Consider the following 144179-nt stretch of genomic DNA (forward strand, 5'->3'; position numbering starts at 1 on the left):
CTTGTGTTTCAGCTCTACTTGCCACAAATGCTTTGCAACAAAAGTGATCAGAGACAACCCCCCCCCCCCCCCGGTATTTGTCTGACTATGAATACAAATCACAATACAGTATTGGATGGTAAATACACAGTTATTAATAAAGACAGGTTGAAATTATAATATTAAAAGTACAGTTCCCAAGCAAGGGTATTTTGCACCATCATCCTACCAACATTGTATAAAGTGCAATACCAAGGATTAAACAATCCAAAAAATGATAGAAATAACATATAATCCAAGAATCCAACATCCATACCCAGTCATCCACTTCAGTGGTTGTGTTTGGTTGTACATGTGCTTTGCAGGCCAACCTGACAAACATCTGATATTGTTTCATTAAGTCTTCCCCGCCATCATACCCGTGAGTCAGACCCCCTGACTTTTTCTTCATTACTGCATCCAGTGAACCACTTTATCCTTTGACGGCATTGGTATGGGATGTAAAACTTTAACTAGGCATTAATGTAATGGTCATTGCACTGTCTGTTATGCAGTTCTGGGCCTATTAACAATATCATCAACATAAACCTGTCCTGCAATTATTGGAAGACAACGGCCTAAGAGGTTTGGCACAAAATATGCCGTAGGACATTGGCAATGCTAATCAGAATGGTGGGCAGGGACAGAAAGTTTAATCAGTCCAGGAATCGATCCCCAAGCCCCCAAGCGAATTGATTTGCTTCGAAGCATTAACCTGAGGAACTTTTCCATCCGTGCTTGTTTTGAGCGGGTTGGATATTCACAGGGATTGCTTTTTTTCAGGGCTGTGAACACTCTGCACTGCATGTGTTCTTGTACTGTTCCCATCTCCAAGGATTTCAGAGTTTGGTATTGAGATACATTGACAAATGGTGTTTCTGACTCCTGCCTAAGAAAGCCTGGAGAAAAGGATATTCAGCGTTGAGGACACAAAAATCGTCATTCAAAAGAAACAATGCGTCAAGGTAACTTTATTTAAAATATTTATATCCTACGAGAGGCTGCCTGTTCATAGGGATAGGGTTCCCAGCTGAATGTTAGCAACTGATGGGAGGTTTAGGTTCGCAAGGATATGCAAATAGGGGCGCACCAACACCACAAAGTCTTTTCTGAGTTGGTGCCAGAAGTGACGCTGTGGTCTTGTTGCAATGCCTAGTGCTGTTTGTTGCCTCTTCCCTCCACTGCTGCCCAGCTGGGCAGTTAAAAGCCCAGAGGAATGGGCTACCTCCCCAAGCCCCGATCACTGGTCTCCTGCTGCACCATCCCCTGCCCCGCCACCTCCTCTCTAGCCTCAATGCAATGCGGAAAGGAATGTTCACAGCCATTGTCCTGCCCAGCTCCTGAGGGAGGCATAGGACTGGCCCCACATAGCAGCTGTTAGTTGGGAGAGCCATTAGCAGTGTCCCCTGGCAAGCAATACTTCAATGCGCTGTGTATATTCAATGTGACCTATTTTTATTTTTTATGGTCCTAGAAGGAGCTGGTTTGTAGGAGAGCCAGTCCCACTTTTTTTCTTCTTGGTGCCGTTGGCCCCTTTGCTAAATAAATAGGGTGTATTTGTATTATTTTCAGTCCTGTCTTGGAAGATAAGACATCAAAAGCATATTGGGGCTCTGAACACTGATAGAATGGCTCGCCAATAGGGGGTCAAGGCACCAATCACATCTGGGATGAGGAGGAGATTCCAGATTGAAGCATGGAATTCCAAGGCAGTCATCACCCTGCCCAGTTTTTCCTTTTAGAAACTAACAGTGAAATCCTAAGCAGACTTATTCAGTCTACGTCCATTGAAAACAATGGGTGTAGACTGGAGTAACTATGCTTAGGATTTCACTGTAAGCATTCAGTGTGACCTGATGTCAAACTCTAGAATGATATAGCTTTAGTTACTTGATTCTGTCTCTCTTCTCACCCATTCTCATATTACAGTTGTGTACCCTTAAGATGTTTAATAGGAAAATGTAAAGGTGCAAGCACCGAGTCATTACTGACCCATAAGGGGACGTCACATCACGATGTTTTCTTGGCAGGACCTCGGAAGGATCCTTCCTGACCTCAGAAGGATGGAAAGCTGAGTCAACCTTGAGCCAGCTACTTGAACCCAGCTTCCGCCAGGATCGAACTCAGGTTGTGAGCAGAGCCTGGGCAGCAGTACTGCAGCTTACCACTCTGCACCATGGGCCTTCTCAAGATACTTAATACGCATACCTAAAAATATGTGTAAATGCAACATGCTGGAAATGCTTCCATCACAGAGGTGCTGGGAACAGGGATAGCATGCAGATCCCCATGGGGTGTGTACAGGGCAGCAAACCCAGATATGTCTCTATGCATCGTGCGAAATATCTCAGTTCTATAACTATGGGCTCACTCTCTCTTACCTGTTATGCTGAGCTTCATCTCTAATATATGTCTGTTTAATACCCGTAGAGAAGAGTCAAATCAAGTGTAAAGACTAAATAAAACCACTGTTTACGTATCAGTTCAGGGAGAAGAGCAAAATGTCTTTTGCTTCAGCCCAGCCACTCATGTTCATTAAATGAATCAAGAGGTTAAGTACATGGAGAAAAAGGGAGAGAGAGAGAGAGAGAGAGAGAGAGAGAGAGAGAGAGAGAGAGAGAGAGAGAGAGAGAGAGAGAGAGAGAGAGAGAGAGAGAGAGAACAGCGATTTTCAGAAAATGGAAAAATATTTCCTAAACAGCTTCCACGGTCAAGTTGCAATTACCAACCAAGACATTCCTGGAAAGTTCACTTATCCCCAAACCATTTTTCTTCTATCAACAAAGCCCTTGCCTGCCAAGCGTTTCCTGTCTCTTCTGAACAAACACAAAAACACAGGGAAGGACGGAAAATAAAGCATGAAAGGATGTAACAAATATTTCCCGTCATCAAAAACTTTAAGAAACATCATCTGAAAAAGTACTCATGTGTGAACATGCATATAATTCATAAAGGGAAGGAGGCTGTCTGTATTGTACTCCTTTTAGGGCAACTTTGGGGCAAAAGGGGGTGTGGTTAGGGATGCTCTTACCCAATAGGCAACAAAGGGAGTTGCCTAACGCCCCATGATTAATGGGCCCAGCTGTCCAACTCCCTCCACCTACCACATTCATGGCTCGGTTGTAGCCAGCTTCTGGTGGCTACAGGCAGCAGCTCCTGTCCACCTCACATGCAGTGAGGGCCACCTCTTGTTTGCCCCCTAGTAGTGGGGGGTACATACAATGAAGGGCCTGGCAGGGGGTGATGACAGTGATTTTGGGCCCCATTGTGGATTTTTGCCCAGGGTCCCAAAATCACTAAGACAGCCTCGGGGCGGGGGGGGGGGGTTGTGCAAATCTATAGCTGGTTGGGATACTCCCTTTCTCCTGTTCTCCATGGAGGATGAGTGTGGAGTGGGAAATATTAAGGGTTCCTTTACACTGGGGATGCTGATGCAATACATGATCTATAATCTTACCATGACTGCACTGTGCGCTAACACAGGAGTCAATCCCCTCACTGGATCGCTTCAATTTTTTCCCCTAGAGCTCAGATTGAATGCTGCATCAAGCAGCTGGGTAGCTGCCTTGCAGTCACCTAAGATTGTCCTGCCTAAGTTGCATCATATGCTACCAGGTCATGAGAATATGATGACAGCCAATTAGAGCAGCTATTTGTTATGCTGCAGGAGAACAATGTGGATGTCTAGGGAATGCCTGAAAAATAACTATAATTCCTATCATTCAAGAATGCACATCAGCAAATTGTTCCCAATCTGGACAGTTCATTTATGGCTTCCGTTAACATGCAATATTTGAACAAGAGCATGCAGAATTTGACTTATTCTCAATTCATTCGCATCTCCCCCCTTTTTGTAACCTATATGCACATCTACATTGATAACATACTGCATGGAAGCTCACCTTGACTATTCCATCATTTTTATGTGATGTTTTACTAATACGTTCATGCACCCTTGAGCAGCGGTAAAGCATTGCACAAAGAATCTTGTTGCAATCAGACACTGAGATTGCTTTTTTGTAGTGTTTTATCAATGTGTGTGTAAACAAAGGCAATGCAGAAGAGGGCAAAAGGTGGAATTGACAGAAGGAACTGAGAGTGGTGGTGAACTGCTCAGATGCCGTTCCTTATACAAAATTCAAAAATAAGAATTGCCAATGAATGAATCAGTTCCACTTTGGAGGCAGGGTAGATAATTTAGAACTTCAAAACATGGAGTGGAATTCAGAGAAGGAGGATTTCAGAAACATCCTTGTGGGTATAAAGTGCTGCAGCTGACTAACAACAACAACAACAACAACATTCGATTTATATACTGCCCTTTAGGACAACTTAAGGCCCACTCAGAGCAGTTTACAAAGTGTGTTATTATTATCCTCACAACAATCAGCCTGTGAGGTGGGTGGGGCTGAGAGAGCTCTGAGAGAGCTGTGACTTATTCAAGGTCACCCAGCTGGCTTCATGCGGAGGAGTGGGGAATTAAACCCGGTTTCCAGATTAGAGTCCCATCACTCTTCCCACCTGGTATATAAATCGAATGCTGCCGCTGCTGCTGCTGCTGTTGTTATTATTATTATTATTGAAAGTGGGGTGTACAATGTTCTTCAAGATCTCTGTCTTCCCAATGAGCATTACTTCTGTCTTGTCTGGGTTCAATTTCAATTTGTTCGTTTTCAGCCATTTGACTACAGCTGTCAGGCAGCGACTTAAGATTTCTACTGCATCCTGTGGTGATTTGGATAGTGAGATATAGAGCTGGGTGTCTTTTGCATATTGATGGTATCCCATTCTACAGCTGCTAATGAGTTCTCATAAAGGCTTTACACAGAGGTTGAATGACATAGGAGATGAGATTGTGCTTGGGAAACCCTGCAAAATCTCATTCTGTAGACTCTATGGCATTATATCCTAGAATCATAGAATCATAGGTTTGGAAGGGACATCCAGGGTCATCTAGTCCAACCCCCTGCACAATGCAGGAAATTCACAACTACCTCCCCCCACACCCCCAGTGACCCCTGCTCCATGTTGAGGTCCATCCCCAGGCTCAATCCGCCAGGAATTTCCCAACCTGGAGCTGGCAACCCTAACTGGCTATCCTACTTCCTAGGGCAGGTTTCTCCCCTTCTCTGTCCCAGGTAGCAGGCTGCTTGCTTTGTTCCATAGAACTTAACTGGAGTCAGTAAGGAACAAGCCAGACCATGTCCTACATAGACCTTTCTTTATTGACATAGTCTCACTTTATTCTAATGGTTTCTGGGTTTTTTCTCCCTGGTCACATTAAAATGTGAGAAAGAGATAGAACCATGGAATTGTCTTTTGTATCTGTGAATTTCCTCCAAAGAGCTCAATAGGGATTGCCAATGTGTAAAATGAAAACATAAATTATGGTGAAAGTACTTTCGGCATCCCTCCCTGTTCCCTGCCACTGTAAGTAGCTTTCCGGTAAGTTAAGATTTAGGTTCCACCGATCAGGTTATGTACTGCACACTTGATGAGCTGTCCTTTCCTGTCTTAATGACCTCATTCCAGTTGATTCAGTGGACTGGAGTTTTATGGCTACTGTGTTCATGCAAAGCAAAAAGGGGAAATATATACCATGTTTGTCCAGCTGTCAGGATTAAAAGGGTGATGATGACTTTAAGTGCCTGATAATTTATGAGGGTAACCTTGTTTAATTGGATTTTGTGGGGCTTACATCTACATGGCAAATATTTTAAGACACTGGCCTGGGCGCAGACAGATTCAAGTCGAGCACACAGCTGCAAACACTGATTTCCCCCTCCAGAATGTAAACCCCTTCATCTATTGCAAGGAAATGTAGCTGAGGATAAACTGCTTCTAAAACTCATGTCCGGCATCAGTCCACATCTTCTATTATGCTGACTGGGCTAGTGTAGATTGGTATGGACACTGTGATGGAGCTGGATTCTTTGGTGGAAAAATCTAAAGCCAGCACTATTCCTAAAGCAAAGGCACATCTCTGCCTGTCTCATCTTCACTTTTTCTGCAACACTGGAAGGGCAAGTCTGAATACATGCAATTAAGACCTCATCTGAAGCTGTGATTGGCCAAATCTCCTAGCTACCACATCCCCAGTCCTGTATAGGAACTTCAGAAGCCCCTCCGCCCTCAGAGCAACAGTCATAGTTCTTCCATCTGATCATGGGCCGACGTCTTCATCAGTTACATTTCTATACACTGATTTTGGGGTGAAAATACATGCTACCTAGGGATGCTCAGTGCACTTCATTTCACGTGTCCCCCATCCAACTTCCCATGCACTCGCTCGCACAGTCACACTTCAATTTGCTCTGTGTGAATACATTCACGCATTAGATAGCAGTTCCTCCTCAACTGCTAAAAGTATCTCGGTTTCCCGCATTTCTATTCATTGAAATGCAGATCTTGACACTGTTTCACACCTTAAAGAAATGCAAATTGGCAAGTCAAAGGAGCCTACAGTGCTTGTTCTCACCACGAAATTAGAGCTGAATTGGTGCTCTGCCCTTCAGACACACTTGCAGATGCAACCACACGAAGGGAGCTTCTGTGAAAGCCGAGCAAGAACAGCTTGCAAGTGAATTGAGGACCACCCATAAAATCCTGCACTTGAGTGTCCCCAGGAAATTTGCAATGTGTATTTCCATGCATAGTTAAAGGGATTGAACTAGGGACAGTGAAAAGGGTGTGTGTGAGAGAGACTTCCAAGTGTATGTGTAGGGTGTGCATTCATCCTTTGGCACAACTGTTGTTGTTTTTGGATAATCTTGTGGAATGATCTGCTGAAGGAAAAGAAAGCACCCTCTCTTCCAGGTCTTAGCAAGCTTTATCACATGGTCGTTTCCCAGACTCCACAGATCTGCATTTGCTTATTTATTTATTACAATGGGCATATTCATCATTACTCTTGGGGACCAAAGCAGCTTAAAATTCCCAAAATTAAAGAAATCTAAAATTCAGTAAAACCCTCCCCATAAATGCCTGCAATTGCCTAAATCTCATTCAGAATCCTCAAAAACGCGTAAAACTTTCAAAAATGGTGCCACCTCTTGTAAAAACCTGATCATCCACCCATTTTCTCCTGTCCTCACTTGAGAGTATCAAAAAGGCAGTGTGTAACGTCATGCGTGTGTGAGAGAGGACTTGGATTTCCCTCATTTGTCTTCTTTGAGTAGCTACCAGCACTCCAACTCTGTCCTTTCTTTCCCTGTCTGCTCTTTGAGGAACCGATAGGACCTATGTGTGTGCATGTGATGCTATGCACCCCCTCCTCCTCCCGGGACTGCTCACTTTCTGTAGTCCAGTCAGGAGTTTCTGGTCTATCTGTGAACAAACAGCCTGGTACTCAGGTTGCCAGTACAGAGAGAATCACGAGAGTTAATAGCCAAAAGATATATCGTGACGAACTATCTTACCAATAAATCAATTTTCCAATATAAATGTCTTACTATTTGTAATAAATATTTTCTTATACACACAAACTGCCTTCAGTGTATATTATTACATGCAAACTTCCCACCACAATGGCTGTTCAAAAAGTGCTAGTGCATACATAAACATAAAGTCCTATGAACAATCATTAAAGTGCTAATAAGGCAAGATAAGGCATATTCAGCAGCAATTCAAAACATACAGCCTTACTTAGGAGCACCTCTTGACGCCTGTATTATCAGTACATGAATGGCTTGCTTTTAGAACTTGAAATTGACGTTGGCTCTTCAACCATCTTTGATAAAGAACAGAAACGGGATTAAGAAAGTGAACTGGTCCTCCCGTCAGATGGTCCTTCCATCTACACCCTTTGTGCTGTACCTGGCATTTCTCCTATGAACTTTATGTTTTGAATTGCTGCTGAATATGCCTTATCTTGCCTTATTAGCACTTTAATGATTGTTCATAGGACTTTATGTTTATGTATGCACTAGCACTTTTTGTACAGCCATTGTGGTGGGAAGTTTGCGTGTAATAATATATACTGAAGGCAGTTTGTGTGTATAAGAAAATATTTATTACAAATAATAAGACATTTATATTGGAAAATTGATTTATTGTTTAGTTAGTACGTCATGATATATCTTTTGGCTATGGTACTCAGGTCGGGCTGCCAGATGCCCCGGTGGGGATGGGGGGTCCTCTGCTCCCAGCCTCTGCCCCACACTGCCATTCATCTGGTCTGTGGGGGGGGGGGAAGGCCCAGGAATGGGTCTGGGAGGCAAAAAACGTCCTGGGCCAGCGCACAGCAGATGCACTCCCACCAGCCACAATGACGTCACTTCTGTAAGTGATGTCATTGTGCCTGGTGGCGGGCATGCTTCTGTACTTCACAGGGGCTCAAGGAAGGTGCCAGGTCCCCACTCCTGCCAGGATGGTAAGGGGACCTGGCAACCCTATACCCAGGATAAGATCTTTGACCACAGTCTGAGACCTTTAGAAGGATAATAATCTGTATTTACTAATATACAATCTCAATTCACTATGGGAGAGGAGCTCTTAATACATTATGCCAAAACATTAGAGAGTGTTACAGAAATAGGGAAAGAAATACAAACATGAGACTAACTAGATTGTGCAGTCACTGGTGTTCCCTTGGCATTCCCTCCATGGAACAGGCACAAGCCTGCTGGAACACTGAAACAGAGACTAGTCAAGGCAGACTTCACTCCACCTCCCGCCCCCCAATTCCCCAGTTCTTGACTTGCATGCTTTCTCACAATACATCAGACGTTTTATCCCTTCCTTTCCAACCAGGCAGGGTTACACTTTGATCTATCTTGGAATTGGGTCTGACGTGTCTTGTCTTGCACCCTTCTCCCATCATATCCAGGTGCATGTCCCACAAACCTTTATGTCCCAACTAAGGATATCCAAATGGCCTTCTATCATGCTAGCAAGAAGGCAAATGGTCACCTCCACCCTGTCTATTCATCTCCATAAAGGAAAACTAATCTCCTCTCAGACTGAAGTCTGAGGAATTTATTGTTCCATTCCCAGAACAACATGTTTTCTCTGAGATAAGGGCCTCCCTGAGCGTTAATCAAGGTATCCCGCATCCCTCTACCATCACACACCCTCCCTCCTCATTCCACAAGTTGGGAGCCATTATAGAGAAGGAAGGGACGCCAGTAGATACGAATTAGGCCACCTTAAGCAGAGAGCTATTAGAAGATGTGGCTGTATAGGGAAATATGTACCTGTTTCAACACGGCTAAAACACAGATGGCTACCCTGCCCGCAGGCCCTGATATTTAGAATGGGGATGCATTGTATGTGCTGTATTAATGATGTTCCTAATGTAATGAAGTTTCTACCATTGTTTTTATCTTTTTATGTATTTTATTGTGTTGTGCTCCCTCTGAGCCCACTTATGGGGAGAGCAGACTAACAATCTAATAAAAATAAAATAAAAATAAACAAAAGCTTTTTTTTAGAGTTGCTTATTATGGTGGTGAGTGATTATTTGGGCTTTTTTTTTTAGTATCTGTATTGTTTTATATTTTTCATCTAGACGGTGTTACATTTGAGCTGCCTTCCAGCACTGCTTCACCAGCCAAGCCACCCAAGCAACTACGTGCTAGTAGACATGGGCAGGAACAGAAATCCCCCTGAACACCCTGTTCATCGTTCGGTGCCATCCACGAACAACGAACAACGAACATGGACGAACATGGACTGTTCCCGGACATGTTCGTTGTTCATTGTTTGTAGGGGCCAGAACCACCCCCACCCAACCCCCCCACTTAGCCCACCTCCCCTCAAACCCACTTACCTGGCCTTTTAAAGATCCCTTTAAACTATCAGCTGGCAGGTGGCAGGGGGGATTCCCCCCTGCCGCCTGCCAGAGGATAGTTTAAAGGGCCCTTTCCTGCCATGTGCAAGGAGCAGGGCCCTTTAAACATCCCACAAACTGACCTTCCCAATGTCCAATACCCACCAAATTTTCAGGGGACATAGTCCTCACTGTCCTCTGAAAACCCACCAAGTTTCAGAGAGATTGCACCCCGGGAAAGGCATGATCCATGAGTTTCCCCATTGGCTGTCATTTTCTCTTCACAGTGGCAAAAACGGGACTCTCTGCTGGAAGTACTTTGAAGGGTTAAAGCCAGAAGGAAAGCCAGAAGGAGTTCATAGAGTTCAGTCCCTCCCTGCCTCCAGTTGCCAAGGGAATTGATTGCATCAGGTGCCAGACTGTCTGGCTTGCCCAACGCTGCTGAAGGTAATGAACAAGGCTTTTAACAACCAACTGTTCATTTAGGATAGGGCCTCACGAACAGCTTGCTTGTGAACAGCAGATTGGGCTGTTCATGGGTTTTTTCTGTTCATAATGCTGTTCGTGCCCATGTCTACTTGCGAGGCACTATTTATTTATTTCATTCAATTTATATTTCCCTCTCCCCGCAAGCACCATAGAAGGGTACTGATGCACCACAGAGGCTTGCTCACTCTTGACCATTAGCAACACGAGAGGCAATGAGCATCATCTCCCGGGCTTATGCCACCATGAGGCAAGTCCATGGCAAGTCCCTGTGGGAGGAGCTTGGTGGACCAGACCAGTCATGGGGCAGGAAGTGGTAACAGCTGTACCTTTGGAGCGGATAACAATATTCCTCGACTCTAGTGGATGCCAAGCAGGCCACCTTAGAACCACTAAAAGATGGACAACCAGAAGACTGTCATTGGTTCTGCTAACTTGGGCTTTCTTTTGAGAAAAGTTGGTTTAAAAATATTTTCAGTCTATAAATACATTTACATAAATAAATACACAGATGTGAAGTGGTATGTTAGCAATCAGAGAAAAGGCAGCAATTGTAATGCTCCAGATTTATCTTTGAATGGAACTTGTCACTCAAGCAGATTAGAGTCCCTCTTTCAACTATAAGTAGGCTCAACAAGGATGGGGTAAAAAAAAAAACCCCAAATCCAATACTTTCTCTACATTTTAATCAAGGAGATTAAACAGGTAACAAATCCACATGAAGCAATTCTGAATATGCTCCCAAGTTGATTACGCAAAATCCTTTGGGTGCTCTTCAGTCTCTGATTAGCCCTTGAATCGTTTAATCAAATCAGATTGAACAAATTTCAGGGGCTGTCAAAATAACTGACAGCAATTTGAGACAGCTCTCTGTAAGGGATCTGAAGTCATTAGTCCTTGAAGCAAGTTCCCATTTGTAAATACAAATGCCAATCAAAGTCAAAGCACTACCTGCCATCTTGATTTAAACCTTGATCATGTTTGGATTTTTTTTAACAACTAAAAGACTATATAAAACTTAAATGGTAGGTGTGGATCTAATTATTAGATGACAGCCATTCTGCCTGAACTTTGGGGGAAATTTCCTGTAGTTACACCGGCAATGAGAAAAGAGGGAAATACCAACAGTAAAGGAATTTGTTGTTGTTATGTGCTGTCAAGTCACCTCTGACTCATGGCAACCCTATGAATAAAAGACCTCCAAAACATCCTATCATAAAAGGAATATATTGGGGGGGGGGAAGGAATAATTGCTGAAATGTAAAATGGATAGAATATATTCATTTGAGATATGGCAAAAATATTCCAGATATTTTTATTGCTTTTATGATATCAAAATAGATCTTAGATTGGGACCTTCTTAAAGTATTATCTTGGGGTGTGCATCCAGTTTGAAACAGTGCCTGAAATTCCCTGGTTAGGGAACTATTAAACAGGAACTATTTCCTGCTTAAACTAAACAGGAAATTTGGGGCACTGCGTCAGATAAGAAATATCTGAACACACACCTTAGTATTTTCTATAGTATGAAATTTGATAGTTTCAATTACTTTGAGGAATTACACAATTTTAAAGTTGACAATGAGGAAATTGAAGTTGTTCAAGATTTTTTATTCCTTGGTTCAGTCATCAACCAACAGGGAGACTGCAATGAAGAAATCAGAAGATTGAGACTTGGAAGAGCAGCTGTGAGAGAGCTAGATAAGATAAAGATGTCTCTCTGGGAACCAAGATCAAGATAATCTAAAGTAGGGTATTCCCCATTGCCATGTATGGATGTGAAAGTTGGACAGTAAAGAAAGCTGACAGAAAAAAATGGATTCCTTTGAAATGTGGTGCTGGAGGAGAGTTTTGCAGATACCACGGACAGCCAAAAAGACAAATAAGTGAGTACTAGATCAAATCAAGCCCTTAGAAACAAAAATGACAAGACTAAGGCTATCATACTTAGGTCACATCATGAAAAGACGAGATTCTTTGGAAAAGTCAATAATGCTAGGAAAAGTGGAAGGCAGTAGGAAAAAAAGAAAGACTTAAAACGAAGTGGCTTGACTTAATAAAAGAAGCCACGATGTATTGTCGAAGGCTTTCACGGCCGGAGAACGATGGCTATTGTGGGTTTTCCGGGCTGTATTGCCGTGGTCTTGGCATTGTAGTTCCTGACGTTTCGCCAGCAGCTCTGGCTGGCATCTTCAGAGGTGTAGCACCAAAAGGTGCTACACCTCTGAAGATGCCAGCCACAGCTGCTGGCGAAACGTCAGGAACTACAATGCCAAGACCACGGCAATGCAGCCCAGAAAACCCACAACAGCCAAAAGAAGCCACGTCTCCCAATTCGCAAGATCTGAGCAAGTCTGTTAAAGATAGGACGTTTTGGAGGTCTTTCATTCATAGGGATGCCATAGGTCGGAGATGACTTGACGGCACATAACACACACACTATTATTGATCAGCTTTTTGTTGATAATCATTGAAAGAGACTGATAATATTTTTATTCATTCAGAATTTTGGCTGATTTGTTTATTTTGGCTATTGATGGGATCCTGCAGATTTGTCAACAGAGATGTTTTCTTCTGGTGGAAGGATTCATTCCCTGATGCAAGTTTCTTGTGCTAGCTGAATGTATCCCTGGGATCCTATGTGATTCCTGATTCCATTTATGTCCTGTTTTTTATTTCATCTTGCTCCTTAAATGCAAAAAATAATGATCTATCCAACCTGAGCTGTTTACATTCGCAATGCACTGTTACGTTGTGATTTTCACTTATATTGGTTAAAATGGATTATCTCTGTTAGCTGCCTTGAAGGACATTTGGTTGAGAGGTACAGTTAAAAAAATTGTTTGAAATTGTTTTTTTTTGCAATTTCACTTTACTTTCTGTACTGTTTATAATAGACCTTGCCTTAAACATTTTGCTGTTTGCATGTTTTCCAGTTCTATAATCTTGTTCCTATTGCATTGTTCATTGGATGCCTTATGGTGTCTGATTGCTTTGCTTTATATTTTGTACTCCAAGCAAGCAAGCAAAGAAAGAAAGAAAGAAAGAAAGAAAGAAAGAAAGAAAGAAAGAAAGAAAGAAAGAAAGAAAGAAAGAAAGAAAGAAAGAAAGAAAGAAAGAAAGAAAGAAAAATTTGATCTTAAATAAAGTAGGAAAAGATCAGTGGTATTTTTCTAAATTCACCATTTGATTTCCCTGGACTGATGAACACCCTGAATCCATTTCCCTCATCTGTGTTAATCAATGTGCTGATTTTTTTTAAAAAAAATTGAAGACACCATATCTATGATGCTCTTATTAATTCATTATTCAATAACTAGTGCGTGAAATGAATTGATACGCCTGAATCTCAGACTCTTTGGGCATCACTGTTATAGAAACAATTCTTCAGTTGCCAAAACCAAATGTATTCATCTGAGATGGACTAAACCATATTCTTAAAATGGTATTTATTTCCCTGCCCTCTTATTTAGACTGCATGGCTCTTGCCATGTTTTGGAGTCTGCTGTCAATCAAAGAAAAAGAGGCACACCCCAAATATTTAGATAAAAAAGCAAAAACAAAAGGTGCATTTGGACGTTTGAATAAGATGATCGGATGGTTTTGATGATCTTTGAATCTTTGATTTTGTTGGTATATCTGTAATTGGTATATAGGTAAGTATGTTAGCAGCTCCAGGATGTCTTTTGGCAATTTGCCAAATGTAACAGGTTAGATCCAATGCTTGTGTGAGATCTTCCCTGCCTCTCCCTTCCCTCAATCCTCCCCCACCCCGCATAGGCCCTGAAAAACTTCAGATCTCACGTAAGTATGGAAGAGGGCAATTTTGACCTGATTCTTCTTCTTGCTGTAGCACCCAAAAATTAAATCACGCCCTCAACTCATAGTTGACTTATGGAGGGGTTTTCATGGCAAGAGATTAACAGAGGTGGTTTGCCATTGCCTGCCTCTGCAACCCCGGTCTTCCTTGGAGGTCTCCCATCCAATTACGAACCAAAGCTGGCCCTGCTTAGCTTCTGAGATCTGATGAGATCAGGCTCTCCTGGGCTATCCAGGTCAGGGTGTAGCCCCCAAAGCCTTATGGAATTTGATCCATGAGGGTCTCCCAAGTGTCAGTGAAGGTTTTTGAAGTATGTGGGGGTCTGCTGGAGCAGAAGGATATGGGAAAGGTCCTGCCGGGCATATTCCTTCTACCAAGGCAACTGCTGAATCCATACCAGTGGATTTTCCGGCATGTATGTCTGTAAAATACATCACAATATATTTCATTCATGTGAATTCATTTTAGTTTTGCTCTTACATATGTTGTATAAGGCTTTTATTCTTTGCATGTTTATTTTAGTTATTTATGTTATTAATTTCGAACATTTCTATGACCCCACTTGAGCATACTGCTTGAAGTAGCTTACAGTAAAAATAATAAATTATTAATATGAAAACAACAAGCTATTAAAACAAGTCAGTAAAACAAGCCCAGAGACATAAAAATAACGTATACCTCTTCACAAAACAGACCTGAGATCAAAAGCTCATGATAAAGTAGCTGGAAAGGTAAAGCGTTATTTAAAAGTCTGGGTAAAAAGATACATTTTGGCCTTGTTCCTAAAAGGCAGTAAAGTAGGTGCCAGGCAAGTCTAGGAATGCCAGACCTTTGGAGGTGGCAGGAGATTCCCCTACCTTTGCACCCTGGTCCCACTCATGTGGCCAGTGGGGGAGAGGAAGGGGGAGGCGGGTTGGGAGCCACCGGAGCATATGGCTACATGGCGCAAGGGGGATGCTGCAATGTAAGCCGTCGGCCTGGCCTCCGCCATTTTAGTAGCAGTTTTATATATGGTTGCTTGTAATATTAAAGATGTTCAGGCCTCTGGAGTTCAAATGGCTGCTGTGTGGCCACCAGAGGACCTCTGCCATTGCTACATCCTGCCCAGGAGAACCAGGCATGCAAGGAATGCTGCACTGGAATGTGGAGTGATTGTGGCTTGATTGGATTTACTGCCATCCCAGCCCCGGAAGGTTCCAGTGCAACAAAGGTCTCGCAGAGTCTTCCCCACTTAGCACATTCCTTTCCCTCCTTCTGTGATGAGATCTCCTGTCCATGACTGAGGAGCTAAAGAAATGACATTCATAAGTATATACAGTCATTCCTGGCACAATGCGTTCCCTCCTGAAAAATACTTAACCTAGCTCTGGTGGACTTCATCAGCAAACTGTCCTTTTTGTGCAGCGCTAGAACTAGTTTTGCATCTGCATTCACACACCCCGGCAGCTATCCGTCAAGGCAATCAAGCCTTTTGTCTAACCCAGAAACTGACCATTGGAGTCTTTGTATTAACTGCTAGGAGGCCTCTCCTCCACCTCGGGGCACATTTTACCTATAAAGGTAGAGCTCTGGCCCCATTCAAATCATGCAAGCTTCCTGGCTTCTCCCTTAGGGTCACTTCCCTAAGCCTCTTGCTCTCTTGGCTGAGGATGCTGGCGTTCGAAGCTACTCTCTTCCTCCATGGACTGGACCCCTCTCCAGGATAGGTAGATGTATTTGCTCCCAATTTCTGGCTATATTTCCTAGGATTCTCTGTATGTGTGTAATTATTTCCCCCAGTAATTTGTGTGTATGTGCATGTTCAATAAAAGTTATTGTTTGATATTAAGCACCAGACTCGCTTGTTTTATTGTAGGAAGGGACCTGGTATACAAAGGTGATAGATTCCATTTACCACCTCTCATATAGTTGTCTTCCTTGCTTGCTAATTCCCCCATAAACCATATTTATTGCAAGGAGACCACTTCCGGTAACAGCAGAGTTTCTGATGATGGACTTCTGATGGAAACTCAGGAGCTATGGAGTCTCTGCAGGGCCAAATTGACCCAAACATAGCAAAAAGGAACCTGGATCTGGGCCTGCACCTGCCTTGCAATATTTCGTCCCCTGCTTCTGAGGTAAAGAAGAGGGCTGGCAACCCTAGGCAAGTCTCAAAGATGAAGGGCATTCCAAAGGCATGGTGTCACTACAGGCAATGCCCTGTCTTTTACTACAGATTATTATTTTATTTTTTAAGAGACAGCATTACCTATGCTCATGTTTCATAATTTTAAATATTTATGAATGACTTTTGTTGGTATTCCTTCTGATTATATTATTTATCCTTTAAATTCTACTGAGGAAATATTTTGAAATGCATGGGAAGCTTTTAACTGCACCTTTTGGGCTTTGTTACAGCCCGTAAAACATAGTCAAAGGCTATTTAATATTTTCCTCTTCATTCTTGATTACAGAAATGGACCAGTACAAAAATAAATAATAAATGTTCTTTAAATTGCAGCCCCATCCATTTAAAACTGACCACCCACTGGTGAATCAATTAGAGCTTTACTTTTATGATGCCAGTTAAACCGATCAAACCTTACAGCCATAAAATGTATACATTAATTATATACTAGAGCTGCCTCTGATCCATCATCAGGCATCATTGCAACTGATCATGATATGGAGCATGCAATTAAAAGTTGGATAGAGGGGGGGGGGGCTTTTTGTAATCAAAGCTGCCTTCCAACACTGATTTTCTCTCTCTCTATGGAGAAATAGCCAGGAGAAAGAATTGTGTAACTGAACATCTGTGAAGGCAGGGGTCATAAATGATGTTGAAACATAGGTTGTGTGATGTAAGGCTTGACCAATGTGGTCTCTACCCTCAGCCCTCCACCTGACAGACAACCCAAGTGGCTTTTGAATGCAAGAAGTCCCCCACCAAAAGAGAGAAACAGGAAAAGAATAGCAACTTTTATTTCCCTCCAGGGAAAGGGAATAAGCTGCTCCTTGACTGTGTGGCAGACTGGACAATTGGGCGAGTGGGCTGAGCATGTGCTGCACAGTAGGCTGGGTGGTTAACTGTATGGGCCAGCTGCTCCCCGGGTGTGCAGGCCAGCCTGTTTATCACCCCAGGCAGGGCTAATTTCGAGGGGGAATGCGCAGGAACGCAGTTCCGGCAGTTCCCCAAAGAGGTCACATGTCAGGTGGCCCCGCCCACCTGACTCTTGGCCATTTTGAGCCCGTTTCAGCCTGGACTGGGGCCAAAACAGCCCAGATCAGGCCTCTGACGGGTGATGGATCACTCTCCCACTCAGCAGTGGCCCGATCCTGACAATTTTAGGCCTCCTTTCAGACATTTTCAGCCCCTTTTTGCCATTTTGGGCCCAATTTCGGCCCTGAATGGCCATGAGTGGGTCCAAAACAGCCAGGATAGGTGACGTCAGGGGGTGTGGCATATGCAAATCAGTTATGCTAATGACACACTTCTGGTGATGGCAAGGGGCGTGGCATATGCTAATGGGTTATGCTAATGCATTCCTCCAGCTCTTTTTCTACGAAATGACCCCTGACCCCAGGCATACCCCAAATACACACGAGTCAGGTGTCTGTTTTTTCAACTTTGTTTCCCCCAGACACTCTGGCAAAAAACTGGACTGTCCGGGAGAAAACCAGACACCTGGCAACCCTAGCTTCAAGATGGACATGCTTTAAGTTTGTTGCAGCCCATTCCTATTTGAGCCCCTTTTTTGCATTAGGCTTGGGGCTTTTGCGCCATTCTTCAGCAGGCCTTGGTTTTTCTAAAGGCTTCCTCCTCTTAGCAGTTAAGCGAATCCATTTGGGCTGAATGATTACCCCTCCCATTGAGCCTAAGGGCTGCCGCTGCAGAACTCACAAACTGGCTGAGTTGTTGTTAACACTCTGTTAGAACTAATGAAGGAGAAAGTTCACACATACGTTGCATGATCGCCTGGAGCCAGAAGGGAGGGCAAGCTGCTACAGTACCGGGAAACCTAATGGTGGGCTTCTCTGATGCAATTGCCAGTTAAGAAATGGGAGTTGGGGTGGGGAGGGAACAGCAGAGGGCATGACTGATTTTAGGTGGCATCACCTGCAAGTGGGAGCAAAATCAGGAGGTCAGTGGGGCAAATTATGGCTGAGGCGTTCGAGGGACCACGCGGATTTTGCTGTAAAGGGCTCCGTGTTTCGCAACAAGCTCTTTGTGCAGAGAAGCTCTCTCTATTGCAGGCTTTAAGATTCAAGTGTGTGTAGAGAGGTGAAAAATAACATTCCTTGTGTTGGGAAATCCTGGCCCATTAATGATTTCCAGCAGGTATACATGGAACAAAGTATTCACGTGTTGCATTCATCATGTGATGCATGGCAGACACCACAGAGGTGTAGAAAATGTTCAGAAAGGCACTTTTTAAAAAGGGATTACAACTGCAGTATAATAAAACAACTCAGGAGGTTGCTTCTTTTAGGGGTAATACAGTAGTTTGTTGCAATGTTTATTGTATATATCTCCTTCCTTTTACTGCATTATCTTTTGTCTCAGTAAGCTGTGCCTTATACCAGCGGTACTCACTCTGTGGATCACGGGGAGCAACATTTATGCTTACCATCAACCAAAGAGCTGTATTGACTTCCATACCTGGTATGAGGCCTGCACCTCAGGGAGGCTCACAGCTTACCTGCTTCTCTGGCAGTGGCTGTTTCAAGGTAGGGACCAGCTACCATCCACAAGCCCCACTGTGAAAGGTCCTTGTCTACTTTTCTAAATCATGGGACAGGTGTAAGGTTTCCAATCTCCAGGAAGAGCCTGGAGGTCTCATGGAATTACAATTGATCTTCAGATGACCGAGATCAGTCCCCCTGGAGAAAATGGCTACTTTGGAGAATGGACTCATCAATCAAAACGTTTATTAGCCACCATTATACCCCACCGGGGTCCCTTCCCAAGCCCCTCCCTCACAAGGCTCCACCTTCCCAATATCCAGAAATGTCCTAACACAGACCTGACAACTTTAGACAGGTGCCACATAGTGGAACAGTGCTCAGAAGAGCAAAGGGTGGTATGTCAAAGGTCCACATGTGTGCCCAAGCCATTGAATGAACAGGCAGTTTTCATTCCCATAGCCCTTTTTTGTTTGCATTACTTTCCTGTTCTGTAAGCCTAGTCCTATGGCATTGTTTATTGGAGGTCTTTGCTGTTTGTTTGAGTGGATTTTTATATTTTGTAATCCACCTTGAGAAAGTCCTGCTATAAATGAAGTAAGTAAGTAAATAATAAGATGGTGTGGAGAAAGTGAATATTAGAGAGTACTTTTTCTCCCATTCCCCAAACATGAGAACTCAGGAACACCTCATGGGCGGGAGATTCAGGACAGACAAACAGAAAGTACAATATACCTTTAAATGACAGTTACTGGGGGCAAAAACGGGGGCGGGCTTTAGCTTCTGATCATGGGCCTTCAAGGGCTTCTGGGAAACCAGATGGTTGGATTAAATGTCCCGTTGGCCTTATCCATCATGGCTAGAGTTGCCAGCTCTGGGGTGGGAAATCCTTGAAAATTTTGGGGGTGGAGCCTGGAGGGGAGGGACCTCAGCAGAGTATAACACCCTAAAGTCCACCCTCCAAAACAGCCATTTTCTCTAAGGGAACTGATCTCTGTTACCTGGAGATCAGAGCAAGAGTCCAGTAGCACCTATAAGACTAACAACATTTGTGGTGGGGTATGAGCTTTCATGAGTCACAGCTTCACTACTTAAGAAGTGAGCTGTGACTCATGAAAGCTCATAACCTACTACAAATTTTGTTAGTCTTATAGGTATTGCTGGACTCTTGCACTTTTTTACTCCTACAGACAGACTAACACATCTACCCATTTTGATCTATCTATGAGCCAAGCTACAAGTGATGCCTGACACAGGTTGGACACTTGTCAGCTTCCCTCAAGTTTTGATGGGAAATGTAGGCGTCCTGGTTTTACAGCTTGGCTGTCCATTACAGCTGCAAGACCAGGATGACTACATTTCCCATCAAAACTTGAGGGAAGCTGACAAGTGTCCAACCTGTGTCAGGCGTCACTTGTAGCTTGGCTCTACCTGGAGGTCAGTTGTAATTTCAGGAGATCTCCAGCCACCACCTGGAGGCTGGCAACTCTATGGCTCTTATTGTGTTAAACATTGCCCACAGGTTCCTAGATGAACTGTTTCTGTGGGAAGACTTTATCCAAGCTGGCTTTTAAACAAAAAGTGTGTGGGGGTGTGTTATTTTTGTACAAATTCAGGGGAAGCAAGCCAGCTGGAACCGACCTGAATCATTTTCTCAACTTCAGAAATCCATTTTCACTAATCTCCAACTTCATTTTGACTTTCACAACAGAAAATGTCTAGACGTGTTCTCTTAATTTAAAATACTATAATTTCATTTCCATTTCCCTCAAGACTGAAAAAATGGTATTGTCGGTGGCTGTTTTGTTTACACCCATACTGTGGAAGTCGGCCATGCTGTCACCTAATCTATTATTTTTTTAAAATTTTTCTCTTAAGGTACTTGTAGACATTAATAGATGATATAGTTAAACATATTTTAATATATGTGTATTACAGCACAGACCATGGCTGTATCTAAATGTTGGCTAAATGAAAATGTCTTCGAAATAGGTTGTCCCTGAATCCTCCCTAAGAGTTGCTCAGGATAAGGTCGAAATTTCACTTACTGATGTGATAAATTCATGTCATAGGGTATGTTGGGCATCAACTGTCGTGTGGGATTCACTTGTGCTTAGAGCATTCGTACATAACTGTGCCCCTGATCAAAGATGGTGCTTGAAAACTAGATGGATAAAATCTGAAACTGACAAGTGGAACCTCTCGTTTGATAATTCTGTAGTTGAGCACCCATTTAATTTTGCAGCTGGCAGAGGTGGCTGGTGCCCATTGGGGCTGGTAGCACGGAAGCATCCTATACTACTAATCTTTCAAAAAAATGAAAAGTCATAGCAAACTGCATCCAGATTGTGCCTTTATACACTGACTGAGTGCTCGGCAAACATGCAGTGAAAGCCTTGACTGCTGTAACCTTTAGCAAATGAATACTAAATTGCTACCCCAGCTGAGTAGACTGAATAACACCAGCAGCCAGAGAAAGCAGCCAGCTCCACAGAACAACAGGCGAGTTCAGACCTCTCCCAGCCAAGGTACCAGGACACTGGCTCATTGGCTAGTGCAAAGTGTTGGAATAGAATGCTGGGACACTTGGAGGGGGGGGCGCTATATTTTCCTTTGTATTTGAAGCAGACTGTGTGATGGCTCTCTTTGTCTGAGCTGGAAGCTTCTGACTTCTCCCTCTCCTTCTGTGTCCTTTGTTCTCTCTCTCCCCGTGGCATTGCAAGAAGCAAGACAATTCTGTGGAGGTCTCTTGTGCAAGCTTGCAAGAGGCATACTCATACTCCCACTTCCATGCATCCAGATTAGCTGGCCACTTCTAATAGGGAGCAGTGTTATTTAGATTAAGATTCTATGTTTTACTTCTACTACAGGAATGCAAGTGAATATAAATTAGCTTCAACAAAATTAAGTTTTATCTGTTACAGAATATACTGGCTTGGAGGATGTTTCATCATACATGATTCTATGTCTTTTTGACTGTGCAATTTTGCTACAACAACTAACGGATATCCCCAATACAAAGACCTCTATTATCTTTCTGAGTCCCTCATTGGTAAATGGAGTTCCTAAAGATCCATTAACCAGGTAAATAAACCATTCCTTAGCACCTCCTGTCCAGGACTCTTCCTCTTTCCATGTTTCTTCAGGGGCAAAGAATAGCTCTACCCATAGGAGCAGCTGAACCTGGTGGAGAAGTGTCCTATTTGCCCTAATGAGCCAGTCCTTCCTGACCACTGGTATATCAAAAGTTTTAATGTATCCCATGCCATGTGAAAGGCTTCTTATGCACACACTAGGGAGATGGTTATCTCAGAATCCTCTCTTTTCCATGCTAGCTGACTAAGTGTGAAAACTTTATTTATTTATTCCTTGCTTTTCACCCCAGTGGGGACCCAACACAGCTTTCATTGTTTTCCTTGCCTTCATTTTATCCTTATAACAATGCTGGTAGGTTAGGCTGAGAGTGTGCGACTGGCCGAAGGTCACCCAGGCAGCTTCCATTGCAGAGCAGGTATTCAAACCTGGGTCTCCCAGATCCTCGTATGACATGCTGAGAACTGCACCATGCTAGCTGTCCTATCTTGGTTAGTTCAGCTAAGCGAAAACTTTCTTTCTGGCAACTTTGGAGAGTCCCATTCATTGCATTGATAAGGATGGGAACACGATGAGAAGCCCTCAAGGCATTTACTAGAGCCTTAAGTATACATTTTACATTACCTTATCTATTTAATATGGGGTTGGATAAGAGGCTTCTAATAGGGGAAGGACCAAAATGTTTGCGCATAAACATTTTCTCTAAGAAAGGAGACTTTACTATCCCCTCAGAATTTTCTTCTTATCTATCACCAGGGCTTACTCTATTCATGCCTGTTCATAATTGCAGAATGTGTGCCAACTCACTCCCTTTAAAATCTTCATCCGTCAGTAGGTACGTGCCCTATGCTGCTTAGCCGATAAGATTTGACCATGTTTGGATGTCTCTGAGGGTAGCTGTAGCTAACATATAGTAAGAGGATCCTATCTGAGCTGCAAAGAGGCCTGATTCTGAGTACCTCTGCAGACAACATGTATTGTATCTCTATAATACAGTGGGAGGGAAGGCGGCATGGTACAACCTAATCTCGTCAGACCTCGGAAGCTACGCAGGGTCAGTATTTGGATGAGAGACCACAAAGGATGTGGCAAACCACCTCTGCTCCTCACTTGCCTTGAAAGCCCTAGCAGGGGTCACCATAAGACAGTTGTGACATGACGGCACTTTACGCACGCTGTACAAAACAAAGGGACTGGTTCAGAAAGAGAGTTACGGTCACACTTAAAATGTATGGAAAACCATATGATTTTCTGTGGTTCTCTTCTTGGCAGTGCCATCCTAAGCAAAGATATACCCTAGTCCATTGAATACAATGTGCTTAGAAACACATGAAGACATGAAGTTGTCTTCTATGGAATCAGACCCTTGGTCCATCAAGGTCACTATTGTTTACTCAGACTGGCAGCTGCTCTCCAGGATCTCAGACTGTGATCTTTTACATCACCTGCCACCTGATCCTTTTAGATGGAGGTCCCAGGACTGAACTTGGGACTTTCCCAATGCCAAGCAGATGTTCTCTCACTGAGCCTCAGCCGCAAGAGCAATCGCTTAGGACGGCACTGTCGGTCTTTTGAAACTATTGAAAACAACAGTTTTGTTTTGTCCCTTCATTCACTTTTAAACAAACACATGCATGCACCCCTTTGACAATAAGGCTGGTGGCATGCACCATTCTGGAATTCCTAGAAAAACTGGAGAATATTTAGCAACAAGGAATTTTTTTCTACTTCGCATGAACCCAAAGAGAGATGAATGGGGAGTAATGTTAAATTCAATGGAACCGTGCTCACTTTTAGTGACTTCTACTTTGGGCTTCAACCCTGTTCTATGAGGAACTGCTACTTTCCCAGGCACTCTGACAGTGCAATCCAAAGTAGAGTTACACCCCTCTAAGCCCATCGATTTTAATGAACAGAGAAGGATGCAACTCTACTTAGGACGGCTCTGTGGATGAACCGATCCCTCTTATTAAATCTTGTTTTCAACTGGCCTGCCTTTGAAACAACTCTCCCCTTCAGCTGTACATATAAAAACGTTAACCTAATTGAAGTAAACCCTGACCTGGATAGCCCAGGACAGCCTGATCTCGGCAGATCTCAGAAGCTAAGCAGAGTTGGCCTTGGTTAGTAATTGGATGGGAGACCTCCAATGAAGCCAAGGGTTACAGAGTGCCTCCACTGACATACAGCTGATTTCCCTCCCTGAAGTGCCCTGATTACAGCAGGGTCTTCAGGGCAGTAGCTTGGACAACTGGCTGCAGAATTGGTGGTGGGTGGCTCTCATTGGAGTCCCTCTGCAGGATCCTGGACAGTCCTAGATGCCCCACGGCTAAGAGCGCCCCTAGGAGAAGGACAGCCTCTCAGTCGAGGCCTGTTGTCTCTCAGCTTTCTCCTCAGTGGCTTTGAAGGGTAAATCATTATTGCAGAGAGACATTTTCCCTTCAAAGGCTGTTTAAATAGTTTTCCTAATGAGCTTCAGCTTAAAAAGCCAGTTCTTTTAAAACCTAGGGGGAAATTTTCCGAAAGGTTATTTAAAGAGTAAGTCTTTTTTCCTTGTTTGCAAAGAGGAGACCCATAATTGTTTAGTGTTCGATTTTAGCTTTCGGGCAAACCTTTTTAATTAGTTAATTGATCGCTAATGGGTCAGGGAAAGGTGGTGATGGTAGACAGCCTAGATTTGTCTGCAGAATATGCAGGCCAGGAGCACTTTGGAGCGTTCCTGAAAAAGAATGAATGGAATACTAGCCTCAATGTCCCTTCTGTGTATCAGAAATTTCAGAAGAGATTCTGGCTGTAGTCCTAACAATACTTTCCTGGGGGTAAGCCCCACTGAACTAAGTGGGAATTACTTCTGAGAAGACATGTTTAGGATTGATCTCAGAATACTTAAAAAAATAAAAAACTTGGGCTGGTGGTCCTAACACCTCCCTGGTTTTGAAAAGGAGACATTTTATATTCAGATTTATATCCACATTTATATCCAGAAGGTGCCAGGGCCAGTATGTAGCATCTCTATGGCAACATGTTCATGTAACATGCTGACTTACTAGTTTATCACACAGCTACACCGTGGCATGTTTTCCACTCCATGGCATATGTCTTTGCTATGCACGACTGCACCACAAGCAGGGCTTTTTTTCTGGGAAAAGAGGTGGTGGAACTCAGTGGGTTGCCAGCACAGGGAGAAACACCAGGCAGAAGGTGGTGCCCCTGGTTCCACAAGCACACGCGCAAAGTGTGTGCACATTCCGGGGACCACACAGTGACATCACTTTGGGTCACTTTTAAAGTTTAAATCACCCTCAGTGAAAATGGTCACATGGCCAGTGGCCCCGCCCCCTGTTCTCCAGACAGAGGGGAGTTTAGATTGATCTAAACTCCCCTCTGTCTGGAGATCAGGGGGCGGGGCCACCGGCCATGTGACCATTTTCAAGAGGTGCCGGAACTCCATTCCACCGTGTTCTGGATGAAAAAAAGCCCTGACCACAAGTATACAGAAAGGCAAGGTGGGTTCAAGGAATTTTGTCACCCCAAGCAAGGTATACCCATTCGGCTACAGCCACTGTGGGGGCTCCGCTTGAGCCTGGCTGATGGCCATGCAGGATTGCACCCATCCTTTCCATGCTACCAATGGCTGGGACCCAGGCCAGCCCCTTCCTTGCGCTGCCCCAAGAAATTGCTTGGGTGGCTTTGGTGGAGAACAGGAGCTGCAGAAAATGTGTAGAACTACAATATAGCATTCCCCTGTTTATCTGAAAGTCAAAACCCCATCCATTTTCTTGTCACATAAAGCAATCTTCCCTTGTCACATAAACCCATCACGCCTCCTATTGCTCTCTGTAGTACTATAATCTTTAATACAGCTGTTTCTTATCTGGGTGAACAACATTGCCGAGGATGAGGAAAGCCCAAGGACTACACATTACTTTGGATATGAGCAAAGTGTGCTGTTGTTCTGACGGGCTTTTTCATGGGAGGCCCTTGTGCCTAGATGAGAGCCAAAGCCGTCCACTCGGCACCTGTGATGGACGCAGGGGCAATCTAAACAACACCTCTGTCTCCCTGCTGTTTCCAAAGCATCTCATAAATAAGGAAACATTTCAGAATGACATCTGTAGAAACTGGATTATACAAGTGTCTTTACAACAAATCTTGAAATATTTGCCTTGGAAAGACAGTATAAAGACCAAATGAAAGAGAGGTGCTTACCTTTGATGCATGGCAACCATAAAACCAAAGTCTTAAATGAAAGAAATGCGAGACTGTATTTAAATCCCATAGATGGAGTGTTTCTTGTTTTGAAAAAAAATGAAGCAAAACAATCCTCCAGGGCAGCGCTGATGGGAGAGATATTGCTTCAGAAATGTTGTTGATAGATCACGTGCAAAAAGATTGCTGCTGGTAAAAGTCTTTTATGCTATCCAATTAGAAAGTCGATATTGTTTGCAAAACCACAAGCCTTTCAAAAACTTTATAATTATGTAAATGGAAGGGGGATGTGGGAAGAGAGAGGTGCTACTAACTCATTTTCTAATGGAAGTGTCTGTAATTCCGAGTTCGTAGATGTTTGGAATTATACAACAATAGTTTCGAGGCACTCAAAGAATTGCAAAAGGAGGGGGGGGGGAACAATTTGAATCTCCCCCCAAAATCTGTCTTCCAGGATTCACCAATCTCTCAGAGGCCTGAGAAGACCAATATCCTTTCCCACATTTTCCCTTTAACTGACACTCAGTAACTAATCTCAATATTCTGAATTTTCTGGAGCATATTTAGTTGTGTATATCTATAGAGATATAGCCCTAGAGATCTGTAAGGCTATATCACTGCATGATGTATTTCCTGGTATTTTTATTTAAAAAAACAATTAGGCTGCCTTTGTATCAACCCCAATGTGCCCCAATGCCGTAACATTTTCTCTCGGATTTATATTTAGCCCATTCAGCAGGAGCTGCTGCCTTTTGTCAGGGAACCAGTGTGCATTTTAAAAAGACTTGAAATAAAAGATCTACGTGATAAGGCAGAACAACTCTGGGGCATTCTAGCCCATATCGCATGCTCTCAGAAGCCATCATTCACTCCTGGCAAGCCAGATAATTTGGAGAAACATGCAAGAATCTTCCATTTCAAATGAAGCCATTATCCTGATAAGTCTCAAAAGGATTCATTGCTCATATTTACAAAACACTTTCTGTTCTAGTCTATGCTGTGGAAGAGGATTCCTCGGGGACTGGAGGCATCAGTGTAGTACCCTTCAAAGAAAAGAATGGGTAGGCAACTTGAATCTACGCCCAGGGTTACTGCAAAAACATTAAGTCGCTTTGATGCAGATGGTGCAGCAGCCAAAATGCTCGTTTTCTTCATTCATTCCATTCGTTTATTCAGTCTGATCAGGGCTTTTTTTCAGCTGGAACACGGTGGAACGGAGTTCTGGAACCTCTTGAAAATGGTCACATGGCTGATGGCCCTGCCCCCTGATCTCCAGACAGAGAGGAGTTTAGATTGCCCTCCACGCTGCTGAGCAGCGCGGAGGGCAATCTAAACTCCCCTCTGTCTAGAGACCAGGGGGCGGGGCCACCAGCCATGTGACCATTTTCTCTGAGGGCAACCCACTGAGTTCCACCACCTCTTTTCCCAGGAAAAAAGCCCCGAGTCTGATAATTTTTTTTGGCAGCCCAATCTCAAAGTGTGTCAAAAGCATGAGAGATTTTCTAATGGCTGCCAACATTTCCGAATGAGGATAAAACGATGAACCAGAATATTCAACCTGTACTCTGTCTTTTCCCTCACAATTTTGGAGGGAAATTGGTGAACTCAGAGTCCCAATCCTTTGCAAGTGTTAGAAGTGCCACCATCGGAGGTGGTGGTGGTGGTCTTGGATGGGGGTCCTTCAGATTTGAGCTTGGCTCTCAAATCCACTACTTCCCTTTTCATTTTATTCATTTCATTTTATTTATTAGACTTATATCCCACCCTCCCTGTAAGCAGGCTTGAAGCGGATCACAGACAACATTAAAACATACAGATATAATTTACATTAAAACAATATCAACAGTTATAAAAACAAAGAGGTGTCTGCTATCAGATCCAATTTAAGGCTGAATATGCCATAAATTCTTTATTTATGTATTTATTTGATTTATAGACTGCCTTCCCTGAGCAGGCTCAGAGCGGGTTACAATAAGCAGCTGGTAAATTAAAATTCATATCTTGGGCAGGGCTAGGAGGACACTGGCAGTCAGGAGGGACTAATTGCCTCAGCCGTAGGCCTGGCGGAACAGCTGTTTCACAAGCCCTCTGGAACTGCAGCAGATTTTGCAGGGCCCAGATCTCAACTGGAAGAGCATCCCACCAGGCTGGCACCAGGGCTGAGAAAGCTCTGGCCCTGGCTTAGGCCTGGCAAACATCCTACAGGCTGGGGGCCACTAACAACTGCTTGTCTGCAGAATGCAGAGTCCTCTGAGGGACATAAGGGGAAAGGCGGTCCTCTCTCTCTTGCACTCCTGGATGGCATGATGACATCACTTCCGGGAAGAGATGTCATCATGCGGGTCAAAGAGTGGCCCTGGAGTGCTCCCGTACATGCCAAAGGGCTGAATCACCCCCCTGTGGGGCACGATTTGGCCTGAAATGTACCCGCTGGAGGGTGCAGGAGTGTGCTGCTGTGGGGCACAGAAGCACGCCATGCCGCTGGGGGTGCACTGCACTGCTGGGGGACACCCTGGGGGATGCGCCCCCTCGCTGGCCAGGTAAATGGGTGTGGGGGGGAGGTGGGATCCCAGGCAGGGAAATGGCAAGCCTAATCGTGCTCCTCCCTTAGTCTGTTTACTCTGTCCCTTTCCCCACCTTGCAAAGGCAGTCTGAAAGGAGGTTTATTCCAGGCAACAAAGCAAGTTCTATGTTTAGCTCACCAACTCTGAAACTCGTCTCATTCCTACCTCTCTTTTTGACCCTGCTCGAGCTCTCCTTGTTTCTCCCTTCTCTCCACCCTGCCTATACAGATTTTTTTTTCTTTTCAGTGTTGGCTTTGGACTGGCTTCCCAACTACAAATCTGTTACGTCTCTGTCAGGATGAGCCATTAAAACTACATAGGTAACCTGGTTTCATCACTGTGGTTCAGGATTGTAAGTTAGCACAGGCCCAGTTTGGCCTGGCCTGGGAAAAGAATGTGCTTGTTCCCAAGAGAAATGTCCTGGGATGGCAGGAGGAATCAACCTCCATCTTCCCTCCCTAATTTCTCATGCTAGCACTGCCAGTTAGCCAAGTGTGCCCTGATTGGTCAATGGGCTTTGAAAAGATGGCTGCTCCCAGCACTGGGGATCCCCTCTGTTCAGTATTATTCAACCAGCATGTGAGAGAGGTGCTTTCCTCCGTCCCTTATCCTAAGATGACAAGATCTGCCTGGCATGGGCTGGACTTCCTTTTCTAAGCCTGTGGGTAAGAGCAACATGCCTGAGAACTACATTAGAGATGCAAGTCAGCAAGCTCTTAACGTTTAGTTAGTTAGTCCTAGCCAGCATAGAGAAGTATTTATTATTTTCCTTTGGCTATTGCTTGTGCTTAAGCAGAGTGGTTCCTCCTCAGCATACACTCCTTGTCATCTGACTTACTTAATAAAGCTATATATATTTAACCTTCTGGTGTCAGGAGTTGCTGACTGAATGTGTGCCTATACCCTCAGAGATGAACCCAGAGGCTGAACAGTTCCAAACTAAGGACCAGGCCTCTGTAAGGCTACTAGGGCTCTCAGGTGGCTGTTGTTTCAGCACCTGGGAACAGTAGCAGGGGCTCCCTAGGTCTAGACAGCCCTCCATGAAACACCCTGGCCTAGCTCTTTCCTTTGGATTGGTCCACCACCTATTACTGTCTGCTATGTGTTCTGAGACACGAGAAGTCCTTTTGTACAGTGAAGCAACAGATCCCCCTAAAGTCTGACACCACATCTGCTCACCGTTGTCAGCTTCCGTTTGACTTTCCCACAATACTACAAGATGTGATGCCATTCTGGGTGTGTAAAGTACTGTCAAGATGCAGTCAATTTATGGTGACCCCTGCTGAGGCTTTCAAGGCAAGAGAGTAACAGAGGTGGTTTGCCATTGCCTGCCTCTGTGTAGTGACCTTGGCCTTGCGTGATGGTCTCCCATCCAAGTACTAAGAAGTTCTAACCCTACTAGCTTCTGGGATCTGATGGTGTGTGATGACATTATCACAGCACGATTCTTGTACCCTACTCTAGCTAGCTGATGAAGGTTAAATGGGAAAGTGCCAAAGCAGGATTACAACTGAACATGAAGAAGACAAAAATAATGACTACCGAGGAACTACACAATTTTAAAGTTGACAATGAGGAAATTGAAGTTGCTCAAGATTTTCTATTCCTTGGCTCAATCATCAACCAACAGGGAGACTGCAATGAAGAAATCAGAAGATCGAGAATTGGAAGAGCAGCTGTGAGGGAGATAGATAAGATCCTTAAAGATCCTTAAAGATCCCAGCCCTAAGGAAGCCTGCCTTGCTTCAACCAAGGCCAGGGCCTTTTCAGTCCTGGCCCCAGCCTGGTGGAATGCTCTGTCAATGGAGACCCGGGCCCAGCGGGACATATTATCGTTCCACCGGGCCTGTAAGACAGAGCTGTTCTGCCAGGCGTTCGGTGGTTTAAGGGTGGGGGTGGGGGTTTCTCCCCACCATTGGACTTGGTTAATTTATTTCATTATTGTTTTGTATATTGATTTTAGTATTGTTGTTTTTTGTTTTTATTGATTTTAAACTGTTCACCGCCCAGAGCCCCTGAGGATGGGCGGTATATAAATTGAAATATAATAAAGATAAAGATAAAGATAAAGATAAAGATAAAGATGTCTCTCTGGGAACCAAGATCAAGATAATCCAAACTATAGTATTTCCCATTGCCATGTATGGATGTGAAAGCTGGACGGTAAAGAAAGCTGACAGGAAAAAAATTGATTCATTTGAAATGTGGTGCTGGAGGAGAGTTTTGCAGATACCATGGACAGCCAAAAAGACAAATAAGTGGGTACTAGATCAAATCAAGCCAGAATTTTCCTTAGAAGCTAAAATGACAAGACTAACGCTATCATACTTTGGTCACATCATGAGAAGACAAGATTCTTTGGAAAAGTCAATAATGCTAGGAAAAGTAGAAGGCAGCGGGAAAAGAGGAAGGCCTAAAACGAGGTGGCTTGACTCAATAAAAGAAGCCACGTCTTCCAGTTTGCAGGATCTGAGCAAGTCTATTAATGATAGGACATTTTGGAGGTCTTTCATTCATAGGGTCGCCATAGGTCGGAAATGACTTGATGGCACATAACATACACACACTCTAGCTAGCACAGCATCCTGGAAGATGAAGCACTGCCATTCTTCATCTGTTACTTTAGCAAAAATAACCTAGAGGCAATAACCTAGAGCCATTGACCTGTCAACCCAAACCTTGGTAGAAATATCAGTATATCTTGGTTGGGAGGAGGATGAAACATTGTCAAGGAGATAATAAAGTTGCTGGGATGATGCTTTTAAATCATGCCCAAGCCAAAGGCTAAAGCTGAGTGAAAACCTTCCTGAAGTCAATGGAGAAATGAGGGCTGTTAAAGTTGGACAGTGAAGAAAGCTGACAGGAAGAAAATGGATTCATTTGAAATGTGGTGCTGGAGGAGAGTTTTGCAGATACTATGGACAGCCAAAAAGACCAATAAGTGGGTACTAGATTAAATCAAGTCTGAATTCTCCCTAGAAACTAAAATGACAAGACTAAGGATATCGTACTTTGGTCACATCATGAGAAGACAAGATTCTCTGGAAAAATCAATAATGCTAGGAAAAGTGGAAGGCAGTAGGAAAAGAGAAAGACCTCAAATCGGATGGCAGTAAAAGAAGCCACGCCCTTCAGTCTGCAGAATCTGAGCAAGTCTGTTAATGATAGGACCTTTTGGAGGTTTCTTATTCATAGGGTCGTCATAGGTCAGAGGCGACTTGACAGCACATAACACACACATTCAATTACTAACTAAGGCTGATCCTGCTTAGCTTCTGAGATCTGATGAGATTAGTCTCACCTGGGCTATCCTGGTCAGGGCATTGGTTCATTTAGGATAATTTCTATGCCCACCTTCCTCCCAAGCATCTCAGAACATTGTAATTTAATAGATGTTGAAAGCTGCCCTCAAGAAACTTGGTCTGGAAGGTGGGTTAAAAGTATTTTAAGTAAAGAATTAAGCAAGTCCCCTTGGACTCAGTGAGATTTACTTCTGAGCAACCTTTCTAAAAGGTTGAAATGACATTGGGAGGTTCTCCAAAATCAACAAACGCAAAGCAAAGGTCGGCAACTCAACAGTTAATTGCCACACATGTTCCAGACCACCACAAGATGGAGAAGGCCATCGGATGCAAGACAGCAAAACTATACCCATATTATGTTGGACACCACTGCCAAAACTGGGGGAGCAAAGAGCTCTCTCAGCCTGTACTCATCATAGACCCAATAATAATAATAATAAACAGGCTAGCGAGTCTATGACATCTCCACTATCAATGAGGACCTCCCTAGGGAGACTTGGCCTAAGCTGAGGACAGTCTGAAGAAACGTCTTAAGATACGATGTGCTTCACTTCACACCTGGATTTAAGAAACAGAAAAAAATAGACAGGGCAGGAATCCAAAAGTGCTGGCAGCCACGCTGACTAACTCAGCTGTGGGTGAAAATTTCAGTTCAGCTTCACTGGCAACAGACATCTGCTGCCTAGACATCGGGCAGTGCGGAATGAAAGCAGAGACCATCAGCCCATGGCTGAGCAAGTTCTAGATGTAATAGGCCATGCCATCTTGGCTCCCTTTGGAAACCCACAGCTAAAATTAATTCATAGGCTGTGACTCCCAGTGAAGGGCACATCATAACTCAGAGAAAGTTAACTCTCCTCCACTTTTTTCATTCAGACATTTATGAGTCAGAAATACGTGTCTGAGTTTCTGAAAACCAAAGAAGATAGATCCTTTGGCACTTCCAGAGCATAAAATGCCTTAGCCTAAGGTAGGAGATGCCCACCTCTGTGGGTGACTTCCATGTTCTTACTGTTCTTAACAGTGACAGTCTACCTGCCAGGATATCATTTTTTTTTTGCTAACTGCATCCATGCAAAAGTATTACAAGATGATTGCTGGCCTGGAGGGCAATCAGTGGGCAGCCAGAGATAAGGAGCTGGTAAGAAGGGCTACAACCTGCCCAGTTCTGGGAGAGATGGACACATGAAGTTCCTTATACTGAACCTGGCCATTGATCCATCAGCGTTAGTATTGGCTACCCAGACTGGCAGCTTCTCTCCAGAATCTAAGGCACAGGTCTTTCTTATCCCTTCCTATATGATCTTTAAACTGGGGGTGCCAAGTATCAAATTTGGAACCTTCTGAAAGCCAAGCCAAGCAGGTGCTCTACCATGGAGCCATTTTCCAGTGGCTGGGAACTATTTAAGACTTTCCCAAAGCCCTGGACAGACATATCTGCATACAGGAGAAATTTGCCCCCCTAGTCGAAATAAAAGGCAGACACAAAGCTTGGGTATAAAATTGGGCCACTTTATTTATTTTAACATAAGCTGTCAATACGGCAAGGGATCTAACTAACTAGCGGTACAGGTCAAGCCCTGGGGTCACCCATGACCTCCACCTTGACCTGTCTGGGCGAGCCCCCACTGCCGCGGGGGTGAGCCATACAACGCATGGCTGTGACCTGACTGGCCAGGCAAATGGTTCCCCCTCCAAGCCTGCAGCACCTTGCCATACAGCAGAAGGGCCTTACTTGTACAGGGGAGCCACGTGGCAGTCTGCCCTCGCAACTGGCTGCCGTGGAGCCACACTAGTTGCTCCTGACAGACCCCAATTCCCCACCAATGGGGATGTGCCAAGGGGGTCACCGGCCCGCTCATTTTCCCATCCTAACCTGCCAGTGGCCAAAATATTTACAGCTCCACCATACCAATTACTAGGACTCCATCCTGCAGTACAAGGTAGGCAAAAAACACCTCTCCTTATGCCAATTGGAAGAGGAGAAAAAAATCCTACCTGGCCCTGATAAACAGCAACCGGCTAATCCTGCACTGCTATAGGGAGGGTGGGTGGACCGAGCAACAAAGACAACTGTGTGCTGGAGAAGGGCAGAGTAGGCAAATATGTCTTTGGCTCCGCCCATCTAGCAAAGCCCTTGGATGCCTAGGAAATGCCCAACTGCCTTTCCTTCTTCCAGGGCTGCAAACACGGCCCCTGTCCAAGCTGCAGTGCTGCCGTCCAGGTGGGCCGAATTGTGGTGGGAAAACATAGGCTTCAGCACACTGATTATACCCTGTGTAGTCTCCTTATATAAACATAGTTCCCCCACATGTATAAATTGATGTGACAAACCATTACTCAAACAGCAGCATTCCCAAGCATGGGGACTGAGTCTCCAGGTATTGTACTTACATAAATGCAAGACTAGTGTTTTTTTTTCTATGTATACCATCAAGAAAAAAGATGGGGGTCATCTTAAATTGGCATAAGTTACAGTTATTTCCAATAACAAAAACACTTTTGAGTATAACGTTTTTTGGAGGGTGGGGTTCGTCTTACATTCAGAGTCATCTTCCTTGTGAGTACATACAGTATATATTTATTATGGATGCAAGTACTGTGCTCTTATAAGATGTGTAGGTGACAAACAGGGCAAGCATGCACAACCATACCCCCGACTATGCCCCTGCTTCTGTACATGCCTATCCCTCAAAGAGCTCAGCCATGGCCTCCAGCTGTTTTTACACTTTGAACAGCAGACCTCCCTGACGGCATATCACAAACTGTTTCTGAGTTTCCCCTCAGTTTCAAAAGTGGTTTCTCATTCAGCACAGCATGTGGGGTGGGGGGTGGGACAGGAAACTGTAGTCCCAGAAACATAAGCCCAAAGTTCCTTTGGGGGGGATGCTGAAGTATCTGCACCAATAAGCCAACAGTTCAAATATCTGGGTTCCTGTGATCATTTTCAAAAGGAACATTAATAGCAAAACTATTAAAACACTAAGTTGGTGTATGAGAGGATGACAGAACAGCTTGACCATTCAACCCTATGCTTGTTTACACAGAAGCAAGGGCTGCTTTGTTTAATGGGGTTTAGTGGCTAGATAAGTACGCTAAGGACTACAGCATTACTTAAAACAAACTCTGTGGTTTCTATGCTCTAGCCTTGTCTTTGTAGATGAATGAACAAATATGTTAATTAACAATGCAGTCCTAAAGCCACTCCTCTCAGCCCCAGCTCCCCAGCTGTCGTGTGGGGATAATAACAACACTAACTTGTTCACTGCTCTCGGTGAACAAGTTCTCCTCACCACCTATATATCTGTGGCCATTTTCTTTATACCCTCCATGCTGATGAAGAGAGCTACGACTCTCAAAAGCTTATGCTACAATAAAGTTGGTTAGTCTTAAAGGTGCTACTGGACTCTTTGCTATTTTGCCACTGTAGACTAACACGGCTAACTCCTCTGGATCTCTGCTCTGGATGAGGCACTAATCTGTCTAGAAGAGTGGTATAGAAGCACAGTTGTCGTCGTCGTCGTCGTCGTCATCATCATCATCATCATCATTATTATTATTATTATTATTATTAAACAGAGTTACACTCTTCTAAGCCCACTGATTTCACTGAGCTTAGAATAACATGTAACTCTGTTTGGGATTGCACTGAAAGCTGAGTAGCCTGTTAAATGAATGAGCTTTTGCAAAGAGCTGTGCTTTGGCCTAGCAGTTCAGTGAAGAACTAAACATAACATCCCCAACAACCAAGTGCAGCAAAAGGAAGATTCACAGCGGTAGAGGCAATGGAACTCTTCTGCCTTCTACTGTCCTACCAACATGCCATGTGCAAAGCTGACCTCAAAAAGGAAACGGTCTCTGTCCTTCACTTTGCAACGGGCTATGCAAACCTGTCTGCATCTGGGCTTTTCACCATGCCTCGGATCTGCCAGAGCAATATGAAATTCACCTGCCTTTCTCCACTTGATTCCTTCCTGCTCTTAGCCATACAGACGGAATGTTTGTTCCAGACCGGTAATTATCCAGGCTGAATTATTATGTATCATTTCCAAAGAGGGAGGTCACCACCATTCAATACCATCGGCATTCCTTTTCTTTTGGATCCACATTGCCCCGGGGTGGCTCTTTTGAAACCCATCCTCTGTGACTGTTATTAGCCTTCTAGGGGCATAGAGAACTCTGGGAAGCGTAGTTTTTGGAGGCCACCTGGCGACCTTTAACAGAATTCTTACTGAACTACAATTCCTAGAATTCTTTGGAAGAATCCATACCAGTTAAACTAGCATCAGCCTGATGTAAATTTGTAGTAGTGATGTCTGGAAGTTCAATTCATCATGAAGGAAAGATCTTATCTTGGGAAAAGATTAGTGATGGGCAAAACTTTCTTAGCTCGATTCAGGAGTTGGGTCAATGGGAGTCCTCCGCTCCCAATCAGTAAATTTACATTGCTTCTGAACCCATTCTGAAGTGTGGATCTCACTACACTCTTGATGAAAACACAGCTAGCTTGATTAGGCCTCAACACCATCCCACAACCACTCCCAAACACACCGTTCCCTGACAATTCTAGAGTTTGGCCCCACCGATCCCTTTCCTTGCCATAAAATTTACAAGGTGACAATGGAAATAACATTAATAATAACATTTGATTTATATACTGCTCTTCAGGACAACTTAATGCCCACTCAGAGTAGTTTACAAAGCATGCCATTATTATCCCCACAACAAAACACCCTGTGAGGTGAGTGGGGCTGAGAGAGCTCCAGAGAACTGTGACTAGCCCAAGGTCACCCAGCTGGCTAAATAATGATGTCTCATGGGAGGGACCTTTCTGTCAGTCCTCCCTTAGTCCCTGGTGCTTGGGATGCTGAGAAGGCAATAGCCTAGACACCAGGGACTCTGAGACAAGCAATTTCCCAGGGTGTGTGAGGACTTAGGAGTCACACATTACATTTTTCTGTGGCATGTCCCCCGTTTGGGTGGAGGGGTATATTATGTGGTTCCCAGGTGTGTGACTGGCCCAATTCAGATTAGAACTATGTCTTACAAGGCGTTTAGTCCCTCCATGTACTCCGTTTCCTCAACCTGAAATGTCCCAAGCAGGCACTATTTGCCCTGGAGTGGAAGCATAACTAGCTCATCAGTAAACGTGCAGTCCCCAGCAGGACAAATGGCACCTGCTGGGGGACGTTCCGGGTTGGGATACTGGCATGGGGTAAGGTCTTGCCCCCTCTCATTGTGCACCATGGTCCCAAGCTAAATCAGGTTGATGCATGACTCGGAAATGTGGAATTTCAGTACACACCTCTTCATCTGGCCTGGAAATTTAGTAGAGGCAGCACATGTCCTAGAAACAACATGACCCATGGCTGCCATCTTGTAACCACATCCACTGCTACTGATTTTGCCATCACCAAATTTTGGGAGAGGAAGAGGAAGGGGATGGCTCTGGCAGTGGCAGTACAAAGTGAATTCATTATGAGCTGGGCCAGAAATTCACTGAAGCTCTGCCTCGACTCATAATGACCTTGTGGGGCAGGAACTCTTGTTCAGCTTTATAACCCCCCATTTCAAACTTTGGTGCCGTTAGGAAAGAAGATAGTCAGAAGCTTCTCTGCCTACAGATGCAGATGGCTCCAGCTCTAGAGAAGCAGAAGAAAAGAGTCAATGGGAAAAAAAGGAATGTTTATATTTAGACAAATTAAACGCTACTTTCCCCCTGGCTATGTGTTTATTCACACTTACAGTTCACTACTCAGGTTTTGCCAAGTCTCATTGTCTTCAGTGGCTCTGCAGAGAGAAAACAACAAAGAAATTACTAGTCCTAGCTGTTCTATCTTAAACTCCAGTTAACCCACATTGTGAGGATCAGCAAAACCAGACTGCTTCAGAAATAAACCAATGTCTGGAATTCTGGAAAAAATGTTGTGAATCAGAGGCCTAGATTTCCCCCCCTCAGCACAGGAAGATAGGGAAGTAGCTCAGGGAAGTCTCTTATTCTCTTATCCTGAAAGATAAAGTGTTGAATCCTTTGGATTTGTTCCACTAATGGTTGCACCTTCCTCCAGTGCAAGGTGTCTTCTCTTTACATAAGAGGCTTCTGCTATATGGATAAATAAATGGAAGAATTTTTTTTTTCTCTTTTGTTATCTCTGGGATGCTCAGGGTATTGGTTGCTCAGAGTATTGGTCTCTTTCCTTTCTTTGACTCATTTCTGGCTCTGAATCCAAGGAGCTACTTGCTGTTCCATTCCCTGCCTCTGCTCTGGTGCTATGGATACGCACTAGTGTTGTTACAAGGGGGGGGATTTATTTTTCTGAAATTCACTTTTTTAGATATCGCCATTGATTCCCCTTATTCTCTTTTTTCCTTTTTAAAAGAGGGATTTCTCTTTGATATCTCTTTGTAGAGAAATCAAGGCACCCTTTAGTATCTGCAACCCTTGAAGTTTTTCTATATTACACATCACAGAGTGGTGTTTTAGCAGGAGGGCAGGAAGGTCTGGGCAGCCCTTGCCTGCCTCTGAGCATCTACAAAGTGAAATTCTGATATTTTACAGAACTTCCCTTCCTGCCCCTCCTCACTTCATATTTCCCTTTTATCAAAATGGAATTGATTAGAAATTGACTCCAAATCTCTAAAAGAAGTAAAGAAATGGATGGCTGGATTTCAGGGAGAATGAGCAAAGAGGAATAAAGAGAATTTCTCTTAACAACTCTAACGCTCACCCAGAGGCAGACCTTTGGCTTGTACTTGTTGAAGGTAGGCAATGAAGATGGGGGGAAAGGGGAAAGAATCAGAGCCTCTACTCCCCTCTCATGTGATAGGCACCAGCAGGGTGTTGGAATATAGGCTGCAAGGTCTGACATTCAGTCATAATGGGGTTAATGTGTTTACCCAGTGTGCTATTGTTTGTATTGACCTGGAAGGGAAACCTGGCAGAGAGCCAATAGCCTCAAAGCCCGGGAAACTAAGATGTGTTTGTAAACTACTATTGGTCAATTGATCAGGTGATTTATTTTCTAGGGTCAAGAAGAAGATCACCATAACCGGCATGGTATCAGTCTAAATTTGTACTATGTAGTGTCAACATGTAGGTGATAGATTTCTTTGTTTTGTAGCAATCCCGTGTACCTTTTTCTTTTAGAAGTAAACTTTTCTTAAAAGCAAGCAAAGCATCTGACTCTATTGATTCAAGATCCATTGCAACTCTGAATTTAACTATTTTTAACCCTTTTCCCAACACAGGGTAGAAAGGAAAGCAAGCTGCTTTTACCCTCTGGAAGGCAGACAGGCTGCCACAGAGCACACTGGGTGCAGCAGGAACCCAAGACAAATACTTCTCCACTTTCAACGGAAACTAAAAAGAAACCAGATGTGAATGTTCTGGTTTCTTGTAAAAGCTTCTCAGTCATTTCCCCAAACAAATCAACATTCAATCTGCTATCTGTCCCACTTGTTTAAGAAACAGGCAGCTTTTCATGTGCATCTGGTAAAGTTAAAAGGGATCAAAATGGTACACTGGGTTGAAGGAGCTGATCCCTGCCCATTCAGCACCAGGGATATGCAGCCACTTTCTAGTTCAAGTCACATTTTGCTTGCCAATCCTAAAAAGGAGCCAAATTTTTGGTGGCTTGCCTGTTTTTTGAGAAACCCAAGCTAGGATGGTGGGTGACTTTTTGAACATTCAAGCCGTATGCCACCACACAATTCTCAACGTATCACATATGCACATTCTCACGCAGCCTGATGACCAATCCAGTCCCCACTCCCAGACTTATGATTGCTTTAAGTTTGAGAAGAAGGATCCTTCCAGTGAGAGATACAGCCCCTGAGAATTTCACCCCAGTTGGTTGGAAAAAAGGGGAAAAATTGATGAGTGGAAATTTGTTTCTCGTTAATAGCAATGGAAACAAATTAACTAAGTGGTAATAAAACCAGTAATAAAAACGAAGAATAAAAATTTCAACTAAAAATAGATAGCAACTAACATACAGAATTACTCTTCTTATCCCAAACTAAAAGCCTCCCTGTTTTGCAATCTTAGGCAGGTAGCTAAAACAGAAGGCTTTGCTCGGCCTCTGGTGATCTGGTTTGGCACACACAGATGTTCGGTTCTCCTGCCAGTGGCCCAGGCCTGATCTTGAAAGAGCAAATGGGAGTTATCAATAATGGAGAGACTCTGCCTCTTTGGATCTTGCTGTCTGAGTCATGGTGGGATTTGTTGCTTGTACCTTCAAAGAGTAACACATCAGGATTTGAGTCCAAAGAAGTAGCACCTTTGAGACCAACAAGATTAACAGGGTATAAGCTTTTGGGAGTCAAAGCTCCCTTCTTCAGATACCTTCTTCACAGAGTTATGTTTCCTTTAGAGGAGAGAGGGCTGGAGATGTAGACAATATCTGTGAAAAAAAAGTATACTTGCAAATGTATAGGCTGAGATGGAATGAAAAGGCCAGAACAGTGAACATGTCATATTCTAGCTGCAAAACAACATCAGTCTAGACTTCCAAGATACAACCCACTAAATATATGGAAATTTTTAATACTGGTCCAGAGACTCCAGACCCAGTGGCTAGGATTGCCAACTCACTAGAAGAAAAACACCCTGGCCCTTTAACAGAAGTGTAACGTGTAGGGAAAGGTAGTTTGAGCTTTTCATGGCATGGATGTTAACATCTTCAGGTATTGATTGCAGATCAAACTGATATTAAAAGAACAGCTACAGCATCCAGTTTAAAAGTTACCAACCGTACCCAGTGGCCCATACTGCTCGGTCCTGTCTGCTCTGACACGGATCACTTCACAGCACCAGTGCTTTTTTGGTGAAGTCAACCTCAACGGACTTTTCCAGTGGAATTTGGTGTGTCAAAGTGAATACCTTGATTTAAATCAACTCAGAAGAGTTGTGTTCATACTAGAACATTTTCCTGAACTAGGAAATTGCATGCTGGTTGCCATTTATGAGACCAATGGCACATTATCAGAGTGTAAGGGAATTTTATTTTTAGTACTCTGTGTTGTAATTTGTATCCCCTTACAACCAATGACTTTACACAAATCAAGACACCAAAGGCAGTGATTTTCAAAGGAATACGGATGTATTGGTTTTATATTGATAAGCCCATGACACATTAGTAGAAATGTGTAAAGATCAGTTCCATTGGGGGTCTTTTTGTACCCTTCAGTTCTAATTGTTTACAGAATAATTGCTATTTGTTTACAGAATATAAGATCAACGGTCAATACAAATAATTCTTCAGAAGTACATTTCTCCAGGAGACATCGCACCAACAGGCCTAAGTGAAAGGACAATTTAGATCTTGTAGTATAAACATATTTAAATATCTGGAACCATACTTTTGTTATGGGTATAAAACCTAAGAGATGGTTTCTTCAAGGCAAAGAAAAGAAAATGAAAACAAAAGAAATGTTGACATTCTCTCCTTACTGTAGGTTCATCACGACCCGAAGCTTTATCTGAGAGAAGGAATTTACCCATTGAGGCAGAAATCACCTCCTGTGCAAGAGGGCAGGTTCAATAAGAGCTCATATAGGTAAAAGGTCAGAAAAATCCCTTAACACAGAGTACTGCAGGAAAAGAGGATAGCACTTAAAATGGGCCTTTTAGATGTTGGAGTGGAAGATAAGTTACAGCACGCAGGAAATTATATACATTATCCTCATTGTTTCTCATTGTGTTTACGTTTTCATCTACAGTTTTGTTCTCACCATTTCATAGATCCCCTTGTATGGTGTACACACAGGGCTTTTTTTGGAGGGGGAATGCTCCGGAACACTGTTCCGAAAGCTCTAGAAGCTGCCCACGTGATTCCTTCCTCCTTCGGCCCTGCAGGCTCTGCAGAGGACGCTTAGCTGCTTTGAGTTCATTCTGCTTTTTTCCCATTCCTCTGTGTGTGTGAGAGAGAGAGAGAGAGAAGAGAGAAGAGAGAGCTCTGCAGAGGAGGGTAAGCTGCTTTGAGTTCATTCTGCTTTTTTCCCATTCCTCTGTGTGTGTGTGTGAGAGAGAGAGAGAAGAGAGAAGAGAGAGCTCTGCAGAGGAGGGTAAGCTGCTTTGAGTTCATTCTGCTTTTTTCATTCGTTAGTAAGAGAGAGAGAGAGAGAGACAGTGAGTGTAAGCATAGCTGCTGGGGTCGGCTTTGCAGAGGAGGCTTTAGCTGCTTTGAGTTCATTCTACTTTCCATTTCCGTTTCTGTATATGTGTGTGCTGCTTTGAGTTCATTCTGTTTGAGGAATATATATATAGGGTTGGATCCTAGGAACAAGGTCGTTGTGTGTTACATAGGACTATGCCATAGAGTGCGCTTCCTCTTGTGTTAGCACTTTAAATTGTGCAAGGGCTTATTGAAAATCACTGATCTTACACAAACAGAACTGCTAGCACAAGAGGAGGCATAATCTGTGGCAAAGACTATCTAGCATGTACAAAATGTGTTCATAGGATCTGAGCCAATATGTATGTCACGTGTATGTATGATATACACACAATGTATTATCCTGATTTATTGATGCATATTGAAAAAGATGTGCCCATTTTATAGGATGAATTCTGTGTGCAAAACCAGAAAATGGCACAAAAGTAATTGCAGCTTCCATGTGTGCAAAGGAGGTGAAAACGAAATGGGGGGTTTTCAGGTTGGACCAGCAAGGCCTGAGAAACTGAGTATCACCCTAGTAGTAACAATCTAGTTTTCTCAATTCCAGAACTATTATATTTCCTGATTCGATATATAGATAGCGGTGCCAGACTATATCCTTAGGGAAGACTGCCCTCCACTTACAATGCATTATGCTTCCTTCTCTTGTTCTGTAGCTGCTGTAGCAGAGTGGTTAAGTGGCTGGATTGCAAATCAGCACTGCTAGTTTGGGTCTCACTGTTGCTATGAACTCAACAGGTGGCCTTGGGTAAGGCACTTTTCTCAGCCCCAGCTCTCCACCTACAGATCCCAGGTACCCTATTGGGGGCAGGGGACCCCCTACTCCCACGCTCCACCCCTTGCCTCCACTCACTTGGCTGGTAGGGGGGAAAGGAGTAGGAACAGGTCTCTTGGATCCGCTCCCGGGCAGCACAATGATGCCACTCCCGGGAGTGATGTCATCGTGCCATCTCAAGAGCACTCCCGTGCTTTCCAGAAGGCCGATTTGGGGCCCAAATGAGCTGGCCCAAATCAGCCTGCTGCAAAGCGCGTGCTGCTCCTGCACCTGAGTGATGACATCTCTCGTAAGGGATGTCATTGTGCAAGTGAGGGAGCTTGCACGTGCAAAGCGCACGTACAAGGAACAAAGCGGTGAGTGCCAGGTCCCCCTCCCACTGCCAGGAGGGTAAGGTGATCTAGCAACCCTATCCCTAGCTGCAGGGGTAATTTCATAGAAAAAGAGCTGGAATAACTCATTAGCATATGCCACGCCCCTTGACAGCACCAGTAGTGTGTTATTAGCCTGACTGATTTGCATATGCCACACCCCCTGACATCACCTATCCTGGCTGTTTTGGACCCAATCCTGACCATTCAGGGCCAAAATTGGGCCCAAAATGGCAGAAAGGGGCTAAAAATGCCCGGATAAGGGCCTAAAATGGTCATGATCAGACCGCTGCTGAGCGGGAGAGTGATCCACCACCTGTCAAAGGCCCAATCCAGGCCGTTTTGGCCCCAATCCAGGCCGAAACGGGTCCAAAATGGCCGAGAGTCAGGTGGGCGGGGCCACCTGTATGTGACCTCTTTGGGGAACTGCCAGAATGGTGTTCCTGCATGTTCCCCCTCAAAATGAGCCCTGCCTAGCTGTATTGTGGCAATAATAATAACACCAACTTTATTCACCACTCTGAGTGTGGCACTAGTCTGTCCAGATGGGCAGTATAAAAGCACACTGTTGTTGTTGTTGTTGTTGTTATCATTATTGTTCTAGTTCTCTTTCCTCTTTCTTTCTCTCTCTGTCACACACATGCACAATAGGTGTTGTGACCAGAATATTGTTATCTCAGATTTAGAACCTATGGCCTTTTAAGGGCCAAATTATATCTTACACAGGGAACATATGATTGTGTATTCCAATGACTTTGTTATCATAAATGTTGAGGGAAACTGTGGCACGACTCCATTTTGTTTTCCTTCTGTGGATAGAACAACACTCGATTGTGTCTCCCAAAGCAGAGCCCTCTGATAACAGGAACCTGGAGATTTCAAAATGTAATTTGCGAATACTCATTTTTTTTAGACATTTGAGATCTGCTTCTTGCAATTTACTTTAATAACAAGTTCATACAAAAGCTAAAGAAAACAATACAATCTCTTCCCTCGAGGCCAAATGTTGGCTAAAAATATCCCCAAGAAGAAAAAGAATGGTCAAAAATGTGCTAGAGAAGGTTCAGCAAAATGATGGAGCTTAATATATAAATATTGGCCGTGTAGATTTGCCTTCAAGAAAGTAATTTCCACTTTAATTTAACTTTAGCAAAGCTCCCTTAATTATATGTACTTTGATGGCCAGGGCCAGAGAAATGTACATAATATGTTGGAAGTTCTCCTTATCCTCAGAAATAATATAGCATAATAAAGATAAATATAAGTGAGCAGAGCAATTCACAGTGCATATTCTCAATAGGTGCATGAACGCCTTGTTTGAGCTCCTTCAATTACATGCAAGGCAAGCCCTTGATTGGATTGCCTCTGCATTCTCTAGTGCAATTAGTATCAAGTATAGCACAATGTTGGGCTGTTTTGTGTATGCCCAGTAGGCACTTGTGGCTGTTTTAGCCCAGTCAAACAACTAAATTAAGGGTTCTTAAACGTTTTGAACCTGAGGGCACCTTTGGAATTTTGACATGGGATGGTAAGCATAGCCATGACATGGCTGCCACATAGGGTTGCCAGGTCCCCCCGTACTATTGGTGGGAGATGGGGGCCCTGGCACCTACCTTTTGGGTCCAGATTGGGAAATTCCTGGAGATTTGTGGAGTGGAGCCTCAGTGGGAGGGGATGGGCCTCAGTGAGGTATAATGCCATAGAGTTCACCCTTCGGAACAGCCATTTTCTCCAGGGGAACTGATCTCTGTTGCCTGGAGATCAGTTGTAATTCCGGGAGATCTCCAGCTACCACCTGGAGGCTGGCAACCCTATCACTCACAAATCATATAAATCAGTTATCCAAAAATGTTACATCTCAATAAAATCCTAGCCTTCAGTGTTCATCTAAGCAGTATCAAGAGACACTAATAGCTGTCAATCAGTTTGAATTGGCAGTGTCTTTCTGCTTGCTGGGAAAACTCAGTGCAGACTGGCTTGGCTGGCATGCACAACTGCTAGACATGAGTTGAAGATTCTGAGTGATCAGCTCACATCTGATTATCACTTTCAGACTTGGTAAGTTCACATCAAAATTTGTAGCATCTCTAACAAGGACCCATGAAGTGTGTACAAAGCAAGAAGACCATAGGTGAGAATTCTTTTACACATAGAACGTATATCTATTGCTGCCCCCAAATAAGAAAGATTTTACCTCACTATAATTGGTTTAGACTCCCTTAGAATTGGGTGCAGGCCTAACTAATGTTGACCTGTCCTTTCCAACCTCCCAAAGATGTCTTTCAAGTCAGCTTATGTTTGACCAAAAGAAGCAAAAATATTTAACGTAAACTTTTGCAAACTCAGTGTTTTGAACCATCACATAAACCTCAGATTAGCAGCTTGCATTGTTTTATAGTTTGCATTATTTTATGTTCCCTGCCAAGGACTGAATTACAAGAACTTTTACAGCGCAATCCTAATCAGTGTTACTCCAGTCTAAGGCAATTGAAATAAATGGGTTCAGACTGGAGTAATTGTGTTTAGTATTGCACTGTTAGTCTGCTTTTGTGCCTCTGCAGTTAAGTCCTTGTGCTGTTTTTATGTTAGTGTTTTATTACTTCTGGGTTGAATGTTTAGCAGACTTCTTTACATTTACCTCTTTCCCTCCCTCTATGTTACAAAAGCACATTGATAAAACACTGCTAAAAAGCAAGCTTGATGTGTATGTATGTATGGTTGTTTCAAAATTCCTTTTGAGTGGTGTTTTATCCAGAAGTATTTTATCTGTTCATGTGCATCACTAAAACAATGCACAAAAAAGAAGCTGGAGGCAATCATGCAATTAATCACATCAAGACTGCTTTTTTGCAGTGTGTTTATCAATTCACATATGCACACTGGTGACATGGAGTGATAAAACTGTGTGAAATTTCACATGCTCTGCTTCTGGGGAAAAAATTAGAAATTACTGATAAGCTGGAATCAAGGAGGAGTGAAATGTAGTGCAGAATGAACTTCCAGAACAAATCCACTTGTCTTCTTTATTACTAATTGGTAGCAGCTCCACATATCCTCTCACCCTTGCATCATTGTGACCTGGCAAGCTGCGCCTTCTAATGCAACACCACACAACAACAACTGGCATGAGAGTCACACACTGCTCTTTTCTCCGATCTGGAATCAGATGGGTTACAGAGTTTCACCATGTAGAGAAAGAAAGATTTCAAGGAATTAAACACACGAATGCTACAATAAATATCAGCTTGGCAGAAATCTGTTTGCCCGTCAGAAATATCTAACCATCACTCGGTATCTGAAAGGCACAGACTGCATAGGAGAGAGAAGCTATTTCAGTTTGTTTAGCAGGAGATCCTGCTAATGAAAAAGTCACACCTCAAGATATGTAATATTACACCCTGCATCATCATCAGCAGGAGGAAAATCTTTAGAAGGAGGAAGTCTTATCTTCCAGTTCTAGGTCCTCATACATATGCAGCTGAAACCAAAAGGGCTGCCCATTGAGCAATACACTGGAACTATCAGATTATGAAATCAAAAGATGTAGAAGAGAGATTCCAATACAGAAGGGCATATGTTTGTCACACACCTGAAAGCCAACCTGGATTTCATATAAAAACACCTCTCGTAAAAGATGCAATGATACATAACAGCAATGTCATCATTCAAAATGCATAAATTCCCCAGTCAGTAAATGCACGGAAGGTCCAGGCATGAAACGAGTAACCACTGTGATGCTGTGAATATCAATCATAATATTTTCTTGCCAGAGATTCCATGTTGAGCAATCCAGTTGTTTACATCCTTCCAGCTACCCTCCAACACAAAAATGGGGCAGGTTCAACCTTCCTTTGACCTTCAATGTGAGAGGAGTGAAAGTCAGCGTTAAAAGGCTTACCTCCATGTTCAACCTGTGCCTTTGTTGCTTCTTGGAGTCTCTGTTAGAATAATGTATTTGCACATATAAGATATGATGGGAGTGTTTTTTTTATTACTTGAGATATAGAATCACAGAATCATAGGGCTGGAAGGGATCACCAGGCTCATCTAGTCTAACCCCCTACACAATGCAGGAAATTCAAATCTACCTCCCCCCCCACACCCCCAGTGACCCCTGCTCCATGCCCAGAAGATAGCAAATGCGGTCCTTTCCCGGCAGCTGCAATGCGGCTTAAGCCAGGGGCTGATTTTGCCTCCATGGAAGGAGGAGGAGACAGCACCCACCACCCATCCAGGGATTGGCCGGGGGAGCGGAGATGGAAGCCCCGCAGGCTGCTCCACCCCACATGGCCGGCAGTTGCTTCACGTGATCGGCTGGACTACGACATGTGTGTGTTGGCTCCCAATTACGTGAACAGGGCCAGGACGGTGTGCCTTTGCTCAGCGGGTCAGCAGCGCAGGCGGTGGCCTGGAGCACCATTGGGGAAGCGAGCCTCATGGTTGCATGGCAGCAGCAGCAGCTGCAGCCTGGAACAAAGTGGAGTGGTGTGCCTGTTGCGGCGTTGGTGTTGCTGGCTGCAGCCAGGAGGAGCGCAGAGCGGCACACCCGTTGCATCACTGGGGCTGGTGGCTGCAGCTGTGGCCCGGCTAGTGGGGCAGCCACAGCAGCTCTGGTGGCACAAAGGTTTTTGGCCACAAGGTTGTTTCCCTGTGGTGTTGCTGGGTCCGCGTGTCAGGCAGGGCTTCAGGGGCTGTCCCCATGTGGCATCTTGTTGCCCCTGCGAGTGCAGGAGGGCTGAGCTGGACGGGCAATCCCCTCCATCGTGCATTGGCCGAAGTGGTGAAGAAGCACCCCGGAGGGTGAAAGCCCAGTACAGGTCTTGTCCGTGGCTCACCCATCTCAACATTTGGTGCCCAGCCACCTTTTGGGCAGGCTAGAGTGGCTTGATTGCCCCCTCCTATCAAAAACAAACAAACAAAAAAGGATGGGAAGTTAGGGCGGAGTGGTTGTTGGTTTGCCCCTCCTCTCCCCCCATATTCTGGGTGGCCATCTTTGGCAAATAGGGCAAGCATTTTGTAGGGCCAGTGATCAGAGACCATTTTGGGGTGGACAGTATTTTTTCCTGGGCATTAGGGATGAGGTTCTGCCTACTGGCGATACTGTCATTTGCACAATTTGGTTTAATGGCACCTGGTAAGGGCAAGGGCCCATCAAAGGGCAAGCAGCCTGCAAAGAAATGGCCCCCCAAGAGGGCCCCCTCTGAGGCGTTTTTCTCAGGTGGTGGGGCAGGCTTGGAGGGTGGCCAGGACATACTTAGGTGTCTGGCTGTACTGGAGTGTGCACAAGGGGCTACACTACCAGTGCCAGGAGCGTCCAGGTGGACAAAAACCATTGGAGCGGGTTCAAAGGTAGCATCTCAGCAAGAGATTTTAAGAAACCTTTCTGCTCTTGAGTCCAGGACAAGCCCAGCGGCGGAACGAGGTGCTGTTAGCTGGGAGGCAATGGGACCAGGTGATGAAGTCATACTGTTCATGCATGAGCAAGGGGGGCAGGCTGAAGGAGCGCAGGTTGCAGTGGCAGTGCAGCCCAGCACATTTGAGGGTAAGTCGTCCCTGCCACAGCAAGCCGGCTCATGGCCTTGGGTCCCTGGGGTCAGATGGCAGCCTTTGGGTCTGTTGTCTCCTCACCTTCTGCTAGCACATGGAATAGAAGCATGCACCTCCCCCAGTGGGGAGAGGGGGTTGGTCAAGCGGTGGTTGGTCTATGGCTACCCCACCGTGGGGTTACAGCTAGCCCCCTACTCACCCTCCGTGGGGTTACAGCCGGCCCCCTACTCACCTTGGAGTTCCCCCTTGTCGGTTCACCAAGCTATGGCCAGGTACCCTATGGGGCGCTGCCTTTTGGGGATACTGCCCTGCCCTTGGAGGATCATCTCACCCAGGCCACATGTGACAAGATATTGAAGGGTGAGTATGTGGATGTGTTTCCCCTTCTTTTCCGCGAATTGGAAAAAAAAGAAAAAGAAGGATCTTGATGAGAGGGAAAAGGAGAAAATAAAACACAGGTGTGTTGATCGAACCTGGGCCAATTGGCTACCAAGATTTCTTATATATGCTGGGGTTTGGGGGAGGGCAGTCACTTTGTTCCAGTACCTCAACATCATTTATTGAGGTTACACTGACTTAGTCAGGACTGCATGGCTGCAGTACGAGGAATTCAGGATGAGGGCGACTCTTAATCCCCAGCTCCCGTGGGACCAGATTCACCAACAGTTGTGGCTGCAGGTTATGTCCCCAGCTAAACCCAACATGGGGTATCGGGCGGATAGCAGTCACCTTATCCACCGCCCCTTAACTTCCAGGGTCCTGGTGCCTGAAGGGCAGCAGTCACAACTTCGGTTGCAGCGAGTAAGGGGAACCAGCTTAGTGAGGCCGAGGAGAATTGAGTCCCGTTGGGTGGATTCCTGGCAATAATTGATGCTGGGCATCCATTGTATTCCACTTGGTAAAGGCAGTTGTATTGTTGCAGTGTTTCATTTGGTTCCAGGTTTCTTAACAGGCTGAATTGGGGGGGGGGCATGGCCGTAATGGTGTCCCCTGGGTGGATGCCAGTATTGAAAGTTTATGGCCCCCAAGGGTGGGGCTGAGGGTGTGCTTATATTGCCTGATTACTGATGAAGTTTCTCCTAGGAGCAACGGGTGACAACAGGCGGGGTCCAGGGGAGTCCGCTCGTCTACACTGAAGCTGAAATGGCTGGCCTTGATGGCTCAGATCATGCCATAGGTTTTGGGGATGGAATGGTCCTCCCCTGGATGCTTCTGCGGTGGGTTTGGGGATGGAACGGTCCTCCCCTGGCTTATGACATTGGTTTGGGGGCAGAAATGGTCCTCCCCTGCTTATTGGTTCCAGGGAAGGAATGGTCCTCCCCAGCTCTTGGTTTGGAGGGAGGAATTGTTCTCCCCCGCTTCCTGGTTGGGGGATGGAATGATCCTCTCCCAGTGCGTTGGGCGGGAAACGGTCCTACCCTGGCTTGTTGGGTGGGGAAGGGTCCTCCCCCATGGTTTGGTTTGGGTCTGTAAGGATTCCCCGGCAGGTTTCGGGATGGATTGGTCTACCCCCAATTTGCATAGGAAGGATGGGTCCTCTCACATCCTGTGCTACATGGCAGGCCCTGTTACTGGCATGGTTTACCCGGAGTGGGGGTGAGTTATAGTCTTAATATACACCCAGTCTCAGGGCCGCTGTCATGTCTGAGCCCCATCCATACCAATGTTAATGATCCTTTTGTTCTGAACCAATGTATCCTGCTGTAACTCGATGTCATTTTACCAATGCCATAACTCTTTCTTTCACAGGCTTTCACAGGTGTTTATCTAATGAACTGCAACAGCTTCCAGTGTTTCTGACCTTATAAGCTACTCCCTCTCAGACTTTGCTATGTCTTGTTTTCTAGTGACTCAACTTGATATTACAAATATGTGAAACGTTCTCACACAAGAAGAGTGCCAAAATCTCGTTTATGATTGGGAGGGGGGAAAGGAGCAGACTTGAATGTTAAAAGAGAAGTCTCTCTCACATGATGTCATTCCTGTCAACTTTTACTCTTGCTGCTTAGATACTTACCTTGCTTCTGAGTAGTTCTATGGACATATATATGGAAATGATCTGGTTTCTGAATAAAAGCCATTTAACCAAGAACCTGTGTCTTGCTGCAATGGTCCAGGGATCTATCTGCCATATCTTGTCATCCATAGCCTGAGAGCCGCTTTTGCCAGCATTTAGTGGATGGGGTTCTCCTGTCTAAGACTGGCAATGGCATCTTCCCATAGGACCTGCGGCAAGGCCCACGGTGGCGCTAGGCCACCGGTGGGGCGTAATGGCCTAAGCAGAAGCTTAGCCTTTGTGTTGGCAGGAGAGAGTTGGGGGAATAGGGAGTGGGCCGGTGAGCACCCACTTTGGCAATCCCCCATTGGTGGGGGAAATGGGTTCTGACAGGAGCAGAGAGTATTCTGTATGGCTACCACCACCTGGCAGATCGCCTTCAGGGAACCCCAGGTGCAAGTCCTACCCTCATGCTGTACGGCTGAGGCTTTAGGAGCTTGATAAGAAAGGGGGGGATCCTTTGCCTGGCTGGCTGGGTAGATGCCATTATGGAATGGCTTACACCTGGGGCAGTGGGGCTTGCCCAGACAGGTCAAGGCAGAGGTCCAGGGCTGACCCCGTGGCTTGACCTGTACCGCCAGTTGGCCTTGGCTGCAGTTAATAGTTCATGTTGCATTTCAATAAAGCGGACCTTATAATCCAACACCTTGTCTCTGTCTCCTTCTTCCAACTCGGGGGGGGGGGGCAGACACCGTCAGGATCCCTAGCCAAACTGGCCTGGAGAAAATTATTTCCTGACCCCAAAATGACGATAGGCAATACCCTGTTATTAGAAGAGGATGCGAGAACTAAGCGCTGATGTTACCCTTCCTGCCATCCCTCTCAGGATCTGCCCAGGTTTACAGAATTAGCATTGCTGTCAGATGGCCATCTAGCCTCTGCTTAAAAGCCTCCAAAGAAGGAGAGCCCACCACTTCCTGAGGAAGCCTGTTCCACTGAGGACCGCTCTACCTGTCAGGAAGTTCTTCCTAATGTTTAGCTGAAAATTCTTTTGATTTAATGTCAACCTGTTGGGCTTTTGCATTTTGATAATTTTGTTAACATGCCCCCTTTCCCTCTGTTTTCCTTATCTGTATGTACCATTCTATTTAAGGAGGACCACGAACTTCTCCTCTGTACTGTCCACTTTCTCTTATTTCACAGACTGATGTATTTCCCCATCTCTTATTAGTGATGTGGCATGGGAACAAGGAAATGCCCATTGTAACAATGGCAGCAAAATATGAGATAAGTTGATCTAGATATTATGGAGAGAGGGTAGCCCCCATGTTTTTAACTGCTAACTCATGTCCAGACCACATAGTTCCATCCTAAGAGGAAGAGACATACTACCTATTTTAATAATTCTCATACATCTATCTCATGCATCTGCCAGGTGCCGCTTCATTTATTGCTGTTACAGAACATTTTAAAAATACGGCTACTGTAATTCACTTTAAATGGGGTTGTCCTTGAAGAAAATTCAGACACTGTAGCTAGTCCAAGATGTGGAAGCTTGCTTCTTGTCAGGAAAGAGCCATTATCCACACAGATCACATATCTTAAGATTGTTCACCCTTCGGCTATTGGTTTCCAGCTGATTCTAGATAAAGCCCTTTAAAGCCCTTCATGATCTGGGACCTACATATTTGTTGCTTCTTGGAATCTCTATTAGAATAATGTATTTGCACGTATAAAATGTGATCGGAGTGGTTTTTATTACTTGAGATATTGGTCTTTCCATATCCCCACTCCAGCTTATCAGGGAGGGTAAAGAGTTCTCCAAAAAAACTCATAAAGCAAATTTGGGAGAACAACAGGAGGAGGAAGAGAAGAAAAAAGAAGAGCATCAAATATAGGAAGAGGGCAAGTAGAAGAATGTGAAAAACAGTAGCAGGAAATTCAGGAGACATTCTGGTCCTTTATTACTGAGCAATGAGTTCAAGGTCTTCTCTAGAGAATGACTCTGTCCGGACTACTGGAATGAAATTTACTATCCAAGGCTCCACAGAGCAAATAAGAGGTTTCTCAGGCCCCTGAGGATGAGAGAGCTTGAGCGTCTGCCCCCCAAATTAGGAGCTGTGTGTGGTGTGTGTGTGTGTGATTGGAGATTCCCTATTGAGACGGGTAGAGGCTAAAGTGTGCTGGTCAGACCTGTCATCCTGAGAGGTATGTTGTTTACCTGGTGCATGAATCCAAGATCTCTCCTGATAACAGTCGTGCCACAGCATTTTGTTCCAACTGGAGTCTTTTAGTTAACTTAGATGAGAGACCAATGTATAGTGCATTACAATAGTCAAGTCTTGATGTTACTATAGCATGGATCCAGGTGGCCAAGTTGGCCAGGTTGAGGTAAGAAGCCATCTACTAGGCTACAGTGAGGTTGTAGAAAGCATTTTTTCCAACTGCCTTAACTTGTTGTTCTAGTAGTAGCATTGTATAACTCCTAGGCTCTTAACCGAGTTTGCAAGGGTCAGACGAACTCCATTAAAAGTGGGGAGTGCAATGTCCTTTAAGATCTCTGCCTTCCCAACAAGCATCACTTCTGTCTTGTCTGGGTTCACTTTCAATTTGTTCATTTTCAGCCATTTCACCACAGCTGTTAGGCAGCGATCCAAGATTTCTACTGCATCCTATGGGGACCTGAATAGTGAGAAAAAGAGTTCGGTATTGTCTGCGTATTGGTGACATCCACCTCCATAGTTGCAAATGAGTTCTCCTAAAAGCTTTATGTAGAGGTTGAATAACATGGGAGATAAGATTGCACCCTGAGGAACCCCACCAGATAGCTCCCATTTTGGAGACAGCTGATCTCTGACAGCAGCCCTTTGAGTCTGTTCCATGAGAAACGATTAAACCAGTCTAAGGCACATCCTTTGAAGCCCACTTCTGTCTCTAAATGCCTCAACAGGATGGCATGGTCTACTGTGTCAAAGGCTGCAGATATTGCCAGTGGCACCTGGCAGATGCACGAGATAGATGTATGTATTTCTTTCCTGCCACTATTTGGAATGGTGTTAGGCAATGGGACCTGGTGGCGGAGGATTCCCTGCCTCGACTGAGGGACTGGCAAGCCTAGCTATGCCCCATTCATGGTACCTCTGTCCGTAGTTACTGTATGGAAAGTGAGCATAAGGTTTAGGATTCCAGTTAAAATGGCTGTGTAATGGTTCACTGTACTACGTGCTAACTGGCCCAGGCCTAGTTGAGACACCCAATCTCTGCTAATTAACAACATCTTCAAGCACTCTCTGAATCTCAAGTGAAGGGCCTTGAAGATCAGTCCCAGAGAAGTCCCTTATCTCATCTGTCCTGTATGTTCTTATCACAGTAATGCCAATTAGTTGCCAAATCCTGATTGGCTCCTCAGTTGCCTGCTGACCAACTGAGAGCTAGAAAAGTTGGCCTTTCAGTATGCTCGGTCCCCTTCCCTTCTTCTTCTTCATCTTGGCAAGTCTCCATGCAATACCAACTCAGCATGGAGAGGGCCTACCTGCTACCAGATGGGTAAGATGAATGTCATTGGGATGTTAATCAGTGAAGCTTAAGTTAGCCAGCTCTTAAATGTTTTAGATAGCTAGAATTTTATTTAGCTACAGCTAGGTTATTTGGTTTTGCACCTGTTGCCTGATTCCTTGTTGAATGCTTTTGCAAACACTCTTTACAAGCTAATAAAATATATTTTATTCAAGCAAAGTCTGGATTTACTGACTGATTACACCCCAAAACAAACCCAGGGACATTGGAGAGCCAAGGCCTCTGTGAAGGCAGAGCTCTCAGCCCAAAATTCAAAAGGGTCAAAACCTCTCTCCTGCCTAACTGTCAGAGTGGCTGTGTTCAGTGCCTGAAGTAGGAGGCTGCGAGGCTTGCATCCATACAGTTACTCCTGCCCTGTACAACATGTCAGAGCATGCCCAGAGCATGTCAGGGCAGCCTCTTTGCTGATACAAAATAGTCAAGAGTCCAGTAGCACCTTTAAGACTAACCAACTTTATTGTAGCATAAGCTTTCGAGAACTACAGCTCTCTTCATCAGATGTATCTGATGTATCTGATGAAGAGAGCTGTGGTTCTCGAAAGCTTATGCTACAATAAAGTTGGTTAGTCTTAAAGGTGCTACTGAACTCTTTACTATTTTGCAACTACAGACTAAAACGGCTAAAAAAAAGTAAAGGTGCAAGCACCGAGTCATTACTCACCCATGGGGGGGGGGATGTCGCATCACGACGTTTTCTTAGCAGACTTTTTGTTACAAGGTGGTTTGCCGTTGCCTTCCCCAGTCATCTACACTTTACCCCCAGGAAACTGGGTATTCATTTTACCAAACTTGGAAGGATGGAAGGCTGAGTCAACCTTGAGCCGGCTATGTGAACCCGGCTTCCACCAGGATCAAACTCAGGTCGTGAGCAAAGCTTGGGCTGCAGTACTGCAGCTGACCACTCTGCGCCACGAACTCCTCTGGATATCTGCTGATACAATTTCAAAAGCTTTGTAAGGCTGAGATGTTTAAGGCCGCCTTCTCCACTGAAGCCAAACATCGACAGCACTGAGTTGATTTTTTTTTAGATGCTGAATTGTAGGCTAGTTTACTGATATCAGATGAAGTTGGGGTTAGGGGTTTATGGGATGGGTAACACAATTACAAATATTTGAGGAATATGATGTTTTAATCCTGAACATTGTACGCTGCGTTGAGTCCACACTATGCAGAGAAAAGTTGTGTCAAAATGAACAAGTAAACTCCCCACATCTTACATTTTCATTTGCAGTAAATAATTTAGGTGAATAATAGACATGGTCCTGTAGAGAGAAAGCAACAGACAAGCACAGACACAAAATATGGGCTGAGTCCTTCACATAAAGGCTTTAGAGGCTATTTTTGGTTATTTGCAACCATATCTCCTGGGAGTCAGTGGTTTGGTCAATATACTGGACTCCAAAGCGAAAACCCTGCAGTCACATGATCCATTGGAGTATCTTTGAGACATTCCTTTGTTATGTGTTAGTGGGATAATTATGTACTGCTGGTATAATTTTCTTCATTTGTTATTCTCTGCTCATTATGGATATATGATTTGTGATTTTAGAAATATTGTACTGTTTGGTTTAAAACCTCAGGTTGAGGGGATGTTTTGTCAATAAAGGATAAAGCTAAAAAGACTGACAATCAAAAGGCAACTAGAAAATGATCCGTATGAGAATAGCAGCGTTCCGTGATCAGCTAGCTATTTATAGCTACATGGACATTGGCAAGGACCACCCAACAGTGACAGCTCCTTCTATTCTTCCTGGTTCTTCTGTGTTTTAAGCTGTATTGCAGCCACCAACAGAGTTTGTCCCACAATGCTTTTCAGCCCAATTTGCTTATACAGAATCCACTGCATTGATTGAATCGGGCCAGTCCTCCAAAGAATATCAATCTTTTGAAATACAGTCATCATGGGATGATGACAAACATCAAGCGATGATCTATTTATTTGCATTTATAAGCTGCCTTTCCGCTCGATGAGAGCCCTGGAGAGTGTAAAATAATATCTTCAGACCATGAAGCATTAAATAGATCATAATTTTAAAAATGAGCAGGAAAACTGATCTGCAGAAATAGAAAACAAACGATCAGCCTCTTCAGAGACCCTACAGACGGTAAGTCTTAACAGGTGTCAACAAAATAAGACAGACCCACTCAGATGATCTTCTTTAGGAAAGTGTCACACAGTCAGAGTTTCTCATTTCTTATAACAATCAACCTAGCCATTGAATGCTAATGCAATAGAATCAGGCTCCTGGAAATGGGGTGGTGGTCATAGGGCAAGGAGAGCAATTCTAAGCAGTTACTCAGCATCCTGCTGTGGTCTACTCAATGAGGCTTGCTCCCAGGAAAGTGTTCTTTGGATTGCACTATAGGTAATTCCTCAAGAGTACATGAACATAGGAAAGTGCCTTATATTGAGTTGGGACACTGATCAACTTAGCCATCCATTCAGCATTGTTGACCAACCAGCTGATGCTAAGGTCTCCTTAACATCTAGTCATGACGTTGGCATTGCAATGAGCAGCTTCTTTGGTCCATCTATGAGCAGCAGTGCTCTGAAGCTCTCAGCTCATGAGAAGTCTTTCCTAGTTTGCCTCCAGAGGGCTCCGTCCGTTTCATCTCCCCTTCTAGGAGGCAAAGAGGAAAGTAACAAACCCTCTGAGCAGGATCTCCCTGGCTTTGTAGAGAGGGGAAATTGACAAAGCCTTTTGATCTCTTTTAAAACTCAGCTCCCCTGCTAACATTGTGACTCCCTTCACGTGCTCCTCCTCATGTAATTCATCTCTTGTAGCTTGGCTCAGAGTCAGGCAGGCAAAATGGATCATGGCTGGACTTGAGATAAGCCATGCAGCTTCTCAACCCAACAACAGCAGGTTCAACCTCCTGTTTTTATTTTATTACTTTTAAAACATGTATCAGGGTCAATAATAACATACTTTGTAAACTGCTCTGAATGGGCATTAAGTTGTCCTGAGAAGTGGTATATAAATTGAATGTTGTTATTATTAAGGGAGACCATTGTGAGCACATGCATGTACAAAGCTGTTTGTGACAGACTACACATTTTGAAAAGCCTGGAAGTGCTATACAAACAGCTGAAGGACTGTCAAGAGTTAATCCCTCACAGACACCAAGAGCTTAGAGTGACAGGCTACTCCAAAGAAACTGATTGGGTAGCATGAGCTGAAAAGAGGAGGGTCTGTTTTCATTCCTAGCTTAGAGGAATCCAATGTGAAGTGTTGGGAGACGGAGTCCTAACTGAGAGCAGTTTAACACCGACAGAAGAACTGGGGAAAGTTGGCAAAGAGGTTTGGGAAGTAATGGGCCAAAGAAATGGGATAGATCTTCTAAGAAGAGGAGATTTCCCCTACCTAGTTAAACAGGGAGGTAGCTCTGGAGAGTGAAGAGATCCCTGGTCGGGTGTGGTTGGAAACTGCCTGTGAAGACCTTCCTATTCAGTTAACGACTGAAGGAACATATTGATGTTTGGAGTGAAAGGGTACCAGAAAGTGGGTACCAGCATTCCTAACTCCAAAAGAGAAAGAGAAGACTAAAAGCAAGTATACTAGAGTGTTTTGGGAAAACACGGGAACAAAAGTCTCAAAACAGAAGCATTTAAGAATCTGTGAAATGCCTAAGAACTAAAGTCTGTGCATGTACTGACTTTACCTCAGAATTGCCTCAGAAATTTTGTTGAATTGCCTCAGAAATTTCCAACCCCTGATCTCACCTGACCTTTCCCCTCCAAAATAACTAAACTAGTTCGTTATTTTTGAATTTTAAAAATGCCCCTGGTGCCATTTCTGCTGTTTAAGGATGAAGGAACCAAACCGGTTCCAACCAATTTTAAACATTCAAAATGAAAAAAACATGTTGAGTGTTCGAGGGTGCTAATCGCAAGGAGAAATCTATTCGCCATTAGAACGGAGAGATGATGAAGCATCACCTCAGCAAAGCTTGTGATTTATTACTGAGCTACAACACCACCTGTAAAACATCCTGGTCCCATAGCAGTGAGTGCTTCAATGCTTGAGACACCAGTACTCGAACCCTGCTACAAGGTTGCCAACTTGCCAGGGCAAAAGAAACTTGCCTGATCTTCTCCTGTCTCTTTAACAGAAATTTGATCCGCTGAAATCAGAAGGGGAAGCTTTTGGCAGAGCTGCACAGCATCCCCAGCTAACTCCAACAGTTTAAACTGCTATTAAAGAGACTGCTATAGGGACCAGTTCAACAGTTGGCAGCCCGTGCTCAGAAACTGACAGACATCCTGTGAAGTTCACGCAGGGTGATAGGTTTAATATGTACTCCCCGATCAGGCTGCTGCATTCTGAAGCACCTATAATTTAGAGGGTTGTAAACTTCAGGAATCAGGGCTGCTTAAATTGCTTAATAATTTGAGATATGGCTGGCACAGATCACTGGACGAGATTAGCAAAATGGATTTCAGACAAGGCAGAGACACGCTGCGATGAGGAAGAGCTAGTCAATTGTGCCTCCTGTTCATCCTGACTTATCAACATGTCCAAAAATGATCCTGACTGCTTCTTAGACTGTTTCGCAACAAAATATTGCCCCTTTCCTAAAATTAACACACACATTTTATGTTCTGTTTGCAAGAACCTGTGATGCACCTGGTATGTGTGGCCGCTGCCCTGTGTGAATTGGCCCGTGCATGGGTTTTCCGTGTGGGTTCAGCTTCCATTCATCTGAACCAGAACTTTGACTTTCCAGATTTCTGGATCATGTGAATGGAAGTACACTGAAGTAGGATTGCCAACTCATGCTTGGAAAATACCTGGAGATTTGGGGGTGGAGCCTGGAGAGGGTGGGGTTTGAGAAGGGGAGGGGCCTCAGGAGGGCAGAATGGCATAGAGCTTACCCTCCAAGGCAACCATTTTCTACAGGGCAACTGCTCTCTGTTGGCTGGAGATCAGTTGTAACTCTGGGGGATCTCCGGCCCTCACATGGAGACTGGCAACCCTACCCACCTGAAAAATTCACAGATTTGACCAATTCACATGAGATGGCTACTGCATATCAGGTGCATCACTTATGCATTCTGGTGAACTCTTGGTTTACATGAATGGAATGGGATGTCTGCAGAGGGCTTAGGTCTTTCACACATCCACACCTAACCTACAAACCCCGTTAGGTAAACTGAGGGACAAATGACATATCATGTTGTAATCCCATAAGCGGAATGCCCAGTGTGTGATTTGACCCAAAGAACTATCTGTAGGCAATCTGGATTGTGTTGCTGGGGTCGAGGGCTGACTCTCTCCCCTGCAGTGTTTAGCCCCTGTGGGCTGCTTTAAGCCGCAGCACACACTGAGAATTCCAGTCATGGAACTCCAAACTCTAAACATCATGTACAGTTTTGTCTTAGGCCATCTTGTACACTCCACACCGGTCATTCTCCAGCCACCCAGTTTCACTCGTTTATTTATTTACAAAATTTATACCTGGCCTCCACCCTCATCAGGGCCACCAAGGCAGCTAAAAGCACATAACAACAACATATTAAAAACCATTAAAACCAAACAAAAATTCATGAAAACAATCAAGACCAATATAAAATATACATTAAAAATTATAAAAGCAACTAAAACAATTAAAGCAAACATCATAGTCCTTGTTCTTGCTTAGCCACTATGCTCTTCCAGCATAATTTCCCCTTATCCTGGCCCTTACAAGCTAGGCTTTTTTACCTTTGGTATGCCCTCCCCCTTCATACTTGTACCATGCTTACCAAACATTCCCTTAGGTACCAGGCCAAAACATTTGTTTAAAATCTAGGCTTTTGGGGTTCCATCTTTTCAAGCAGCTTTTTTGGTTCCAGCCTGAGTGTTGTTTTTTGAATATTATTTTAGATTGCTGAATGTTGTTTTGTGATTGCTGAATGATGGTTTGTGCTGTTTTTATGCCCATGGCGTGTTTTTATGGCTTACTGTTAATTGTGATGTTGTTCTAATGATTATTTTGGTATTGTTTTAACTTTGTGAGCTGCCTTGAACAGGTCTGTAGAGAGGTGGCATATACATTTTCTAAGAAAATAAATATTATAGCCACATCTCTGGGAAAACTGTAAGCGTTTATAGATTTTAAAAGTATTAACAACACCATATATTAAATTATTTACAGTGCCCTGCCGTGTCTCACACATATCCTCCCTGTCTGAGAACTCGTTTCAATGTGAAGCCTTTTCATTGTTTTAGGAGGCTATGAAATTCTAAAGTGAGGGCGAATTCCTTAAAGGAAATGGCATCTGGCCACAAATTTGGACAGAATTTTAAGCTGACATTTATTTCCTTAAAACCATTTTTCTTCTTGTTCTTAGCTGAAGGACACTTTTTTTGATGAGTGTACCATCATTTAGAATAGGTCCATTTAGCACATCGTAATAGAATCCAAGGCAGACATCTTCTGAAGACTAACATTTAAAGCAGTGGAAGTTTACCTGCTCAATATCTTGAATCATGTTGGCGCAGGTAGCTTTCATTGCATGTGAGCAGAAATGCAAGGAAGTCAAAAGTAATCCAAAGCTCATTAACAGATGCTGTCATAGGTGACTGTGATACTTATTCACACAGGCATTCCTTGCCTAAGGAGTCCTATGCTGTAACTCAGTAGCAGTTCAGTCCTAAAGAGTTACATCGTTCCAAGTCTACCGAAATCAATAGGTGTAGAAGGGTGCAATTCTATTTAGAATTGAGTTCCTACCGAGTTACACCAGATAACCTTAAAATATTGATCTTTTAAATTGTTTTATAACCTACTAGTAACAAAGTCAGCTGTGGAAAAAAATACAACCAGCTCTAGAAAGGGGAGGCGGACATTGTCTCCTCCTCTGTGACTGATCCTGGCTGGGTGAAAGCGAGAGCAGGCATTACCACCTGCACCACGCCTGATCGAGGCCAGGTGAAGGTGTGGGGCAAGCATTGCCACCTGATCCGCTCCTGATTCCAGATGGGTGAAGTGGGTGGACATTACTACATGCTCCATGCCTGATTCTGGCAGGTTGAAGGGCGAGTGGGTACTGTAGAACAGGAACTCACTAATTAATCCATCCCACTTCAGAAATGACACTGGGTAATTAAGAATTCCAAAATCAATGGAGAAATTCAGGTGAGAATTGGGGTAGCATCTATCTTTGATAACCAGATGTTACGAATGTAAAAAGGGGAGGGCAGCTGCCTTCCTGATCAAGTTGTGAATTTTGTCCCAGCATCTGACTAGCTTCTGTTGGGAATAGAGAGTTAGATGGATGTTTCATTTTATCTAGCCGGGCAGTTCTTATATCCAAATAATCATAGTTTGTGGCACCATGTTGGGATAATCATCTACTCAATGATGCTATGTCAAAAAGACATGATTTGTCTTGCTTGTTTATTAATTTTATGGTATCTGTATCCCATTTTTCCTGCATTCAAGGCAAATGACAAATGCAAAATTTAAACAAAATAGATTTTTTAAAAAATCCAGATTGAGACAGTAATTTTAATAATATCAACATTTACAACATTCTGTTAGTCTCTTGCCTTGAAAACCCCACTAGGAGTTGCCATAAGTCTACGGTGACTTGCAGTGCAATCCTAAGCAGAGTTACTCCAGTCTAACCCTATTAATTTCAATGGGTTTAGAATGGCGTAACTCTGCATAGGATTGCACTGTTAAGGGCACTCACCACCACTGCCCCCAATTGTAAAACTAAGCTATTAAAGCATTAACTGATGAAAGGCTTGCCGAAATCCTGGGTAGAGGCAGACTGTGAAGGCAGAATGTGCAAGAGAGAGGTCAGTGTCTGAACGTGTGCCAGAGCTCAAGATCTCTGTTCTCTCCTGTTCCACAAAGGAAGTGGCAGAAACTGAATACGTGACATGGCCATATATTGAGTTAGACCTTTCATCTATTGAGATTAGTCTGGCCTCCTCTGACTGGCAATGGATTTCCAGGGTCTCAAGTGGGGGTCTTTCACATTGCCTACTATCTCATTTTTTTATAACTGGTGATGATGGGGATTGAACCTGGGACCTGTTGCATGCACACTAGCTGCTCTACCCGTGAGCCCTCCTGTTGGAAAGGATGTGGAGGTTAGGCACAACACTCCGGAAAATGGCATAATCCAGTAGTACTCAGTCTGCATTACTATGTCCCCATTACGATGTATGGCTGTGAACATTGGACAGTGAAGAAAGCTGATAGGAAGAAAATTGATTCATTTGAAATGTGGTGCTGGAGGAGAGTTTTGCAGATACCGTGGACAGCCAAAAAAGACAACAAGTGGTAATCAAGCCTGAATTCTCCTTAGAAGCTAAAATGACAAAACTGAGGCTATCATACTTTGGTCACATTATGAGAAGACAAGATTCTCTGGTGCATCAATAATGCTAGGAAAAGTGGAAGGCAGTAGGAAAAAAGGAAGACCCAAAACGAGATGGCTGGACTCAATAAAAGAAGCCATGTCCTCCAGTCTGCAGGATCTGAGCAAGTAATGATAGGACGGTTTGGAGGTCTTTCCTTCACAGGGTCACCATAGGTTGGAGGCGACGTGACAGCACATAACTCTCTCTCTCTCTCCCCCTCCCTCCCTCTCTCTCTCTCTTAGAGCCAAGCTACAAATGACGCCTGACACAGGTTGGACACTTGTCAGCTTCCCTCAAGTTTTGATGGGAAATGTAGGCATCCTGGTCTTGCAGCTGTAATGGAGAGCCAAGCTGTAATACCAGGACGCCTACATTTCCCATCAAAACTTGAGGGAAGCTGACAAGGGTCCAACCTGTGTAAGGCATCACTTGTAGCTTGGCTCTTAGTCTGCAGTTTGCAGATAGCCACATTTGCCTTTTTAATTACCAGAGTACCTCTGAGCATCTAGGGTTTTCTATCCCCATCACTGCTGAACTTTCACCAGCTCTTGTGTATCTGAGGGGGAAGGGCTTCCCTCTCTGCCTTCCTATTCTCTCCTCAGCATGAAGCTCAACCACTCAGGCCACAGAAGTCAGATCACCCAGATTTCTGGAGGAGAGCAAGCTGGTCACGGAGAAAGGGAAGTAAAGCCACCTTCCCACCCCACTGTGACCAGCTTTCTCTTTTCCTGGGAGGCTGCTGTGGTGGGGGAGATGGCTGTACTCTCTGTATCCAGTTGACTCTCCTCCCAGCAGCTGCCCAGGTGTTGGGATGAGAAAGAGAAGAGGCTGCGGAGAAGGGGAGTGTTGTTGGAGAGGATGGACCTTTTGCTTCCATCCTTGGCATGAAGGCTGTAGTTAAGGTTGCCGATTCGGGGTTGGGAAATTCCTTGGGTGTGGATGCTGGGAAAGGTGGGGTTTTGGAAGGGGAGGGGAGGGACCTCAGTTGGATATAATGCCATAGAATCTGCCCTCCAAAGCAGCCGTTTTCTCCAGGAGAACTGACCACTGTCACCTGGAGATCAGTTGTAATTCTGGGACATCTCCAGGCCCGCCTTGAAGCTGGCAATCCTACCAGAAGCTCAGGGACACTTGCATTTTACACATTAGTCTCTGCAGTGACTGCTGTTTCAAGGCAAGAACTACTGGATATATCTATTAGTATAGCAAAGTTGCACAGTAAGGAAAGCATGGGATCATGTGCAGTGAGCACACATCAAGCTAGTATACTGCCACCAACCGGTCGGTCTATCGATCGATCGATCGATCGATCGATCGATCGATCAATCAATCAATCAATCAATCAATCAATCAATCAATCAATCATACATTTATTGAGTTAGATTTGCAATCACGTCCATTTTGTAGTAGAAAGGAGACAGAAGTCCTAATCTAAAGAATATTTTCTCCTGTCACAAGTGGCCATCTAATCCAGCTCCACATGTGTGGAAGTGTGGGTGCCCGGGCATGTCCCTGGCATGGTCTCACATAAGAGATCTGTAGACGCATCTTGTCTCTTGCAAGACCATGAGAAGAGAGAGAACACAAAGGGGGCAGGAAGAGAAGGAGGAGTCAGAGAAGCTCCCAGTTTAGACAAGGAGAAGCATTTCTATTCAGCAAGAAGATAACATATACACACCATTTTGTTTTAGTGCAAAGAGAAATATAGCGCCCCCAGTGCCCATCCATGCTGAACCACCTTTACTCCATCAAGAACCACCTACCAACCACAAGCACTACCAGGCAACAGCTTTGCTCACTTTCCTGGAACATGGGGTGCATATGACATAATCCATTAGATGCCTATGCAGCTCTGATTCAGATTATTGCAGCGCTGCTAGTACAAGAGAACTTCTCATTGTGTTATGCCTGTCACCAAATTAAAATTACTAGAGGCATTGCCAATGCATAGCTGTACAAAGGGACAGAAAATATCAAGTCTGACATACAGAAGTACGCAATCAGGGAAAAACACACACAAAGTGAACCAGAAGCTTCAATTTAACCATCATTCCAGATGAGGAAAACATTCCACAAAAAATGCCTGTGATACACAGAAGACACGTAAAGCGTAAATACTTTTGTTGATGCACCATTTCAAATATAGGACACAGTGCAATAAGGCATCACTGAGTTACTAGCCAGAAGTCATTTATGGAGCAAAAGAAATTATCCACTCACTTCCAAGGTGCAATAATTTTTAAGGTACATTAAGGGAATATGGATGGTGTATTCTCAGCTTCACTTGAGTGCAATTTGGGTTCCTGTTGGGTAAAATGAAGTTTGCCTTTGGTTATTTACGCCTCCTCTACTCCCAAATCTGACTCATGCTTTCATGTTCTCCAATGTCTGCAAATCTCAGAGCTCTGCTAGAAATACTGGGCTATTTGGTGGATGGATACCTTGGGATTTCATCTCTGCCCATCTAAACAACTGTATAGCTGGATACGTACAAAGCTGCACATTCCAGCTCACATTGTTCAATGGTGTGTTTGTGCCAAATTCAAGCCACAAATTTGTGAGCTTAGTTATTAGTGCTACTACTATAAATGTTTTTTCGAGGAGATAGTGTACTCGTTGCTGTAGTTTATAAAGGAACGACAGAACTTTCAGTGAGGTAGTTTACAGTCAATTAGAGGGCAACCCAAATAATATTTTCCTGGTAGGAAGTCCCACTGAAAAGACCTGATTAGGGTTCTGAGAAGAACTGCTTAGGATGGCACTGTTAATTAGGGAGGCATCCTGGCTATTCCATTGATGCCCACTGGTGCCTTGGGCACCAGCAGGAGGAATGGGGTGGGGGAAGGAAAGGCCTGGTAAAACCATAGAGTTTTTGAGAAATGCTAAAGCATCCCCCATGCTATTTCCTGTTTAAATGGGAAGTGAAATGGACATTGCAATGTAATGCCGGCGCACCATGCCTCGCCCCCAATTGCTCCCAAGGGTTGACAGCTATGGCCTAGAAACGCTAACTGTTAATGCATGCACACATTCAGTCATGTTTTCATCCCACCCATCTCCCCTTTCTCCAAAAAGCTTAGGATGGTTACACGGTAGGGTTGCCAGGTCCAGGCTGGGAAATTCCTGGAGATTTGGGGGGTGGAGCCTGGAGAAGGTGTGGTTTGGGGAAGGGAGCGGCCTCTGTGGGGTATAATACCATAGAGTTTACCCTTCAAAGCGGCCCGCTTCTCCAGGGGAACTGATCTCTGTTGCCGGGAGATCAGCTATCATTCTAGGAGATCTCCAGCTACCACCTGGAGGCTGGCAACCCTACACGCCATGGCAGAATTGCCTCATTTTACCGTACAGGGATGGGGAATCCCAACTGCTGGCTCAGGGCCCAAACCGCTTCACCCTGATGAGGAGTTTATCTTTCTGGCCTCATTCCAACACAAAGAGGATTCCTTTACACTGCCACCTCCAGAATTTAAATTAGAGATATTGTCTGCCTAGTATTTTGGACTCCAGACTCTCTATTTGTTTTTAAAAAAGTCTCTTCTTCAAATTAACTTGTAAGTGAAGTGCCATTTCCAATTAAGAATCCCAGGATGCCTAATCCAAATCACTACGGGTGAAGAGAAGCCTTGAGAATCAAGGATTGTTATGGGGAGGACTATGTCTTTTCCCAAAACCCACTTTTTAAAATGTGACCATTGATTCCTCTTATTCTCTTTTTCTTTTTAAAGAGATGAACTTCTCTTTTATTTCTCTTTGAACAGAAATCAATGGACCCTTTTGTAACTTCAACCCTTGCAGTTGTTTTATGCAGCTCAGGGTCGTGCTCTAGCAAGAGCGCTGAGAAGCTTGGGAAGACACTGCTTGCCTCTGAGCATCTGCAGAGTGAAATTCTGAAATTATGCAGTAAAACTGGGTAAAGAGGAATAAAGCGAATTTCCTAGGGGAATCTCACTTTTTATGCAGATATGGATAGGTGGTCTCCCCTGCCTTCTCTGTAGCGTGGTAAACATGGGCCAAGTTAAGTTTTTATGTGGGTGTAGACTAGGTTTGCCAGTCCCCTGGTGGGGGACCCTCTACCCCCCAGCCTCCTCCCCCACCACCTCTCTCCTTGATGGAGGGGAGAGGTGCAAGAATGTGGAAGGGGCAAAGTGTGCTCTCATGAGCTCTGGAGCTCCCCTGAGGCTCCCTAGGAATGATGTCATTCCCCATGTGATGCAGCAGTGAAAGGTTGAATAACCCCAAATACTAAATTGGGGGGGGGGGTCTAGTTTTAAAATTTGCTTCCTAGTTTAGCATTTGGGGTTAATGTGACCCCCTCCCCCTGGCATGACACATTGCTTCAATGCAGGATGCTTCGGAGGATGTGAACGCTGTGTACACGTGCAAGGTGAGTGTCCCCCCCCATGCTGCTTGCCCCCACAATCCTCCATCCCCTGCTTTCACCCTCGGGAGTCCTGGCAACCCTAGTGCAGACAGACTTCCATACCACCGACTGCAGAAAGGAGAAATTTAATTTGTATTTACATGCACTGTTTACAAAAAAAGAGAAAGCCTACAGTTGAGCAAAGAAATGTCAACCAATTAATGAGCAAAAGAAAAAAATACATCAGTAATAAATGCAGTCCTCTCTCCCTAGGATTAAAGTTTATCTCTTTATGATGACGAGTTAGGCCAAGCATGCTGAAAAAATGACCAGATTTCTCACCCATGCCACATGTGGGCCTCTCTGACTCACACAACACTTCCTGTTTTTTTTTAAAATTCCAGTCTTTCATACTCCTGAAACATTCTGAAGTCAAGTTTTCTTCCTTTATCATCTCCTAGTTGTCTTCTCTGCCTCTTCAGCTGTTGAAATTCCCTAAAAAAATCATGGAGTTCTTCCTTTAAACCCCGTCAGACCCCTTCCATCCTTGTCATTTCATCACACACAATTCTCCCCTCTTCTTTTCACTCTACCAACTATCCTGCAAAGTGGGTATATCTAAGAGATGAAGGTCAGTGACAAGATGGGAATTTGAACCTGGATCTCTCCAGACAAGGTCTGATATTGTAACCACCATACCACACTGGCTTAAGGGTAGGGCTGTCAGTCCCCTGGTGGGGGCAGTGGATTCCCTACTCCCAGCCTCTGCTCCCCTCCCACTCACCTGACTGGTGGAGGAAGAGGGATGGGGAATGGGCCAGCAGTGGGGGCATTCTCAGCAGGGCATGATGATGTCACTTCCAGGAGTGATGTCATCACATCGGCTGCTGGAATGCTCCCACATTTTCTTGGGGCAATCTGGGCCCTGTACAAAGTGTCAGTGCATTCCCACAGCCAGCATGATGACATCACTCCTGGAAGTGATGTCATTGCATCAGCGCTGGGAGTGTGTGCATGTGAAGTTCTTCCCAATGTTGAATACTACCCCCCCCCCACAAACTTCTGGGAGGGTAAGGAGACCTGGCAACTTAAAGGATATCTGGGACATTCCATGCCAAGTCAACAAACAATTTGTATCACAGTCATGCATTTTGCTGATTTTTTAAAAAAAATTACATCACTGGGGCGAAGCCACATCCCTTCAACATCGTTTGAAGTCATGCTTCCTGTTGAACATGTGCTCATTCTTGTTGCTATAGAATAAGATGCTCTGCATCTGAAGTGGTCATTCAGTTCTCATTAAAATCTCTCTTGTGAACAAAGAGATCTAGCAAAGGGTTTGGTTATCTGAGTTCACCAACTAGTAGGGTTGACAGCTCCAAGTTGGGAAATTCCTGGAGATCTGGGGGGGTGAAACCTGGAGAAACCTGGAGAAAGTGGGGTTTGGGGAGGGAAAGGACCTTGGCATGGCATAATTCCATAGAGTTCACCCCTCCCCCAAGTAGCCATTTTCTCCAGGTGAACTGATCTCTGTGGCTGGGAGACCAGTTGTAATTCCGGGAGATCTCCAGCCACTACCCGGAGGCAAGCAACCCTACCAACTAGTTATCAATTAACTCAGCATATTTCATTTGTAGTACTTTCATACGCACATGTTTTTTTTGAGCTGCTGAATGTCTGAAAAATGCAAACATTTCCCACTCCTGCTGTGATCAGTCTAGTTGCACAATATTGAAACGTTCACAATGTACTTGCTTGGTCGTTTAGAATGTATTTAGCAACTTCAAGAAAAAAGGGTCCTGATATTCCAATCGGCTATATTTTTAAGCTACCTTAATAGACGTCACCAGTAGGTAGGGTTGCCTGCACAAGGTTGGCAACTGGTGGCAGGCTGACCTGTGTGGACGGCCCTTGTCCGTGACAGTATGACACTGCCATCAGTGCAATGATGGCACTTCCAGCACGACTGGAAGTGATGTCACTGTGTCACAGGTGATGTTCTAGCGTTCATCTCAGACCTCTATGGTATAACATTTGACTAAATGTCAGAGCGTCTTCAGTGATGTGATGACATCACTTCCAGAAGTCACTGAATGGCACCAGGATGCCGTTGATTGCCCTCACTGCTCCATTTTTATCTTGCTGCCAAGCTGAGTGGCTGCAGAAAAGGCCAGCCAGGGGCAGAAGGTAGGGTTACCAGGTTCCCTTACCCTCTCGGCAGGGGTAGGGGGACCTGGCACTTACCTTGCTGGTCTCTTGCCAGCTTCCTGTGCTCTACCCTGCTTGCTCGGGTTTTTTTGATGGATATATCCATCTAGTTCCATTGGTTGGTTTCTCTGCAGCCATCTTATTTAGGTGTTAGTCGATGCTTTCTATCTGGTTGTATTTATTGGATATTTATATGGATTGTTGTTTTAATGTGATTTTATTCTGTAATTTATATTATGTTCTATGTAATGTTTGATATTGTTGAGAACCCACCCTGAGCCTGCTTGTGGGGAGGGCGGGCTAGAAATTGAATGAAATAAATAAGTTCTTCGCAAAAGAATGTGTTGATAAAAAACCCAACCCCAAACCACTGCCTTTGAAAACAGAGTCACACAAAAAAGACCAGGGAGACATGATTTTAACAGAATGGAAAAAATAATCACCAAGGAGGGCAGAACATGTTGGCATCACTTTGGCCTCTGCTGTGCCCCCCTGTTATTTCCTTGAATCCAACCCCATATATTCCCCATAGGGAAGCATGAGTAGATTCTGTGAGATTAAGAGAATGGCTGGATATTGCAAGCACACATCTGTATCACTCTTTTTTGAGATGTATATCTAAGGTACCAATTTTCATGTTATATAATTTCCATCTGGGTTGGAAACTGGAATGGGGGAATGAAGCCTTTAATTATAAGCCATGGAACAGAAAACCCCTATTGTTAGAGAAAAGAGAGAGGGAGACAAAGGGAGAAAAAACTATCAGAAAAATGCCATTAAAATCTGAAGGCAGGTCTGGTAATTCTGTTCATCAAGTTTTTAGTGTGTTGGAAGACTGCAAGAAAAGTAGCTCTGGCCTTGATTCAGAGCTCTTGTTTGAACGAATGCAAATATAAAGCCTCTGGCTGAATTGGTACCGCGCACTAGAGGCCCTATAAAGGGGGAGAAGGATATATGAATTGTTGCATGCTTGGTCCTTTTCCAGCATGGTGGTCAAGCCAAGGCATCTGACTCAGAGATCAGAAAAAGCTGAGGCAAGCTGAGGTCAGTTCCAAAATGCAGACCAGGAACAGAAGGCAGATGCATGTAGCTGGACTTGCAGTCTGAAGAGACATGATGGCTAGTTTTGCAGAAAAGAAGAAATAGCAGGGGGCATATTCTGTGAGCTACATGTAGACAGTAGGTACTTGGTTGCACAAAGCCTGTTATCAGGAAGAGGAAGCTTACAGGAACAGGAAATGGTAGTAACCAAGCACAGTGAGGAAGGGTGGCTCATTCAAAGAGCTTGGGAAAGCTAATTGGGATCAGAGAAGTACTATATTTTTCTAGAGAGACTTCTCATTTGAGGAACCACCAACAGCCTTATGAACCTGCCCATTGTTTGAGATCATCTAATGCTGGCCTTCTTCATGCACTGGTCTTAAATGATCGGTGATCCAGAAGTCTCGGGAAGGGATAGGATTGCCAATGGCATCCCAGGAAATTCCTGGAGATTTTGGGGCAGTGCCTGTGATTCTGTGGGACTCTACTAAGACTCTATAGAACATATAGTAAGAAACTTCCACTTTCTCCAGCGGAACTGATCTCTGTTATCTAGGTCTCAGTTGTAATTCTGGGAGATCTTCAGACCCACCCTGGAGGTTGGCAACTCCAGGCATGGAATTCCAGCACTTGGGGCTAAAACTGAAAAGGCCTTCTCCATGAGGAGCCAGCAACTTCAGCTGTGCCTCCAAGATCTGGAATTCCCTGCACCGAAGGCCCAGTCAGTCCCATTATTAGTTCTTTTCACACTGCTTACTGTCACTCACAACGATGTGGAACATCGTGCTAAAAATGCGGAAAATTGCATTTTCTCGTGCAAGATTTGCGCGATGTCGCACAAATCTCGCATGAGAAAATGAGATCTTCCGTGTTTTTAGTGCAATGTTCCACGACGTTGCGAGTGAAGGTAAGCAGTATGAAAAGGGCCATTGTTGACCTTCTGGAGGTCAACAATTTTCATTCAGATGTCCTTTGCAGGGGGCTGAGCACAAATAAGGCTTTTTTGATTCTGTTATTTTAATTGATATCTATAACCCGGGTCTCTTTATTGCGGCTACATTTTATGGTCATGTGAGTATGGTTATCATGATGACTTTTTAAAGTCTGTTGGAGCAATTATTGCAGTTCTGCTGTTTTTGTATGGCTTACATTTACTATTTTGTGCCTAAATTTTGTTTAACACGTAATGCGTGATTTTTTTTTATTGCTCTAAACTGTCTGTGTACCATGTAGGAGAGGATAGAAATCTATTCCATAAATAAAATAAATATAGAAAGCATGGTTCAGGAAATAGGACTTCCACCAATTCCCAGGAAGGCCCATGATTTATGCCTGTCCCTGCATCTGAATGACCTACCTTCTCCAGCTAAGGGTTGCCCACCCTGGGTTGGGAAATTCCGAGAAATTTGGGGGTGCATCCTGGGGAGGGCAAGATTTGGGGAGGGGAAGGATTTCAGTAGGGTATACTACTGCAGAGTCCACCTTCCAAATTAACAGTTTTCTCCAGGGGAACTGATCTTTGTCACCTGGATATCAGTTGTAATTCCAGGAGATCTCCAGACACCACCTGGAGGCTGGCAATCCTAGTTAGTCTCTTTCTGGCAAAAGTTTCTTACACGGTTCTTTTAAGTGCCAGTTCATACAATCAGGGAGTGATAATGGTACAATCCCAAGAAGCATTCAGATTGCCAATATGCACTTAAATGAGGAATGTTTATTTACATAAACATAACATGAATGTCTTGTGTCGCCTTAAAAATTAACAAAATTATTATGGCATAAGCTTTCACAACCCAAAATCCACCGCAGAGTAAATAGGGTCTGGCTCACACATGGTTATAACATAATACATGCGTTTGTCTTTAAGGTGCCGCAAGATACTTAGTATTCTAGCTGCCATGGACTATTGAAGCTGATATTTACATGAAGAATATACTAAGGATAATATTGGTGCTTTGCCCTTTCCAATTCTTACCCAAACTTAGAATCTGTTGTGGTAAAGTCTCCTCACATGACCATTCCATCTGTTCTTCCAAGCTCAATAATGTGGAAATCACGTCCAGTTTAACACTGGTCCCTTTTATTTTATTTTTACTTCATTGGTGCCCTGCTTTTCCTCTCAATGGGGACCCAAAGTGGCTTACATCATTCTCCTCTCCTCCATTTTTTCCTCACAATAAACCCTGTGAGGCAGGTTAGGCTGAGTGGGCATGGCTGTCTCAAGGTCATGCCGGAAGCTTCCATGACAGAGCAGAAAACTGAACCCAGGTTGTCTCAAGCCTAGTCCATCACTCTAGCCACTGCACCACACTGGGGCCTTTTCTTCTCGAGGCTGTCAAAACCCGTATGTGCAGATAACTGAGGAAGGGGAAAGCATTTGCACCTGAACCTTCTGTATTAATGACAGAGATCCATCAAGAGAGATAGTTTTAAAATCTCCAAATTGCAAACACTCTGTTTACTGATTCTCCACCTCTGAGCTCTGCAGCTGTGTTTGAAGGAAGTGGATTTACAACCAACTTTATTTTATGTAGCCCATTAAAGGAGGAGGCCAATAATATACCGGCTGAGACAGATTTAATTTTGCGTTTCCTGTTTGACTTCAGCGTAGACAGACATGAGGAAATGTGAATCGATGCCACAGGCGTCCTTACCCTCGTGCTTTATAAATGCCTTCACCTCATTTGTTACCAAGTCAAACCAGGTTGACATTTTGACAGCTGATTTTTTTTTCAGTAAGAGAAGCTACTTGTCTTTTTCAGACACATTATTCATCGCTTTTCAAATGCCAGGGATTTCTTTGTCTTCTCATGAACATGGATTTTCTTCTCTGAGTTATTCAGCCCATATGAATCCCTCCATGGACTATGAAGAGCTTGGACATGCTGTATCTCTGATTGCTACATAATTAAAGCAAGTACCAATGCATTGCACCAAGAGTTTTAAAAAAATAAGCCCAAGGACTTGGAAAAATCTGCTACTATTTCCGATTCTTTTGCTACTATTCCGTAGACCCCAGATGGCTCCCCTGTGCTACACAATGGCCCCTGGGCATGGTCGGGTCAACAATTCATAATATACGCAGCTTCTGTCTCTTTGAGCATGACCGATAAGCAGAACCTATGGAGGTGCTATTCTTTTGAAGAGGTGGAACTATGCAGTTTGGAGGGATTCATGTTGAGCTCTGTTAAGCCCTATAGCTCTTTGCACCCAATTCATGTGCCTAGTCTGTGTTTGATGTACTTGAACAGACTGTCTCTTAAACAAACACACTGAGTCATTCTGACAACCATATACTCATTCATTTAACATATATACATAATAGGATTGCCAACTTTAGGCTGCACCCCAGGCTGCGCTCCCAAATCTCCAGTCCCAGAGTTGGCAACCCTAATACATAAATATGTGTGATTTCCTGCATTGCATTGCTTAGGAATTTTGCAGGCAGAGGTAGATTGGCCATTATGGTCACCAGGACTTTTCTTTCAATGGCTGGGTGTGCCATGTCTCCGTCCTCAGCCCCCTAGGCCAGGCCTGCTCAGTGGCCAGGAGGGTGCTATCTCACCATGCTGCACATGCCTGAAAGACGCTGCCCAGCATGGCCAAATTGTGGCAGAATGGGGCTGGCCGGTCTAGCAAGGAGGATGCCACGGCAGTTCTTTTCTTCCAGCCATCTCTTTCTTCCTCCATCTGTTGAGAGTGCGGGGTCAGGGCAGACTAAGGTATAAGGCCCTTTCTAGGTCCCTTGAATTTGCAAGCAATTTCATTTAAAATTGCAAAGGAGGTGGAGCAGGTAGGAGAATTTGAGCGTCATACGCCTACATTGGACATGTGTTCATATCTCTCTGCATATGAACGGGCCACAAATTCCTTAAACAAAAGCAAAAATAACTTCTTTTCACAAATATATCGGGGCTTGAATGATTTTTATTACTGGAGGACAGTACTTTTGTATGTTTGATAACAACTACATTCATATATTGATGACTACTACAGTCTAATAAAATAAAATATTTTATGAAGAAACACATTTCGCTGCATATAGAAGTTGCTCAGAAAGCTCACTGCTGTCCTAGAACAACAAGAACTTGGAAAACAGTCCAAGGCACTGAGAAGTTGTCTCTATGAACAACTCATGTGTAGTTTGTAATCCTGATAATTATTCCTGGAAGGATCTCACCAATCAATTTTGAAACAGAAAATAGCCAAAGACTTGTTACATAGAAAAGGAAGCTTTTAGAGCTATTTTCACATTGATTGTTTCTATTTGTGACTGAGCTTTTAAAGATGTTGTGAAACCATGCAACATAGATATCTATCAGTAAATCTACATGGTGCGTTTGCTGAGAAAATGTGTAAGTTGTCTCAAAGACTTTGACCCTTAAGTGTAGTCTAACGGAAAGTTTATGAACTGAGTATCTGGAAGAAATAGAGTTGCCAGCCTCCAGGCAGTAGCTGGAGATCTCCCGGAATTACAACCGATCTCCAGGCAACACAGATCAGTTGCCCTGGACATAATGGCTGCTTTGAAGGGTGGAATCTATGCAATTATACTCTATTGAGGTCTCTCCCCTTCCCAAGCTCCACCCTCCCCAGGCTTCACCCCCAAATCTCCAGGAATTTCCCAACCCAGAGTTGGCAACCCTAGGTAGAAATATTGCCAAAAGAGTGTTAATTATTCAGTGAGCAAGATTTGGATAGAAAACTTGAGCTGGCTCATGAAGATCACTTTGGCTTCCAGTTTGAATTGCTGAGGGAGAGTGTTCTTTTGCCAGTAATTAGAGAATTATATCGCTGAGTGGAGCCATTTGTTCTATACCCTGTCCAAAGGTTGGATGGAATGGCCTGTATCCTACTTTAGACTAGAAGTTCTTCCAGCTCAAGCAGCCTGCCTCTGGTTTAAATGGTTCTTCCATTGGAGTTACTTCTATTGGAGGAAGAGCCACTTAAAGTTGAAGGAAGGCTTCAATCTTTGCTCAGTGGAGTGGTAGCATACAAATCATGGTGCATAGATTTAGGTGGCTAGCCATGTTGGTCTGCAGTAGAACAGCAGGATTTGAGTCCAGTGGCACCTTAGAGACCAACAAGATTTTCAGGGTATAAGCTTTAGAGAGACAGGGCTCCCTGAAATTAACAGGCTTAGACCAGAGTAACGGCTTAGGATTTCACTGTTAGTGTCTGAAGAAGGGAGCTCCAACTCTCGGAAGAGTACACCTTGAAAATCTTGTCTCTAAGGTGCCACGGGACTCAAATCTTGCAAATCATTGTGCATTTAAATCTTTCCTTAAAATCCATCATGATAATTGATTCCAGACTGTTTTCTCAGATCCCACCCAAGAGATCTCAATGTCTTAATCAAGTCAGGAAGAACATGTCACCTGATTTATCGAACCAGATTAGTCTCTGAATGTGAAGTTCATTAGGAAGACATAAAAATGATGATATATAGTGAACTGAGAGAATGTTTTCTCCCTCTTCCATATACTAGACTTAGTGGGCACATTGGATTCAGGTCAGACAAAAGGAGATACTTCTCAAAGCATCCAACATGGCTTCTCTTACATTCTAATTATCTTCCCCTTTATGACTGTGCCCAGGAAAAAAGTACTGGGAATGATATTGCCTTTGAAACTGCCTTTGAGAGCCAGTTTGGTGTAGTGGTTAAGAGCGTGGGACTCTAATCTGGAGAACCAGGTTTGATTCCCCACTCCTCCACTTGAAGCCAGCTGGATGACCTTGGGCTAGTCACAGCTTCGAGCTCTCTCAGCCCCACCCACCTCACAGGGTGTTTTGTTGTGGGGATAATAATAGCATACTTTGTAAACCGCTCTGAGTGGGTGTTAAGTCATCCTGAAAGGCGTTATATAAATTGAATGCTATTATTATTGTTATTATTATTTATCCATCATTTAGAAGGATTCTACCATGTCTTACTAAAACAGCACTTAGGGTGGCTTGTAAAATTTAAAATAATTCAGTACAAATTAAGAACAACAAACAAAGTAGCAGCATTCACTCATACAAAATGCCACATTAGAGCACAAAACTCAATAAAACTAATACAATCAGCAATAAAAGTAATAAACAGCAGACTCAAAACATAATTAGCACAGCAGTAAAGTCAGCAGAGCCCACAGATGTCAGAGAATGTTCGTCAACTACCCTCAAGTAGTTTTCACTTCCCAAATGACTCTACTGCTTCCCTAACAGCAGCTGAATTGATAGTTTGGCATTCCATGATGGACCTGTAATGCTTCAACAATTAAAATGTTTTTGAACATTCCACAGCATCGCTATGGTTTAGCTCAGAGAGTACTCTGCAGGCAGCTGGTAGGTAGGTTTTAATTCCTTACAGATTGTAACCTTTCTTAGAGGACTGTTTTCGTGAATTCTTAATGCACTGTACTGGGTTCAAGGAAGAAGAGTGTTTAAAATAGAGATGGGCATGAACTGGGAAAAAAAGAACCATGCGGTTCATGGTTCGTCGCATTTCATGAACCACTAACCATGAACTTTCACGAACCTGCCCCGGTTTGTGAGCTGGTTCATTTGGTTCGTGAAACTATCACATCCAGCAAATTGTCACTTCCGGGTCAGCAGAAGGTCACTTCCAGGCCAGAAGAAGGTCTGCAGGAATTCCATCCCCTGTTGCCTAGGAAACTGATTGGTGCCAGGCTGTCTGCAGTGACAAACCAAAAAACAAACCAAACGAACCAGCCTAAAGTTCATGGCGGTTTGTCAGAAATGGGCTCTGACGAACTGCCGGTTCGTGAACCACGAACCGGCTCAGTTCATCATGAACTTTGGTTCGTATTTCAGTTTGTGCCCATCTCTAGTTTAAAACTCATCTGTAACTCAAGATGGAACATTTATAGAAAAGAAATCCACTGCGTTGTTTCAGATGCTGAGTAAATATGTGTCATTTTAGACCACATTAAAAATGAGGGAGCCAGAGCAAAGCCATTCTTAATATTCCAGGACTAATGTTGCCACTGTCATTCTGACACTAATTCACCCAATGAATTTTGCACTTTGGTCATAAAAGTGTCACCAGCGTATTGTTACCAAATGAATTACAGTGTGACCCACTTAGAACCTACTCTAATGTAATAAAATTCGCCTTAAAGGAAACATTTGATATGATGAGCGAAATCAAATTACTTTGCTTAGTTCCTGGTATAGCAATTCTTCTCCTAATGAAGATTTAATGAAAACAATCATTCTAACCAGAGTTCACAGAGCTGAGAACTTTTCACAACTGTATAACCTGTTTAGTTCTCTTAAAAGCAGATTATTTTAAGGTAGTAAAACAATTTGAATTATCAGTTAGGGCAGACAGAGCTAGTTAGTGCAAAGCCCAAACAGACCACAGGTTAACCCCACCTAAGAATGTTAGGAAGACAAACTTTGTAACTTGTGGCTTAAATCACAAGACCTTCACTTTAGAATTAGAAAATTTCTAGTTGAGAAAATAGTTTCAGGTGGGTAGTGTCCTGAGAAATTTAACTAAGGCCCTGCTATAAGTCTGATGTGGAGCCTTTAAGTTCAAAAGCAGGTCACGTAAGGTAGCTGTCAATCTTCCCATATAAGGAGATATACCAGGCCTGAGGGTAAAAAAAAGCAACATTGGGGTAACTGTTCATTCTCCCATATTTGGAGATAGTTGTGTTGTAACTTTCCTATTGGTTCCTGTTCCCGCTCTTTTTGTTGCAAAAGGTCATAAAAAGTTGTGATGTGAGTTGTTCTTTACTTCTGTGGTAGGAGACTTCTGGAGCCCATGCACCTTAAACAAAGCTTTCTGGTTTCGAGGAACAGAGTAACTGTTTTTAGTTTCAGTTCACTGGGGATAGCCTGGCTTGCCTCAAAGAATAGGGTTCTCAGAACAGTAAGCATATTGGTCTGTAGTAGAAGTAGCACCTTAAAGACCAACTAGATGTCCAGGGTATGAGCTTTTGAGAACCAGGATCCCTTGTTGGCTAGTGGCCCCTCAAAAAGCAATAGTGCCCCAAACTTCACTGTTCTGCCCAGTTCTGCCCACTCAAGGCTCACATGGTTCAGTGAGTATTTTTCAAGATAACTTCTGCTTAAGCCATCCTGAAAGATGGTTGTTGTGGGTTTTCCGGGCTGTATTGCCGTGGTCTTGGCATTGTAGTTCCTGACGTTTCGCCAGCAGCTGTGGCTGGCATCTTCAGAGGTGTAGCACCAAAAGACAGAGATCTCTCAGTGTCACATCGTTCTCCGGCCGTGAAAGCCTTCGACAATACATCCTGAAAGAATTCTCCCTTCAAATGCTAAATCTCTGAGCATTGCAGGGTGATTAAGAGCATAGGAGGTAGCTTAAAGAAGTTCTTATTAATGAATGGTGGTTATTATAAACAGCTAAACTCTTCTGAATTTAAAAAATAAATATTGTTATTCGGCTTATACCCTTTTGATGGTATAATTCACAGACATTAAAATGCATAGACATCCAGGCTCGGTGTGATGGTTATAGACGTTTTTGTAGGAAATCACTGATTCTCTGCTTTTGGTAGCCCCACCAGGAAATATGGCAGTCCACTCAGTAAAGCCCTGGCAGCAGAACACCAAATGGCCGTACTTTTCACTGGCTATCCTCATGTTGTTTAGCAGTCTCTGCAAGAATGAGTTCTGGCAGCTGAATATTTCACCATCTCGACAATGCCACTAATTGACTCGATCGATGTCTTGTTCTTTGGCAATGAAACTTTAATACAATGAGCAGAACCCATACTTCTCAATGAGAAATGAACCCATGGTGTTGCTTTAGGACAAGCCAGGACATCAATTTCATCTACTCTGCCTGACAGCGGCTCTCCAAGGTCTAAAGCAGAGAAAAGGCTTTTCCTAAGAATTCCTACCTGATGGACAAACTGCATGTGATATTGGGGGTCTGGGACTGGGTCTCTGATGTGTAATTTAGCAGGAAGATATGGATTGGGACCATGATGCTGGAGAAGGGGGATATAAATGTTAGCCCCTGTAATGTCTTCCCACTTGGTCTCCCCCTTCTGGTCCACAGAAGGATACTTTTAGCCCCGCTGGAGAAAAAAAAAAGACAGGTAATCCAAATTGTTCCTGTCTTTTTCCAGGGCTCTTCAACATCATTTATGGATCTTCAACATCATTTATGACCCTCAGATCCTTTAGCTAGAGATCCCAGGAGCAGTACCAGGGATCTTCCTAATGCAAGGAGTGTGTTCTATCATGAAACTAGGGTCCTCCAATAATAATCACATATTGCATTGATACAGCATATGAATATTGGAAGGTGCTGTATATGGAACCAGAATTTTGGTCTCTCTGATATTTTATTGCCTGTGTTGGATGGCAGAAGCTCTCTAGGGGCAGAGGAGGGCTGAACTTTAGCAGGAGATGCTGGGACTGAATCAAGGAACCTTCTGTATGCAAGTCAAGTACTCCGTCGCTGAACCACTGGCTCTACTCTCACAAAGGAAATAATCTCTCTGGGGCAAGTTTCCAAATAGTCTAAGGATATTATGCTTGGAAACAAGGTATTTATTCTTTCAGTATGTGCTTCCTTATTCCTTGCTGGCAGAGAAAAATCACAAAGATTTTCTGGCAGAGAAAATCACAAAGAAAATCACAAAAATTACATTGTAGTTTGGATTTACATCAAGCAAGGGGCACAAAAAAATCGTATTTTCTTGCATGGGTCATCACCTGCAATGATCGTCAGGCATTCTCTCTCTGGGTCAGCACAGAAGTATATGGAATATGACTTTTTAACATTCACTGTGTATTCTTCTGGATTAGGGGTGTTTAGTTTCTTAATTTCTAACAAGAATTACCTGGTTCAAGCAACTGTCAAATACATTCCTACTCCCCTGGAAATCTATGAACTTGATCTCAGAAGTTCAGGAGCAGGCAGGCGAGTGCTTATGGGACTCACAGAGGAAGAGAAGCACTTTGCATGTGAACTAAGGCACCCATCACGTCCTTCTGTGCTTCTGGTTTGAGTCCTGGCAGTGAGAGACGACAACATGAACAATGCAATCCTAAGTAGAGTTATGCAAATAGGTTTAGAAGGGTATAACTCTGTTTAGGATTGCAGTGGAAACTGAATAGACAATCAGTTTGTTCCCATGTAGAGTCTCCATCGCTTTCCATGGGGCTTGCTTTTAACACTTTTCCATCTAGAATGTACTAACAAGGCGAGTGATGCCCCATGTCTTTGTCCGTCTGGATCTGATAACTCATCCAAGTCTCCTCCCATTTCATCTATACTTTAAAAAGTGAACAGACCACAAGAGCTTCCTTTCTTCCACTTGCAGCCCATCACACAAACACCAGGAACTATAACCAGACAGGCTAGCTTGCTGGAGACTCGGTAAACAATCAGTTCATTGGGTACACCCTATTCCTTATGAATCCTGATCCTATCAAGAGTGACTAAAATTGTGGATTAGGATGGGAATAGATTGCAGCTCTCTATTGACTGCATTATCCTCCTTTCATTCCTCCAAAAAAGCTCAGGGGAGTAACCATGGTCTTCTCTCCATTTTGCCTTCATGACAGCCCTGTGTGGTAAGTTAGGCTGAGAGCAAGAGACTGACTCAAGGTCACCCTCTGAGTTTTATGGCTGATGCATTTGATGAAGAGAGCTGTGGTTCTCAAAAGCTTATGCCTCAATAAAGTTGGTTAATCTTAAAGGTGCTACTGGACTTTTTACTATTTGCAACTGCAGACTAACACGGCTAACTTCTCTGGATCTATGGCTGGGTAGGGTCTCCCAGGTCTCAGCATGACCAACTACTACACCACTCTGGTGAATGTCACAGGTAAGAGGAAAGCACCCTATACATGCTCTGAGGCACTATTTATTCTTTATTGTATGGGTCTTCCTTGACACTGGAAACAAGTGCCAAGAGCTGGAATGAGTTAGAAAGAGAGTTGAACCCAGTTTGAATTTCTAATTTGTATCCCCTTGGAACACTGGGCCACGCTGCCTGTCCTTATGAAACATCAGCAGCCCCCTCCCCAATGTTCTTTCCACAGGGTTATAGAGATTTCAGTATCTGTCTTATCTGGAGGAAAACAGACAACAGCCCCACCCACCCCCAAACTCTCGGTGCTCTGTTTACCCTTTTTTCCCAAGTGGCACAGCAGTGACGTGGAGACACGGTGTGCATGCTTAAGAGAGCAGAAAGCTTCTGTCTCAGGTCTGAAGACTCGCGGCACATCCTCCACTCCTTTCTCACCCCTTCTCTTTCAATACTCCCCCGATTCTCAGCTCCCAACATCGCAAACAACCTATCTGGCATGAGTGATACAGAGACCCGAGTTTCATCTCTGTGACCTCTGTGTATTGGGGGGGGGGGGGCAACTGTCTGAATAACGCAATGTGGACCTCCCCTAAGCAACATTCCCGAGCCCCCACTGTACAACACATGCTTCGGTCCTTTTTAATTATTATGATAAGCAAACCCCAGACTCGCCCCCTCGCCTCTTCCACCCCCTTCTTTTTTTCTTTGACTCTGCATCTGGCAGACTGTTCGGCTTCGAAACCCACCCAACATGACAGCAACAATACACTCCTCGGCAGAGGCAGCGGCAGACGCCTTTTGTTTCTCAGTCGCAAATCCTACCTCTCAGACTTGTCCCATCTTCTCTCCCCGGAAAGCTGCACGCACAGGAGGATTGGGGGGGGGGGGATAAGAAGAAAGCCAACCCCCCCAATGGTCAATAAATTGAAATCCAGCAAAATCCTCCAACCCGCCAGCAGTTGTTGAACGCTGTCATCCTTAGCTCTTGACGTTTAAAGCCTTTTCGGACCATTAATGTCACAACCTCCCCGCTAACTCAGACTCCGTTAATACTCCCTCGCTCAAAATGACTGAAATAGTTTGGAAGGACAATGGGAGGATGACAGGCACACCAGACAGAGCTACTTGAAATTACTTTGCCTGAGCTGCTTGTGTGCTGGCTTTAAAATAAAATACACAAACACACACACACACACAGTGAGCCTAAGGTAAGATTTAGGAACTTGTGATCGGCATGCAATTTCTGCCTTGCTTCATGATAGAAATGCAGGGATAATTCCAAATATTCCCCTCTCTCGCACAGACTTACAGCTTTCCAGCAGCACAATAAGGGAAGATTCAAAAATGCCAAACAACTTAACTAGACTTAGTTGCCCTGCCAGGGATCCAGACTCCAGGAGGGGCCTGGCGTTGTCCCAGAATTACAACTGATCTCCAGACCACATAGATCAGTTCCCCTGGAGAAAATGACATATTCAGAGGGTGGAATCTAAAGCATCTCCTTGTTGAGCTCCCCAAACTGTGCCCTTCCCAGGCTCCACCCCCAAATCTCCAGGAATATCCCAACCTGGAGCTGGCAACCTTACTTCCTGCTACGTTTTAAAGCCTCTTTTACACATTATTTGGAAAACAGAATTTGTTGGGAGAGAAAGCAGGGAACAGGTCCAATAGGAAAGAAGCCATCTTGAAATAACCTGTCTGCTTACTATGATCTTAGAGGATGCAAAGAGGTAGGGGAAGAAAAGTATTGTTCACAATTAGAAACTTTTCACTTGCACACACACAAAGGTAACATTGAAGAAGGTCTTCCTTAAGGGCATCAAATTATATCCCATTCTTTCTTCCTTGAAACTTGAGAGGGTCCTCTTGGGTATCACATCCAGGCAATGACCATACCAGGGCCAGCTTAGGTTCTGCAAGACTGCTGTATCAACAATGCAAGTCATAGATAACAAATGCCAAATATGATTAGAAATACAATAAGATCTCCAACGGCAGCACCAATATCAGGGAAATATTAAGAAGTTCAGTAATTTAGCTCCACACAGTCAAAAACCAATCATCAAAGCAGTCTCTGCAAGAGCTACATTCTGGTCACTTCAGTTACGGGCCCTGTTCTTTGCAATGCTCTGGAGGGAGTCCAGAAGTCATATAAACTGGCCACGTCTCTGCAAACATCAAACAAGCAAGCCAGGGAGAAGGCTGACCTTCTCTGGGCAAGGACGTTTACGTGGCCAGCATTCAAACCTGCAGTTTCTTCCCCTTGAGGAAACCTAAGACCGAACATCTCAATAAGACAACCTTTGCCTCTTGATTGGGGCCACCAAACTCAGCTTTTACCACTGACAGGCAGGAAGTTCCTGGCATCTGAGGTTGTTTGAGAAAATTAAGGGAATCCCTTGAGGTTGACCACTACGCTTGAGGCGGAATTCAGTCCCTGGGCTGCTAATTCCTAAAATGACCACATGAATCTGCCCGTAACTAGGGCTTTTTTCCAGAAGGAACGCGGTGGAATGGAGTTCTGGCACCTCTTGAAAATGGTCACATGGCCGGTGGCCCTGCCCCCTGATCTCCATGTGGCGCGGAGGGCAATCTAAACTCCCCTCTGTCTGGAGATTAGGGGGCAGGTCCACCGGCCATGTGACCATTTTCACCGAGGGAAATTTAAACTTTAAAAAACTCCCCCCTTGTTCCAGCTGACCCAAAGTGACATCATTGTGCGGTCCTGAGTTCCATCACTGAGTTCCACCACCTCTTTTCCCAGAAAAAAAGCCCTGTCTTCTACCCTGTCAGACCTTTGGTCGCTCAAGGTCAGTAGTGTCTATTCTGACTGGCAGTGGCTCTCCAGGGTATTAGGTGTTTTTTTTTAATTTACTGGGATATTTATATCCCCCCCCCAAAAAAACGGGGTCCAAAACAGCTTGCAATGTTGTTCTCCCTTCATCCATTTTAACCTCACAATAACCCTGTAAGGTAAATTAGGCTGAGAGCGATTGGCCCAAGGGCACTCAAGGAGCTCCCATGGCAGAGTGGGTCCTTCTGTATGCAGAGCAGATGCTCTACCACTGAGCCACGTCCTCAATCCACAATAAAGCAACGTAACCTCCTTGTAGCTACTGAGAAATATAATAAGAATGAGGAAATACAGAAGAGGAGGGAGTCGGAATTTTTGCAGAGTCTGTTTTCAGAGCTTTCAATTGTTAAGTTACAACAAGGCTTACATTTAGCAGAACAAGCAGGGAACCTTTCAGACAACCAGCGGCAGCCCTAGCTCAGGAATAAGAACCGCCTGTTTGCTCATTTGTTTAAAAGTTTCTCTCTTTTGGTAGTTCAACATGGCCTGTGGGAAAAGTGTGGGTCGAGGTTTAGTGTGGTTTCTATTGGCAAAATATCCCGATCTCAGCAGTCCACTGACATAGTCCACTGAAATGGAGTGGGTGAATGGGTATAAATATGTTGGGAAGTGGAGCTGTTTCTTGGTCTCAAAAGAGAAAGTCAGAGCCAAGCTACAAGTGACGCCTTACACAGGTTGGATGCTTGTCAGCTTCCCTCAAGTTTTGATGGGAAATGTAGGCGTCCTGGTTTTACAGCTTGGCTCTCCATTACAGCTGCAAGACCAGGATGCCTACATTTCCCATCAAAACTTGAGGGAAGCTGACAAGTGTCCAACCTGTGTCAGGCATCACTTACTTGTAGCTTGGCTCTCAGTTTCCTGCCAGGAGTCCAGCATTTTCTATAAAAAAGGCCTGCTACAATAAAGAAAGAGGCAGGACAGATGTTCGGCAAGCCAAAGTATTCAGGATGGAAAAGCCTAAGGAGAAAGCAGAATTAACTTTCCTGACTGTTAAGCCACGATTTTTATTTTAAGATTTCTAGTTCACCTCTATGGGCCCTCCTCGGACTGGCTTATAAATATGGTCATAAAATTACATACAACTAAAGTATAAAATCAAGTGAATGATCAAATAAGTCATTAGAGCAGCGGTAAAACTGCAAAGAGGATTTTTAATTTTTTTTTAACAAAATAGCAATTCAAACATAAAGCCCAGCTAAGTTTTTTATTTTTTATTCAGTGCTAAAAACCGTTGAACTGGAGGGTTTTCTTGGGAATGAATTGCATAGAGAGCCCTACCCAACGTGGTGCTCATTTTGGCCATGAAATCCAGGGTTCAGTTTTGGACTTGAGTGAAGAAGGAGGTTCCTGTCTGAACAAAGAGCAGAATCCAAAAAAAAGGCATTTCAATATGCAACTAGGATAGGTTGTCTAGTAGCCCACTTTGATGGACAACCTCCCACCCTCAAACTTTGGCCCTCACCACCACCCAGTAGGATGCTGGGCAGAATAGGGGAGTGTAAAATGGCATCTCGTAATGCCTCAACATCATTTCCGCTTACTCAACATCACTCAAAGTGATGTTGTGGCATCACAGGAGGCAGTTAGGTCAAGTCCTGCCCCTGGAAGTCCGGACTATTTATTTACAAAAGTGATCTGGAAGATGCAGAGCAAAACTCAGCCTGCACAATTACAAAATACTTCCCTTTTTCCTGCTTGTCTTTCTTGAGCTTAGCTCTTTCCGCATCTGGTTAGATGAAAAAAGTAAGTAGACCCTGACCGAAAAGCTGTCTATCTCTTGCTGAATCCCTAGGCTGCAAAACTGCTGTAAAGCTGCCATAAACCACTCTAGTGGGCAATGTTGCAAAGCACAACAGCTTCTCTGAGATACTTCTGGACTCTTAGAGCCTTAAAGATTGTGTCTGAAAATGAATTAATAACCAAGGCATATCTTTGTATGCTGAAAATATAAAATCTCTACCATTGACAGCGGACTATAACTAAGGTGATAAATTCTGAACCAGCTAAAAGCGTTTTTCATTGAGGAGAATATTCCCTGCAGTTCAGTCCATTTTACCACTTTAGTACGCACCAATGTCACCAGCACTTCATTTTGTTTCCTGTGTAGAGCAGACTTTACAGTTCTGTTCCCAACACTGCTCAGGTAAATGTCAGGCGATCTGGGGAGTGGTGCCTGAGGAAGGTGGATTTGGGGGAAAGATCTGATGTCACTTCTGAGTGATGCTCTAGGAATTTCCCCTAATCTTTGTGGTAAAGACCATAGATACTGGCAAAAATTCCTAGAGCGCTGTCCTGGAGGCCATTTTTTCTCCTGCTCTTCAGTTTCTTGAGGGCAGGAGAATGGGGTTAAGGGTGGGGACTTACATGTTGACTCAGGACCATTGGGACACTTATCTTACCAAGACGTTGGGTTGGATCCTAGCTCTCACTTTCACTTGTGATAGATTCCTGCTAGTTCACCCTCCTCTCTTGCAGACCCTCCTCAGGCACCCCACATTGTTTATGACCCCAGGAATGAGGTTTGGGGAAGCTCAACAGATTACAATGAGAAAGGGGAAGTGGGCATTCCTGTTATGAAGTGTTTAGGGGCATGAATTTTCACTGGATTATGACTCCTGTTTTGGAAGAGTTCTTGGTGGAGAAGCCTCTCTGCTGCTTTGGTACTTAGAATGCTGCTGGTACTCAATGTTGGAAAAATAGTAGCGGCAGGGTGCACTAGGGAGAATATAACATGGTGGAAGAAGTAGTCACTAATCTACTGGCAGACAATCTGATCTTTTTCATTCAATTTCCTCGAGGACAAGTGTCCGACTTTAGAAAAAGCCCAGCTGGCAATAACACCCTTCACCAGCTTTATAGACTGCGTTCACAAAGAAATACTCCTTATTGGGGGAATAAATGCAGAATTTCTGAAAATCCCATTCACTCCGAGATGCTAGATAATCATAACAATAATAGTTATTACTATGCCATCAATGTACATACTGTTTTCCCAAGCATTATAAAATAAAGCAGATCACTGCTGAAATGTCGCTATCTTTAAAAAATGACGACGAAGAAAAAAACAGGGGAGGAGGGGTAATTGCTAAAGTGTTCAGTATTAATGCGTTCTAATGGGGGTACCCACAACACTAAAAGCCTGCAATTATTTCAAATTATAGTATGTCAAAGGCAGGGAGAAAGCAAGGAACCGGCGGAGTGATGCTGGAGGATAGGCCTATTCATGCTGTGTGACTCCCTCCACCCCGATGGTCTTCCTATGATTAAATAACCTTAGACCGGCTTTAGGGGGCGGGGGGGGGGGAGGATTCAGAAATCAGCAAGACAGGGCATCTGTTGGGGCCTCGATTCTGACAAGGAGCCCGTTACCTAAAGAGTGCTGCCATTCTGACTTTGTGCAGAACACTCAAGACAAGGAGTAGCACCAGGGATTTTTCAGTTTGTGCTCTCTACCATTTCAGGGTTAACGGTATCAACTAAAGGTGCCTGGCCCATTCTCCAGAATTCTGGATCATTTCAGATGGGTAGCCATGGGTAGAAGAGCAAGATTCAGGTCCAATAGCACCATCAAAACCAACTAGATTTTGTGATCTCACAAGTGGATCTTTGACCATCTCAAATGCAGAATTCTAGAGGCAGCTTTTTTGTTTTGTTTTGTGGATCTATTTCACTTGAACCCGAGATCCTTGAGCATGTGCTAGATGATGAGTGCAGGATCATGTGCCTACAGAGACCTGTGCAAGGAAGAGTTTGTCCTATATTCAGTTTCGGGAAAAGATGGACATTATAGAGATCTATAGAATTATGCATGGAGTGGAGAAAGTGGATAGAGGGAACTTTCTCTCCTTTTCCCATAATACTAGAACTTGGGAGGACCCATTGAAGTTGATGGGCAATAGATTCTGGAAGGACAAAAAGGAGAATTCAATGAGAAATTAAATTGTAGAATTCACTCCCAGTGGATTTAGTTGAAGCCACCAGCATAAAAAGCTTTAAAGAGGCTAGACAGAATTGTAGGAGATATCTCTGCCCTGTTTATTGGCCCTCCAGGGCACCTGGTTGGGCAGTCTGTGAAACAGGATGCTAGAGTGGTCTGCTCCAGCAGGGTTCTTCGTATGTTCTTATATTCTTTTCCTCCAGCATCCGAAAGAGAATGATAGCCAATGATAGCTGTATCACTGGATTGAGCGTTGGACTAAGACCTGAGAAACCAGGTTCAAGTCCCCAAGCAGACATAAAGCTGTCTGGGTGACGCTGGCTCAATTATTTATTGTCAACTACTTTTCATAATGCTGTTGTGCAGGATAGCCTGGAAGAGGAAAGCACAGGTGCTCTGCCCTGAACTTGCTTGGAGAAGGATGAGATAAAAACCAGACAAACAGATTCCAAGGGAATGGCATACACAGACTTTCTCAGACCATTTTTCTTTTCCTTTTTTAAAATTTCCAAGCTAATATTTTTCTGCATGTCTAGAGAGTCCATCAAAAGTGTGCAGAAATCATGTCCTTGTGTAGGAGTGGGTCCTGTTCATGGTCTTTGTGATAGCCATGCATCCAAGTTTGCTATTGGAGGGAACAGGTGAGGTCTAAGAGAAATCTCAGAGCGATTGCGAGCAGGGTAAATGATTCAGAGATTCACCTCCCAATCTCCCCCCTCCTTAGCATGGTGTAGTGGTTAGGATGTCAGACTAGGATCTGGGGGAACCAGGTTTGAATCCCCACTCTAACATGGAAGCTTGCTGGGTGACCTCGGACTAGTCACACATTCTCAGCTTAACCTACCTCATAGGGTTGTTTTGAGGCTAAAATGGAGGAGAGGAGAACTATGTAAGCCACATTGGGTCCTAGGGTTGCCAGGTCCCCTTACCCTCCCAGTGAGAGGAGGGGGGCCCAGCACTCACCTTTTTGTTGCTCCTTACATACATGCAGATAAGCATGCCTTCTCAGGGTGGTGTGATGATGTCATTTCCGGGAAGTGACATCATCGCGCAGACCTGGGAGTGCACATGTGCTTTGCAGTGGGCCCAAACTGGCCAACTGTGAAGCACAGGAGTGGTCTTGGAGCGGTGTGATGACACACTCCTGGGAGTGATGTCATCGCGCTGCCCCGGGATAACACCTGGGTGGCAGGTGGGAGTAGAGGATCCCCTGCCTGTACCGAGGGACCTGGGACCCCATTGGGTCCCCGTTGGGTAGAAAGGCTGGGTATCAGTGAAGTACATAAAATTAACTTTCAGTGACTTGAACAGTTTAATCTCCCCCTTTTGTTCATTAAATGGGCTCCTGACTGCTCCCATATCACAGGCCTCCTTTTTCTTTCATTTAATTTACTAAGTCACAGGTTTCGCTATACCTGGGGAGTCCCCCAAGGAGGCAGGAACCTTTATCTTGTCTTTGAGTTCTAGTGCTTTTATGACAGGTACAAGCTGCCCCCTTCGTTTGCTATTGGAGGGAGTAATGGACAGAGTAATGCTCAAGGACAACTGTAGCAAGTAGCTTTCTATTTTGCACCTTGAGTTGAATTCCATGTGAAATTAACTCCATAAATAATTGGCAAGGTCATGGTGGAGAAAGGATACCATTTGGTTTGTCCATTTCATTTGTAGCTGAGATTTTGCACTTGGCAGAATAAACCCTGATACCCATATAGGCACACAATACAACCGATGGTAGTCAGCCAGATTATTGGTACTTATACAGTAGACTGGTTAAGGTATAAACAAACCAAACCTAATTGGCCAGCTGTGAATGATGAATCTTACTATTTCATGTTATTTATGACTACGTCATTCCAAAAAATTTAAACCCTTTTTGCTTCCTCAGTGCATAACCATAACCTCACTGGGCACAATTTACTCTTTGCACGGAGGAGAGTCAGGGTTGCAAAGAATGGGCTGCGTTTTAGACGTGCACCTTCAAAGAAATTCTAGGCAGATCCTAGAGAATGTTTTTAAATCACTGTGGGAGAGAATGAGGTTACTGCACGCATAACCTGCAACATTAATTATATTGTGTACTTCCATATGTAATTAGCTTCTGTATTTGTAACAGATAGTTACACTCCCCAGTTATGCATCTATCAAATTCTCGTTATAATTAGGATGACTCATCAAGGAATTATGCATTCAGTGTTCTTGTTCACTGCACTGTTTAGCTTACAGTCGGGAAGCAAAATACAGAATAATGTACTCTGTATTTCTTATCTCCCCCTGAATTTCTTATCTTCTCTACTTGCCTCTTTTCTTAAGATAATAAGGGGGGGGAAGGCATGCCTATTAAGTTTAAACTCATCCAAGACTATCAAAATCAATAGGATTCTCAGTACATCTTTGCTTTTGGTAGGTGGCTTATCCAGAGGATGCTGTAGAACTGCCCCTAAGAACTCAGGGTAGCAAATTCTTTGCTCCAAGGCATGGAAGAAATGTGAGCTTTGGTTCATATCAGAAGATAAAATTAAAGGGTTTTTTTTTAAAGAGAGAGAGAGAGAAACATGTCAGGGATACTTTTGAAAACTGAAGATGCTGTTCAGGGTGTGGGGAACAGTGATAGAAGAGAGGATTTACTGTGCCATCCTAAGGGGAGTTACACCCTTCTAAACCCATTCACTGCAATAGACTCAGAGCCAAACTACAAGTGACGCCTGACGCTAGTTGGACACTTGTCAGCTTCCCTCAAGTTTTGATGGGAAATGTAGGCAGCTTGGCGGAATGTTGGACAAGTGACAGTTGAAAAGTCCATTGGACAGCAGTTGGAGAGCCACGCTGCAAGACCAGGACACCTACATTTCCCATCAAAACTTGAGGGAAGCTGACAAGTGTCCAACTAGTGTCAGGCGTCACTTGTAATTTGGCCCTTAGAAGGATGCAACTCTGTTAAGGATAGCACTGTCAGACTTTTTGCTGAGACTGCAGGGAAAAAATAACTGCAGAAAGGCAGCTCATTAATATGTTCACAAGTAAATAAGCATGGCTGAATTCAACAGTGGTCGAATCCACATTACTCATTCTAAGTCGCATGTTCCTCGCATTCCCCACGCAATCCCGAGTGCCGGTCACATTACCTCATTAAACAGACGCATTTCATTCGCATTTCTCCCGAATATGTGGTCACAGGTTTTCAACGGGAGTTTCACGGTGGCCGTGAACGGGCCAATGCGCAATTTACGCGGTTTTTTTAAAAACCACCCCCCTTCCTGTCTCTCCGGCCATTCCGAGAGTTCCTATTGGCTGATTCAACTTGCAAGTGCTCCGTAGTCTGCAAAAGACTGTTTTTGACTTCATAGCATTGGATTTATTGATTATGCTGTTTCTGAATCAAATCTGGTAGTTTGAAAAATCATTTTGGGGTGAATCCATCCTCAGAACGGACTCGCGAAACTTCCTTTTTAACTGTTTTTTATTTTTTTATTTTATATTACTGTAATATCGAAATTATGAAATATCGAAATAATGACACTCCAAGGAAGTGAAACTTCAGTAAAATTCAGGCACTGAACTGTCCTGCATAGGAAATGCCCACGAAAGCTTCCCACATGCTTCCAAATTTCCAAAAAAGAAACGGGAGAGAGCCATCAGTGCTGTCAGTGGGGGAAAGAGAGGCATCATTATCTTCAATGATGTTTCTTTATAAGGCAAGATCGAAATAATGGAAAGGTGTGCTCAAAAAAATTTTAAAAAATGGGCGGGAAAAAAAGGTCCCGCCCAAAAAAGCGGTTTTCGAGCAGCCATGTGACCGGAGGGACGCGCGAGAAAGACGGATTGTAAGCAGGAATGTGAACGAAGAGGAAAAAATCACAGATTGGAGGCAAACGGAAGATATCCGATAAACATGCGGGTAATGTGTGAATGTGGATTTGACCAGTGTTTGTTCCTAAGTAAATGTGTATAGGCCTGAGAACTTATGTTGTTACAGTGTTGGACTAGGACTGAAGATATGTGTTATGATCTTTACTTTCCTTGGGGTAGATTTTTCTTTTAATCTATCCCTTAACCCTCTGGGTAGTCTGCTGCCACCAGGAATATTTTATTCCAAGATATTTTATTTAAATTCTCCCTTTGGTAACGTTCCCAAAGCGTCAGGCTCCTTCGTGGTTCTATGTGTCCCTGAGGATAGGAATGGAATATAGCAATGACAGCTACACTGGGATATAATAAAACAAAATAAACTTTTATTTAGTTAAGAAGCGTATTGGTTTCATAAAAGTAGTTCTCGGTTCTTAAAGTTACTTCATTTACTCTCATTCACACAGATCTCTTCCAAGGCTTCACACACAGTTAGCCTCTTTTTCTCTAACTCAATATTTGTCTCACAGAAATGCTTAAAACTCCTCAGGCAGCACACAGCTAGCCTCTCTGACTCTCATTCACAGAAATATTAAACCTGCTCAGGCCGGACACAGCTGGCCTCCCTTTCCCTGACTGAGTGTCCTTTCACAAACATGCTCAGTTCAGGTTCCACACAGGTTATATTTCTCTCATAAACACTTTAACATATTCAGGCAGCACACAGCCAGCCTGCTTTCTTCTGACTGAAACTTTTCTCTCCCTACTGTCAGTCTCAAACTGCATTCACTCCGCCCACACTCTCAGTCATCAACCAATCACATCACTCACTCTTCCCTCTCTCACCCCCCACTCTTCACCTAGCTCAAACCAAGCATTTAAAGACACATGCACCCATTTCTTGAAATCATTACAATATGTATTCACATCTCCATTGAGTCATAATATTTGTTGCGTGAGCTTGAACCAGTCACTCTCTTGTAGTATAACCTACATCATAGGGTTGTTGTGAAGATAAAATAGAAGAGAGGGGAAATGCATGCTGCATAAGTTCCTTGAAGGAAGGTGTAACAGGCCCTATGATATTTCAGGGAATTATGCGTACTTTTGGCACGATTACCTCCTCTCTCGGAGGTGTTCTAGAATGGCGTGATTAAAGCTTTATTTTGATGGCTTTTGAACTGTGAGCTCGATACCGTGAGGCAATTTTTATGGTTCTTTATGGCTACCAAAACACTAGAGGGAGGTTTATAAAAGACCAATAGTTGCGGTTTATTTTTCACCTCAAAATGGTTACTATTCTTAAGTGGTTGCAGGTACCACATAAGGGTTACAGAACAATGTAACTTCACAGCCTTTGCTGAAGTATATACTTTTCTGGTCCACAGATTACAGTTTCATGAATGATTTATGTACAAGTTAACTCAATTGCTTTCAGAGAACTTAGAAGTCATTTCACCCCTGAATGGCAACTTTTCAGACCGAAGTTATTCATGGACTTCACCTTGAGCCACTTTGTCTCTGTCAGTCTCCAAAAGTCTTGACAAACCAGGTACAACCTTCTGCAATAATCTGTCTAGAGCATATGAGCACACTCTTGTTGTTATCTCTGTTTTCCACAGTCCACCATATGTTTGGGCTGGAATTTTTTGGTCCTTTACTGATTCCAATTTTATCCAAGAATCTAGGAGTCAGCGAGGTATAGCCTTATTATGTGGCATATTCCAATGAACAACAACAACAACAACAGTTTATGAAGAACAGACGCATTCATATGCAGAAGTTCTTCTAATTTACATCTCTACTGTTATCTACAGAGGTCAGACGTCAACTGTCATTCTTTTTCTCTCTCACAAAAATTCACCAACCTCCCTGAAAGCTGACTGGGTGCAACTGCAGCTTTCAAATCTGCTCAGGCCTTAGGGATGCCAACACTGGCTCTTATAATTCCTGGAGACTTGGGGGTAGGACAGTGTTTGGGGAAGAGAGGGAGCTCAATGGGCATGTTATGCCACAGAGTCCACACTCCAAAGCTGTCATTTCCGTCAGAGGAACTGATCACGTGGTCAGGTCAATAAAACTCTGAGAACAGTAGTAATTCTGGGAGAATTACTCACCTGAAAACCTTACTTCTGAGGGGATTGTTTGATGGTTAGGGCTCTTTTCCATCAAAGAAGGGGCAGGCTAAAATTTGATTGGTTGACAAATGTGGAATGGTTGCCCTTTTCTGCTTCCAAAGTTCTGACAGCTGAACTATGCTTTCCAGGGCTTTTTTTCTAGGAGAAGAGGTGGTGGAACTCAGTGGGTTGCCCTCGGAGAAAATGGTCACATGGCTGGTGGCCCCGCCCCCTGATCTCCAGACAAAGGGGAGTTTAGATTGCCTACGGAGGACAATCTCAACTCCCCTCTGTCTGGAGATCAGGGGGCGGTGCCACCAGCCATGTGACCATTTTCAAGAGGTTCCGGAACTCCGTTCCACCACGTTCCTGCTGAAAAAAAGCCCTGATGCTTTCACTGAATTTGGTATGTGGCCCACACTGCACCAGCAATAGAAGGATTCTGTACCATGTAAGTAGGTTGAAACACAGTGCTGTTAATAACCATGTGAATATTCATATTGTGTTTTCAAGAGTCCTAAAAGCTTCCTGCTTATTACCCCAGTAATCCTTATATCTTTGTTGTAAAGGAGGTCTGTATTATTGTCTTGCAGAGGGGGATTTGAACTAGGGTTGTCGTTCCCCCAGTGGGGGCGGGGGATCTCCCACTCCCAGCCTCCTTCCCCTGCTACCACTCACTTGGCCTCCTGGTACGTGCTCCTGGTGCTGCATTGCTCAGGCACCAGGGGTGCTCCTGGGCTTTGTGCTAGGCCAATTGGGCCCATTTGGGGGCCCAAATTGGTGTGGCATGAAGCCTGAGAGCACTTCCAGGGCCTGCACGATGATGTCACTCCTGGAAGTGACATCATTGCATGCACGCAACCATGCATGAGAAGGCACCAAGAAGATGCTGAGAGGGTAAGGGGACCTGGCAACCCTAATTGGAGCAAAGGAGGTTCTACTTTCAGTCAATGGGACGTGCATCAGTGGCAAAATTCCTATTTAGAATTTTAAAAAATGACAACATAAATGTTGGGAGTTCCATTAAAGTCAATGGAAAGCCGCCATTTCCCACTACAAAGGATGGAAACCACTTTTTAAAAGGCTTCCCTCATCCCCTCATTCTTTCCCAATGTCTATGCTAGCCCCTTCCCCAACGGATGCAGCACATGTACAGCAACAGCTGTCTAAACCTATTGGACAAACCTTATCTTTCTGCCTAATATACCCCAAAGGGGGGCTTAATCTAAACATAAGATTTCCCTCGCCATCTACAATGTAATTAATCTATCAATCTGCTCATCCTCAATCTTACTGTTTATCAAGTAAATCTATGCATTAAAGGGTGGAGTGGGAATAAAATGCAGGATGAATTGCTTGGAAAGGGACACAGGGAAGATTATTTCAGAAGGCACAACATTAATCAACAGCAAATGGACAGGGGACAGCAGCGGGTTTATTGTCAGGCAGCTATGCCCCCCTTTCCGCTGGAAATGACCAATATGAATGTGCTTTCTATTGTCTGCACCTGCTTTGGGCTTCCGTAAATGTAGAGAGGGATAAATCACAGGCTTTGCTTTCATCCCTTTCCATGCCCCAGCAAAACCATGGCAACTCCAGTCAGGGGACACCCAGCTCCTGTTCCTACCACCCCTGGTGCCAGCTTGTCTAGAGGAATATCACTTTCATTTCCCAGCCAACCTAGCCTGCTCCCTATGAGAACCAATAGGTCTCCAAATACCCAGAATCATTCCGCATATCCAGATTGATAAAACTCAGATTTGCAAATAATTTACAGCACAATCCTAAACAGAGTTACTCCAGTCTAAGTCCATTGAAATCAGTGGGCTTAGACTGGAGTAACTCTGTTTAAGATTGCACTGTTTGTGAATTCCAAACATTTCTGAATCGAAATTGTACAACCCTATCTAGCCATTTGGACACTATAAAGTACTAGATAACTGTGGTCCCTTCCACACATCCTTAATGGAACTCGGGTGGGTTATGTCGCTCATTACACACACGCCATCATTTCCCATGCACGAGTAGGTCGTGATGATCCCGGTTTTTAAGCATTTTTTCTGAGACCTGTTTTATTCTGTTTGCATTTTTGTTGCCATTTTTTCTGCGTGATTATCTACTGTATCAATACACGTGGAGGCTTTTTTGCACTTTTGAAGTGCCCTCCCACAAATCTCCACCCCCTCCTCTTGCCGTTACCTTTCCTTTAAACATCACACATGTGTCTGGCTCGCATGCATGATTGCGTAATTCTTCCCGTTTTTGACTTTTTAAAATGGTTTTTGTCTTATTACGATATCTATGTATACAAAGGGAATCATACTGCAGTGCTTGCTACATTGGATCGCTCAGCTATCAGAGAATCAGTCTAGGATCAACATTGAGAACAGAATGCCATTTCTGATTTTATTTCAAACTATCGGTAAGGCCTGTTTTTTGGGAAAATACAATGGGCCCTAGCAGCGCTCCCCCCCCCTGTACCAGTGGCATCAGTCAAGGGGGGGATTGGGGAAGAAAGCAGGGGCTTCCTCCTCCTCTGATCCCTTGGCCACTGCTTGGCTTGTGTGTGACTCTCCCAAGGCCCGTGGACGCGGCAGGTAGCCCTGCCCCCGCTGACCTTAGGAGGGCCTTGCTGCCCCGCTGATACTACCCACAGCTGCACTGCACCCTCTGGAGGCCCCAAGGAGGCAGTGGGGAGGCAAACTGTTTTGTCCCCCACTTGTTTCTTATCCCTGCATACTGCGCCTCCATGAGGATATGGAGTGAGTGATGGGGAACACGGTTTGCCTTTTATATAGTAGGATACGGAATTGCGCAATCATGCTACTCTACTGTTCACATATTTATTAAAGACTTTTGCCTTTAAAATTTTGAGCCGGAAATCAACAGTAGAGACTATGCGCGCCCAGTTTCTACAGAAGCTGAAAGACAGGACAACTGTATAGCGCAATCCTGCATGTGCACAAAAAAAAAAAAAAAGAATTTGGGTGGGAATGCACCAACGTCATTTGTGATGAGGCACAGATAAAGAATGCGTTTTCTGTTTTGGGACCTTTCCCCCTCCATGACAACACTCACAAAACACGCATGAGGACGATGCATGTGGAAGGTGAGTTCTCGAAGCAGATTGGGAAGATGTGACTTTGGGACAGGGAAAACCCGCAAAAATTGGAGCGTGTGGAAGCCACCTGTAACTCACTGGCCATGAAGGATCAGCCTCCAGGGAACAGCCACGCCACTATGACAATGTATGAGCAAGTCACATATGAACACATGATGCTGTTCTTATACTGAATTAGACCATTGGTCCGTCAAGGTTAGTACTGGTTTTACTCAGACTGGCAACTCCTCTCCAAGGTCCCAGTTCACATCACCTGTCACCTGATTATTTTAACTAGAGATGCCAAAGATTGAACCTGGGACTTCTGCATGCCAAATAGATGCTCTATTACTGAACCATAGCCCCTTCCTCCTAATTTCAGAACTTATTTTTTTACTTATTTAAAGCATTTATCAGCTGCCTTTCTACCTAGCAGGAACTCAAGGCATCTTACAATATAAATAAAATAACAGAAACAAAATGAATAAAAACAAAGTTTTAAAATACTGTTTAGTATCACTGATGAACATATACACAATGTTATCTAAAAGCAGTCCCTAAATAAAAAGGTCTTTAGTTGTGTCCTGCACAGATTTTAGCCCCAAATGGGCCTGTTTTGGTCCATTTGAGACCAAAATCGGCCTGCTGTGATGCGTGTGTGCACCCCTGTGTGATGACATCACTTCCTGGAAGTGACATCATCATGAGGGGGCATACGTACGCTTTGCATGAGGGGCATCATGGGACAAAAAAAAAAGGTATGTGCCAGGTCCACTGCCTCCCTCTGGGTGTTACCAGGTCCACATAATCCCAATAGCTGGTCCCAATCAGCAGTTTAGCTGCAGCATTCTGCACTAGCTGCAGCTTCCAAACACTCTTCAAGGATAGCACCAAGTAGAGCACATTGTAGCAGTCCAATCTAGATGTAACTAAGGCATGGATCACTCTGGCTAGATCTGACAGAGCCAGGAACAGGCGCAGCTGATGTGCCACCAAAGCACTGCAACCACCTGGTTTTCTAAAGTGACTGCTGTGTTGAGCAGCATTTCCAAGATGAGAACCTGGCTTTTCAAGAGAAGGACAACCGCATCGAGAGTTCCTGGCCTGCCTTTCCACTAACCCAGAGAACCTCTATCTTGTCAGGATTCCATTTCAGCTTGTTCGCCATCATCCAGCCCACTACTACCTCCAAGCACTGGTGGTTAAAAACATCAACAGCCTCCTTGGAATTAGGTGGAAAGAAAAGGTAGAGCTGGGTATCATCTGCATATTGGGGACATCACAGGCCAAACCTCCTGATGACCTCTCCCAGTGACTTCATGAAGCTATTAAATAGCATGGAGGATAAGACTGAACCTTGCGGAACCCCACAGACCAATGGCCAAAGGGCAGAGCAGGAATCCCCCTGTACCACCTTCTGAGACTGACCTCCCTGATAAGACTTGAACCACCGTAACACAGTGCCCCTTACTCCCGCTGCTGAGAGGTAGCTCAGTGGGATGCTACGATCAATAGTATCGAAGGCCACTGAGAGACCCAGGAGGACTAGCAGGGTCACATTCCCCTTGCCTAGTTCTCGGTGAAGGTTATCAGCCTAGGTGAACAAAGTAGTCTCTGATCCAAATCCTGGCCTGAAGCCAGATTGAAATGGGTCCAGAATACCAGACTCTTCCAAGAGCCCCTGGAGCTAAGGAACCACTAGGCCTAGTACCTAGAGTTGCCAGGTACCCCTTCACCTCCCGTTGGGAGGGTGGAGTACCTGGCACTTACTTTGTATTGAGCATGAGTCTTCCAGAAGTGATGTCACCATGCCGTCTGTAAGAGCAGTCCCATGCTTTGCATGGGGCCAATTTGGCCCATTTGGGGCCCAAATCGGCCCCAAACTAAGCGCAGAAACATTCCTGCAGGCAGCGCGAGGACATCACTTCTGGAAGTGACATCACCACGCCAGTTGGGAGTGAGCATGCGGTGCACACTCCTGAGGTGCCTGCCAGTGGCGGGCAACCTCCAGGACTGTGCCCCCTCCTGCTGATCGCTGGGCGATTGGCGGACAAGGGGGCAAATCCCCAGGAGTTTGTCCGACACTGGCGGGCATCTGGGAACCCTACTAATACCTTCCCCAAGAACAGAAGATTGGAGACTGGCTGGAAGTTCTCCAGCATAGCAGGGGCTCAGCGAGGGATTTTCAAAACTGGTCTAATCATAACTCCTGCTCTCAAGGAAGTGTTTACCATTTGTTATGGTAAACTTTCTCTCCAAAATGGTCCGGTTTAAAACTCCTGAACGGCTGCTTGAATTCTTAGCACCCAACATGCACCTTCGACTTGCCGCTGCAAAATTTCACAAGTTCTGAACTGGAGCTTGACATGCTGTTATGAAAGGCACAAAAGGCTTTTCAAATTTTCAGCTTGTCATTTCAAATGTTATGAGCGGTGACTGAAAAATTGCCAGCCAAAACAAAATGGAGTTTTGTTTGAAATTAGGCTGAAAACGTTGCAGTCACCCTCAGCACTGATTAGTTGATCCTTTGCTCCTGGTTGTTGCAATGCTCTCCCCCTTGAATGACTTATTATTTCCAAGTATAGTTTTGCTTGTTGCTTGCATCACAGATTTTCAATGTCAGACTGGAATTAAGGTGGCTGAAAAGGTTGAGCCAGCCATGCCTATTTCTTCAGAGGTAAGGTCTGGTGAGCTCCTGGAATTATAACTTATCTCCAGGCTACAGAGATCAGTTCCCCTGAAGAAAAAGGCTGCTTTGGAGGCTAAACTCAATGACATTTTCCTCTGTTGAGGTTCCTTCTCTCCCCAAACCCCATCCTCCCTAGGCTCCACCCACGAATCTCCAGGAAGTTCTCAACCCAGAGCTGGCAATCCTACTGGTGGGAGGGTAGAAGGAATACAGTGGTTTGGGGATGATAAAATGAGCAGTTGGAAAGGAAGACGCCGAGTCATGCCACAAGTGAAGGATCTTTGATGCGCCCCCTTATCTCAGGTTTATTTTAGTGTTCCCAAATTCAACAAAAAGGGGAAAGCGCAGAGGCCAATTGGAAAGATTCCAGATCCAAGCGAAAAATGCTCCAAGTGGCTTCCTGCCTGCCTTCCTGTCTCTCTCTGCCAACTGCTAGAAAGCATGACTCTTTCTCCAACTCTGTCTGCCACCTGCCATCATTATGCCATCCAGGTGTCTAAAAAACCTTCCAGTCCCTGCCACCATAAATAGTGTCTGCTTTTTTTCTCACTAGGCCATGGTTTATTTATATAGAATCTGGTGCATTTGGCTAATGTCTGTCAAAGCATCTGCTCCTTATTTCTTTTATTAAGGGATGCAAAAGTACTCTATATCACATTCCTGGCAAAAGAAGCTTTTCTTCTTATGGATACCATTTGGAAAGCCATTGTGAACAGCCGGTACAATAATGGTGACTTTTGTGCATCCAGGTTTGGAATAGGGATCCCACTTTCCTAACCAGCGGGGGGGGGGGGCAAGCACCTTCTCTGTGGGCTCCCCCATGGCACTGCACGCTCTCGTGCACAGCAGCCACTGGGATCAGGCCTGTTTTGGCCTGGATTGGGGCCGCTGTAGAGCATTGGAGTGCTCCTGAAAATGAGCCCAATCCATGGCAAAATGAGTTCATTTTGGGATGCTGCAGAGCACAGGAGAATTCCTGCACTCTGCAGAGCCCCAAAATGGGCCCGTTTCGGCAGCAGGTCCTGTGTTCCACAGCGCCTCAAAAACAGGCCCAATCTGTGGCAGAACGGGCATGTTTTCAGGCGCTGTGGAGCACAGAAGCGCTCCAGCGCTCTGTGGCACCTCAAAAATGGGCCTGTTTCAGCACAGATTGGGCCCATTTTGAGCCCCTGCGGAGCCTGGATGTGCTCCCAGGGGCTGCATGATGATGTCACTTCTGAAGTGACATCATCACACCTGTGGGGGGCACGCAGCATGCTTCATGTGCATGCACCCCCTCTCTCCCAAGGTAAGTGCCAGGCCCCTGTCCCCCGCCTAGACATTGATGGGGCCTGGCAACTCTAGTTTGGAAAGCATTCCAACACACAAGGAAATTCTCTTGACTTTGGGATAGTTGGGAGTCTCAGTTCTGGTACAGCAATCTCTATTGCCAGCACTGAATTTATGCCTATGCCTCCCTGTTACACATATAGTGCAGGGATTTACCTGTCCCAACCTCAACCTCAATTTTATGTCCCTGAGTATTTGGAGAATGAGAGAAAAAATGACGTTTGTGTAGTGACACTCTAGGAATTTCTATAGTAATGACCATTGAGACTGTTGGAGGCAGTCCTCCTCAGGTATTGCCCACAAGGTTTCCTGATATAACAACAACAATAACAACAACAACAACAACAACAACAACAACAACATTGGCATATAATACACTAGACAGAACAGTCATGGAAAATCGAAAAGTCTAGATAATTGACATTGCAATTCCTGGGGATGCCAGAGTCGAAGAAAAAGAACAAGAAAAAATGATTAAATATAGAGATCTGGCAATAGAAACCACCTGAATATGGAAGAAGAATGCAACAGTAGTCCCCATTGTCATCAGGGCACTTGGAACCATCTTGAAAAACTTTGCAATCCATATGGAAAACCTGCAGCTTTCTGACATAACACCTACAGAACTGCAAATGACGGTGCTACTTGGAACTAGACATGGGCACGAACAGAAAAAAAATGAACATGGTGTTCATTGTTCGTTGCCATCCACAAACAACGAACAATGAACATTGACGAACATGACCTGTACATGAACATGTTCATTGTTCGTGGGGGCCAGCAGGCTCTTCTCCAGCCATCAGGATCCCTACCACACCACTCCCAGAAACCCTACCTGAGCAGGTAGCAGGAAATGTACCAATAAAATATAATAGCTTGGCCCCAGAGCCTGGCAGCAGCCCTGGAACCTGAAGGGATAGATCCCTATCCCACCACACACAAAGAAAATTCAAGTTCCAATGCACTCTCCCTGTCTCTCTCTCAAAATGCCAACAGCAACTGTCTCTCCCTCACTGTCTACAAAACCAGAGCTGGGAGCCACCCTCCCCCTTGCTCTTTGCTTCCTTGTAACAAATTTGGAGCTCTACATTTGAAAGGAAGACCTGCCTATCAAGCTAAATTGGGCTTAGATTGGGGTTTCCAGGGCAACAGCAGGAGTTCAGACAGAGTTCAGGCAGTCCCTGCCTCCAGTTTCCAAGGGAATTGATTGCAGTTGCCACATTGTCTGGCTTGATGAACAGCAACAAACGAGGTTTGCAACAACCACCTGTTCGTTTAGAATGGGGCCTCATGAACAGCTTGTTCGCGAACAACTGATTGGGCTGTTTGTGGCTTTTTTTTTGTTCGTATTGCTGTTCGTGCCCATCTCTACTTGGAACAGCATACATATCACGCTGATATCTGGTTGATAATTAGGTCTCTGATGGAAACTTGTATCAGCTTAGCAAGGCCAATCAATAATAACACGTGACCTCTGTCTATTGTTGATTGTTTTTCGGTTAACTAGAATAATAATAATAGTTCCCAGTGCCCCATTGACAATGGGGACTACTGTTGTATTCTTCATCCATTTTGAAAAATTTTGCAATGGAAAATTGCAATGGAAAAACTGCAGCTTTCTGACATAACACCTACAGAACTGCAAAAATGGTGTTACTTGGAGCAGCATACATATTGCACCAATACCTGGCTGATACTTAGGTCTCTGGTGGAAACTTGTATCAGCTCAGCAAGGCCAATCAATGATAACATGCGATCTTCATTTATTATTGATTGTGTTGTGTGCAATTCGAATAACAACAACATTCGATTTATATACCACCCTTCAGGACAACTTAATGCCCACTCAGAGCAGTTTACAAAGTATGTTATCATTATCCTCACAACAAACACCCTGTGAGATGGGTGGGACTGAGAGTGCTCTGAGGGCTCTGAGAGCACTCTCACCCAAGGTCACCCAGCTGACTTGGAGGAGTGGGGAATCAAACCCAGTTCTCGAGATTAGAGTCCCACTGCTCTTAACCACTACACCAAACTGCACTATTTCCTAAACCTGAGGTTCCTCAGGGCCCCCCAGAGGGACCCTGAGTCAGCAGTGGCATTGTCCCCCAAGCTAGCACCATCATCATCTCCTGAACAAGCAGAACCCTCTGTCGAGGAGTTCCTCAAACCAGTTCTCAAAAGGGCTTCCCAAATACTCTTAAACATAACATTTTTTCTTTACACCCTCAAGCCAGGAGGCCCCAGCATGGACCTGCCCACCGCCAGACCTGTCACCGTCTCTCACAGGATCCCAGGAGCACAGAAAGTGAAGGGATAAGGCCAAAGCCTGGACCAGGCACAGGAATGTGCACTTGGTGGCCTGAGTCCTCCCCTCTGCTGAGGAAGTACCTGGAGAGACTGCTAAGTCATTGCAGATCTGGGCCTCACTACTCCTCATAAGTATAGGAGCTGCCTGAGCTTGTGGAAGGGAACTAATGTGGGACCCAGCATCAATTGCAGGGGAAACTCCCTTATAAGGTTACAGCAAGGCTGAAGCTATTGTGGGATCAACTTTTTGTAATTTTGCTGACCAGCCTGTCAGTTGTGTGGCCTGCATGTATCTGAGCCTTGGAACTTTGTTGCCTGACCTGTCTTTGGAATATGTTATCTCTCTCTGCACTGAGACCTTGGACTGCCCTTCAGACAGTTCCCCCAGATCCTAGTCCAACACTGTAGCCAATATACCATGTTGGTTCTTGGGGGGGGGGGGCTTGGAACCAATCTGTTCTACTTTTGGCTCACCTGTTCTCCAAGACTCTTGGGCCAACATGGGAGCCAGTGTAGTGCAGTGCTAGAGAGCTATTGGATTTCTCAGGTTCAAATCCTCACCTATCCATGAAGATCACTGTGTGAACTTGGGTCATCCATTCTTTCTCAGGGTCTCACCAAATGAGACAAAATACACTCAAATTCGAGTGTATTTTGTAATTCGAGTGTAATTCAAGTGTATTTTGTCTCGTGTAGTTTGACCCTCAGTCCAGCCTAGCAAACGGTTGCTGTGCTGATAAAACGAAGAAAGGGAGAATCATGCACACTCCACCAAGCTCTGCAGAGGATATTCAAGATAAATATGCATCTAATATGTTCTCCTTTCTTCCAAGTACACATTTATGACCAGGAACTTTATGAATGTAAAGTTCCATTCATGAACACTTGAAGGTGCCTTCTACTGAGTCTAGCCAACGGCCTATCAAGGTCAGTATTGTTCTCTCTGACTGGCAGCTGCTGTCCAGGGTCTCAAGTCTTTCACATCTAGGGTTGCCAGGTCCAGGTTAGGAAATTCTGGGAGATTTTGGGGGTGGAGCCTGGAGTGGGTGGGGTTTGGGAGAGGAGGGGGCCTCAGTGGGATATAAGGCCATAGAATTCACCCTTCAGAGCAGCCATTTTCTCCAAGGGAACTGTTGCCTGGAGATCAGTTGTGATTCCAGGAGATCCCCAGCTACCACCTGGAGGCTGGCAAACCCTATTCATATCACCTCCTGTCCCATATTTTTCATTGGAGATAGTGTGGATTGAACCTGAGACCTTCTGCATGAAAAACATATGCTCTGCAACTCAGCCATAGCCTCTCCCCAGCCCCTGTGATTCCAAGGACCAATAATTATCCACCTGTACTTTTATCCATCCTTCCTCCCACCCCTAAGAAATCTGGCATTCTCCAGCATCTAAGTCATCATCTATGATTTGTAGTACAACATTCCACTCTAGCAGGGATCCTTATTTTTGTAATTGTTGCCCTGGAAAGTTGAACTCATTTCCAAGTTTACCTTTTCTGGCTGTAACACCATTTTCTTGTCACTGTTTATTGCAGAGATAGGATTAAACTTTTCTGGTCCATTCAAAGTCCTTGTTTAGGCTTTTTTGGTTAAAAAAAAAAAGGTACAGCCCAATTATTACTTCCCTGCTGAAAGTTACCAATGTATTGGTGCTACTGATCTCATAAAGGGAAGAAAGCCTTCTTACTGCCATAAAAAATACTCTCTCCAGCCCCCTTCTTTTGTTAAAAAAACCCAGTTAAATTCCTCTTGGCTTGCACAGAAGACCTATATTTAAAAATCTTTGAATCTGTCATCTGGATGCCAGAGACAGGTGAGTTTTTAGATTGCTCTGCTCTGCTTATGCAAACACTGGAAAAGCTTTGAAAAAAACATACCATTCAGGACATGACTTAAATTTGGAGGAATGGAAATGTGATGCTGGTAGAAACATCAAGCATTTCTTCTATATACCAGTGGACAGATCTAGTTTCCCACTTGAAGATTTTTATGTGGTAGAAATGCTTAAGGTATAGACCATCTCACCGGTGACTAAACCCCAGTTAAACTAAAGGGCTGCAGAAATATAATCTATCCTAGCCAGAGAGATAGGCATGGTTATTTCAAAAATGAAAGCCCCAAATCCTTTCATTTCCTCTGATTTATGGCCGCTGAAAGCTGGCAGGTGTGCGGCTGGCTTCCTTGGTGCTTCAACCTGAATACAGGTTGCGTCTTTTCATTTTTAAAAATTTTGCTTGGGGGGAAATCCAAAGGCATAGACGTCATCTTTCACAGTGATGGGTAGTGTAAACTATTGAAGTCTGTGGCAGAAAATGATAAAATTAAATGACTTCTGGTCCGACAGACACCATTCTGTAAATCACTGGAGGCTGAAGGTAATTCTGAGCAAAAAAAATCCCCAGCAATGTGGGGAAATGAATTGCTCACAACACTTTTACAGTAGCTGGTTAATCACGTTACTGAAGGCAGATTTCTCCTGGAAAACAAGGACTTGGTCACAGTGATGCATGCCCCAGTAACCTCCTAGTTAGACTACTGCAATATGCGGGGCTGTCCTTGAGGAATGTTTGGAAATGGCAACTGGTACAGGATGCAAAAGCCAGACGAATGCCTAAAGTGAGCTGCTTGGAAGATATAACACTGGTGTCATAATTCAATATCAGTTTGTTCCTCGGCTAAATTCAGGCTCTTACCTTCGGAGCTCTACATGATCTGTGCCCAGGATACAGAATAATTCTGGATTTCTTTCATGTGGATGGATGAGAGCCAATAAACTGAAGCTCAGTCCAGACAAGACTGAAGTGCTCTTGGTCAATGAGGTTGTGGAATCAGCCTGTCCTGGAGAGGTTGCACTCCCCCTGAAGGAGCAGGTTCACAGCTTAGGGGCGCTACTGGATCCTGGCATACAGTTGGAAGCTCAGGTCTCCTCTGCGGTATGTGGCACCTTCTATCAGCTCTGGCTGGTTTGCCAGCTATGACCATTCCTTGAAAGCCATGATAAGGCCCAAGTAATCCATGCTCTGATAATAGAATGAGTTGCAAGGTGTCTTACAGACCATCTAGTCCAACCCCCTGCCCAATGCATGAACAGCTTTAAGCATCCCTGATAAATGTTCATCCAGCTGCTCCTTGAAGACTGCCAATGGCCCACCACATCCCTAGGTAGTCAGTTCCACTGCTGACATCCAGCCAGTACCTTCCCTCCTGTAGCTTCCAGTCCTGTCCTCTGTTGCCAACAGGAACAGCTCCATTGCCTCCTCTAACTGGCAGCCTTTTAAATCACATCCAAGTTAGGTGACTGTAATGCACTCTACATTGAGATGCCTTCAAAAATGGCTTCAATTGGTCCAAAATATGGTGGTGGGATATTGACAGGAGTTGGTTACTGGGATTGTAACACCCAAGGCTTTTTTTCTGGGAAAAGAGGTGGTGGAACTCAGTGGGTTGCCCTAGGAGAAAATGGTCTCATGGCTGGTGGCCCCGCCTCCTGATCTCCAGATAGAGAGGAGTTTAGATTGCCCTCGGAGGGCAATCTCAACTCCCCTCTGTCTGGAGATCAGGGGGCAGGGCCACCAGCCATGTGACCATTTTCAAGAGGTTCCGGAACTCCGTTCCACCATATTCCAGCTGAAAAAAAAGCCCTGGTAACACCCCTGTGCTTTTAGTTAGGGGTTTTATCTTACCACCTTTTTAATAGTCTGCCTCTGTTTTATGGATAGATTAAATGCCATCCAATGATGAGTATTTAATGGCATGTTTTAAATATTGTGACATTGTTTTAATTGTACGCCCTATCAAGCAGGATTCTGAAGAGGTGGCATTAAAATATCCTAAATAAATAAATAGGGAATACCTGCTCATCACTTCAAGGATGTTTACGGGAGTGTCTTCTTACATTCTTACAATAGCTGTATATGTGAGCCTCTGCATGAATAAAAAAAATCCATACAACAAGAACACAAAGTTTTGCTGAAATATACAGGTTTTCAGGGTGGGGGGGAGATCTAATTGTTTAAAAAAGTGGGGGAACCCTCAAGAACTTTAGCATGACATCTAAAAGTGAGTAGACATCGCAAAAAGAAACCAGAGTTCTTTACTATTATAGATCATTGAGAACCCCTTGTGAGACCTCAGTTACCCTTTTGGGTTGCTGAGGCAACCCCTCATAGCAACAAAGCCTCCACCTGTATGAGATTGCAGAGAGTCATCTTTCAAAGCCCTCAGCCAAGCATTGGATGCCAAGTAGCCCATCTGATGCTTAACAGAGGGCACTAAACTCTTCTGCTAGTAACCCAAAATGCAACACAAACCAGAGAACTTGCCATAGTGAAGGGTTGCCTCAGCAAAAGGCCAAAGCAGCAGCAAACATGAGGAATAGGAAGAAGAGGTGATGAGAGGGGGGAGCCATGGGGGGGATGAAGAAAGAGCCAGCACATGCGGGAAGTAGGGAGGGTTGATTTTCTCTTTGTCTAGAATCTCCTGCATTGGCAGGGGTTGGACTAAATGACCTGCGTCTGGAGGTCCCTTCCAGCTCTATGATTCTATGATTCTAAGACATCAATTATGTCTTCATTCTCCCCTTCTAATGTGGTATACACGATTCTCCCCATCTACCATATGGACCTCCATACTCTTTAAAATACAGACCAAAGAATTCTGTAATGGTTCTGGCTGTTATCTATTATACTGGCAGGCACTGGGAACTGAGATTTCTCTCCGTAGTAGTTCACGTTTGGAACTCTCTGTTGCTGGGATCCACGGAAAGTTAAAGTGGGTGTTCATGGACTGGCTGCTTCCAAAAGGCATAATTAGCATGCCACTCTGTGATTGGTGGGTGTTGTCTCTGTGATTGGCTGTGCAGTGTCTGTGCTCTCAGCTCCTTGAGGTTGGCTCTTTTTACCATTTCTTTTGTCTGCTAAAAGAGCATAGGATTCTGATATCCTATGTTTATTCGGTCCATGAGCTCTAGCATCTAAGATTTAGGACTGAGTTAGTAATGTTTTTACAATGCCTTTCTTTCCCCACATTGGCAACTTTTCCAAATTATTTATTTTTTTAAAAAACATTCTTTTATTAATTTCCATTCACTGGAGAGTATCTCTATCGATATTGCTAGATAATTTCCCTTCCCCCCCCCAGAAAAAAATCTATTTGAAATACAAGCTTCCCTGTCCTCAAGACTCAAGTACTTGCTTTAATTTAGTCTACCTTTCATTCTTGACTCAATTGCTGCTCTGCCTTGGTGGAATCATTACTCTTTGATGGCATTCATCCTTTTATTTTTTTTCTTGTTAAGAAAGGGCCTTTTTTGCATACATAAAAGATGGGATCTCTTAAAGTTTGCAGAAGATTTGTCACTAGAAATTTATAGTTTCCCTAGCAGCTCTGGGCCTCTCTTCAATCAGGCCCTGCAGATGAGAGAGGCCACACTTGGGACTTAATATTTTGCCTTGAACCTTTGAAGGAAGGACCTGTTTCAGGGGTGAAGATTCAGCCTGAACTGTGGTCTGACCATTATATACTGAAGGCAAAAGTGAATATGGCCCTGACACTCACGAAGAGGGGGAGACTTGTTAAAATGGTTCACACACAATCAGGGCTTTTTTTCTGGGAAAAGAGGTGGTGGAACTCAGTGGTGGAACTCAGGACAGCACAATAATGTCACTTTGGGTCAACTGGAACAAGGGGGTAGTTTCTAAAAGTTTAAATCGCCCTTGGCGAAAATGGTCACATGGCCGGTGGCCCCGCCCCCTGATCTCCAGACAGAGGGGAGTTTAGATAGTCCTCCACACCGCTGGAGTGTGGAGGACTATCTAAACGCCCTCCACACCGCTCCACGCTGGAGCGGTGTGGAGGGTGATCTAAATTCCCCTCTGTAACCATTTTAAAGAGGTGCCGGAACTCCATTCCACCGCATTCCCACTGAAAAAAAGCCCTACAAATAATGGTTCCTCAGCCTTTTAATTTTCTAAAATGCCCTGCAGGGGTTTTAGGATTCCAAATGCATGCTCCAAACATAGAATTTGCTGCAGTTTTTCTTCTACTTTATATTAGATTCCTGCTGATTTTCAATCTTTGCAAGTTTGCATATATAAACACTATTACTCAGGTTCGATTTGAAAGTTGGAGTTCCGTTTATGGTTTCTTGGCATGCGGGACATAATGGCAGCCATCTTTCTCTTGACCAAAATAATGAAGCTCAGCAGTAAAACTGACATAAAAACATATGCCTACTTTTGTGTAAAAATGTAGTATAAGGAAAATGCTGGAGATCATATTAAGAAGATGGAAAAAATTGGCTGGAACCATAATGTCCACAGTGAATATGTATGAAAACAGCAAAGATATGAAAAATGTTATATTTCTAGATATGTTCAGTATTCATGGTGAGTGAACATACATCTCTACTCATTGGGCAAACCTGACAAAATGGGGATCTACAATTGTAACTGAATTTCAGAAAACTGGAAGCAAGATTTCAAGATGAATGTGGGCATCTCGGAAAGAAACATCTGAGCAGTTTCAGCGGAACACAAACCTTTTTGATAAGGTGAGTAACATTTCTCAGGGGGATTTCCGCACGTGCCTATGGAGTCTCAAGCCATAATTCTTTACACATACACACAATTCCCCGACAGAGCCCTTAATAATTCCTTTCTCCTTCCACCACTCAAGAATTGCTGAAAGAAAGAGCTGTGTTCTTCCATCAGTTCCCTTGTTTATATTACATATAATTCCTGGAATGGCAAGGTGGTAAAAACTTTTCTTGAAAAATCTATCTCCTTTGGGAGAAGCATGACAGTTCAGATAGTGAAGGAACAAATATCCCCAGGGCATCATTTATTGCACAGCATATATTTATGTGTTGAAATTTTCTTTAAGACAGTATAGCCTTTTTTTTTTTGCAGTGGACTAATGCCATTCTTTCTCAGCTGCTTTCTGTGGCAACCTTCATTCCAACGCCAGTTTCCTCTTCCTTTGGCTGAAGAAGAATCCTGCTTCCTTGACACCCAAAGGGATAGCATGCTGTCCCTCTCAGATATACACAAATATGTCCACTCTTTTGGACCTTTGTTGGAATGTAATCTCCTCAGCAAAGACGACATGACCCAATAAAGGTTACTCGTCTCTATTTCTCTCTTCCATGCAAATCATTGAAAGGGAATAGAACCAAAGATAGAATAACAGACAGGGGTTGCTTCAAAGCTATTGAGCAGCAAAGGACTTTTTAAAAAAGAAAAGAAAACAATACCTCGCTCCCTTTCCTTGGTCAAGCAGAAAGCCTTGATGCTAAGCAGTTTTAATTGCCCAACTTTAAAGTCCTTTTGAACTAAGAGCTTGCTTAATCTCTCAAGCGCTTTGGGACACAGCGGATGTGTAAGGAAGGAGTTATCTAGTATGAAACCATGTTGCATTCAGGTTCAGCTGGGATTTCATGAGAGGAATTGAAAGGCTGAGTGATGTGGGTTTTGTTGGCAGGTGAGGAACAATTAATTCAGGCAGTTCAGAATTGGATTTCTCTCCCGCCTAATCTCCCTGCATCCTTGTAATCTCCCTGTTTGCAAAACAACAGTACAGCCCTCTTAAAATGTTCTGCGGTGTACTCTCAAGTGTTAAAAACAGATGTCCAGAAGTTGCAATGGTCTCCAATTGATAACGGCTACACTCCTACAAACATTAGAGTATATGCAATGGTCTCCAATTGATAACGGCTACACTCCTACAAACATTAGAGTATATGCAATGGTCTCCAATTGATAACGGCTACACTCCTACAAACATTAGAGTATATGCAATGGTCTCCAATTGATAACGGCTACACTCCTACAAACATTAGAGTATAAGTCTCATTAAACTCAGTAGGACTTATTTCTATGTAAGCGTGCGTTGGATCACCCTTTCAGCTACCATCTGAGTCCACAATATTGGCAAATTTCATTTTCTTTGATGTGTAGACAGTCCCCCATGTGAAAATCATTTTGTAGGACATTGAGGCAGTTTTTCAAATTCTTTTTCCTATCTATTTTTGTTTTCTTTCACCAGAAAAAATATGTTTGTTATTTTTACCAATTTTTATGTTAAGATTACGGCTGAGCAAATGTTTGCTGTTCAATTTCTTCATCTATTGTTCATATTTTTGTCTGATGTTTTGCTTCTCTGCTTTGTAGATTCCTCTGCACACATATGCCATAAACCTTTTATATAGCATTTACTCATACCACATACATCAATTATATGTATAATATACAAATAATATATAGTGCTGATTTGTTGATGCACAAATAATGTGAAAAAAGGCATATGTTTTAAAGGAAAATTCAGTGAAAGGAAATAGAAAAGGAGGTTAAAATAAAGAATCATGGTTTCAATTTGCACAAGGGAGAGGTGAGATTGAAATGGGATTTTGAGGTCACTGTTAGCTGAAGCAGGCCATGTGCAAGCAGAAGGGGAGGCTGCTCTAGGATAAAGTCCACATGAAGCTTGTTGCTTGAAGAAAGGAAAGGACATTCTTGATTGTTAAAGAAATCCATACTGCGATAGGAAAGGTGAGATAGGTATTCCAACTAGGAGATGCAAAGAGAAGCAGAAAGTGCATGTTGCTGTCTTGGATGTTGGGCAGACAGAGCACAGAAGGAGGGACCTGCAAGCAAGTCCCTAAGAATACCAATCTAGGTCTCAAAGGGATAGCAGAACAGACAAGATAAAAGCAGGCAGAAGGTGCTGACCTGTCCACTTTGCTAGCTCCACTGCCCCTTCTAAAATACCGGGGTGCTTGTTGCAAAGGGACATTGTGTTGTCCTTCATTTCTAACAAAACAACAGGGATCGAAAATCCCCAAACGACTAAAGAAATATGGGCAGCCACATTTTGCAGACAAAAGAGCCACACATAAATATACCAGTTCTCAGCAGGCTACAATGCTGCGATGACATGGGAGAGGAGCCCCAGTCAAGCGTAGAGAAAACAGCTAGAAAATCCCCAGGTAGAGAAGAGAGAGAACAGGGCTTTGGGCCAGGTCCCTTTGTGTACTGGATTATGAACTGGATTTTATGTACAGCTGAGTGCCTGGCAACCAGTTGCCTCCTGCAGCCTGAGGAGTTGCAAAAAGGGAAAACACCTCTGAAAGGACAACAAACCCTTTCCTTCCCTGAAGTACAGTGCAGGCTCAAAGACACGTGGAAGCAATGCATTCCTGGTCTAAGGCGAAGCTGGGGGAATCGGAGCCTGGGTGTTCTCCCCAACTAGTAATAACTTCCTTTCCTTTAAATCTGATTAAAGTTCCTTGACTAAAAATCTTGACCAGCCAAAGCCCGTCAGTGAAGTAGCGTTATCTGGACACAACACTAAACCAGTGGAAAAAACTCGCAACAGTAAGGGTAAAATTTGGAGATCTATCAGATAAAAGGAGTAAAACTAGATTATGATAAGGATGAAAAATGATCTCGGTAGTGCATTAAAAACCTGAGATTACTGAAAAGAAGACACTCCAACAAAATATGTATCAAAGTACCAATTTTCCCCTGAGAACCACCACAAAGGCGGTCTGAGTAAAGAATCTGGTGATAACTGAACAGGTGGTAAAATAAGAAAAAGGGATCTTGTCTGGTATTGGAAATAGAATAAAGTTTTTTGAAAGGAGAACATGTCTGAGACAGAAAAGCTGTTGTCAGAGGCAGCTCTGTTGAGCGTCAACTGGCAGTAAAAGTCCAAAAGCACTCAACGTTTCAGCAGCGGCATGCTTCTACCCAGGGGTCGTTTCGTAGAAAAAGAGCTGGAGGAACTCATTAGCACAACTCATTAGCATATGTCACACCCCTTGCCATCACCAGAAGTGTGTCATTAGCACAACTGATTTGCATATGCCACACCCCCTGATGTCACCTATCCTGGCTGTTTTGGACCCAATCCTGGCCATTCAGGGCCGAAATTGGGCCCAAAATGGCAAAAGGGGGCTGAAAATGGCCAAAAAGGGGCCCAAAATGGTCAGGATTGGGCCGCTGCTGAGTGGGAGAGTGATCCACCACTCATCAGAGGCCTGATCCGGGCCGTTTTGGCCCCAATCCAGGTTGAAATGGGCCCAAAATAGCTGAGAGTCAGGTGTGCGGGGCCACCTGACATGTGACCTCTTCAGGGAACTGCCAGAACTGCGTTCCTGTGCGTTCTCCCTCGAAATGAGCCCTGCTTCTACCTATCCTGATTTCATCTGTCCTGCCTGCAAGCATCTTAGGCTGGCAAACATGGTTCTCCCTGCCTCGAGTTTTCCTTACAACAAACCTGTGAGGTAGGTAATGCAGAAAGAGTGACTGGCCCAATGTCACACATTGAGCTTCCTGGTCAGATAAGGATTGGAACCCAGGTCTCTCCCATCTACCACTCCAACCATTACACTACTAAATGCTCCACACACAACCTTTTCCTACAGATTTTACAGATCACTCTTCAAAAAGGTTCTTCTTCTGAAATTTTGTGTGATGCTATACCTTCTCTCAGCCAAGCTAGATGTGACAGCTGGCACAGGTTTATACCCAGGTCTGCCAACACCATTTATAATTGATTTGTACTTTTTAAACACACTGCCATGAGGCCCCCATCCAGAACAGGGAACCAGCAAGGCAGCCGTAGGTATGGTGGCTCGCTGGCTGGCCAGCTTGCCCAGGGATGTGGCAAAGCCAGGCAAAAGCAGGAAGAAGACAGAGGCAGTGGGGCAGTGCAGGCTTACTGGTCACTGTTTTCCTCTTGTGAAAGGAGGCGTGAGGAGGAGGAGGGTAGTGGCATGCCACTGCCTGCACCTCTGGATGCACAGCTGCTTCCGTGCTGCCACCTGGAGTGTGGGGACAAGGGAAGCTGATTGAACAGCCAGCAGAGGCAGCCGCCGCCAGGTGGAGGGCTGAGGGGCAGTCCCTCCCTCCTCCACTACTTGGCATGCTGGGACAGGGCATGCCTCCAGGCAAGCTGGCTGTGCGGCCTCACTGCCATCGTCTCCTCACTGCTCTCACCTGGATTTGCCATGCCTTCAGGGATGCAGGCCAGCCAACAAGCCTGCAGGCCTTGGGCTACCTCCCTGTGCACCTGTTCTGGACCTCGTGGCTCCGTGTTAAAAAATTACAAGTAAATTAAAACTGGCATCAGCAGACACAGGGATAAGCCAGGCATCATGTCTAGTTTGGCCCTCCGTGTGTACCGAGTTGGAAGCCTATTCTGTTTCCAGAAATAACTAGTATTTTGTGTAGGAATATGAAACCTCCAGATCTGGAGGTAGAGGGAAAGAATCTGAAGGTACCTGTTTTGGATTTCACAACATTGGCAGGTTTTAATAGGGCTTGAATAGTTATAATTTCCATCATCTTGTGCTCAATAAATGGAAGGTGAGTGGGTAGGACGGGGGAAAACTTCCCACAATTTGCCGCAAAACTTAAGGCAAGATGCTCTTCTAAAAGAGAGACTTTGGCCAAATCTAATTTGCAGAGCTCATTACTGCCAATAACACAAGATAATTCAATTGAGAGAAGGTCAGATTAAATGAACTGTCCAGTCCCTTAAAATCCATATATGTAATTGGGAACGAGATCAGAGATTATCATAACCTTTTCATAGGGCTGAGCGGAGGCCAAGGTCTCTTAGATAACAGATTGGCAAGTAGAAGTTCCAAAGACAGGAATACATGACCACGTCCTCCTGAAGCTGCCTTATACTGAATCAGACTCGTCTATCAAGGGCAGTATCATATACTCTGACTGGCTGCAGTTCTCTGGGGTCTCCAGTGAAAGCCCTTCACGTATCACCTACTACCTAATCTTTTTAACTGGAGATGCTGGAGATGGAAGTTCTTCTACCATTGATCCATGAGATAGCATCCACCGAGTCTCTCCTGTAGATGGAGCAGACATCAATATCCATCACAGAGATGATGGCTGTATTTTCAAGGGAGTGGACTATATTCTGAAATACGCCCTGCTTGTACATCCAACTGTGATTGGCTCTGCAGGGTGGAGGTGGGGCATTTACTGAGGTCCCAGGATCTCAAAGGGCTTTCTGGAAAAGGGTTTGCTATCCCCAAACCACCACAGCTTACATTTCACATGCAGGACAGAAGAATGTTGGAGACATTAGGAAAGCATTCTCAGGTTGCATAACACATTTTTTTTCAAATGTGGGGGGGGGGGGCTTTTCATGCTTTGCCAGGTATTTCCTTCCCCCAAATCCTTAAGCAGGTACTTCATTAGAATGCTTCCTAGATAAGGCACAGATTGTGTCAACTTGGATAAATTTCCCTCATCTGTGATTAGGTCCATTTTAATGAGTTCAGTAAGTGCTTCCTCCTAGTCAGGGAGGATGATTTAGGAGAAGGCCCAATCTGCTCACATAAAAATCCAGAAAAAATAGCAAATGGAAATTACCTTCTTATGTTTTACCAGAACCTGAGAATGGATGATATACGAGGCCAGGGGAGGGTTGCCAGGTCTCCTCTAACAACCAAGAGAATGAGGGATGGTGACTTACTGATCTTCATGGTGTGCACAGACGCCAGTGGTCCTAGCTGACATTGTCACCTATGGCACAACCTGGAAGTGACACTATTGCTTCTGGGTTGTGCTGGAAATGAGTGACATAATTAGCTGGGATTGTGGGCTCATGAATGTCCTGTCTTGACACATCCCATGGGAGCTCATCTCTCCTCACGTGGCAATCATCAGGCAGAGGCATGAATCATTAGGAATTTGTCTACCATCAATGAGCATCTGGCATCCCTAGGCCATCAGTTCAAGATATTTTGTCACCTTGGCTCTGCATGGCTGCCAGCCAGGTCCAATGCAAGCCATTGCTGCAGGAGCTTGCCTTCAACTTGACTGGTGATGACACAGGCTCAGGAGGTACAGCTGATGGCTGAGAATGAAGCAACACCCTCTAGTGCATCAACACTGTATTTATATAACTGTATGTTATAAATTGTATGTTGTTATACCATCCTGAGCCCGTCCGACGGGGAGGGGGGTCTAGAAAGGTAATAAATAAATAAATAAATAAATAAATAAACACTCGAGATGTGCATGAACCGGGGAAAAACTGAACCACGTGGTTCATGGATTGTCAAATTTCACAAACCACGAACCACGAACTTTCACGAATCTGCCCCTGGTTGGCGAAGCGGTTCATTTGGTTCATGAAAATGCAACATCCAGATCAGAAAACCATCACTTCCGAGCCAGCAGAAGGTCAGCAGGAAGTCCATCCCCTGTTGCTTAGGAAACTGATTGATTGGCACCAGGCTGTCTGCAGTGACGAACCAAAAAATGAACCAAACGAACTAGCCTAAAGTTTGTGGCGGTTCATCTGAAATGGGATCTGACGAACCGCTGGTTTGCGAACCAAGAACTGGCCTGGTTTGTGCTTAATTTTGGTTCGTATTTCAGTTCGTGCCCATTTCTAATCAACACCCTCCCCACTGTGCCACACCAAGCAGTTGTTGGGCTGGTTTGGCTCCACGACAAGCCTTATATAAAGCAGCCATATGGAGAGAAAGATATAGTAGCTGAAGTTAAGGAAGGTGCACCCTAATATTATGCATTTTACAAATAGGCTTATTCCATGAAGGTTGTTATCCTGCAGAATATGAGCACTGCTTCTGCTGGATCAAACCAAGCACCCCTCACCATTGTTTCTCTAAATATAATCCCCCTGGAATATTATATATATGTGTGTGTGTGTATTTTAAATGCTTTCTTATGTCTTAAATACGTTTTAATATTTCCTTTTAAAGTTTGCCACCTTGGGAACCCTGAATTGAGTGGAAAAGCAGCATAGAAATGCTGGATTGTAAAATAAACAATCAAATGCTGGAGAACTGAGGAATCTTACACACAGAAAGCAGTGGAGAGAGCTGTCCCCTGTCATTTGACCAGGAATTTGCCCACATGAGAGCCTGTGTGGTGAAGTGATGAGAGTGTTAGACATGGGTGTGAGCGGCCCAGGCTCGACTCCCCACTCTTTCATGGAAGCTTGCTGGGTGAGCTGGGGCCCATCACACTCTCGGCCTAATCTACCTCACAGGATTGTTCTGAGGTAAAATGGAGGGCAGAAGAATGATGTAAGCTGCTTTGGGTCCACATAAGGAAGAAAGGGAAGGTATAAATGAAGTAAGTAAATAAATAGATCTGAAACTCAAAACTCAAAAATCTTAAATTTAATTTAATTTAAATTATTACATTTATATTCTGCCCCTCCTGCTTTCGCAGGCTCAGGGCAGATAACAGAAAGGTAGTAGGTTCAGATGCTAACACAGCAGAATGTTTTTTTGTCCTCTCCAATGGCAGCATCTCTTTGGGATGAATGTCTGCCTTTCGAAAGCCTGATGAATCCTCAATGTGCTCAACATCATCTGTGTGTAAAGAATCAATCAAATCAAGACTAAGCGGTACCATTCCAAGCATGAAGATACTTGGCAATCATTTTAGTTGATGTCAGCAGCTTTTCTTCCTGACCTTAGGATATCAGACTCAGCTCTTTCAAGCCAGGGCGTTGCTGCAAAACAACATCTTGTAGACAGGCTGGTGCAGTATCTTGTAGAAGCTCAGGAGCAACTACCACCGAATAATATTAAGTTGGTGCTTCATATTGCTCAGAAGAGAATCCAGTAGACTCCAGAATGACAGGAGAGGTTTTACATCATTTATTTAGCTATTTATACACTGCTTTCCTCTCCAATGGGGACACAAAGCTGCTTGCATCAACATTCTCCCCTCCTCCATGTTATCCTCACGCCGACAACCTTCCCTCTGAGGTAGGTTAGACTGAGAGTGCCTGGCCTAAGAGCACCCAGTGAACTTCGCTGGCATAATGGGTATCTGAATTTCTGTCTCCTAGATCCCAGTCCAGCATTCTAACAACTTGTTCTTGTGCGTGATCGGTGAGCAAGAGGGATCAAGGAGCAACTGAGAATCTCAGTTTTCAATTTAGATTTTTTAAATTAAGAATTTGAGTTTCTAGTCCTGGCTGTTGAAGAGCCATTTCAGAAATTAAGCCAATATTGCCGGCTGAAATCCCAGTCATCAAAAGATCTGACCAATACGTGCAGTGGTCATAAGACTGGGTTTCTGTGACTCAATCTCTCTTAGAACTTACAGAATCGGAAGATTGGGAGATGCCTCAGTCTAGAGCAAGTGGCAGCTTATTGCAGAAAATCAATACTAGAGCATTCCTGACAGGTAACTACCAGGCATGTATTTGAAAATCTCCAAAGAGAGAAAGACACCGGCCCAGCAATTGCTTCCGTTGTTGAACTGCTCCTGTTGTTGAAGTTTCTTCTACTGTTCCCCTGAATCCTTCCTTTCTGTAGTTTAAGCCCTTTAGAGGACTATTTGAAGTTTTCCTGACTGTTCACCTCTGCTGCTTGCATGCAAAGATTTCCCACAGGCCCTCTTATTTACTTGACAGTATGTGGTTAGCTGATTGGTTCAGAGCTGAACAGAAAGTTATGGAGCCTTTCTCATGCTGACCAGGAGAAAACACTTTGATTTTTGCCTGCTTTGCACTGTCAAAGCTTGTCTCCCTCTGCCTCAGATCCTGTTTCCCGCCACTGCTAAGAGTGGTGGAGGAAGGAAAATGAAATAAAAAATGGCTGTTGGGCCATGATATGATGTCACTTCCAGGGGAAACCTGGAAGTTATGTCACACGTCTCTAGGAATTCCCAGAAACTCTATGGTAAAACCATAGTAAAACCTCCAAGTTCTGTTTCACTTCTCTAGAAATATTTGGAAATGATGAGAAAACCAGGGTAAAACTATTGAGTTTCCAGAGATTCCTAGAGGACCCCAGCTTCCTGCACAATTGGGAAAATCCATTGATCTTTGTCTGATCTACTGCTGGGTGAGGCCAGCCAGAAGGAACAAAAAAGGGTGGGCAGCATGATTATGATGGGGAGGACTTATCTTGATCAATGGTGCACTTTGGTAGTGCAAGGGGCTCTGCGTGCACTAGTGACCCTAAACCTATGATGGGCCCATATATTTATATATTCAGTTTGCTTCCCCCTTATTCCCACCCAAGGAAGAACTCTGCATAACCTCACAGCTCCCTGTTCCATTGGGAAAATCTGTGGTGGAAGGAGTGCAAGATGGAGATGATGGCTGAGCTGGTTTGGGTCAGCTACTGCTGATAAATACTCTTGACCCTTGTGAGACATTTTTGTCAGTGACTTGAATTTGCCACTGGGTTTCTCTGGAGGCGAATGAGATTTTCTACTTGGGGGCTCTGCGTGTCCCCAAACCAAGCTCCTGAGCTTCAAGAATGGTTAATTCATCTCTTGATGAATGAAAAAAAATGTTGGTAAGCAACAGGCTTGTGCCTTGCAAAACAGGGAAATAGCTATCAAGACATCCTTGATTTAGGTGTATATTATTCAGCACCAACCATTAGTACTGACTGGAGTTCACACTGAGGCTGAGTTAGCAATATTTACAATGGAGGAGCATCATTCATTCTTGAAAGGGCACAGACACACTTTCTAATCCTGTCAGCATAAAAAATTTCCTCTTGGACATCCCATTACTTTGTGCTTCTCAGGTAAGAGGCCTCTGCCAAGAGGAGGCATTAGCTGCAAATGTCACATTATTGCAACATCAAGAGAACGTATTTCTCAACAAGAAGAAGGGCTGTAGCTTTTGCTTATTGATATTTTAACAGGGGACACGAAACAGCTTTTGTTGATGAGAGATTCAACCTATCAGAAGTGCTGACAGAAGCACAGACCCTTAAAATCTAATGCCTGCTGATATTCTGCTCGGCACACGTAGGGATGCTCGAACGCTTACTGGTTTGGCTCATGTTATGCTCACCAGTTGCTAGCAAGGAAATGTTTCCAGTGTGCTGTTCATCTCTTCATGAGCAGCTCGGACCATTTCGCTGGATACGTTTTCATACATTTCAATATAGTACAGTACAATACAGTCAGCATTGTTGAATATGTGTGTTGTTACACAGCACGATGGGAGTCCTGTGCCCCCCACCAGACTTGTCATTGCTGCCTGCCACTTGGCAACCAATCATATAAACAGCGAACAAATTAATTGATCAGCAATAAAAAAACAAGTTTTTTTTTTAAAAAAATAAGTGTTACCATTTGGTATTCATTTATGTTGGTACAATCATAAAAGTTTACTTGGCAGAGGCACATTTTTGCAAGGCCTTATGGGAACATAGCAATACCCTAATGTTGTTTATCTGATCTCGCTATGCCTATGGTACAAAAGCAGAATGGAATGGAAAATCTACTCATCTCACTATGCCTGTCTGGTCAGTATGCTTTTGGTCCTCATGGAGGAGACGTCTGTCAGCAGCTACTAGCCATGGGGACTAAAGGGAACCTCCATTGTCAGAAACAGCAGACCTATGGATACTGCTGCTAGGAGGAAACCTCAGGGGAAAGCCTTGCCATTGATGAGCTGCTTGCTGGCTCTTCTGGTTGGACACTTACAGTGCAATCCTAAGCAGAGTTACACCAGTCTAAGCCCATTGACTTTAATGGGCTTAGACTGGAGTAACTCTTCTTAGGATTGCACTCTTAGTGAGCAGGATGCTGGACTAGATGGGCCATTGGTATGATCCAGCAGAGGACTTACAATGTTCTTATCATATTTTTATTAAGGGTGGAGCGAGACGGAGGGTCAGTGTCTTGCCTGTGCTCTTGGTAGCAGTTTTGGGGCAGAAACGTATCCCAGATTACTGCCTTTGCATGAGAGCTCTGCAGGAGCCTAGAAGAACCAAGTCTGCCCAGCTGCATGTTCCCAACTCTTCATCTGCACAGATGTCTATTTCTTGGTCAGGCTAGAATGGGATAAAGAGAGAGAACCCAGGACTGATTTTTTAAATGCCTATATGATTAAATGCCTGTGATTTTGAAAATGATGGCGGGCATCAGCTAATGTGTATTTAGCTCTTCACCTCCCAATGTGGCTTCTATTGTTGGCTAATTGCATGAGTTGACTAACAGGCAATAATCTGCAATAGGTGATCCAGGATGGAAGCTTAGTTCTTCTAGTTAGCTAGCGAAAGCTGCAATTATCTTGACTAATATGCAGCACGCAAATTCACCTGGTGCTCTTTTATTTATTTTATTTGTTTCAATTTATATTCCGCCCTCCCCACACCAGCAGGCTCAGGGCGGATTACACTGCATAAACATTTCAATAAAACATTACCTTCCAAAGATTTAAAACCACAATAAATACAGTATAAATATTTTAAAAATTACAAGATTACAAAGGATTACATTAGTCCTCTCTCTGAGCAGGTGCATGCCAAATTTATGTGCAAAGCAAGGTTTTACTGTTTGATTATTTCAATGACAGTAATCTCTAGCACCAAGTTAGTCACTGTTTTTGGAAGCGTGCTAGTTATTGCGAGAGTGCAAAAGGGCCCATTTTGATGTTTTGAGCTTAAATTACTCACTCACTCACTTCATTTCTTCCCCTCCTTTCTCCCCAATGGTGAACCAAAGTGGCTTACATCATTCACCTCACCTCCATTTTATTTTCACAACAACCCTGTGAGGTAGGTTAGGCTGAGAATGTGTGCCTGGCAAATTTCAGTGACTCATTTGGTGTGATGTTTTACCAATGTGCGGAAGCTCATGGTAGAGTGGGGATCTGAATCTGGCTCTCCCAGATCCTAGTCTGACTCTCTAACCACTACACAATGCTGACTGTTAATTAAGTTAGTGCTTGGAGGGTGGGAATAAAATCTGTTCCCAAGCTACCATTGTTTCCCTCATCAGCTGCTGCGCCAGTACTGTTTTGAACTCTTGGCTAGGCATTCTTTGTCTTCCAAAGAATAATCCTAGCCAATCAGGGATGACTTCATGAATACAACAACATTATGTTTCGATGTTGTAATAGGGATTTAGTTATTGTTTCCTCCATTTAATAGGTATTACATAAACGTATTCATAAAATCGGACACTGATTATTTGTTTCCTATGAATAAGGTAAATGGATTAATGGACCAGCCTTCCAATGGGATTTATTCAAAAGGAATATTTTCAGAGTGTTTAGGAATGCTAAGCAACTGCACGGGTGGAGCTTTTGAACAACTCTAGACTCATATTGGATTTAGACCATGTTATTTCTAGTTATGTGTTAACATGTACTATTTGGGCATTTTAGCTAAGCCTAAGGACTCAGGTGTGTAGTTTTGGCTAAATCCTAGGCCTCATTCTCACTGTGTCCATTTTGCAATGCAAGTGGGGGCTATAGAAAATTAGCATGTCAGGGAGCGCTTAGAACTGATCTCCTTTTTAGTTTTTTTTTTAATGTGGAGATCATTTTTCTTATGGAGGATCAATCAATCGTGTGAATTCCCCACCTGCAATCTGAAATGGTCCAGCCCAGACACAATACGCCATCTCAATGTCACATAGGCTTTAGATTATAGTCAGTCATCTTATTTAATGGCTGAAGAGATGCTTCAGAAACAAATGGGATGGCCACGGGCTATTCTAAATGTGCTTCCTGTTTCAGACGATCTTCTCCTGCCCTCACTTCACTGGAACATGAAATGGCCCCAGGCTATTCTAAATGCACTTCCTGTTTCAGACGATCTTCTCCTGCCCTCACTTCACTGGAACATGAAATGGCCCCAGGCTATTCTAAATGCACTTCCTGTTTCAGACGATCTTCTCCTGCCCTCACTTCACTGGAACATGAAATGGCCACGGGCTATTCTTAATGCCCTTCCTGTTTCAGATGATATTCTCCTTCTTTCACTTCACTAGAGCATTAAATGGCCGTGGGCTCTTTCTAATGTGCTTCTTCTTTCCAACGATCTTCTCCTCCCTTCACTTCATTGGAGCATGAAATGGCCATGGGCTTTTCCTAATGGACTTCCTGTTTTCTTTGTGACATGCATGTAATGGATGATTCAGCTTCTTAAGTGCTCATGGCATTAGGCCTACAGCGGCTGGGGCAAAGCCAGACGCATTTGTGCCATTCTCTTCCAAATGACAGGTAGCGGTGCGTCATAGGCCAGTCATTTATTTCTGCATCATAAACTCCTAATTCTTCTTTTGAATTGTAGAGTTTTGCATTCGCCACTCGCTGGGAAAAGGCTAAGCATTCTTTCAAGTGTGATGCTTTCTAAAACATTTAACTTACTATTTTGTACAATGTCGAAATGTTTGCTTTCTTATGTTCCCATGGATTGCGGAGTTGAGCATAAAACTCTCAGCAAATAGTTTCATAACAGGGATGGACAACAGGCAGCATGATAGCCAGATTGAGCCCCAAGTTAACTTTATTGACTGCCATTGGGTAGGGCTATAGCTCAGTGGTAGAGCACCTGCTTTGCTTGCAGGTGGTTCCAGGTTCAATCCTTGGCACCTCCAGTTAAAGAGAGCAGGTGGAAGGGGATATAAAAGACCTTCACCTGAGTCCCTGGAGGTCTGCTGCCAGCCCAAGCAGGCAGTTTGACCTTGATAGACCAATGGTCTGAGTCAGAATAAGATAGCTTTACATCATCATGAAAGCACTAACACATTTTTACCAATATAAGGAACACTGATGAACATCCATGTGGTTTTCCTATCTGTTTTACCATATATGCATGCCTTTATACAATGGATCATTGACATTGTTCACATTAACCCTCCACCGTGTACAACCTCATCATAGAAGCATAACTTCTCCATATTTGTGAAGTCCTCATTGTGATATATGCCAAGTTTATTATATAACCTGGTAATCTATGAGAGGCCTTGACTTGGATGGCCCAGGCTAGCCTAATATCATCAGATCTTGGAAGCTAAGCAGGGTTGGCCCTAGTTAGTACTTGAATGGGAGACCACCAAGGAAGTCTAGGGTTGCTACACAGAGGCAGGCAATGGCAACCACCTCTGTTCATCTCTTGACTTGAAAACCCTACAGGGTAGCCATAAGTGAGCTGTGACTTGATGGTACTTTAAGCACACAATCTATGAAAGATAGATTATTCTAGTGCCTTGGCTAGGGTCTTGAGAATAGAACCATCCCCACTAGAACATGGCCATCTCTGACATATGAAACTAAATTTGTCCTTTGAAGAATCTCAATATTTTTTTGTCTCAAAGCATTTGGTGACTTGAATTTAGGAACATGATGGATTGGCTGCAAAAATTCCATTCTGCTAATACTTCCCCTAACAGAAAATTGTGTTCTCCAATGGAGAAAGATGTCTTTTGACAAACTCCATTGGAAGAAGTTTTAGCAGAAGATTCTTCAGTCGATTCTTCAGGACAATTAAGAGTTACTGAAATCCAACCCAATTTTCTTATCAATCAGCAGAAATATGGAGAATCTTCAGAAACATTTGTGAATCTTCCTAAATACGAACAAGTTTCTTGCTTCATATAAAAACTAGTCTAAGCCCTCCCACCTCCACTTGTATATTCTAGAGTGTCTTTAGTTTTGTCTTGTAAGTTCATTAGGGGAAAAACTTCTAAACTTTCATGTATATATGTATGTTTGTATGTTTCCATGTATGTCTTTCTGTATACTTATACTCTGTGAGTTACAGACTGAAAAATATCATCTTGAAGTGATAAGTTTTACTGATGTACAGAATCTCAGGACTACAGCTGTAAACGACCACAAACAGAAAACCTTGATGCAATGTATAATCACATCCAGGTGGCTTTGTGAAAGGTTCTATGGATACATTTGAGCACATGGGTAACACTGGGGAGGGAGGAAATGCAAATGAACAGAGATCTGTGGCAAACAGTAGTCATGCTCTACTTCCAGAGTTCTTTATGGAAATTCTTCGATAAACCAGAATACAGGCATGGGATATAGGTCTCATTAAACAAAAGCAGAATGGAATGGAAAATTTACTCATCCCTTTTCTATAGAAAGACTATACTTGGCTGATCATGCATGGGTAAACCTTACTTTGAAAACTGCTGGTGAACTGCCATCACAACCCTGCTATGCTAATTGTTGTTAAGGTGTTCCCCTTAGCACTGGGGACATTATGGCTCTGAGGGCATGGCTGTCATGTCTGACTGTGCCCATTCATTCATGTCAATATTTTTGCTGTCAAGTGTATGCTTTATTCAGTCAAGGGTGACTCCATTTTATATGGCTAGATATATTCTTGTTGCTAACATTCCAATGAGTTCTCACACATTCCCAGGTGGCCAGGTGTTTACCAGTTTGAGGCCTTCTTCCTAACTGTGATATGTCTTCTCTCCGTGTAGCCTGATAACACAAATATGCATACTGTTCTCACACAGAAAAAACTACAGTAGGTTGTTTGGAAATTGAGAGGGGGAAGGAACAGGGGTAGAAAAGGGATGTAATTTTCCTATGTAACCATTCTGGTCAACTTTTTGCTAGAACTGCTTAGTTGCTTACCTTACTTCTAAGTAGACCTTTGGATCTGAATATGGAAAGAACTGATTTCTGAATAAATGTCATTTAACCAAGAACATGTGTCTTGCTACAATGAACCAGGGATCTGTCTGCTGTATTTCATCATCTGGAGACTGACAATGGCCTCAAAAAAGACATTCTGTAAAGTATATTCATAAGGCACAGGTTCAAGGGACAGGAATATAGGGGCAGGTTAGGAACCCTGCAAAACTCAACATTCTTCTGTCAGACATCAATGGTGCATGTTTTCAAACATTCACTGAATGATCTATATGGAACATCAGTGTGTGCCATTTATTTATTTGGTCCAGCAGGTGGATATTTGATAGCACATGTGCTTTTTCTGACTGTATAAACAACGGTAATTGGAACTTGGCATCCATGATTGGAACTCTGACAGTATTTGATTGTTGACAGCTTACAGCGTTTGGTGTCTGATGCCTGACAAAGATTGAGTGCTCAAAAGTACTAAGACAGCTATCATAAAACACTGAAATACTGAGATACTAAGTTTGAATTAATCTCCCCTTTCAGTTCAAGTTCAATCCCCAATTCCTATTTCCTACATTTATGGGAAAGCTTTTGGCGCTCCAAAAGAGCTAGCTTGAAATATAAATCACTGGGGTCAATAAATGGGATACTGTCAGGACTCAATCTCCCAAGGGGTTTTGAACCAGTGACCTGTAGGGAGCCAGGCAAAAATGTTGGACTCTCTACCACCACTTACTGGAAGAAAGAGGGAAGTGCAGTCAGACAAATCAGGGATTCTTATACCACAAGCTACAGAAGGTCAAATGATACTCTTTGAACTCCATACAGGCTTTAAAAGTCAGCTGTGCTTGGTGACCTGAATCAGCAGAGCTTGTTAGCTACACATCAGTTTGTTCTCCTTGACACTCACCATCACAAATGCAGAACTGAAACAAAACACAAACTCAAAGGGAATAAAATGTGTATGCTTTCGAGTTGTACAGAAGTTTTCACAAGGCAGAATGGAAAGACGCTTAGCATTAATCACCCAGTTCTGTCTAATGAAACAGCCCCGGTACTACTCAGCATGCTTAGCTACCTCATCAGGAAGTAACCTTTCGTTCCAAGTCTGCAAGAAACCAGTTGGTTTATTTCATTAATCATTTTTGCAAGGAAAGTCCCCTGGCTCTACCAGCAATCTCTCCTGCCTTTATCTTCTCTCACCCTTACAGTCCTTCACCTGCTTTCATCTTCTTTTAATTGCTTTCCCCCTCTTTGCTTTTTTAAACTTGAGAACTCCTTGCAGAATTCCCTGGGCCACCCTCACCTCTGCGTTTGTGGCATTCCCCCGCCCCTTCCAGTTCAAGCTGTGCCAACCTTTCAGAGTTAAATCCTGCTCTTATCAAGGGGATGGACTCAAAAAATTGCAAAGCAGAAATCTTTTTTTAAAACCCTACAGCCTAAAAAAAAAGAACTGTGAAGAAATTCTCAGGCCAGGAACAAATACGTTTAGCAATTGGCTGTTCTTCAAAGGGGCTGATGCAGAGCATGTCTGTAGGAACCTTAAGGAGCTTATTTAATTAAAAGAGGGCATTGATAAACAGCAGAACTGGCAGCAGAGCGTGTTATATGGCAGAAAGTTAGCATGTACACCCATTTAATGCAAGTCCTTCCCCTCCATAAGAGCACTGTAAATCGTTGTGCATTGAAGCAAAGAGAAGTTTCTGTCCTGCCTTGTCCACATGAACACTGGGGGGAAAGTCATGGAGCCCCCAAATGTAAACTGATGGCAGCAGTCAGTACACTCAACTTAGAAGTTTACGAGCTGGAGGTGCCACTCAGAGCCAAGCTACAAGTGACAAATTACACTTGCCTGGCAAGTGAACAGACTCATGTGTATTCCTCCCTGTTCACTTGCCATTCACTTGCACTCCAGTGGAGCGCAAGTGAATGGCAAGCGAACAGGGAGGAATACACGTGAGTCTGTTCACTTGCCAGGCAAGTGTAATTTGTCACATGTAGCTTGGCTCTCAGAGTGCAAGAAGGAAAGCAAGGCTTCAGCCAATGTTTGCAGGACTTGGACAGCTCCCTGGCAGAAAGCAGGATATCCGGAAGCTAAGTAGGGCTGTTCCTGATTAGAACTTGGAAGGGAGACCACCAAGGAAGTCCTTGGTCACTACATGGAGGCAGGCAATGGCAAGTCACCACAGTTCCTCTCTTGCCTTGAAAACTCTATGGGGTGACCATAAGTTGTCTGCAACTAGACTGCACGTTCCACCACCATCCTACCTTAGATGGAAGGGACTTCTACAAGCATGAGGAACCTTCCTTCAACTGAAGCAGACTTCCTCTAGTTTAAATGGTTCTTGAAAGGTTCTTCATAATTTCAAGGAAGGCTTCAAACTTTGCTCAGTGGAGTGATAGAAGACATACCATGTTCTCCTTCCATCGACTTCCAGAGCACAAAGGAGCCCTGTCTGAAGACTTAATTCAGTTAGACACAGGAGGTTGGTCTCCCAACTTCTTCACAAACAGCAACTGGAAGACTTGATTTGTTTCAGGCTCATGGCGCTGCGGGGTGAATGCAATCCTATCCCTCTGCTACTTCCCTGAGGGAAATTTGTGCCCATGTGCTTTAAGCGCCAGTGGAGGACAAAGATTGTATGCCTGTCTCTTTCCTATTGGTACATAAAGCATCTTAGGACTGTAGGTTTCTCTTGATGAAACAACATTGGGGGAGGAGTTAACGTAACCTCATGCTTTGGTCCTGATCCAAATCAAAGCTCTCTGCAAGTAGTTGCTTTGAGGGAAAACTGGAGGCATCTAGAGGCCCAGTTATGGCTGTTCAGTGTCTCATCCTGCATGACCTGAAGAGTGCCTCGTCCTACCCCTTCAGTGAAGAGTAAATCTTGGAATGTAATCCTCCCATGTATTTCTTTGGTTGGTTTGTTGGCATTACAAAAGTGGAATAATAGGTGAATGGGGTGGAGGGGAGGGAACTGGGAACATCTGAGCCAGCTAAATAAGTCCAGGGTTGAACATCTACCCCCTCCACATTTTTATGTATTGCTGGTCTGGGATTGGCCATGGGCACAAGCCATTAGTATGAGAGGTGTGGCCCATGGCTCTTAGCCTGTGTTTCTTAGCCTGTATGCGTTGTGTTGCGGACCTGAGTTGGAACAGAGGTGACCCAGGATGGCTGAACACTGCAGAGGAGGGCACTATGTTTTCCCTTTGTACTAGAAGCAGACTGTGTATTTGTTCATGCCTCTCTTTGTCTGATCTGGAAGCTTTTGTGCTTTTTGTTCTCTCTTTGTGGTGTTTCAAGAAGCAAGATGCTCCTGCAGAGCTTTCCTGTACAAACTTGCAAGAGGCACACTCGCTCACATGCAGCTGGATTAGCTGGCCAGTCGCAATAGGGAATGGTGTTATTTAATTAATTTATTTTTGTTATTTATAGTCCTCCTTTCTTATTGAAACTCAAGATAGATTACATAGTGTGAGCCAGTACTGTAAATTTAGATTAGGTTTCTATTTTTCTTCTGCTACTACAACAATGTAAGTGAACGTGAACCAGCTTCAATAAAACTAAGTTTTACCTGTTGTAATATACTGGCTTGAAGAGTGTTTCACCACATGTGATTCCATGGTTTCCTGACTGTGCAACTTAGCTGCAATAACTAACAAAGATTCCCAATAGCCTGATGGGTTGTGTGTTGTCTATTTAAGCTGTGCTTTTTTGAGTATTTCATTTTGGGGGAGGTGTCTTGCAGTGAATAAATATAATAATAATAACTTTCAGTTTATATACCACCCTTCAGGACAACTTAATGCCCACTCAGAGCGGTTTACAAAGTATGTAATTATTATCCCCACAACAATAATCACCCTGTGAGGTGGGTGGGGCTGTGAGAGCTCCAGAGAGCTGTAACTAGCCCAAGGTCACCCAGCTGGCTTCAAGCGGAGGACTGGGGAATCAAACCTGGCTCTCCAGATTAGAGTCCCACACTCTTAACCACTACACCAAACTGGCTCTGGAAAGGGGAAGGTGAAAAAGTTATTGCTGTGAGCAGAATTCTTCCATCCACCGAAACATTCTAGTGGATCCAACCCAGAACATCTATCACAGAAGAGGAAGGAAATGTAAAACAGAAGCTTATAGGCTAGGGTAGAAGAATATGCATTTTTAATCATTATATTATTATTTATTAAAACATTTCTATCCCAAACTTTCCCCCTCATTGAGGAGTTGAAGGTGACTCATAAAATCACACCTAAAATACCATATAGTAAGAAGAGGTAACATCCAGTGTAATAAAAAGCCTAATCGTTTGTAATGCTACATATTTCTCTCCTCAGAGGCACACCTGAAAAGAAACACTTGGCAAGATCTCCTGAAGGTCAAGAGAAAAGGGGAACTGGAGGGCTCTCTCAGAGGACGGGGCCCTTAAAAGGAATGCCCAGGGCTTTTTTTCAGCAGGAACATGGTGGAACGGAGTTCTGGCACCTCTTGAAAATGGTCACATGGCCGGTGGCCCCATGCCCTGATCTCCAGACAGAGGGGAGTTTAGATTGCCATCCGCGCCATGTGGTTTGGAGGGCAATCTAAACTCCCCTCTGTCTGGAGATCGGGGCAGGGCCACTGGCCATGTGACCATTTTCGCCAAGCGTGATTTAAACTTTAAAAAACTCCCCCCTTGTTCCAGCTAACCCAAAGTGATGTCATTGTGCGGTCCTGAGTTCCACCACTGAGTTCCACCACCTCTTTTCCCAGAAAAGAAGCCCTGGGAAAGCTTATTAGCAGATTGGGATAGATCTCAACTGCCTATATGATGATACCATTAGGAAACTGTCGAAAGGAAGATGTCACATGAAAAAGAAGTCCTTTACGTTCTGTTTAGTAAAGCTCCTTTTAAGAACAACTGAGCAGTTCACGATAGCGTGGGTATGTTTTCGTTCATTCTAGGATCATCTTTTAGCCATTAAAAAACAACAACAACAATTGAATAAATGTCTTCTGCCAGCTTTAGAAACGTCAACTAAGCTTCACTGCCTATTAGCAAACCATTAAGTCTTCAAAATATGGGCACTCCATGTTGCTTTATTTTGAAAGCTCCATGTGGCCATATTTCCCTTGGAATCTGGATTCTTTTGCATGTTTGATTATTTTCCACTCAGCCCGGCTGCCAAGCAGCAGTTCAGGAGGACACTCGTTGGAGAGAAAACTGCCTGCTGCAGGAATTCTGCACCAAATACTAGGCACTGCACAAAACACTATACACGTTGCCGTGTCAGATGCACAGCCCTCCTGTTTTTTTGAGTGTGTGTGTACGTGCATACATTCAGAGCAAGATGCTGTCGATTACAGTAAAGCGCCATAAAACCCAGCAAAATACTCATGCTGCACAAATACTCGTAGATATATAGTCTAAAATGCATGAGTGGAAGGACAACTTTTAACCGCCCTGCTGCTACGAAGCAATAAGAGCACTCATAGTGGTGGCTCCTGCCCAGAAGTTATCAGGCACTTGATCATTGCACGAGCCTCAGAGTACATCTCAGGAAATGTAGGACACACATCATGAGATTTAATGGATAGCAAATAACCAAAGGAATAAAAAATAATACACAATGCAGAGTAGAAACATCAGAACAAAGTGTTCCTTTGAGGAAAACTGAAATAACACTGAACTGTTTACTGGCCAATCTATAGTTGAGGACACGGCTTTTTTTCTGGGAAAAGAGGTGGTGGGACTCAGTGGTGGAACTCAAGACCACACAATGACATCACTTTGGGTCAGCTGGAACGGGCGGGGGGAGTTTTTTAAAGTTTAAATGACCCTCGGCAAAAATGGTCACATGGCCGGTGGCCCCATCCCCTGATCTCCAGACAGAGGGGAGTTTAGATTGCCCTCCGTGCCACTCTAGCAGCACAGAGGGCAATCTATCCTCCCCTCTGTCTGGAGATTAGGGGGCGGGGCCACCAGCCATGTGACCATTTTCAAGAGGTGCCGGAACTCCGTTCCACCGTGTTCCAGCTGAAAAAAAAAGCCCTGGTTGAGGATCTGTGACTGGATCCGCAGATATGAGTATTAGCTGGAAAAGGGCAGCTCTGACCCAAAGGAGGGTTCCAAAATGGATCATGACTGTGGTTTACTTTGAGACCACAGAGAGATTTGAGACCACTTCCATATAGTGCAGTCCTCACATTTAAGGAAAAAGCACTCTGGCAGTTTTGCATCATTTGCAGAAAGCCTGGAGAGGAGGAGCTTTCCTGACCTCCTCAGCTAGACCATTCCATAGAGTGGGGGCCACCAAAGAGAATGCACATGTGCGGGCAGTGGATCATTTTGCCCATGTGCAAAGTATCGGGGTTAACCCCTCCCAGTGTAGGATTCTTTAAAAAATTTTTTTCAGATTTTCCTGCAAACCTGGGACTTTTCTCAGACTTGTAGAAAGATCTGTCTTTTTTTTGTTCACGTGTCCAGTCTCTGGAGTTAAATATCCACAGTTTTACTGATGATATCCCACCCTGCTATATGAGAATACTCAAGGTGACTTGCGATAATAAAAAAATAACAACACAAAACATCAATCCAATAAAAGAACAAGGCCTAAACAAATGAAACAATATGTATATATTTCTATAATTATAACAGAAAGAATGTGAAAGCAACAGCTCTCTAAAAACGACGAAAGATTTCAAAGTAGATAAAAGATAGTTTCATCTGCCTTTACTCTTGTCTTGACATTTTGGAAGAGAGGCTGCTAACCAGGTGGATGGAGGGCTGCAGCTTGGGGCAGCAGATGAGAACGCTCTCTTGTGGGTCCTGTCATTGGGTGCCTTTGATAATTGGCATGCTGTGATATTGAGTGACAGCAACAGCCAGCTGTCAGCTCATGAGATTTGATATTTAATGCTTCCCAGCAAACAAGAAAGGCCAACAAATGTAAAGCACATTTTACACATGGAGCTAAATTGTCACATTCAAAATTCTAATTCCAGTTCCAAATGCCAAATTTTGCATTGATCTTTTCTGTTGCAAAATTGGATTTCTCTCCCTTTCTCTCTTTTATTTAAAGCATTTCTATTCTATATTCTCTATGACACAATTCTGTTCTATACTCTCAACAGCACATTGCAGTTCCTAAAAAAACGACCCAATCATATATCCAATTCTTCCAAAAAGGAAAACCTATCGTGTCAGCATCATCAGAAAACAGTCTTCGTACAATCAGCACAGCGATCTTTCGCAAGTAGAATTCTGCAAGTAGTAAGGGGAAGCCAGTTCAAATGGCCCATCAACAGGTAAAGAGAAATGGGTTGACCTGGCAAATTGTGGATACTTATGAATATTTACTATAGCTCTGCTTAATACAGTTCTTGTCATGGGGTAGTTACTAGTGTGGAAGAGAAAACTCACGTCGAATGGCTTAGAAACCTGCCATGCAAACAGGGACACAAGGTAAACATCACCAGCTTGTTAGCGGCATATAAAAGCGTCTAAAAATCTTCAGAGGGCTTTATTCACTGGGAAGCTCCGTTCTCTCAAGCCTCTTGTGTTTCTGCTACAAATCCAGATAAACTACGTAGCATCTGGAGGATGGAACTCATCTCGCTCAACGGAGCTTGCACCAAAGCAATGCGGCGTGCGGCCAAATAGTCTAATTTGCTTTAATGTCCCAAATCTCAAGAGTTCCTTTACCAACCCAACCAACCTTCCCATAAGCTTCTCTAATGAATTCATCTGGCTACTTGAGCTACATTAGGCATTTGGAAGCACTTGAAAATGAGTCAGGGTACATCTGGGTGTGGAGTGTGGCAGCGCCAGCCTAAAAGCAGTCATTAAAATGCTGGCGCAGCAGAGTAGCTAAGAGAGTGACTGTGCAATCCTCCACAGAGTCAACCCAGTGTAAACCCATTGAAATTAATGAATTTAAACTGGCGTAACTCTTCATAGAATTGCACTATGTCATTAATGAAAGTTGAAATTCAGGGAGGGAGCCTGTAAAATTTTGAAGGAACACCAGCCCCCCCGCCCCAGTCCAAAGCCCTGATAATATATGCAGGGTATTCTAAGTACAACTATGGTAGGAATCCCCTAATACTTGTGGATTTTACCATCCGCTTTTATATTTTTTTTAGTCAGCTAAAGGAATTCATAAAACAGTGTTTATTTTCAATATTTCAGCCACATGCGTATCCAGGTTGGTGCAGAACATAACAAAACTCACGCAAGACAATCAGATCAGATCAGTTACTCGTTTGTATCTCTGAACTCCAAAACCAACTCAGTGAACACCCATGAGCCCACTTGTGGTGAGAGCGGAATATAAATTGAGCGGAATGTAAACTGAATTAAATAAATAATAAATAAATGATTTAAAAACCTGCAGACTTTTAGATCAGAGGATAGGGTTGATAGAATTTGACAGTCAGAAGGCTGGTCTTTATTTTACTTTAATGTGGTTAATTTAATGATATATTTTGTTCATTAGCATTATGTATGCCCTGCTTTTGCATAAACTCCAAGGCAATTTGCAACGTTCTCTGTGGAATCCTAAATTAATAATGGCCTGGAACCTGATGATAATTTCCACTAATGAGAAGGTGCCCCTATTGCAGAATAAAACTTTCCTGCTTCCCTCCTCCTGATTATAGATGGGTACAAACAAAAAAAAACATGAACATGATGTTCGTTTTTCGTTGCCATCCATGAACAGGGTCTCACGAACAACCATGAATGATGGCTCTGTTCACGAACATGTTCGTGGTTGGCTGTTCGTAGGGGTCAGCAGCCTCTCCTCCAGCCATCATCCAAGTCAAGATCCCTACTGCACCACTCCTAGAAACCTGACCTGAGCAGGCACCAGGAAAGGTACCAATAATAAATAATAGCTTGGCCCAGAGCCTGGCAGCAGCCCTGGAACTTGAAGGGGCAGATCCCTATCCCACCATACACACAAAAAATTCAAGCACCAATGCACTCTCTCTATCAAAATGCCAACAGCAGCTTTCTCTCCCTCTTCAAAGCTAGAGTTGGGATCCCCCCTCCCCCCTGGTCTTTGTTCCATTGTAGCAAATTTGGAACTCCACCCTTGAAAGGAAGACCTGCCTATCAAGCTAAATTGGGCTTAGATTGGGGTTTCCAGGGCAACAGCAGGAGTTCAGACAGAGTTCAGACAATCCCTGCCTAAGTTGCCGAGGGAATTGATTGCAGGTGCCAAACTCTCTGGCTTGATGAACAGGAATGAACAGCAACGAACGAGGCTTGCAATGACCACCTGTTCATTTAGAATGGGGCCTCATGAACAGCTTGTTCGCGAACAGCAGATTAAGCTGTTTGTGGCTTTTTTTGGTTTGTATTGTTGTTAGTACCCATCTCTACTCCTGATTCAACCCACAGATCTCATTGAAATACTTCACTTGGAGGAGAGAGGAGCTCCCCAGGAACAGCTTTGGGAGTGAACTGGGGGGTCTGCAAAATGTTGGGAGGACTGGCAAAAAGAAACCTCCTCCCATTGGCAGAAAATGACCACAGGATCCAACCCAGCAGGACTAGACTAGAGTAATTCTGGACAGGATTGTGCTTTGAATCTGGTGAAGACCACTTGATTGCTAGATAGATAGAACAGTCATATTTTGATCCCTGGAATAACGTCAATGCAATTCTTACTTGGTTTTATGTTTGTTATGGAATCTAAGTTGTTATAAATGTCGGTTGTGGTCTGCTTCAAGGGAAAAAGTGGGTGAGAACCAGAGATGGGGACTTCTCAGTGGTGGCACATCGACTATGGAAAGGCATCCTCAAAGCAATTCACCCAACATCTAGCTTGTTAAACTTCAAGCTCCGGGTGACTTTTTAAAAAACTTGCCTAACCATTTTGTTCAATGTATTTGTGTTGTGTCCTTGTTTTTATCTGTCGGTCTATCGTATTTTGTCTTGTTTTTTTTTTCACAGGCCTGTGAAAAAAGATAGGCCAACAGGGAGGGAGGGGCTGCAGCTGAGTGGTAGAGCATCTACTCGGCCTACAGAAGGTCCAGGGTTTAATCTCTGGCTCCTCCAGGTAAAATGATCAGGGAGTAGGTGATGTGAAAGACCTCCTGCCCCTGAGACGCTGGAGAGCAGCTGCCAGTCAGAGTGGACAATGCTGAATTTGATGGACTGATCGTCTGACTCAGTATAAGCCAACTGCACGTGTTCATGTGCTCAACGAACACATGTTCCAAGCTCACGCCCAGTAAGCTTCATGGTGGAATGGGGATTTGAACATAGATTTCTCCAGTTTTAGTCCAACAGCCTAAATCACTACACCACACTAACTTACTCTTTTATGTCTGCTTTTAATGGCTGTTTATATTGTTTCTGTGTCTTTACTGATATTTTGAGCTGCTTTAAGCATTTTTTGAAGGGAGAGGTACCCCACAGAAGTGTGAGTTAATCAATTTATTTAACAATTTATACTTTCCCCAGCATATACTACAAAGGAGACCCTTATCTTCCAGAGACAGAATAACTTGTTTACATATGTGTCAAGTGCCATCAAGTCACAGCTGACTTATGGTGACCTCTGGTGGGGTTTTCAAGGCAAGAGAAAACTAAGAAATTAAGCTGGAAACTAGGCAGGGTTGGCCCTAGTTAGTACTTAGATGGGAGACTACCAAGGAAGGCCAGGGTTTCTAGGCAAAGACAAACCACCTCTGACCATCTCTTGCCTTGAAAACCCCATGGGGGGGGCACCATATGTTGGTTGCGACTTGATGGCACTTTACACATACATAGGGCAGTTTCTTCTACATAGCTAGCTGGCAAATCTTCATAAGAAATGCCTCATCGCATTTTTATATGGTGACTTTTAAATTAATAAAACCATATTGACTTCGTGACTTGTGTTTGTGCAATGTCATGTCACCGCTGAAGCAAAACAGCAATTGTGAAAAGCGCCCCCCCCCCAGTTAGTCTCACAATCACACTTGAAATACAGTATCTTTCTTAGTGGATGCAATGTTTGCAAGCTGCCGTAATTCAGGTTTAATCATGTTGGATGGTGTGTGTATAATAACTTGCATGATGAGAGACTCATTAAATGGGGTGTACACTGAGCATCCGGCTTCATTACTGAAAAGCAGCCTTAACAAAGGGAAAATTTTAATGAGACGGCAAGAATGCACGAAGAAAGAACTCCAAAGAAACAAGAATAAAGGCGCCTGAAAAGGAGATATAAATCACAAAGAGATTTGCAAAGATACAAGGTTGTTCATTGTCTCTGGATTTTTCCTAAACTTGTGGCAAAGGCAGATATATACCTCCAAACCAAATGCATGTCATTAACTATGTGTAGGAAAAATGCCCCTAACTCAGTGGAAAATGTCTGAACAGCAGGCCCACAGTTTTGCCTAATGTTTCCTTCTGGGTAATCTCAAAATGCTTTTCAAAAAGAAAACCACTGAAAGGTGTGTAGCTGTGTTAGTCTGAAGTAGGAGAACAAAATTCAAGCCAGAAGAACAGCAAAAAATATCCAGGATATAAGCTTTTATGAGTCAATGCTCACTGACAGAAGTTCACTGACCGCCTCTGACCAAGTGAGCTTTGGCTCACAAAATTCTGTTGTTCTCTAAGGTGCTAAAGGACTTAAATTTTGTTCTGAAAGCAAATGGTAGTCCCTCAAAATCCGAGGAACGCAAATGCTTCTGTGCAGTGTTTCCCCAAGTAGCTAAAGCCTGCCATTTTCCTGCATTAAAAATGGAAACACGCTCAAAGCGTACTTTTAGAATGTGTAAAATGAGTAGCCTCACTTTCAGCAAAGCAATCCAGACCCTGCGATTCTATGTATGTCATTGTACTGCATGTGCTTCCTTGAGTGTGTGTGTGTGTGTGGGGGGGCTGAACACTGACTCGTGCAGAGATACAACAGTCAACATCCTCCTTTAAGGTTTGCTCTTCTGTATCAGGAATGATGAAAATAATCCAATCTCATCTGAGGCAATTGACTCAACCCAAATAGAGGAAGGTAGGAATGTGGCAAGAACAAGGAAGGAAAAAAAGGGGTGTGTGGGGGAAGGTCCCCACAAACTCAACCCAAACAAGCAGGGGAACAAAATAGAGGGGTTAAGTAACAACCTAAAATATATATAGTAGAAAGTATTTATTAAAAATGTGCACAAATGTAGATTAAACACAAGTTTAAAACATAAGGCCTGAATGGCAGGTTACATGTATATGCTATAACTTGCTAAAACATCTCAAGGTACAGATGATGGTACAGTGCAATGACCAACACAAATAGACCAAGGTACAGTAAAAAAAAAAACTGACCAGACATGTTTCGACCCTTAGACCTTCCTCAGTGGTCAATTGTAAACAATTTATAATCAAACACACCCACACATATAGAAACCAATCATGAAATGATCCCATCATGAAATGTAAACAGTCACGGGGATATAAGAAGAGCCCTGTTGGATCAGCCCTGTTGGCCAACAAAAAAGACAGACACCAAGGCATTCCCTTGAGGTTGCCTCTTAGCACTGGCATTCAGCGGTTTACTGCTTCTGAATGTAGTCACCTTGGATAGTAGCTGCTGATGGACAGATCCTCTATGCACCTGTCTAATCCATTTTTAAAGTTATCTATCCCTGTAGCCATCCCTACTTCCACTTGAAGTCAATTCCACAATTTATGTATTCATTGAGTAAATAAGTGTTTCCTTTTGTCTGTCCTGTCAACTTCATTGCATGATCCCAAGTCTGTTTACTGTGGGAGGAGAAAACGTTCCCTCTATTCACTTCCCCCACCCATGCATAATTTTATAAACCTCTGTCATGTCTCTGGTTAGCTGCTGTTTCTCTAAAATGAAGAGCCTCTGTCTCTTCATCTTTTCCTCATAGTTAATCAAGTCTGGGGAGAGTCTGGATGGTTGTTTGATCCTACTGTGGTTACCCACATTTTCCATCAATGAGAAGACAGTTATTTGCAGGCTAGAATTTTAGAGCAGAAGTCTGTTCACAGGAGCTAAGATGCAAGCAACCCTGATGGGGCACCCATAAACTGTGTGAGGAAGGAACAAACAGGCAGAATATGAGAAGAAGCTAAACTACAGAATATGTCTATCATGCAAAACAGCTGTAATAGTGACTTCTCAGATGTGTTGGGGAAGAGGATGCTTAACTTTTGTCCTTGGTGGTCCTCAGAATTGCCGCAGCAAGCTTCCCATTAGGGACAAAAAATCACAGAGTACATGTAACATGCAGTTGGACTCCAGGTCTTAGATCATATAACCTCATGTTGTAAACATTTTAAATAAGCAAATAAGACTAGGAGGTCATTCAGAGTTGCCGGCCTGCCTCTGGCAACCCCTGGGAGCTTTCCAGACATTGTGATATCACACCCAGCCTAGGAATCCCACAGATCTCTATAGCAAAGACCATAGAGATCTGTGGAATTCCTAGAGTTACATTAGGCTGTGATGTCACTTCCTTGATTTTGCCCGGAAATGATGCCACCGTGTCAGCATTTCCCTCCCTGCTGCTGCATGGAGCAGCAGTGGGCAACTGAGTGCAGGAGTGGGAGATTGCTGGCTGCCACATAAAAGCTGGCTACCCTAGCCCTAAGCCTGGGTCTGGCTGTCGCCTTAAAAATGAATTATTTAAAGCCAAGTCAAGTGGAACCAATGGGTGCCTTTGTGGTTGGAGCATGCTGGGATTTGGAAGAACAATGGAGCTTCTTCTTCAGTGCCAACATATGTGGGTCATGTGGTATATTGATTACAGTGTCAAATTCCAGGTCTGCCATGAAGCTCACTCTTGCTCAGCCTAATCTACCTCACGGAATTGTTTGGAGGATAAAATGGAGGGAGGGAGAACCGTATGTGCTGCTCTGAGCTCCTTGGAGGAAGAGAAGGATAAAAATGTACTAAATAAAGGAATAAATATAACCTCTTGGATGACCCTGGCATTTGAAGTTGAAGTGGATGAGATATTGACAGCTACATGATTTTTGTTTTATAAAAACCAGTTAAAACAGTCATCAGGGCTGATTTGATCAGGCACAAGGAGATCTTGTTCTTCTGGTTCAAGCTGCCCCTTTCGAGCTTCTGTTTGTTGCTGCGGGGGATGATACAGGTACCGCCATAATAATAACAACAACATTCGATTTATATACTGCCTTTCAGGACGACTTAACACCCACTCAGAGCAGTTTACAAACTGCTATTATTATCCCCACAACAACAAACACCCTGTGAGGTGAGTGGGGCTGACAGAGCTCCTAGAAGTTGCGACTGACCCAAGGCCACCCAGCTGGCTTCAAGTGGAGGAGTGGGGAATCAAACCTGGTTCTCCAGATTAGAGTCCCTCACTGTTAACCACTACACCAAACTGGCTCTGAAGTTAATCATGCAGTGCGAAAGACTTTATGCCCCTTAAGTCTTTGGATGAAGGAGTAGTGATTGCTGTGGATTTCCCATCACACGGCAGACCCTCCCCTCCACTTTGCTCCTTGATGTTCTGCCAGAGGGTCCACTGACTTCACAAAGAAAACCTGGGGGTCAGGTCTCAGTCAACAGCAGCAGGAAGGGGAAGCAAGATATTCTTGCCTCATAAAGTCCATGCAAGGTTGGATTCCTCACAGTATAAATGCAGTCTGCCTGTATGGCTACTTATGGCCAACACCGACAGATTCAGTCTCAGTTCTCCATCCATGAGAGGAATATAGTGGTGTATCTGGTAGCCTTGTTTTAAGGATTTCAGATACAAAATATGTAAAGTATTTAGGAAAAGCATTATATTCTTATTTCCCATTACAAGGGCGATGTTTCATTTGTGCCTATCGTATTGGCTATCCTGGTGTGAACAAACATACTGTGTGAGCCAATTTAAATTAATCCCCCCCTCCCCAAAAATATCCCATGGGTATATCTGCTGCATTTCTTTGGTCTCCTAATTTTCTGGTTTTACATTTTTTTAAAAAGAAGTAATCAAGTCTGCCTGGCAGACTACTTATTAGGTTGATTTAATAACAGGCCGTGATAACCAAATATATCAACGCATCTATGCTAGTGACATCAAAATATTGGCCAGAAGCACTACAAAGTAGTGCAAGAGTAATCGATAAAATTATGTTTACATTTTTCAAATCAATAATGCTGTATATACTTAAATGAAATCTTCACTGCATGACATACACATTTATTCATTTGTTTGTTTAGATATTTATACTTTTCTCCCCATTGAGGACCCAACCCGACTTACAACATCTTTCTCCCCACCTCCATTATATCCTGACAACAGCAACCTTGTGAGGTAGGTTAGGCTGAGAGAGAGTGATGGCCCAAGATTGCTTAACAAGCTTGTATGACAAGATTGAGGATTTGAACCTGGGTCACCCAGATCCGAAACGTGACACTGTAATCATGATACCAGACAGACTTATGTAGAGCTCAGACAAACAAGATGAAGATCACATGCCTTCTCTTGTCCAGGAAACAAATTGTAGACCTGTCCTGCTTTAGTTTGCCTAGAGTTTTGCAGGGAAGGAAGAGAAAGTTTATCTCTTCAACCTCCACTTGGTTTAGGGTTGCCACCCAGCCCCCACCAGAACCTCGCCTTTAGTGGCCCACATCACCTGCTGCCACTTAGCTGGCTGATGGGAAAGAAATGAGGTGGGGGTGGGGTTACCAGCTCGCAGCAGGATCTTCTGGGTGATGCCATGACACTACTGGCCCAGAAACTTGCCCATATCCCTTCCTTATTTATGTTACTTATAGTCTGTCTTTCTCACAAAGACTGAAGACAGGCTGGGATGTATTTGGGAATTTCCTGCACTTTGCAGGGGGTTGGACTAGATGACCCTAGAGATCCCTCTCAACCCTATGATTCTATGATTCTATTATTCTAATGTGACAACATCACTTCCTTTACACTTGGAAGTGATATCATGTCATTGGGTTATGCTCTGTTACTTGGGCAAAAACATAAGAGTTTTTGCCCAAATATCAGTGCGGTTCCAGAGTGATGATGTCATTACTGGAAATGACATCATCACATTGCTGGAGCATGCATGTACTGATGAGCATATGACAGTAAGAATCCCCCTGCCACCCACTGTAAGTTTCTGCCAGGTAACTCTCAAAAGACTTCACTGCACGAGTTAAAGAACTTTATTGATAAGCTACCAGTTTCAGGCTCCTATTCCATTTTTGACTTGAATGACATTTCCCTACCTGCATGAGTCATATATAGGATTCTAAGCGCTGGTGAATTCCCAGGTCCCCACCCCCTTAAGGTAATGGTCAGCCATGTTCAAGAGGAAGCATCTAGGCAGGAAAACGCAGAGTTAATATGTGAGAAATCTCAAGGTCATGAGCAGGGGTCATTTCATAGAAAAAGAGCTGGAGGAACTTATTAGCATAACCCATTAGCATATGCCACGGCCCTTGCCATCACCACACTTGTGTCATTGGCATAACTGCTTTGCATATGCCATACCCCCTGACATCACCTATTCTGGCTGTTTTGGACCCAATCCTGGCCATTCAGGGCCCAAAATGGCAAAAGGGGCTGACAATGGACGAAAAGGGGCCCAAAATGGTCAGGATCGGGCTGCTGCTGAGCAGGAGAGTGATCCACCACCCATCGGAGGCCCAATCCGGGCCATTTCAGCCCCAATCCAGGCTGAAACGGGCCCAAAATGGCCGAGTCAGGTGGCCGGGGCCACCTGACATGTGACCTCTTTGGGGAACTGCCAGAACTGCATTCCTGCGCATTCCCCCTCAAAATGAGCCCTGGTCATGAGTGTCCTTGCAAGCATCTCTTCCCAGGCTAAGGAGAGAGGAGGTTAAGAGAACATACAGCAGAGGCAGCCCCTCCCTTACATACTTTCACATCACAGTCAAGCAATAGCTGCAGCCTTTAGCTATGCCCATAGCATTAGAGCACAAACAGTACATAGGGTCTGGTTGGGTATGGCAGGTGAGGCTAACTACCTGATGCCACTGTGTCTCCTGCCTCTGCTGGTTGTCAAAGACAACTCGGCAAGCCTGATTCAGTTTTAGTATTCAAACCTATCTCCTGTGCATGTGAAAAGCATTCTTTTTCTTCTTTAAAATGCTAATAGCAAAACACAGGAACCAATTTTGAATAGTAAAACCAAGTGGGGTTTTTGCTGTCCAGAACCCCTGAGGCTGCATGAGATTGCTGGATTTGGAAGTGGCTAGGTCACACTGGAAAGCAGTTGTCCCCATAGAGATTTGTAGCATTTGTTCAGTATTTTAATAATGGGATTGGCTGTGTTAATATGATTGTAATCTAGCAGTGTCTCATAGTGTCTTAATGATATGATTAGTCACGTTCCAGTCTTTACATAGTTATGTTTTAGTAGTACTTAATGTTGTTTAAATGGAGTTTTTAATAGTGTCTTCATTGTAAACTATATTATAAAATATTAACTTACATCTAATTAACATTTAATGGCATTTGTGTATTTTCTTAAGTCTTTGATTGTCAGTCTCTTAACAATGTTTAAATTTTGTTCTAATATTGTATTAGTATCAATATGCTATCTGTTGATTTTCTTTGCAGCCCTAACCAAAGTTAGGCCCTTCTATGTCTGGCCTTAGATGGGTATAACTTTGCTAAGGATTGCATTGTAAATGTATTTTCTTCTTCTTTTTAATCTCTTGCACCTTTCTCTTTGTTTATATAGCTTGGTTTCAATAAAAATAAAACATTTCTCGGTCTTCAGCTATTATTACAGTTACCAACCTCCAGATGGGGCCTGGAGATCTCCTGGAATAACAACTGATTTCCACAGTACAGATATCCATCCCCCTGGAGAATATGGCTGCTTTGGAGGGTGGACTCTTGGGTGTTATACGTGGCTGAGGTCCCTGCTGTTCCCAAAACCCATTCTTCCAAGGCTTCACTCCCAAACCTCCAGAAATTTCCCATCCTAGAGTTGGCAACCGTAGCTATTATGCATACTGTACATCTTGCTCAACAAACTGACCACCAGTTATGATGGAGTTCCCCTCCCCCAACACACAATGGATCTTTATCTTTTGGTTGGATCCCATTATCATACGTGAACTGCATAACAATCTCTCCTTGATCTCAGATTTTAGCTTACATTAGAAAAATATTCTTTCCTCCCTTTTCCTCTCAGTTCATGTATCTGACAGTGTGGTCTCTGCTCCTTCAAAGTTTATGCTGCAGTAATTGCATTAAGTGTGGAGTGTCAGGGGGCACCCCCCCTCCTGCCAAAATCCCCAGAGATAGAAGAAAGGAAAGCTGCTGCTGTAGCGTAGTGGTTAAATCATTGGGATGTGAGCCAGCACTCTGCTGGTTTGAATCCCAGTACTGCCATGAGCTGAACAGGTGGCCTTGGAGAAGCCACTCCTGTCAGCTATAATAATAATAATAATGATAATGATGATGATGATGATAGAAAAGGAGTCAAGCAGAAGACCTGCTATTGAAAGGGTGGAC

The sequence above is a fragment of the Eublepharis macularius genome, chromosome 6 (assembly GCF_028583425.1).
Source record: "Eublepharis macularius isolate TG4126 chromosome 6, MPM_Emac_v1.0, whole genome shotgun sequence".
NCBI classification, from domain to species: Eukaryota; Metazoa; Chordata; class Lepidosauria; order Squamata; family Eublepharidae; genus Eublepharis; species Eublepharis macularius.